The 144,179-nt window shown below is 36.1% G+C and overlaps 3 protein-coding genes across 11 annotated transcripts; 2 read left to right on the top strand and 1 right to left on the bottom strand.

The window, feature by feature from the left end:
* Positions 1 to 38,380: 38,380 nt before the first annotated feature.
* CDCA2 (cell division cycle associated 2) lies at positions 38,381 to 88,410 on the bottom strand. Of its 9 annotated transcripts, none has more exons than XR_013172414.1 (18): positions 88,165 to 88,410; positions 87,901 to 87,960; positions 87,470 to 87,654; positions 86,925 to 86,985; positions 86,656 to 86,829; positions 85,442 to 85,596; positions 81,479 to 81,629; positions 80,531 to 80,739; positions 79,023 to 79,107; positions 75,899 to 76,098; positions 67,403 to 67,487; positions 66,709 to 66,953; positions 63,392 to 63,470; positions 62,579 to 62,667; positions 61,700 to 61,837; positions 53,066 to 53,237; positions 49,339 to 50,623; positions 38,383 to 40,087 (listed from the first exon to the last, which is right to left on the bottom strand). XR_013172414.1 is itself a non-coding variant. In XM_077152829.1 (16 exons), the coding sequence occupies exons 3-16, from the start codon at positions 86,983 to 86,985 to the stop codon at positions 49,410 to 49,412; spliced, it is 3,057 nt and encodes a 1,018-aa protein (XP_077008944.1). In that variant the 5' UTR covers positions 87,470 to 87,654; positions 87,901 to 88,116; the 3' UTR covers positions 48,795 to 49,409. The 9 variants fall into 9 exon arrangements, 1 of the variants encoding a protein (XP_077008944.1); XR_013172415.1 differs by having other exon boundaries at positions 87,470 to 87,651; XR_013172410.1 differs by lacking the exon at positions 88,165 to 88,410 and having other exon boundaries at positions 38,386 to 39,021; positions 39,738 to 40,087; positions 87,901 to 88,116.
* Positions 88,411 to 88,537: 127 nt separating this feature from the next.
* KCTD9 (potassium channel tetramerization domain containing 9) lies at positions 88,538 to 134,319 on the top strand. Its single transcript, XM_077152831.1, has 12 exons — positions 88,538 to 88,841; positions 108,276 to 108,397; positions 110,693 to 110,736; positions 114,059 to 114,155; positions 114,767 to 114,825; positions 115,029 to 115,157; positions 119,791 to 119,858; positions 119,946 to 120,041; positions 120,678 to 120,827; positions 127,282 to 127,387; positions 128,136 to 128,269; positions 132,282 to 134,319. The coding sequence occupies exons 1-12, from the start codon at positions 88,794 to 88,796 to the stop codon at positions 132,396 to 132,398; spliced, it is 1,170 nt and encodes a 389-aa protein (XP_077008946.1). The 5' UTR covers positions 88,538 to 88,793; the 3' UTR covers positions 132,399 to 134,319.
* A 125-nt stretch (positions 134,320 to 134,444) lies between these two features.
* On the top strand, positions 134,445 to 142,878 carry GNRH1 (gonadotropin releasing hormone 1). The gene is made up of 3 exons (XM_077152832.1): positions 134,445 to 138,579; positions 140,187 to 140,282; positions 142,552 to 142,878. The coding sequence occupies exons 1-3, from the start codon at positions 138,427 to 138,429 to the stop codon at positions 142,591 to 142,593; spliced, it is 291 nt and encodes a 96-aa protein (XP_077008947.1). The 5' UTR covers positions 134,445 to 138,426; the 3' UTR covers positions 142,594 to 142,878.
* Positions 142,879 to 144,179: the final 1,301 nt, after the last annotated feature.

Genomic DNA, 144,179 nt, shown 5'->3' with positions numbered 1-144,179 from the left:
GCGACTGAAAAAAAAATTGTTTTAATCCTGTTAAAACATTTGTCTCTCCCTTTATGAACCCCTAGGTTTCATGGAGATGCAGTTAAAGGAAGGTGGGAGTTGGCCAAAATAGCAGTGATATATAACCCACTTCTATGAAGCAGAGAACAGTGACCATATCCATATGGCCATTTTCAACTGCTGCTGCTCCTTTAACATGGTAGAGTAAGAATCCACTTATGATATTGGGTAGTATAAATAGGCCTTTGACCCTGCACCAAAGACCTCTATCACTCACTGTCTTGAATCTGTTTCTGGTCAACTCAGTTGGCCCAAATGCAGCCCTAATGAGGCTGAGGTCACGGGTTCAATACCAGTGTGGTCTAATTACCAATAAGTCAACTGTTTCAGGGTGTTGGCTTGTACTTCTAAACCCAGCTAGCCATTTTGCATATGCCCAACTTTGGTCACAAGGGGACAAGGTGAGAGAGCAGAGATAAATCAGAACAAATCTCCAACTGCACTGGGAGGGCCTTCAATGCCCTGCTGTTGGCAGGTCAGTAGCAGGGTTTTGGATAGGTGTGACAAGAGCTCATTTTCATATCGGCACTACAGCCGTCAGTAATTGGCATATAGTCCGCCCCATCCTGTCCAGAGACCACCTAACTCCCATCTCAAAGGACCTGTTATTCTAATTTAAAGGATAGAGATGGGGGTGGAGGCATCCAGTATTTAACAGCAATGCTTTCAGTAATCATTGATGCCTAAGGGTATTAGGAGAATTCAATCAAAAAATGAAATGGAGATGAACACTTCTTTTTACTTTCATTATAAAGAACATAAAAATAGATGAAAGATCATTTGGATAACAAATTAAAGAAAACATCCAGTCTCACCAACATAACAGACACAGTTAGAAATCTTTCTTTTAAGACTCACTACTTTTTCATTAGATTTTAGTGTCTTGCACAAATATTTTACAAGAGGAATAAACATTTTGAGATAAAAAGAAAATTACCTTCTATCTCTAACAAAGCAACAATTTTAAATGTTCCCCGTAAACTTCCAGTCCTCATTCACAGAAGCACTGTGTTTTTTGTCTGTTTGTTTGTTTTGTGAGCGACTCCTTATAAATGTATAGGTCCTAAAAGGTGCTGACCCACCAACCCGACAAAAGACCCATAATTAAACTCCTCCAGGAAATAAAAGACACCTCCATAGTCTTGATACCACTCACACTTCCCATACTAAAGAAGGTTCTAATAACAAGTATTCAGCACAGTGTCATTTGGAAAACATCAAGAGGAACAAAATCCCTGCCTGCCTAATGTGAGTCCAGCAGAATTGGTGGTTCCCCTTTGGAACATACTGTAATTTCTCATGGAAACACTTTGTGAAAAGCCAGTCATATATCGTAGCCCCTAAGTATGAAACCACTGGTCCCTCTAACCACACAAAACAGCTGTGCCCTCCGAGAAAAGGTCATCTGCTGCAGCCGTGTTTCTTTTTACTTTTAAAGAAATGTCAGACCATGTTTTATGCGGTCCTTATGACAGGGTGCTGTTTATTGTATCACCAAGCTGCCGTAACTTCAGGACGAGGAAACTGCCATTATTTGGAGAGTATATATCTTTCTGACTTGCAGGAAAGATGAAAATTAAGAACGGCCCTTTTTCGAAGTGGGTATAAGTATTCTTTGACAGTCTTCTACAATATTTCAAACATCTTCGTCAGACCCATAAAACCTGATGCTTGACTCAGCCCAGCTGAACTGAGCTGGAGCTGCAACGTTTATCCCAAGTGTGGTGCGAATGCTGCCACTTGCAGATGTTTTGACCAAGGATTTTAAACCAGCTTGCTTTGTGCCCTGAGGACACTGAGGCATACATAGAGAAATCTCAAGACATTAGGAAATTATCACGATAGCTAAGATTTTTCTAATGTTTCTCACAGGCCAGGTTCTGTGCTAAGCGATCTACATGCATTATCTCAATTTCTCCTCACATCTAGGAGGTAGTCGCTATTATTATTCCTATGTTATAGATAGGAAAACAAAGATTTAAATAAATCATGTAACCTTACCCAAGATTACATGGCTGGAAAGTGAGGGCGCCAGGATTCAAATCCAGGTCATGTTGCACAAAGCTACACATGGAGTCAACATTTATTGATCGAGGGCTCTTTTCCAGGCACTGTGGTCTCACGTAATTCTCAGTTTTCACTATCCTTATACATTACTATTATTATCTAAATTTTATCAGAGAAGATAAGTCAATGCCCCAAGTTAGTACAGCCATGTGAGAGCTTGTGCTTGAAATCAGATCTGTATGACCTCAAATCCGTACTCTGATGTCAAAGTTCTTGACCTGGGGAGTTTTCTAAAGATGAGAACTAGAGGGAATGTGAAACATTTGCAAAAAACCGCTCCAGTTCTTAATTGGTTAGCATCAACGGGGAAAAAAAATGTGATGAAATCACTTGAGAGTTCTGTTTAAAATCCTTGTCAAATTCCGTTTCGATGTGTTTTTATACTGTAGTGTAGGCGAAATTTTAGGCATGCAGAGCTGTTTCAGAAAACAGTTTGGCTCTGGACCAAGCCTAGGAAGGACGCATGGTTACTGAGCAAAATGCAACTGTCGCATGTAAGTTAATGAAGCAGTACCTTGCCTGGGGTCACACAGCTAGTTGTGGCATAGCGCAGTCAAACCAAGGTCTCCTGCCACTTAGAAATCTTTGTTGGAATGGGGAAGCCATGAAGTTCAGATTGAATAGTTGTAGTGGCTGTGAAACTTTTTTTTTCTGCTTAGAGAAAAGAAAGCCATGAGGGAGGCAGACTGCTGAAATAAAAATGTCCTTTTTTCCTCTCCCCCCTTATCTTGCCCCTCCCTTACCCTTGCTCCTTCTCTTCTCTTCTCTTCTGCCTCTTTCCCCAGCCAACCTTGAGAAAGGGAGAAGCAGAGCAGGATGGTGAGAAAATCACTGACTAGGGGGGCTGGCTTCTAGCCTTCACTCTGACACTCACTAGCTTTGTAACTTTAGACAAGTCGCTTAACCTATGTCTTTCAACCTCAATTTCTTCATTTTTTCAACAGATTTGTATTAAATGCCAAATGAAATGCTCATATTTCATTTGTGACATGAAGAAGTTAGGCCAAATGGACTCTACAGCCCTGTCTAGGTTAAAAAATTTCTGTGGCTTTCTGATGCTCCTTTCCGTTTGTTTTTTTTCCCTTCTTTCTTCCCTACTTTGTCTTCTTTCAAGCTTTCTCTTACATGGAAGCAAAGAAATAAAGAACAGGAGAGAAAGTCATAGATGTGTAGAATCTTTTTTTTTTTTTGCCCCTGTATAACCCCATGATACTTTTCTTTGACTTTTTCAAAGAGCTTTCTCTTTCTCAGGGGCTAAAGCGACCTCTCATCATTCATTTATTCATTGAATTTTGAGCGTCTGCAAGTGTCAGCATTGTATTAGGCATGGTAATTACAATGGCCACCAATGGGATCTGGGAAATATTTGCTTACATGCATTTGCAAACTGTGGTTCCTCAGGAAACAAGGAAGCTGATCCTCATTGTAATTGCTGGCTTCTAAAAGGAGTTTCTAAAACAAGCACATGCACTACCTTAAAAGTGACAGCCTCAGGAGCCCCCAGCAATAAAGTCTTCCGGATGTGACAATCATCAGAGCCACAAAAGACAGGAAAGCACTATTCCAATGGTCTGCAAGGATAGCCCGCAAATACAACCTCTGTGTCAAATGAATCCAATCTTCCTGCTTGAGAAGAATTTCAAAGGACCAGAGGAATATCTAGACCAGTGCTGTCCCAAATAACTTTCTGTAATCATGGAAATGTACTAAGACTGCATTGTCCTATACAGCGCAGTTCCTGAGCACTTGAAGAACTGGATTTTTAGTTTTATTCCATTTTAATTATTTAATCTTAAATAGCCACATGTGGCTAGTAACGATGCCATGGAACAGCACAGGTATAGACCATTAGAAGCTCGTAAGAAAGGACATGATACCTCTAGACAGGATAGAGTAAATTTTATAAAATGGAAGCCAGGTAATACTGTATATATATAAGAACGTGAAGTGATTAAGGTTAATTAAATGCCGGTTCATGGGATTTTTAAGAGGGAAAATATCAAAAAAAGGAGAAGGGAAGATCTCATATTTAGACAGTTTCAAGTGTCTCAATCTCTCCTGACGTAGAGTAGCTCTCCAAAGCTTTGCTGGATGGATGAACAGATGCTCATGGTGCTGGCTGGGTTAGTTTGGTTATTATAAGGAACAGAGACCCGCTCTAATTAGCTTAAGCAAATGATGCAGGTGGTCGTAGAAAGCTATACTTGCTGTGTTCTTGGAGTAGCATCTCACAGACTTCTAAAATCAGGAGGTATGTCTCATGAGGACTAGACGGTTTTGAAATAAATTTTAGTAATTATAAGAAACTATAATATGATGTTATACACCTGAATATAATTTATAAAAGTGTAAGCACTTTTCTGGATTTTAACTCAGAAAAGGATAACATTTAGCCCAGAAAATGTTAATGATCACCCAAAAAAGGGCTTTTGAAGCTATGATGAAGGCAAGAAGAATAAGGTAATTGTCATGCCAAGGGGCAGAGTTGCATATTAATTGATCATGGATAGAAATAGAGCTATTCAGGTCCTATTTTTTTCCTTCTATTTTATTTCAAGGACAATGATCTTCATATTTAAAAAGGTTACACAAACATTGTAAGGAAAAAGGTCAAATCTTCAGATTGAAACAAATTATACCAACAGAATCTTGGGGATGTGCTATAAATATTTTCTGAAGAACTGTGAAGAATGAGAGAAGTCCCAGTAAACTGGAGAAGATTAAACATTTCCTCAATTTTCAAGAAAGGGAAGAAAAATAACCCCATAAATAAAAAACCTATAGATTCAGTGTTAATCTCTAGAACAATTTCAAAGTGGGATTTAAAGCAATGTTTGGAGAAATATTTTAAAAGGAAAGCAGTGATCATCAAGAATCAGAATGGGTTCATAAGAATGAATACGTCATGACAGTCTAACTTCAGTTCTGCATTTGGCACAGAGAATTGCAAGATGCATAATAAACCATGCTTTAGCAAGGGGGTTGACAGGGTCTCTCATTATATCCTTATAGATAAGATTTTGAAATATGAGCTAAATGCTGGTACCATTAGACAGATTTGTAAGCACTTGGATGGCTGTCCTCGAAGATATGTGGTTAATAGATGATTGTCAACTTGCAGGGAGGTTTTTATATTGTACCACAGAACTCTCTGTCCTTGGCCTGATCTGCTAAACATTTTCAGTGACCTAGATGAAGACAGTGATGGTATATTTATTAAATCAGCAAATGACAGGCAACTAGAAGGGACAGATAACAGATTTCAGGCCCCAAATGTTCTCAAATACAATAGGCCAACTTTAATAAATTTCCAATGTGATGATCTGCTCTACTCCACATTGACAAATACCCCTTCAGCTTCTTGAAAGACCAGATGGAATGAAGCCAGGAAAACCTTGGCTGGACAATTTAAAAAACAGCTTCTACCATTTTCCATTATCAGACCACTAGAAATAATATTCCTTCTAGACTTTTCTTGATCTGTTTTGTTCTGTGATCATTAAAACATCCATGACATCTCCTTTCTCAGCCCTTGGCTCATGTTTGTACTGAGCCCAGGGGTGACTCCTCAGTTCTGTCTTAGCACCCTGCTCCTCGGAAGAAGTTTCCAAATATCAACTCATAGTTACAGGTTCCAGTGCTTTGCTCCCCTTCTTGGTGAGGAGCCCACAAGGTCAAATAGTGAAATTTTCTTTTGGTGGGACTAAAAAGGGCTTCTGTACTCAATGGCAATCATGTGCTTGCCATGGGAAGCTGGGCCATGCTCTGGCCAGTAAGCTCTGTTTTATCTCTGATACCATCTGAAGGCCTTAGCCAACCCTGCTTTACCCCTTTCACTTTAGGACTAAGGACCCTGTGAGTTATGACAGGCAATTGAAATTAGCTAGGCTCAAAAAATAAACAAAGAAAAAGAAACATTTATACAAGCACTAGACCAGCAGCTGCTAGTGTTCTTATGCCAATGTGATCTTAAGCTCTGCCAACAGAGCCAAAGTCCATTATAAGGGAAGTGATCATCTTGTTCCTTCTTGTGCTGATTAAACCGTGCCTCGATTGGGGTCAGTTCTGGGTACCACAGTTTAAGAAACATTGACAAATTGAAACTTCCTTAGAGAAGAATGGCTAGCAAATCGATAATAAAACAAAAGTTGAAAACTTTGAATGCAATACTCAGCTTTGAAAAAAACATAATAGTCACCCATAAATTTTAGGTCTAATATATGAAGGAGGACTGGAGCTATTCTAAGAGACAAAGCAAATATCAATAGGTGAAAGCTACAGAAAAGATTGCTTGAAACAAACTCTAAAAATGTCCAAGACTTGCCTGGGCTACCTTAGGAAGTTCTGAATTCTGTAGTTCGAAGTGTCTAAAAAGAGATAATCTATTACCTGTAATGTTAAAATTGGAACACATGAACCAGCTAGTGATTAACTTGATAATCTTCAAGGCCCCATACATCTAATTTAACTTAGGATATTTTTTCCTAGTTCTCCTTGTCTACTATTCCAAGAATATATTCTAGAGAAGATATATGTCTTTTCTTTTAAATTTGAAAGGCCAAGGAGAGGAAAATTGGCAAAGAACAAGACTAATCTTTCTTTGAAGATACAGCTGGTATATATCTGCTGGGGTCTCCAAAATTCTTATCATCATTTTTAACAATCCTTGCCCCCACCCTAGTTCCCTTGGGTCCTTTGAAATATGACTTTAATCCTGTTCTTTTATCAAACCCTGGACAATAGACCAGTTTCCCTCCCAAGTCTTCCTCTTCACAGATGGGAACCACTCCAGGATACTATGGCCAAGCATGGTGGAGGGAGCTCACTTATGCAGTTATTGAAAACTATACCCATGACCTGAATGGCTCTGGTTTATTACAGGATGAGAATGGAACAGAGAAAAGAGGGAGTGATAAAAAGAAAGATGCTAACTAGGTTCTTCCATTTTCCTGTGTCAGCCCATGGCCATTCCACTGCTGGGTCTCCTTCCATCCCAGGGCCTGTCTCTCTAGCCAAACAGCCTCAAGGTGATTTACCTGTCTCTATGACTGGGCCTACTCTTCCCACAGAAGCATCTTGCTTGTATCAGTAGCAATCTCTTTCTAGAACCACACATCTTTCATCCAAAAGAGGGAGATCTCTTAATTATTACAGTCATCCTAATTATTATGGTTCTCATCTTTATTCACATAAAAACTTACAATGTCGATACTTCTTTTAATACATAAGGAAACAAGTCGAGGTAAAGAACTTTGTCTCAAATTGAATTTCAGCTCATCTCAGAACACGCTCCAAGAGAGCCCAGAAAATGTTGATAGAAAGGGATAAAAGATCTTTTAAATCTAAATTTTGACTAAATAAGTTTCAATTTTTCTGGATATCAGTATGCAGATAATGTGGTACAGATCTCAGGTAGCTGAGACATGATGCAAAAGTAGAAGAGGAAGTAAGGGAGAAACGCCACCAAACTGGCAAAGTCACATTCTCATGAATGGAATTCCAACAATAATGCTTCCAAGAACTTTAATTCCTCACTCAGAAATTAACTGACACTAAACAACCAGCTCTTCTAGCCTTGGTTTCTGGATCCTCAGCCAAGAATAGATGCAGAGAAGCAAATCTGAAGAGAGTAAGATGTGGCAGGGAAGTGAGGTTCAAGAAAGACACTATCTAGAAAAGATGTTAGGTGGGGAATGGGGGTTTATTGCTTGATGGGTACAGAGCTCTGTATGGGTAAAGGAAAATACTGGTAATGGATGGCGATGGGTGAAGGAAAGTACTGCATAACGTGGTGAATGGAAATACCACCACTGAATTGTATACCTGAAAATGGCTAAAATGGGAAATTTTGTGTTGTGTATATGTTACAATACAAATTTAAAAAAAGATATTGGATAATGATGTAAAGCATACACACAACTAGTGAAAGTCAACAGTTTGAGGCCATTTGGTCCTGGTCCAAACAGCTCTTCCCAGCTCAATGTGCCTTGAGAGCCTCACTTCAGTGATGCAAAACAGTGACTGGTGCACATAATAAAACATTGAGGAATCATTTAAAGTGTTAAATGATGTCCAATATTCTTCAAAGCATAAAAAAAGTGTCAAATACTTTTTACAAATATCATTATAAAATGCTTTCTTTTCTTCCTTTTGTTTTTTCTCTTTTTTTCCTTCTTTTCTTCCTTCCTTCCTTTCTTTCTTTTCAGTTTTGCTATTTAAAATGAAATAAATTGGGCCACGGTGGCTCAGCAGGCAAGAATGCTTGCCTGCCATGCCAGAGGACCCAGGTTCGCTTCCCGGTGCCTGCCCATGTAAAAATAAAAAATAAAAAATAAAATGAAATAAATTCAGTTACCTGGAATATTCACTGATACAGCTCCCCCTATGTTCTTAGGAGAGAATTCAAGAATTTTCAAAGTTCTGTCACATGCACAACCTCATTTTGAGGGGAAGAAAGTAAGCCCCCAAGAGAGTTTTCCCCCTGTATACATTTCCTGGTTCTTGCATGCATGCTCTCAGTAAAGTAAACTCTGGCCACATGGGCACAGAAAGTAGCACGGACCACAGGCAACTCTTCATATAGGTATGAGGGAGGCCAATTACCTCTGAGGCAGATCAATAGTTACACACTGGCAAACGGGGTGCTGTGAATTCAATGGTAACAAGCTGATCCAATCAAATTCTATTTGGGGAAGAGTAAATATTATGAATTAAAAAGAAGATGAACTAATTGAGCTCAGTTCTCTGTTCCAAAGCTGCTGTTTTTCATGGATATGTTGCTCAAGAAGCTTTAAAATCCACCACCACTTTTTAAGGGGACATCAGCACCCATAATCCCAAACCCCAAGTGATGGAAGATGTTCCTTGAGAAAGGGTAGCTTTTAATTGGATCAGAAATGGGCACCTGTTCCAAGGGTAGTCAACCTTGAATGATCCTCAATCAAAAAGGTCACCTGGCATTAAAACATTTCATCCAATATGGACCATCATCCTTAGCTAGCACAACTTTTCTTGCCCATCAAAATTAGAATAGGGAAACAAGAAGAGATTCAGCCAATGTGCTTGGGACATGAGTAAGAAATACCCTCTGCCCTCATGGAGCTTACAGAGGAATGGTGTTTACAGGCAAGCAAGTGCTGTTACTATAATTGCAGTGAAACTGAGTGATACTTGCCATGATAAACAAAGAGGGAGTGGGAATAAACTATATAACAGGGTCTCGCAATCTGGATTAGAGTTTGGGAAAGGCTTCCAAGGGGACAATATCTCAGCTGAAACCTAGAATATGAGTAAAAGAATGAGAAAACAGGAGAGGAGGCAAAGCAAATTAACAGAGACAAGAGAAGATAGTGAGTCAAAGAATGTAAAATTGGGGCTTAGAAAGTGCAAGAAAAATGATGAGAAATGAGGCCAGAAAGATGTGAAAGATCTTGTAAGCATTGTTAAGTCTTTATCCCTGAGTAGAAAGGGGACCCAGTGAAGTGTATTAAAGAAGGCAACAGATATGAGTATATTTGTTTTTTTAATCCAGTGGTGCAACAGTGGCTCAGTGGTAGAATTCTCACCTGCCATGGCTGGAGACCCGGGTTCAATTCCCGGAGCTAGCCCTGTTGGCTATCATTCCCTATTGCTGCCAAAAGTTCATCTAAGATAAGGACTAAACAGTGTCTCTTGCATTTTGCGATAGAGTTTGTCCTTTATTTTAGCATAAGCAGTTTCAGTGAAGTATTGTGGGTGGAAGCCAGATGGCAGTGATTGAGGAATGAATGGGCAGTATGGAAGTGGAGACAATAACAATGAGCACTCATGATGTTTGGCAGTAAAGGAGAAGCAATGTAAAGGAGCTGTTGGAGAGGGACAAGGACCAAGAAAATGCTGCCATTTTTAGATTGGGAGAGACTTGAACATGTTTAAATATTGATGGGGAAAAGCCAAGAAAAAGAGAGATAAAGAATGATAATGTAGTAAAGGGGATAATTTGTGTTTGCGTTTCTTAAGTAGCTAGGAGAAGGTCAAAACTAGAACCCTGGTGGAAGAATTAACCTTGAATAGGAGGGAGCACTCCTTTTTTATTGTAAAAGGTGAGAGAGAGAGTGAATATGTGAGATGGCAGCAAAGTGATGTGCCTTCTGATGGTTTCTATTTTTTTCTGTGAAATTGGAGCCAAGATCATCTACTGAGGATGAGGAGTGAAGTTATTGGGTAGGAGGTTTTATTTATTCATCTAAAAATATTTATTGGAAACCTTTATGTGTCAAGCAGGGTCTTGGGTACATGGAATGCCTTAATAAACAAAACAGACAGGGATCCCTGCCATTGGGGAGCTGATAGTCTATTGTAGGAAGAAAAATAATAAGTAATGAGCACAATAAATAAGTACATCATATAGTTTGTTAGAAGTTATATGTACTATGAAAACTAGGGCAGCATAAGGGGGATAAAGAATTCTGTGTAAGGGGAAGGTAAAGGGAAGGCTGCATTTCAAATGGTAGGGTAAAGGTAGGCTTCATTAAGAAGAGGATATCTGAGCAAATATCTAAATATGGTGAGGGGGTTAGTTAGATGGATATGTGGAGAAAGAGCCTTGGAGGAAGAAAGGATAGCCGGTGCAAAAGTGCATCCCAAGGCTCATGACCCCTTCCTGTCAGCGCTCCAATTTATTGCTTCCATTGTCACATCTCCTACTGCATCTGTGGTCAAATTTCCCTCTGTTTTCCTCTTTTAAGGGCCCTTGTGATTGCATTTAGGGTCCACCTAGATAATCCAGGATAATGTCCCCATCCTATTATCCTTGAAGTAATTACATCTGCAAAGTCTCTTTTACCATATAAGGTAACATTCACAGGTTCCAGGGATAAGGACCTGGACATCTTTAGGAACCATTATTCAGCCTATCACAGTCCACCCCCTTGCCCCCAAAGATTCACATTCATTCCACACACAAAATACATTCACCAAATCTGCTTTAGTTTGCTAATGCTGCTGAAATGCAATATACCAGAAATGGAATGTCTTTATAAAGGGAATTTATTGTGTTACAAGTTTATATGTCTAAGGCCATGAAAATGTCCAAACTCAGGCACCAACAAGAGGTTACCCTCACTCAAGAAAGGCTGATGCTGTCCAGGACATCTCTGTCATCTCAGAAGGTGTGTGGTTGGTGTTTGCTGGTCCTTGTTCCTGGTACCGTTGCTTCCAGCTTCTGTTGCCAGTTGTTTCCTCTATTAAGCATCTGTGGGCATTCACTTAGCTCCTCTGGGACACAACTCTGAATTCTGGATTGCTTAGCATCTCACAGGAAGGCACATGGTGACATCTGCTGGGCTCTGCCTATGTCTAGGCATCTGCTCTCTCTGTCAGCACTCCAAGCATCTCCAAACATCCATGTCTCTATCAGCTCTGAAGCAACAGTTCTCCAAACATCTGCATCTGTTTTGAAGTTTCTTCAAAATGCTTCACCTTTTAGAGGACTCTAGTAAAGACCCACCTAGAATGGGTGGAGTCACATCTCCATTTAATCAAGAGGCCATACCCACAATTGAGTGTGCCACATCTCCATGGAGATAATCTAGTCAAACGTTTCTGCCCCACAATACTGAATCAAGATTAAAAGAAATGGCTGCCCCCACAAGATTGGATCAAGATTAAAGCATGCTTTTTCTGGGGCACATAATTTCAAACTGGCACACCATCCTAACATCACAAAAGTCTCAATCCATTATGGCAGCAACTCAAAGTCCAAAGCTGTATCAAAATATCATCAGCTCAAAAATCTCAAATCTCATGATCTAAGTCAGACATTGGTGAGATTCCAGATATGATCCATAAGAGATGTACCTCTCTTATGCATCTCTTCTGGACATCACTGGGATTCACTGCATTTAACTAAAGGTTCTTCCACAGGTCTTTCTAAGATAATCGCATCTCTATTCCTGGCTTCTGCTGAGATGGATGAGGGCATCTATGAGTTCTAGACTGAACCTTTTCAAAATGCCCTCTGTATGATTGAATTCTGAATTTTGTTCCTTTCCAAATACTGACAAAATGTTGTCCAGCCACACCCTTGGCTTTCTCTCCAAACCACAGCTTTCCTGACAGTAAATCTCATTTTAGCATCTTTTGCTATCTGGATAGACTGAGAATTGGCCAAATCATCAAGTCCTTTTCCTTATTGCTTAACAGTTCTTCCCTCAACATACCTCTCTCTTGCATTTTAATATATTCAGCAAAAAGAAACCAGACAGTGCTTTTAGAAATCTCCTGAGCTAAATGTTCAAGTTCATTGTGTACAAATTCTGCTTTCCATGTAACTGTGGGAGAAATTCAGCTAAGCTTTCTGCCGTGATATAATAAAGATCTTTTTTCCCCCAGTTTTCAAAATCATGTTCCTTAGTTCCTCCTGGGCCCTCACCAGTAGCATCTTGGACATCCACATTATTAAAATAGTCTTTTTATGACAATTCAGGTATTTTCTAAGATGATTCAGGCTTTTCTCTACTGTGATCCTCATTTCCTTCTGAGCCATCCCTGGCAGTGTTTTTAACAATCATATTTTTTCTAACAGTGTGTTGAAGCAATCTAGGCTTTTTCTATCATGCACCTCAAAATTTTTCTAACTTCTATACCTGCACAACTCCAAAGCTACTTCCATACATTTAAATTCTGCTACAACAGTACCTTACCTCCAGGTACCAAAATCTCTTATCCAGAGAAAGAGAACCGTAGAAGGGATATATTAAGAGATGTATTGCAAGAAAATGGCTTACACAATTTTAGGGACTGGCTAGGCAAAGTTGAAATACATGAGATAGGCTATCAGGAAAAACAGTCTAGAAACTCTCAGGCAGAACCTGAAGCTGAAGACCACAGGAGGGATTTATTCTTCAGGAAAGCCTCAGTTCTGCTCAATTCAACTAACTGAATAAGACCCACCTAGACTATCTAGGATAAGCTCTCGTACTTATAGTCAACTGATTATGAACTTTAATCACATTTACAAAATATCTTCGGAACAATAAACAAAGTTATGAGGCATGCAGCAAAATGATTGAGCCTGGGGAACATTATGCTGTGTAAAATAAGGCAGAAACAAAAGAAAAGATATTGTATGGCCTCTTTTAGAAAATACTTATATGACAGTTGGGGGCTAGATATTAAACTCTTATAGCAGCCACATTTAGTCTGGAGTTGGAAGTGTATTTCTGGATTCTGAGATGCTGTGCGCAATCTGGTATTTCCCTGGAACTCTGGGTGTCCGTGTGACACCTTAGATTCATATTTGGAGTTCTGTATCTCTGAAAGGCAGCACTGCTACATATAACTGTTAAAGAAACCAAAAATGAGATCAGGCTTCAGTTAGAGTAAAGAACAAAGCCAATCAGTTTGAGACTAAGGTAAATCAGAATACAGGGCAAAGGATGATATTGTACTATAGAGCTTCACCTACTGTATGAGACCAAAGGCAGAATTTTCTGTAACACACAATCTAAACCAATCGGTCTGGATAGCTCATTTACATAATCCAAACACACGGAGCACAGTATGGGAACAAGAGTTTGTAAATATCTAGCCTAATGTAATACCTGGATACATCCCAGGTTATGTGGGGCACATAATTTAAAAAAGTATTGGCAAAGTCCCTTGAGGGACTGGAGAAAAAATATGGAACTATTAAAATTTCCAACCTGAGAAACCCCTGAAACTCTTTCAAACATTAGGGATTCCCAAGTTAATAGGCCAAGCTGTTGATCTTGAGGATTGCTCTTATGAAACTTATTTCTGTAGCAGAGAAGCTAAGCCTAGTTATAGTTATGCCTAAGAGTCACTTCCAGAAAACCTCTTTTGTTGCTCAGATGTGGCCTCTCTCTCTCTAACCCCAACTCTGCAAGTAAAATCATTACTCTCCTCTCTACCTGAGACATGACATTCAAGGGTAAAATTCTCTCTGACAACATGGAACATGACTCCCAGGAATGAGCTTGGCCCTGGCACCTTGGGGTTGACAACATCTTCCTGAAAAGAAATGTAACAAAATAAGGTATCAGTGGCTGAAAAGTTCAAATAGAGTTGAGAGGCTATTCTGGAGGCTACTCTTATGTAAACTTCATCTGACACTGCTAATTGCCACAGTTTGCCACCCCCACCCAACATCATTCTTGTTAACCCTAAAGAACACCCAGGGCTCTATCTGAGACCCTATATAAGTTGCATGCACTAGGTTTACTTTTCAGAAACCTAAAACCTCCAAATGGCTCCTAGGCCAGATAAGTCTTGAAACCCAGAGGGGCCAGTCTCTCCAAGAATATCAACTAAATCCATCCCCTTATCTTATATTGCCAACACCTCTTTCAACATGAAAAAGTTAGAATGGGCATAGCCATAACATCCATAAAGATTGGGAGAAGGATCAAAATAGAAAGAGAAGTTATAACAGAGAAGTTAGGACTTAACAAATGGGTATGACTGCTGAATCATTATATTGATATTTCTTTTAGTCTACAGTGTCTTGGAGCAGCTAGAAGGAAAACCTGAAATTGTGGAACTGTAACCCATACCAAACTTTGAAATCTGTTCTATAACTACTTGCTAAAATGTACTGTGAAATTTATTGCTTTCTTTGTATATATGTTGTATTTCACAATAAAAAATGTTAAAAAGGTACCTTCAAAACAATACCATCCTATACCATACTCTGAAATCTGTTCTACAACTAATTGTTGTGCTGTGCTTTGAAATGTATTGCTTTTTTGTATATATTTTATTTTTAACAGAAAAGAAAAAAAGTGATGATTAAAAAAAAAATTTATATTCCTTCTAACCTCTAATGTTCTAGAGTAGCTAGAAGGAAAAATCTGAGATAATAGTATGGTGGCCCATGAGAAACTCTGGGATCTGTCCTGTAACTATTTGTTGAAGAGTGCTTTGAAAATTATTGCTTTTTTCTTTCTGTTACAGAAAATTCTGCCTTTGGTCTCATACAGTAGGTGAAGCTCTATAGTACAATATCAACAAAGGGGAAAAACAAGTATAACAAATAAGGTATCAGTGGCTGAGAGAGTTCAAATAGTCGAGAGGCTACTCTGAAGTTCACTGTTATGCAAGCTGCAGTTAGACGTTGCTACTTATAACTGCCAAATCCCAACCAAAATCATTCCTGCCTATCCTAAAGAATACTTAGGGCCTTATGTAAGATTCTACAAAGGTTCCATGCACTAGGGTAATTCTCCAGAAACCCACAAACTCCAAATGGGTCCCTGGACCAGATAAGTCCTGAAATGCAGAGAGGCCAGTTTTTTCAGAACCTCAGCTAGTTTCATTCCCTAACCCAAATTATCGACAGCTCCTTCCAACAAGAAAAATTAGAATGGGCATAGTCCAAATACTGCTAAGGAGTGGGAGAAAGATCAAAGGTGATGGAATTATACAGAGAAGGTAAGTTTAACAAATAAGGATGAGTGCTGAACTGTTATATGGAAATTTCTTTTAATCTCTAGTACCTTAGAACAGCTAGAAATAAAAACTTAAAATTGTGGAATTGTAACCCACACCAAACTCTGTAATCTGTTCCATAACTAACTGTTGCCATGTAGTTTGAGATTTATTGATTTTTTGTAAGTTGTTTTTCACACAAAAGAAGAGGAGGAATATAATAGAGAACATATGATTTAACAAATGAGTATGACTGTTGAATCATTATATTGATATTTCTTTTGGTTTCCAGTGTCTTGGAGCAACTAGAAGTAAAAACAAAAACTCATGGAACTCTGATCCATACCAAACTTTAAAATCTGTTCTATAACTACTTGTTAAAATGTACTTGGAAATTTATTGCTTTTTTTTGTATGTTATATTTCACAATAAAGAACATTAAAAAAAAGATATCTTCAGAAAAAAAAAAAACAAGATTAGTGCTTCATTAAATAAATGGGGACTATTATAGCCTAGCCAAGTTGACACATAAAACTGACAATTACAGACATGTTGAAGATTCAGCAAGGCCAGTGTGCTTTGGGGGATTCGAGCAAGCATGAGAGCAGTAGAAGATGAGGTCAGAGAAGCAATGGAGGATCTGAAATGTTGTAGGTCATTGAGAAGAATGGAGACATTTTGAAATAGCTAATACAGAGAATTACAGACCAGTTAAAGCAGAAAAACATAAATTTGGACTGTACCAATCCACACGATAATGCTATTTTCTTAGCAATGTAGCAGTTCAAGTTAGGCAAGAGAAGTCAGACATTAATTAATCCAGGGTTTTTAAAGTTATATATAACAGAAAAAGGATGTGGTGGGAAAGAAGTTAATCAGCAAGGGAGTGGGACCTGAGGTAACTTCTAGGGCAGATGGCACGGTAGGGAACTCCAGGACACAGTGCTTCCATCAAAACAGCTATTAAACAGGAGGAAACTGTCTGAAACAACTCCAGAGGCCAGAAGAACACTGCACAGCAGCCAGGGAAGAGCAGGAGGAAGAGGCTGACAAACTACAGTAAAGAACAGTGAGTTGCTCTCTTAATGTAGCAGTTGCCAGCACGCATCCCCCACTCTCATGGTAGGTTGCCTTGGGGTTCAGTCCCTGGCTAGCTCACTTGGGACAGAAAGGAACTTAAAAATTCTCTTCTCCAAGTACAGGGGTGGCATGGTGGATCACTGATCATGGCTTTAATTAGCAAATTTGGGTCACTGGGTCCTAGCTCTGAGCTAGTGTTTCACCCCACCCTGGGCAAAGGAAGCAGTAGCCATTGTTTCAATGCTGTCCCAGATATGGACAGAGCAGTTGGAAATTTAAAGATATAGCACTTCCTCAGGGCTCCTGGATACAGTTAGTTCATGGGTTCATTGCTGGGCAGGCCAGGAAAGCATAGGTTTGGGGAGACATCAAAGAGTCTTTGGTACCTTTCCTTATCCCATCCCATTAGGCTGAGAAATATTGACTGGGGGAAGGTCCTCTCCTGGATGACCATTCTCTTAGAATTTGCCTTCCAGGCAAAGGCAGCTAGAGACAACTAGAAAAGTTGTCTTATATAGAAAAACTATAGAGGAAAAATCAAAATAAACGGAACAGATCAAGATTCCCAGAGAAGGAACAGAGGAAAATAAGCTTTTTCACGGAGTTGAAACAATTGCACAAAAAATGCAACCTTAAAAATTGTACCACACATAAAGGACAAGAATCAGATGAGGAGAAGCTGAAAAAATCTGATCAGTTGGCTATTCTAAAGGTACAGAATAAGGCAGACTAAGCATCAAAGAAGAGCCTTAACACAAAGCCAATCAACAATAACAACCCTAGACAAGGAAGAGAAACTGACTTCAGAGTAAACTCATCAAGATAATGATGATTATCAGTAAAGGTAACTAAAAGGGCAAATAGAGACACCACCCCCCTTCCAAAAAAAAAAAAACTGATATGACATATAAAAACCAAATAAAATGACTGAAGTAGAGAACAGACTCATTTTGTTAAAGAAGTTGTACATTCAGAGAAATATCATGCATAAAATATATAAAATACAGAGCTCCCATATACCACCCCACTCCTAACACTTTGCATTACTATGGTACATACGTTTCCTGAAACTCATGAAAGAACATCTCTACAGCTATACCACACCCAAGTCCATCATTTACAATAGGGTTGTGTTGTACTTTCCTCAAAATTCCTTCTGAAAACCAATGGTTGACAACTTATTTCCAGTAGCTTTAAAACATTCTTGAGTCAGTACAGTGTAAGAAAAACATGATAGTTTTACAGGCAAAATAAATGACATTCCATCTTAATTTCCATTTTATTACTGGGGAATTTACCTCCTATACATGTGTCAGTATTTTTATAAAGCAACTATAGTGGGATATATTTCCTTTCCAACTTAATAGATTATCCTAGACATGTTCAGATACTGCCTTAGTTTGTTGGCTCTCTTGCAAATAAGTTTAAAACAGTCAAGCCTGTCAAGTTTTAGTTATTACTGCATTTGCAGGAATAATATTGAATGTTAATTATTAAACTCCCCACTTAAAAAACACAGATTAGAAGAATGTATAAAAAGCATGATCAAACATATCCTGCTTACAAAAGACACACCTTGGACTCAAAGAAACAAATAGATTGAAAGTGATAGGTTGGAAAAAGATATTCCATGCAAATAGTACCTAAATAAGAGTTGGGAAGCCATTCTAATGTCAGACAAAATCGACTTTAAATGAAAACTGTTATAACAGACAAAGAAAGGTGCTACATATCAATAAAAGGGGCAATTAAACAAGAAAAATTAGCAATCTTAAATCCCCTCGTGCCCCAAAATACATGAGGTAAACACTGGTAGAACCGAGAAACAGACACCTCTACAATAATAGATGGAGACTTCAACACACTACTCTCATCAATAGATAGAATATCTTGAGAGAGGATCAATAAGGAAATAGAGAACTTGAATAATAGGCAAGATGAACTAGACCTAACAGACATAGGCAGAACATTGCATCCCAAAAGAGCAGGAAATACATTCTTCTCAAGTGCACAGGGATTATCCTCCAGGACAGACCACGTATTGGGTCACAACACAAGTCACAATACATTAAAAATGACTGAAATCATATAAACCACTTTCTCTGACCATAATGGCATGAAGCTGGAAATCAATAACTGGCAGAGAACTGGAAAATTCAACTATAGAGAGGTTAAACAGCACACTATTAAATAATCAGTGGGTCAAAGAAGAAATTGCAAGAGAAATCAATAAATATTTCAAGATAAATAAAAATGGGAAAACAACATATTAAAACTTATGGGATGTGGCAGGGCTGAGAAGGAAATTTATAGCCCTAAATGCCTACGTTAAAAGAGAAGAAGGATGAGGGTGCAAGGGTAGTTCAGTGGTAGAATTCTCACTTGAAATATGGCAGACCCGGGTTTGGCACTCCCCCCACACCCCGAAAAAAAAAAAAAACTTCAACAAAATGATGTTGCAACAAGGGAATAGTCACACTGAAAAAGAATGAAATGTGACCCCCACCATACAGCATACAAAAAAAAATAGAGAGAGAGAGAGAGAAGGAGGAGCTAAAATCAAAGACTTAACTGCTCACCTGGATGAACTAGAAAAGAACAGCAAACTAACCCAAAGCAGGCAGAAGAAAAGAAATAACAAAGACTAGAGCAGAAATAATTGAAATTGAGAATAAAAAGCAATAGAGTTAACAAAACCGAAACTGTTTTCTTTGAGAAGATCAATAAAACTGACAAATCCTTATCTAGACTGATGAAGAAAAAAGAGAAAAGATATAGCAGAAATGAGGGGGGGGGGACATTACTACTGACCCCATAGAAACAAAAACTGTTATAAAAGGATGCTATAAACAATTTTATATCAACAAATTTGACAACCTAGGTAAAATGGACAAATTCCTAAAAACATAATAACAGCCTACACTCTTTAGAAGAAATAGAAAACTTCAACAGACCAATACAAGTAAAGAGATTTAATCTGTCATCAGAAATCTCCCAAAAAAAAAAGCCAAGGACCAGCTGGATTCACAGGTGAATTTTGCCATTTATTCCAAGAGGATTTAATACCAATCCTGCTAAAACTTTTAAAAAGTTTAAAAGAAAAAAAAAGATCAAAAAAAAAAAATTAAGAGGAGGGAACATTACCTAACTCATTCCTTGAGGCTAATATCATCCTGATACCAAAGCCAGATAAAGACACCACAAGAAAAGAAAATTACAGACCAATTTCTCTCATGAATATAGATGCAAAAATCCTCAACAAAATATTGCAAACTGAATCCAACAGAACATCAAAATAATTATACACTATGATCAAGTGGGTTTCAGCCTAGGCATGCAAGGGTGGTTCAACATAGAAAAATCATTGAATGTAATATATCATATTAACAAAATGAAGGGGAAAAACTGTATGATTATCCCAGTTGACATTAAAAGGCATTGACAAAATCCAGCATCGTGTCTCGATAAAAAAAAATTTTGAAAAATAGGAATAATGGAAATTTGATAAGGGACATATATGAAAAACCCACAACTAACATTGTATTCAAGGTGAAAGACTGAAAACTTTCTAAGTCTAGAACAAGACAAGGATGCCAGTATTAAACAGTATTACCCTACTAATTAATATTGTGCTGGAAGTTCTGGCCAAAGCAATTCTACGGGAAATAAAAAATAAAAGGCATCCAAATTGGAAAAAAAGATGTAAAACTTTCACCATTTGCAGATGCCATGATCCTACATAGAGAAAATCCCATGAAATCTACAACAAAGCTATTAGAGCTAATAAACAAGTTCAGGAAGGTGGCAGGACACAAAATCAATATGAAAAGATCAATAGTGTTTTTACACACTAGTACAGAAAATCTGAGCAGGACCTCAAGAAAAAATCCATTTATAATAGCAACTAAAAGAATCAAATACCTAGGAATAAATTTAATCAAGGATGTAAAGGACCTGTATACAGAAAACTACAAAACATTGCTAAAAGAAAGCAAAGTAGACCTAAGCAAACGGAAAGACATTCCATCATCATGGATTGGAATACTAAATATCATTAAGATGTCAATTCTACCCAAACTGATTTATGGATTCAATACAATCCCAATCAAAAATCCAACAGCCTACTTTGCAGAAATGTAAAAACCAATATCTAATTTGTTTGGAAAGGTAAGGGGCCCCAAATAGCCCGAAACATCTTGAAAAAGAAGAATGAAGTTGGAGGTCTCACACTTTCTGACTTTAAGGCATATTATAAAGCTACAGTGGTCAAAACAGTATAGTACTGACATAATGAAAGATACATTACCAATGGAATTAAATTGAGAGATCAGCAGTAGACCCTCAAATCTATGGCCAATTGATTTTTGACAAGGCTGCCAGGTCCACTCAACTGGGTAAGAATAATCTCTTCAACAAGTGGTGTTCAGAGAACTGGCTATCCATATATAAAAGAATAAAAGTGGACCCCTATCTTGTGCCATTTACAAAAATTAACACAAAATGCATCAAAGACCTAAATACAAGAATTGCGAATGTAAAACTCCTAGAAGAAAATGTAGGGAAGCATCTTCAAGATCTTCTGGTAGGGAATGGTTTCTTAGACTTTATACTCAAAACACAAGCAACAAAAGAAAAAAAAAGATAAATGGGACCTTCTCAAAACTAAAAACTTTTGTGCATCAAAGGAATTTGTCACGAAAGTGAAAAAAAAAGCTACTCAATGGGAGAAAATATTTGGGAACCACATATCTGGTAAGGGCTTAATATCCAGAATATATAAAGAAATCAACAATAAAAAGATGAACAACCCAATTTTAAAATGGTCAAAAATATTTGAATATTTCTCAAAAAAGAAAAGTAAATGGCTAAAAAGCACATGAAAAGATGCTCAACGTTACTAGTGATTAGGGAAATGCAAATCAACACTACAATGAGATACCATTTCATACCCACTAAAATAGCCACTACAAAAAACAAACAGAAAACTACAAGTGTTGGAGAGGATATAGAGAAATAGGAACACTCATTCATTGTTAGTGGAAATATAAAATGGTGCAGCCACTGTGGAAGACAGTTTGGCAGTTCTTCAAGACGCTAACTATAGAGTTACCACATGATCCAGCAATTCTGCTATGAAGTATATACCCAGAAAGATTGGAAGTGGGGACTCAAACATATATTTGCACACCAATGTTCATAGCAGCATCATTCACAATTGCCAAGGATGGAAGCAACCCAAGTGTCCATCAACAATGTAAGGATAAACAAAATGTTTATACACATAGAATGGACTATTATTCATCCATAAAAAGAAAAGAAGTACTTATATAAGCAACAATGTGGATGAACCTTGAGGACATTATATTAAGTGAGATAAGCCTGTCACAAAAGTACAAATATTGTATGATCTCACTGTTATCAATTAATTATAACAAGCAGACTCAAAATTTTAGAATATATTGGGTAGATAGAAATACTGGAGGTCAATGAGAGGGAGAAGTAAGGGATATGGGATATATGAGTGTTCTAGTTTGCTAGCTGCCAGAATGCAACACACCAGAGACGGATTGGCTTTTAATAAAAGGGGATTTATTTTGTTGGTTCTTCAGAGGAAAGGCAGCTAACTTTCCACTGAGGTTCTTTCTTATGTAGAAGGCACAGGATGGTCTCTGCTGGTCTTTTTTCCAGGCCCCTGGGTTCCAACAACTTTCCCCTGTGTGACTTCTTTCTGCATCTCCAAAGGCCTGGGCTGAGCTGCAGGTGCTGAGATGAGGAATGCCGAGCTGCTTAGGCTGTGCTATGTTGCAATCTCTCATTTAAGCACCAACCAATTAAGTCAAACATCACTCATTGCAGCAGACACACCTCCTAACCGACTGCAGATGTAATTAGCAACAGATGAGGTTCACGTACCATTGGCTTATGTCTGCAGCAACAAGACTAGGTATGCTCACCTGGCCAAGCTGACAACTGAATCTAACTAACACAATGAGTTTTTTCTTTTTTCTTTTTATTCCTTTTTCTGGAGTGTTGCAAATGTTCTAAAACTGATCATGGTGGTAAATGATAAATGATGATAATGTGAGCCATTGATTGTACGCCATGTATACAATGTATGTGTGTGAAAATTTCTCAATAAAAATATTTTTTAAGTAATTTGAAAATGAAGAAAATATTTAGAATATAGGATATAGGTTACCAGGAGATAGACTGGGGTTAGAAAATGGGGAGCTGATGGTTTGCTTGTACAGAATTTCTACTTAGGTTGATAGTAAATATGTAAAAATGGATAGTGTTCTAGTTTGCTAGCTGCTGGAATGCAATATACCAGAAACGGAATGGCTTTTAAAAGGGGTGAAAAATCTGTTCTAGTTTGCTAGCTGCTGGAATGCAATATACCAGAAACGGAATGGCTTTTAAAAGGGGTGATTTAATGAGTTGCTAGTTTACAGTTCTAAGGCCGAGAATTAAAACAAGTCTATAGAAAAGTCCAATCAAAGGCATCCAGGGAAAGATACCTTGGTTCAAGAAGGCCGATGAAGTTCAGGGTTTCTCTCTCATCTGGAAAGGCACATGGCGAACGCAGTCAGGGCTTCTCTCTCGGCTGGAAGGGCACATGGCAGACATGGCGTCATCTGCTAGCTTACTCTCCTGGCTTCTGGTTTCATAAAGCTCCCCAGGAGGCATTTCCCTTCTTCATCTCCAAAGGTCGCTGGCTGGTGGACTCTCTGCTTCGTGGTGTTGCAGCATTCTCTGCTCTCTCTGAGTCTCTCTCTCCAAAATGTTTCCTCTTTTATAGGACTCCAATAAACCAATCAAGACCCACTCAAATGGGTGGAGACATGTCATCCCCTAATCCAGTTAAACAACCATTCTTGACTAAATCACATCAACCAGGGAGATGATCTCATTACAGTTTCAAATATACAGTATTGAATAGGGATTATTCTACCTTTATGAAATGGGATTTATATTAAAACATGGCTTTTCTTAGGGGGCATATATCCTTTCAAACCAGCACAGATAGTGTTGATGGTAGCACATTATTGTGGGTATTCAACAGCACCGAACTATAGAAGTGACTGTGATTTATAAGGAAAAATTTAGGATATCTATATTACTAGAATAAAAATTAAAAGATAAAACATAGGACCGTACAACACAGAGAACCCTACTGTAGATGATGGAATATATTTAATAGTACAAGTATAAGAATGATCTTTCATGATTTACAACAAACTTATGACACTGATACTAGGTAATAACAAGGTCGCTAGATGAGCAGGCTTAAAGTGGAAAGTGGAAAAATCAGTTCCCATGCCAATGCCTTCACTGAATGAAGGATAGTTTTCAGGAAGACAGTATGTGATGATAACAAGAAGCCTAGCCCTGTGGCAAAAGTTGGAAGATGGCAGGGCTCTTTCTCCTACCTTGAGGCATGTATGGAATCAAAAAATGAGAATTACCCATTCGAGATAGTTAGCAAGAGAAGCAGAATTCTCTGGAGACAACCTGGTTTCAATTAAGGCATGGGAATAAGGGGGACCCCTTAGTGAAAAGACTGAGGGTGGAGAAAATTTGTTTACTATGGAACCCGTGAAAGGCCTTGGAAAGGATAGCAGTGGAAGAATGGACCACAGGAAAGAGATAGAGCTATAAGATGAGAGAAAATTAGAGGATCTTGGATGATGGCCAGGATCAACAGGGAGGGGAAGCATGATACATTTTCTGGTGGTTAATTTCCTAGAAAAGAGTCGCAGCAGTCCGTGGTGGATAAGACGAGAGACACTTAGGCTTTGACTCATCCAGGGCCTGCTTGGATGGATTCCACATACAAGTGAGTCTAGGTCTACTGGGTAAGTAAATTCTAGCCTCACTGGAAGAAGTCAATGATAGTCTAGACAGAAGACGTGGGCTCTCAGTTAGTTGGCAAACATTTATTAAGCATTTTCTATACCAACCATTGCTCTAAGCACTTGATGTGTATTAATTTAATCATCTAAACACCTCTCTGAATAGTTATTAATATTATTCTCATTTTAAGGTTGCTGTCACATAACTTATAAAAATAGTGCTGAGATTCAAACCTAGAGCCTACACTTTTAATCCCAATCATACACTACATGAGGAGGAAAGAGAACTGACAACAATCCTGGAGAGCATCAATAATTAAGAATACACTGCAGGTAAAATGTAGGGTGTGATGTGGTTGGCAGATATACATGATCACATATTTATATCATATATGTATGGATGGATCATAAATATGGTATTGGAAGTTGATTTTAGAATAAATTCCCAACAGCATTCTTGCTTTTGACTTTCTTTTTTTTCTTGAAAGAGGAATGTAGGAAAAAATGAGTTCAATTTAGCTGGGTTTCAATTAATCGAAGTTTTGTGGTATCTGCTTAGTAGGTTAATAAAAGCAACTTTAGCAATGGGGAAATTTCCTCCAGTCTTTCTGCATTCCCAGAAGATATTTTTATTTAAAAAATCATCATCAACATCATCATAATTTTTCTTAGTTTCTAAAGTGGACTCTTTGGACTTTGTTGGCTGGAGCAGTTACTGAGGAAGGATCAGGGGTTAATTTTAGTACTCCTGGGCTATGAACACTGACATGGGACTTAAGAAAAACCTTCATCCAATTTTTTTCCAAATTAAATCAAGAACATTGATAATTAGTTTCTTTCAAAGACATCTAGTGGGAAATGAAAGAACTGAAAAAGCCATAAGCTACCTTCATTTCTTCATTAATATTTGCTCCCAAATGCAGGTCAAATAAACCACACTCACAGTTTTAAATGAGTTGCTTTAAAGTTGATGAATTATTTTTCTCTTTGGATTTATACCACCCGTTGTGGCTAATTATTCCCACTACATTCCCTATCTTATTTGAGGTTTTAGTCAAACAAAGAAAACAAAGCCAGACACTCTTGAAATTGAACTCTGCTTTGCTTTAAAAATTCCTGTCATTACATATACAACCAAATGTTGAGTTTTGAAAGAACTGTTCTCATAATCAAAACTCCTCCCAGCTCTTCAAGATGATCTGGGAGGTCAGCTAACTGAGTTTATGGCTTTCAGAACCCCATGAACAGAAACAAGATCTAGGAGGCTGAAACCTGTAGGAGCTGCAAATGCAAATTCTACCATGATCATCACCTCACTAATTTTCCTTAGTTGAACCCCACTCGAGTTGGCTTTTGTGTAAAATATGATAAGAACATTGTGGTAGGGACAGCTAGCTGGCCACCAAAGTTCATGCTTCCCTTTCCCTAATGGGTTAGTTTCTGGAAAGTAATTGTTCAGCCATGAACTCCATTTCCCCACCCCTGTTGCATCCTAGTGTAGCCACAAGACGAGTTTTCACCGATAGAACGTAAATAGAATTGTGTGGGCTGAGGCCTTTAAAGACTGGACGTGCACTACCTCTTCTGGCAAACATGCAGTAGCAGGGACTAGATTTAAGATCAGGCTTTAAGCAACTGAAGAAAAAAAAACATAGACAAAACACATGGGACAATGGTTCGCAAGGGACAGGACATCAGAAAACAAAGGACAGTGATCTCTGAGTGATAGTACACAAATGAAGTGAGTCCTAGAATTGCCCCAGCTTACTGCCTGGACAAAGTTCATATCTGCAAAACTGGGAGGGGGCCTCCTAGCAGAGCCCTGCTGTCTCCCTGAGTTAGGAAATGCATCAGGAGATTAGGAGACTAAGGCAGCTAGAGTTCTCCAAGCCTCAGTTTCCTCCTGGGCCAAACAGCCATGCCAACTTCACAATGGACACCGTACTGACATAAATGTATGCGTTTGCTTCCTTTACTATGTAGTGCTCTTACGAGGCGTATGACAAGTACAAAGCAACTCTATATTTTTGTAGACTAGACAGTGGACTTGCACTGGTAAGGCAGATGGGAAGACAGCTGCGGGGAATGAAACAGAGTTGATGATGAGAATCAAGTTTTGGGCAGAAGGTCTTCACTAAGGCAGTGTGGTGAAGTTAAAAAGCACTGCATTGGTTCAGGTGCTCCAGGAAGCAGATGCCAAGGGGACATTAGAAGGATAAGGGGATGTACTGGGAGAAATGCCTGTGAAGGATAAAATGAAGAGGGAGCAGGAGTAGGCATGGAGGATGCTTTGGCCAGATACTGGTCTGATGCCTTTGAAAGGAGTGGAGAAAGGAAGGAATACTGGGTGGGAAGAGCTCCAGACTGCAGCGCAGCTCTGAGAAAGACTCACCAGGCCAGCGAAGAGCCCTAGAGCAAAGCCAGCCCATTCGTGGTGCACAGCGTCTAGCGGAACCAGCGGGCTCCAGCAGCCCCACTGTGCTCAGTCATTGGCTGAGAGCAGAGCTGGGAGACTGGACTCGCATGAACCCTGCAGTTGAGCCTGAAGGTGCAGCAGTTGGAAGTTGTCAGTTAAGTACACTCCTTGTAGCAAGTTCTCTCTTTAAGGGCGATCTGAATGAGCAACCTCTGTGCTGCTGTCATCACTGGGTCAATACATGCATAGGCATGGTGCAGTAAAAAAGAGCACAGGATTCAAGATAAGGCAGACTCAGGTTAAAAAGCCTGTTCTTTTTCACTGAGCAGCACTACAGTTGGAAATGGAAGAAATCATTGAGACTCAGTTTCTGCATCTGAAATAATCTTCTAATTCTCCCTTCCCAGTTCTCACATTCTGTGAATTTAGGATTCTAGGTTTCTGGGGAGCTGCAGTTCTGGTTGCATTTACTCAGTCTTGTTCTTAGCACTTCCCAGCACACAGAACTTAAGCACTACTTTGGGAGGAATTCAGAAACAGGGTAAGGCCTGGAGAATGAACGGTGAATGAAGGGACCCTAATAGACAAAAGTCACAGCAACAGGATAGAGAATTAGGATGGAGAGCGAGAGCCAACTCAGTGTAGTACTTGTGACAGGTTGTAAGTTTGGCTCTACCTGACCATTTTGGTTTGTATCAGTCATCCGGCCAAAGCATTCACTCAGTAGTCAAAAATTTGTACTGCGCACCACTACATGCTGGGCACATGTAAGTGTGGGGGATACATTGATAAACAAGACCCCCTATACTTATCCTTACTGAGTTTACAGTCCAATTGGGGATACCAACATGTGTCTGGAGGTTAGGAGCAGTGATTCTGAAGTCAGGCTGCCTGTGTTTGAATTCTGACTCCATTACTTATTAGGTGTATGAGTTTGGCCAAGTTACCTAAACTTTATTTCAATTTTTCTCATCTGTAAAGTGGGGTATTTACCTCTTAGGGTTGCAATGAAACCAAATGAGTTATAAAATGCAAAGCATTTATAACAGTGCTGGTTATGTTATATAAGGGATGCTATTGATTACTATTATTATTATTATTATTACCAGCAGCAGCAGTAGCAGCATATGATGGGATGACCGATTTGAAAGGGATTAGTACAAGGCAAGGTAGTAACACTTGGTGGATAACTAACCCAGTCACAGAGTGTTGGGATGGGGTTCAAGGAGGGGAAGGGAACATCCTGGAGAAAATAGGGTCGAAACCAAGACTTTACAGGTAAGTTAGAGACCAGCAAAGAGCAGTGGGCAAGGTGTAGCTATGCAAAGAGAATAGAAATGCAGTGTTCTTGAAGGAGGGAACAATAAGCATAATAGCAGGAGATGAAAGAGAGCGTGTGACCAGAGAGGAAGTGAGAGAACCTGTTATCTTCAAGCAACGACAAATGTGTGGTGTGAGCTAGAACACGAGCGTGATTTGACCTCTGCTAACCTCTCTCTCCAAAATGATCTGGACTGGGGCTGTTAGCAGGGAAGCAACCCTCTGTGGCCTCATGCCTGTGACCTGGCATTATTAAAAAGTATTACTATTAATGATAGCCCAAATTTCCTCTGACTTGGTAGTGCTTTCAGTTAGTAGCAGGATCAAGATTCCAGCTATATGTTAGAGGTGAGCATCCTTCCTTCAGCATACTTGGGATTATGTGGGCTATATCAGCTCCAGTGTTGATACAAACAAAAGGCTGTACCAGTCCCCACCTTCACCCAGATCCTGGCCTCCACTCTTGGCCCTTCCTCAGACTACCACTCCTTCCAGGAGTTCAGAATCACTGTCATCCCTAGAACAGAGGCTGTAATCTCTACAATGACACTGAAAATAGAATAAGAACAGAAAGGTTTCTTGCTCCCATGCCATTCCACTTCAAGTGTGGATATAATCCTTGGAGTCACCAGAGCTCAGCTAAGACCAGGCTATAAGTTTCATCAAAACCAGACTGAAGTGCTGAGTATAAGAGAAAGGAACTATTACATAGATGCACCAAAAACAGGTGCTGTATGTAGCTATACTCAGAATCTGCAGACTAACCTGTTCTCAGTTACCTCCTCCATAATGCCTAAAAGTCCTGTTTATAATTGATTTAACTGGGTCTGCCAACTTCTCTTTCATCACTAGAGCTAGAGGGATTCATTATTCAACATAATTCTGCAGAACAGTTTATCTCCTGATAGCCTCATGTTTACTTAAAAACTATCTTTTCTCAAACCAAGAGCAATAAGGCAAGAAAAAATAAAAGAATTCAAATTGCAAAGGAAGAAGTAAAACTACCTTTATTCACAGATGACATGATCCTATAGATAGGATATCCAGTGAAATCCATAACAAGACTTCCAGAACTAATAAACAAATTCAGCGAAGTGGTGGAGTAGAAGAACAAGATGCAAAAATCATTTGTGCTTCTGTAGAGCAGTAATGAACAGCCTTAAAAGAAGTCAAGAAAGCAGCTCCATTCATATAGCATCTAAAAAAATAAAATATCTAGGGATAAATTTAAACAAAGATGTAAAAGGCTTGAACACTGAAAATTACAAAACAGCAAAACATTGCTGAAAGAAATTAAAGAAGATCTAAATAAACGAAAGACATTCCATTTTTCTGATTGGAAGACTTAGTTTTTTTTTTTACTTTTTTTTTTATTGTGAATCATAACATAGATACAAAAAAAAAGCAATAAATTTCCAAGTACATTTTACCAAGTAGTTATAGAACAGATTTTAAACTTTGGTACAGGTTACAGTTCCACGATTTTTCATTTTTACTTCTAGCAGCTCCAAAACACTGGAGACCAAAAGAAATATTAATATAATGTTTCAGCAGTCATACCGATTTGTTAAGTTCTACCTTCTCTGTTATACTTCTTCTTCTCTTTTCTTTTTGGTTTAATAATATATATACAAAAAAGCAATAAATTTCAAAGTGCATCACAAAAAACAAAACAAAACAAAAACTATCTTTTCTAAGAAGAAACAGATCTTTAGAGTACGTTTGTAAAACCAAATGTCTACTGAGATGTTCTTCCAAAAATCAAGAACTATTTGCCGTGAAGTTCCTCAAGACCCCAACTTTTAAATTTATTTTTCTCAAAGTTTTCAAGATCTCAGGACTAAATTTGTGGCAGGGCTCAAGTTCACAGCATCTATACTTGTCCCCTCCCAACCAACACCTCAGCAGTTCATGCAAGAAGAAAGTATTTCTAAACCAGCAGCCTAAGATGGGAAGCTGCCACCCCCAGTAAATCCCATGGATCACAGCTTGTATTAAACTTTAATACGTGATATATACACACATACATAATATGACACACATACATTACAGATCATATATAACATAACGCACTATATAGCATATTCCTTGACTCAGAAAGAGCTGAATTATGAATAGCCAATGCCTATGAATGCCTGCCCTTCCCTGTCTCCCCAGATCCTTGAGACTTCCTTCCAGAGTTTCTGCTGCTATCAGCGAGATAAGGGTTCCCTACCCTACATTTATATTAGCAGATAAAAAAGGAATTTGATAGATATAGGAAAAAGTGAACTCATACCATTTGAATTAAAGCATCTGTTGGGGATAAATTATGTGCCCCACAAAAGGCACATTCAGGCCCTAGTCCTACTGCTGTGGGTGTAAGCTCATTTGTAAATAGGCCCTCTGAAGGTGCTTTTAGTTAAGGTGTGCCCAGACAGAATGAGGGTGGGCCTTAATCCAATATGGCCAAAGGCCTTATAAGCAAAAGATATACCATGTGTATTGTCAGTGACAGAAAAGCCAAGGACCAAGGCTCACTGGCAGCCAGCCCCAGAATGCCACAGTCTTCGGGGAGAAAGCATTACCTTGCTGATGCCTCAATTTGGGAATTCTTCTAGCCTCAAAACCTTGAGTCAACAAATTCCTGTTAAGTCAAAACATTTCATGGTATCTGTTCTAGTAGCTGGGAAACTTAAACAGCATCTGTACATCTATAAGCATTAATAATCCTAGAGGTATATAGTAAAGTATCTGCATCCTACACCATAAAATATTTCCTGTAGGAAAATTTATTTGTATTCTAAACAAGTAACTTTAAATGCAACCCTTTGTTCCTTTATATCTGTTTCTAATATATCATATAACATTACAATAAAACATAATACAATAGTATATCAATATATCCCTGTGAGGTTTATAGCAGGCAAATGGCTAACTTCATTTTACAGATGGAAAAATTGGGTGACAAAGAGCAAATCAAACAAAAGAAATTCTCCTGTAACTTGGAGCAGATTTTCCTTCTACCAAACAAGACTGCCTTGCCAACAAAAACCAACCACCCAGATAAATAAGTGAAAAACTGGAAAAAGAAAGAGGAGCAAACCTTGCCCAAAAGACAGCATATTATCACCGTAGTTCACCCCTACAGGCCTGGGCCTTCTAACTTTTAGAAGGCCTCTAGTTAGTCTCTTGGTAAAATTCACTCGTTTCACTACAAATAGGAATCAAAGAAACAAAACCCAAAGGGATGCTTTGGTTGCATATGCTTTTATCAATAAACCAAGGGTCTCCTAGCTGGAAAGGAAGCATCCTTTCCGGCTCCCAAGCCTACCAAACCAGCGTTCTTGAGAGGCCACCGTGTCATCTTGGCATGTTCCTTCAAAAGTACTCTCACTAGATACATTTAATTAGGACTCCTAAAGAAACTGTTGCTTCCACCCCATTCCATTCCATTCTTTCTTAATAATGCATCCCAGGCATTGCATTTTCAGGCTACCACTGAGGTGGCTATGTGGGTTATTTCCAAGCCCAGCTATTACCAGTGAATGCGGTGACATTAATATGAGTAAATGCAGGAAAAGGGATGAAATAAAACATATCCTATTGAAGGAAATGAGAGCTCCTTAAGAAAGGAAAACACACATAGGAAAAGACGTGGGCATATCAGGATACAAATAGGACACTTGGGAACAGTGGATTCCACAGGCATGATGTTATTGAAGTATTTGATACTGTAGTAAGCACCTGCAGATATGAATTACATCCTTGTTCAGACCACTAACATTAGAGTACTGACATCTCAGGAAGTGCTTATGTTATATTTCAAACCCCGCTGCCCACTGCATAAATAGCCAATAAATCAATCAGTGATAAAGGACACTAACTAAAAGGCTTAAAATGCTGAACAAGGCACCTCTCCTTCCTCAGAGAGGCTGCCATCCTTAATTTACTGGGGGTTTCCCTAGTCACTCATATCTTCAACCTTCGGGGACAGGGAGGGTGGTGGGCTCTGAACTCCTTTAGTGCTGGATTGGGGGAAAAGCAACTGGTTGGGCATTTGGGGACACCTCCCCAGAGTTGGCATCAGCATTGAGAGGGCAAATGAAATCCCCTGGCTGCTTCTGGTGAATTGCCAACATCCCCCACTTAACTTAGATGCCATCTTTATAAAATACAGGGAAAACACTTTTTGCTGCTTTGAGTGACATGTGAGTTTGTGGGCCATGTTCATTTTAGTTGGTTATAAGTTTCTTTTAAATATTCAGAGTAGATGTTCTGATAACTTTTTTATAAATGGAAAATCAAAAGCATGATGAAAACTTTAGTAGTTTGCCTAAGTAAAGGAAAAGAGCGAAAATGAGTCAAATAAAAGAGATAATTTAAAAACTGATCTGTGATACATTGAGAAAAAAAAGAATGGAATAAAATATGAAATTCTAATAATGGTTATCTTTAATGATAGAAATTGGAGAGATTCTCTTCTCTCCTTTCTTGCATTTTCCAAATATTCTGTAATGCTAGTTTTACATTTGTGCTTTTACTATCTTCTACAATATTTTTTCTATATTAGAAAATAATTTAATTAAAAATTATCCATACAAATTTAAGAACCACATACTTTGCAAAGAAAACCTAATTAAAAGAATTAATCCCACTGAGAGCATTAATATTTCACTTTAATTTTGATAATTTTCTTGCCACATAAATCTTAGTGCTTCTAGAAAGTATTAACATAAATATTATTTGTATAACCACTCAAAGTCCTTATTAGTGTGGAAAGCATAAGTTCTTTTTGCAGTTACAATTTTTGCATTAGAAATGAAGTAAGTTTTAATTAAATAGCAACATCACTCTTTTTCAGTGATCTCTAAATCAGTAATAGCAAATGTCTTAGCTTTATTCTTAAAACAGAATTCCACAAAAACTTACTGAACGCTGCACTCTGGTGGGCTCTATGACAATAAAATAACAATGAATTTTTTTTTAATTTACAAAGTGCTATATTAACTATCTTATTTAGTCCTCACGACAATCGTGTGTTTTAGGGACATCTTCCCCATTTTCTAGTAGACGAAACCATGGATGGCAGAGGTGAAATGACTCACAGAAGGTCACAGGGGTTAGTAAGGAGCAGAGTGGGGGCCTGAACCTGTGGCCTCTACTTCTAAATATTATGTTCTTTCCTATGGTGTGTGACATCAACGCTTGCTCAAAGTGCTTGCTGTCAGATGAGATGGATATATAGGAAGCAACATAAGAGTATATGATTAAGTATTAAATCTGAGTGGTATTTTCATCAGCTCTCATCAATTATAGCAAGTCTTGTCTGACTTGTTCCATTTTAAAAACTGAAATTCAAAGTTGGGAAATAATTCGCCCACGTAGTTAATGGCAGCTCCAGAAAGAGAATCCGGGAACGATGGTGCAGGTTCCAAATGAGGCATAAACATAGACACAGCTACAGCCCAAGAAGCAGTGTTTTGAAGAGGCCCTAGTGAAGGCATTCATCCCTTCTTCCCAGATGTTCAGGAACACGGAATGTAATGATTCAGGGGGGAAAAGGCTTTTGTTTAACTGTTGACTTTTATTAAGCCTTTACAAAATCAGTAATTCTCTTCAGGGTCCTCAAAAACCATTGATTTCTTCCATATAGAATGCCAAGAACTGGATGTTCTTTAATAATTAATGTCTTACTTCAAATCATCCAGAAGAGGACTGGACTTGGATGGGGTTGGGGGTGGAATGGTGAGGCTGAGAGAAAGAACAGGAAGGGTGGGGGGTGGGGGAAGAAGAAACAAAGAGAAAGGAAAAGAACGCATTTGCTTTACTTATATTAAGTCTCACACACATAATAAAATTGAAGGGTAGATTTATAATCACTTTATAGGTGATGAATTTGAGATTAATTTGCTCAGAGTCACACAGCTAAAGTTGTGGAGCTGGGATTTAAATCCAGATCAGCTGAACTCTAGATTGCACGTGCTTAACCACTGAACCGTTTCTCCATTGCCAAACTCCACAGGTGGAACTCCAACTCTTCCCAGATGCAGGAGCCCACATTTTAGCCTCTCTCTCATCTTGGCCAAACAATGGCTAACTGGTGGTTCCCAAACCTCTTTGTGTTTGTTATCTATTAAAGTGCATGGTCTGTGAATTAAGGTTCTTTTCCCATTGAAACTTTAATGCAATTGAGAGCCAGACTGATTAAGGCACAGGATTTTATTTGAAGTAGAATTCATGCTGGTATCAAAAAGTCCCACCAGAATTCTTCAGTACCAAAACGTTCTATAGGAAATATCACACCAAGGTATAGTGTTGTTGGTGCTCTCTATGTTTAGGCATAAGAAGATTGAGCCAGACCAATCAACTGCATTTATCTGGGAAATGAGAGAACAAATTGACAACCCTAGACTGCTTCTAGAGGCTCTGACTGGACCCAGAGGCCTGCCAATACATGACAATTCCAGATTCTAAAATAAAGCCCTAACCACCGAAAGTGGTAACAATATCTTCAGCATTCCTTGGGAAAATATGCCTTCATTTCAAAAATAAACTTGACTAAAGGTATCTGAAGATAAAAGGGTTGGTTTCCAGCCTGCAACAAAACTGTGCAAAAGGATTACAATTATTTTGAAATAAATTTCTGGAGAGTTCATCAGAATTAGAAAGAACTGTGAAAACAAAACTTCTACAGCTCAGGCCACAAAAGTACATGACAGGCTAACAGAGATTAGCACACACTGACCCAGGGTCCCCTGGACTTGCTTTTTGTTTGCTCTAAAAAGCTTAGTTTTATAATGTGGTTGGGAATCTATTAGGCAACAAAGCACCATTTTTGCTAGTGGTGTTTTGGAAAGAATACAGGGTTTTAGAGTCTTGAGAACTGGATTCAAATCCCAGTTCTACCACTTAGTTAGGTCCTTTGTGTAATTTTTTAACCTCCTCAAGTCTCAGTTGCTATTATCTGTAAAATGGAGTTAATATCTGCTTTAAAATGCTTAATTTGATGTTAAGAGAATTCTAGCACTATGCATGGCACATAATATATGCTCAGTATAAGTTAGTTGGCTTTTTTTTTCTGAATATGAATTTGAGAAACACTGTGGAGCTGCTTCAAGTACTTCCATTGCTATAATTATGATACCTTATATCAGGTAATGTTATCTCATGATTTTAGGAAATACACATTGAAGTATTAGGAGTAAAGAGGCATCATGTCTGCAACTTTATTCTTAATTGGTTCAGGAAAAAAAACCAACGTGTGTGTGTGTGTGTGTGTGTGTGTGTGTGTGTGTTTGCATTGTAGAGGAGCAAATATGGTAAGGGTAGTAAAATGTTAATACGGGAAATATTAGTGAAGGATATCCATGAATTGTTTGCACTATTCTTGAAACTTTCTGTCTGAAATTTTCAAAATAATAAGTAAAAAATGTTATCTTACTGAATCCCTAGCACATGCCAAACACTAAACAAGGAATCTTACATACATTATCACAACATAATTCAACCCTCAAAATAACTGTAAGAGGAAAACACCATTATTATCATTCTAAAGATGTGGCAATTGAGGTTCAGAGAAGTTAAGATACTTAGCAAAAATTCGTAATTCGGGCACTGAGATTCAAATTCAGATCTAACTTCAATTCCATGTTCTCAACTCATGAAAGTCCCACTGGCTATACCAGTGTCCAAAGGACTAAGCAAAGTTTACAAAAGGATTAAAAAGTGGAGGGCTTAGCAAGCATGGGGTGAGTCAAAAGGGACATGGTTTCAGTTTAAAAAATGCTGATCTCTGGATGGGACCTCCAACTTGTATAAAGTGAATCACACTTTGAGAAATACTGGAATGATTAAGAGACTCCCCATCCTCTCCACCATGACTGTCCCCATGGTGCTGAATGCATTTGGATTATATGGCATTAAAACTGGGAAATATTCTTGTAGTACCTAGTGCAGGTACATCACTACGCTATGAGCAGAGTTCCTTAACCCCTCAACAAGCATTTAACGAATGTCTTCTGTGTCCAGCAGTGAGCTAGTTACTGTCATTGATAGAAATAGACAAGTCTATATCAAGTTGACTAGTAGCTGGTTAGGTGAGAGAATATTATTTATCATACATAAGTAACATAGAGAGGGCAAAGGAAAGAGCTCTATGATCACAAGACCTGGGTCCTAGACTTGCCAGTGGAAGCTTGGGCAAGTTACTCCAACTCTTGGGCAATCAGTTCCTTATCTGTAAAGTGAGAAGGCAGGGAAAATTATTCTTGTGATTTTTTTTACATCTCTCTTATTCTGTGATCCTATACAACTATAAGGTATATTGCAAATCTTCCAAATTATAATTACAAAATAATATATCCCTGACTTCCATGTGGGAGACCTGGGTTCGATTCCCAGACCATGCACTTAAATATATATATATATCTCCTGAAATTTTAGAATTGATATTTTATTTTGTCAATGTCCATGGCATAGGAACATGTTACAGGTGAAGTGGGGTAAAAATGAAGTATAAGACAACTTTAAATAGAGTCCTAATGCCCTTTGGAGAACCTATTGGGGAAAGGGTGGCAGCTTTCCTTAAACTTGAGAGGCTGACTCCTTTAGAAGGGAGCTCCCATCCCAGTAGACAACATTTCTCAGTATCAGTCAGAACCAGAATGAAGCATTGGAGGAACCCCTTAACTTTAATAAGCCCCTCAACTTAAAAGCAAGCATGACAACTAGATTTATTGTCTAATAGTTATCATTTAAAAAACATTCCTTTGGGCACTTACTGTCCCAAATCCTCAACACAGGACATGTACCAGAACATGTACCAGTTTCCATCCACAGTCAATACCAATTCCACCTCCTGGACCTCTTGACAGAAACACCGATAACAGCCGCTCACAGCTTGGGTAGATCTCTTCTTGGAGTTTAGGTGCCCAGCAGGATGGAGGGATGTCTATTCAAGTAGAATTTTATCCAGAACTGTATTTTGGACAGGGAAAGACCTCTTGATGGAAAGTGTTCTTCTGCCAGACTCTATCAAGAACCTCTGACAATCTTCCTCTGATAAAATAAAATGTATATCTCCTGACCCCTCAGTGCAAAATCATACATGGACATGTATTCAGTGGTAAAAATATTCATGCCTTTGATTTCTATGGCTAGGCAACAAAACTAGAGCAAGGTTAAGTGTTTTGAATTAGACATAAAAATTTTAGCGAACGATAGTACATTCAGTACAGGATCACACAAGAAGTGACTTCACTGGTTATATATATTTTCACAATTTGATAAAGGAAATTTAGGTAGGAGGTGTGCCATGGGTTGTGAAGTATTGAAATTTATTGTACTGTCAGGACTGAGTTCCTTTTGCAGAAATGCAGCATGAGGCTATGAGATGACCAAACAGTAAGAACTGAAGTGGCAAGATGCCCCCCAAAACGGAGAACAGAGGCCATTATCTCTTAAATTATAAGGTAGAGGCCAGCAGCTTCCCATCAAGGGCATTTCTTGGTAACATTCGCCAGTGTACCGTGGAGATCCTTATCCTCTCTATATAACTCTTCTCCTCTTTCACAACCCTCAAATCTCTGCCTCTCCATGTATAACTTGAGAGTGAGACAAGCATCCTAATTCCTTATTACTTATGTGGGCATAATAACAAGATACATAAAATGAAACCACATGGGGAAACACCCACTATAGTGACTATTGTAAATCAAAGATGAAAATACTTTTCTTGTAGCTTCCCTGTGCCCCAGAGAATGGATGCCTGCAAGAGGACCACGTGGAAGGGATGCTGGCTGATAGAAACAAAATGCACCACATCTAATCCATATTATTTGATTTTCATAGTAGCCATGTAAAGTAGGCATTACTAATACTCCCATTTTACAGAAGTGACTGAGATCACAGTGGCGTTTTAGTTGTTGCTCTAAATACTTTAATTTTTTTTCATTTTCAAATAAAATAGATCCACAGGAAGTTGCAAAAATAGTACAGAAAGGTCCTGTGTACCCTTCTCTAAGTTTCCATCCATTGTTGCATCTGATTTAACTAAGATCCAGCAGAGGCTTTTACCATTTCCTCAGATGCTCAACTCAGAGAAGGTGGAGGCTGAACTCTTGAGGTTAAGAGTCAGGGGCATCCATACAGTTGTTGGAGGGCTTTTATTGGGGTAAAGATATATATTTCTGCACCCTGGGGAACCTGTGCCAATCTTCTGATTGGAGATTTACGAGATGGTAATTGAGATTCACTGACATGCCTAAACTGCTTCTGCCTCAGGAAAGAAACCAAACTGGCCCTACCAATCTAGTTTTCAATGATCCTGCCAAAGGAGACTGCCAACTCACTACATGGCTCTATAATCTGTTAACTAGGCTCTGGATACTGACGAGCTTCCAGTTACCAGCTGGGCATTTGGTGATGAAAAGCTCTCTATTTTATTACCAGTCCCTTAGGTTAATCAGTTCTTCCATCCAAACTATTTACCATTCCAAGTTACCACTTGCTGATCCAGCAGATGTAAAAAGCCAGTTCTACCCTGTCCCTTCTCTACTCCAACTTGTGAACTTGGAAAAGAAAACAGCTCCCACATTTTTTATTGCACTATTTATTGGATGGAAGTTTTTCATCAATCATTAACATCTTTCTCAGAGAATCAGTTCCCAAGATGGAGGAAACCTGATCCTTTTCTTCGGCAAATATTGCTTACGAGGCCACACTTCCCTGCATATGCCTTCCACAAGGATACATTCCAAATGCTTGACAAGTGTTGTCCTCTTTCCTCCTGGTCACGATGTTCTAGAGGCCAAAAATCTTTAAGGGAAGTTAAATATATTGAACAGTACCCCTTCTCTCCCTTTCTCACTACTCACTAGGAGGCAACTTACTCACTGAAAGGGTACCCTTTTGCAGCTGCTGCATGCTAACCTTTCCCCAGTGTCTGGTGGCACACTCTAGATCATGGGATTGAGGAAATCTGGGCAATGGCAAAAACAAATACTTGTATTCCTTAAAAAAATAAAGGAAAAAATGTTCTCTCTGACCTCCACTAAAACAAAAACCTTTATAGAAAAATGCACCCTGCTCAGCTGCAAAAAGGTGAGAGGTTAAATGTGGACAGAGTAGTAATATATAAGCAGTTTCTTAGTTTACTGGTGGGAATACTTAACAACCTAAGTATGTTTCCCCAGGAGGTAATCTATTATATTTTGTCCAATTTCTTCCTCCAAGAACTGAATCAATTCATGATGTAATGCCCAAGGGAGAACAATCTTTTGGAAACAGAGTATCTTTCTGGGGACAAGGTTGAGGAAAACATCTTAATATTGTTACAGCTTTTGGCCTGGTGGTAACAGCTCCACTCAGGGAAGGATGGCAGAGCATGAGTGGTGAGGGCAGTGAAATGTCAAAAGGACACTACTTCAAAAGTGTTTGGCATTTGTGTAGAATTGTTTTCCTTTCTTGGAGAAATACAGAATATAAATCCAATCAGACATTTACAGGACAGCTGCAGGACACTGGACACTTACTTCAGGGCCTGAGCTGAGAATGCTGCTTATTCAAAGGGTTGGCATCTGAATGCAGAGCTGATTTGTAGTTTAAACAATATTTCTTCTGGTTAATGTTCTGTTCCTGACCCTAACTCCCACACCCACACCCTCATTCCCATACAAACTGTATTTGTGAAGAAATGGTCCATCAACATGCATCATTCACTTGATTTTAAGAAAACAGATGAAACTTTTAGTTATTTGTGAGACATTATTCCGGATGGCTTCAAAATTCTATTGTAGCTATCGAATTTAGCGGCTCCTTCAACAAAACTTTCACAGGAATAGACAAGTATTCAGGTGGGCTGACGTCCTTAAGCACCTAGGTTCTGGAAGACAGAGAGGCAGCTGAAGCAAGTGGAATAAACAGCAGGCTGAGTATTAGAAGACCTCCAATTTTTTCTAGGCTTTATCGTTACTTGCCACCCAAAAGAGAATCCCTTACCTCTGCTCATCTTACTGTAACACGGGAACAATAGTGTACCTTGCTATCTACTCCAGAGATTCAAAGATATATAACAATACCTCAGAAAGGTGTTTTACTATAGTGTGGGTTGAAAAAAAACACTGTGTATGTGTGTGTAGGGTAGAGGTGGAGGGGAACAAAGCCTCGGTTAAGGGATGCATGTGCATGTGTGGTGATTTAAAGGAAAGTTGGGTTGTTTCTCTCTGAGGGGAAAGGAAGCCAGACTGGGAATTGTTCAAGAGGCTCCAATTTGATTGGGGAAGGTAAGTTGTTTCTAAATTTAAAAATAAGATCATTTAGGTAAAAAAGGACAACAACAAAAAAAGAAGCCCTTCATTCCCAAAGGATTAAAGAAAAGTAGACCTTAAGTAAACCAATCAACCCTACTATGTCCAATGAAAGATGCATCTACCACGTTTAAGTGTGAACATTAAAAGCATAAAAGGAATATTTAAAAATAAAATTAAGAGCCTGCTTTTTTCCCAAGAAATTTGTAGCCTCCTCTCCCCACCTCTGGAACATACAATTTACCTCCTGACAGCCTCAGAGCCATGGACCTCTTGGAAATACCCATTCACATACTCATGGAGGTCTTTTTATTTCCCACCATTCAGACATTACAAAAAACTAAGCACCCACTCCTTAAAATGATTTATATGTCCAGAACATGCCAGACTAGTTTATAGGAATATAATTGGACTTTACAGTGCTTGGGAAATAGAAGTATTTGAGTCAATATGCAATATTTCTAACTGAAATTTAAGATGCAGGCAATGTTTTATCTGTCTTTATTACATGAAAAGGGAACAGCCATGACATTTTTCAATGGTTTCTTTCCATTAACAGAGATGTCTGATATTCAACAAAACATTAGGTGAAAGTTAGAATTTTGTATTTCAAAGGGAATACCTAAAAGGTGGATTTTAAGTCTTTACTACCATTATGAGAGGCAGATTTCCTGGCATTGAATAATTTATGTTTCCCGTTTCTCTTGGTTTAAGCACAAACCAAGAGCCTGTTGGTCATAGGTAACTATAAATTAAAAGTTATTATTGTGACTAATGATAAATATGTTTTGTCAGGGTCATGAAGCACAATGGTGCATTACAAAATGAATCATCTTGATTGTGCAGAATACGTTCTCCCCACAGATCCAAAGGGTGGGAATATTTCACAACCTAAGTGGGGGTGGTTGGACTCAGTAAACAATGTTGGAGGCTGCATCATAAAGGAATCATTGAAGCTTACTAGAGTGGTTTGGGGGGGGTGGGCATAGAAGTCTACTACCAAGGGGGTTTTACTGCATATTTGCTGGATCTGATATTCCTAGAACTCCCAGATTCTTAGTGGTCCCTAAATGTTTAAGCACTTAAATTCAAGCATTTACAACCCTTCAGGGACCTCTGTAGAATTTATTTTCATTTGTAGTTGCTATCATCATGGAGAAATTCATTTAAAAAATACTAGTAGAAAAGCTGATAGTCTATTTAAAAACACTGCCACACATGTAATTCCTTAAGACAAATATCTAGCTTTTAACAACAACAACAAAAAAAGCCACCTGCAAGCTGTAAATACATTTATTAATTTATCTTAACAGTATTTTCTTTGGCTGTGACATATTCTAATATGCAGTTGAACAAGGGCTAAAAATTGTCAAACCAAATTCTTGTTTGAGAGCTGAGCTCTAACTATTGCCAGTTTGAGAGAAACACACATCTAGGTTTAGGGACTATGTCTTGTTTGTTTTGGCTATGACATAGGGCAGAACAGTTTCCATCCCATTCAAATGCATTCAAGAGAGTTTGAAATATTGCACAATAAAAGTCATTCATTATATCTGTCTGTTTTCCCTTCCAAAAACAAAAATGGCTGCCCAGTTCCAAATCCACACAGGGGGCAGGAAGAAGGGAGTCAAGGGGTCACTGGAAATCACCCAAGACTAACACCAGGTTTTTCAGGTTTGAGTTAGGGAATACTTCTGAAATCTTCATTCCCAAGGTATACTTAAAACGAGAAAAGACTGGTTGCATTTGATTATTGCTCTGTTATGAACAATTAGACTATTAGAAAATGAGCATGCTGTATTTGTTCAAATGTTAGGCATAAAATCATACATACAATTCACATTCAAGCACCTGGCATCTGAACTAAGCTTACTTGAGCCTAAAAATCCTTTTTATTCATTTTTGCTATGAAGTTTCAACTGTATGCCACCAATTTTATAAAAACTGAGAAACATTACTCTATTGTTTGAATCAGATATTTATGCAACTACCTGATGCTGCATAGGAGTCACTTGATGTGCCCAGTAGAGAAGTTGACATTTACTTCCATGGTTAGCAACCAGCGCCAGGGACAAACACTGAAAATGCAGTTTGTTTTTAAATGGCAAGACCAGAAATGCCAATAATGAACCACTGCATTTAACAATGACAGAAACACTACCAGAAAGTGGAATTTTTTTTTTGTAAAAGCAAGTTTTAAGTCTGCAAATAAAGCCATGAGAATAAAGGAATTATTAGATGTAGTAAATCAATATAATAGCTATTTTAAATTTCAGGGCTTAAAAATTCACAAACACACATACACATGGGAACATGGAACTTAAAAAAAAATCCTGATTTGAATTTTCTTGAGTTACATATAAAACCAAAAATGTTAGCTTTGCTTGTCCCTCCATATAAGCAGCCCACTTTTATCACACAGACTGTAAATTAAACCATTTAGTCCAACAATTTGCGTGCCTTGGAGAAATGAGAAAAAGTAAGACTTAAAGTCAGCTCTCCAACTTGTAAATGGAAAATTTGTGATGAAATCTCAACCTACCACTTAGAAGATGCAAACGTTGTCTTCTTCTTCAACATGCCTGTTCATTTACTTTTCCTTTTCATATTTAAGTGATACAATGCTTAAAGTATCAAAAATAGGTGCAGTTCCAGAAAGTATTTGCTTTTCAATTTCCTACAATTTTCCAAAAACCTTTCTAATTAATCTTAAAATTAAAGTCACAGGCAGGCTAAGTATGATCTTGGTTGATGATGTGGGACAAAGTATGAATCAGGAAAATGGCAGTAAGTGATTACTAATCTTCTACTTAAGCTACTATGTAACTTGTATTATATGTATTCTTGTCTGTATCATAAATTTCATAGAAACAGAAAAGCAACAAAGAATATAGAAAAATGAAAACACTAGTACAATATCAGGCAAATTTGAAACTGTTTGGGCATTAGCTGTTAGTCTATTCAAGTTAAGTCAAGGCTATGCAATAATCTTTAAATAAATTAAGACTAAAAATAAATGCTATTTGGAAGACAAGCAATGTGATTTAATTTTATCCCATTTCAGTTAACTGATAGAGTACCCCAAACCCACAGTCAAACCAGTCAGACATAGTACAAAGAAATCTGGTAGTACAAGATACAGAAATGTATAAACATTCAAGAGGATAGATTTCTTCTTTATTGTATAGTACAATTCACAGTTTGTATTCTAGATTCAAATTCATGCTTCCCCCAGATTAATTCACAGGTTAGAATACAACAGGAAGTTAAGAAAAATTTTAAAACACTTATATGAGATGAAGCCAACCTACAGTGCCTAGCTAGTCTCAGTGAATAATAATGAAAGGACATTTGGAAAAGAATGTGACATTTGGAAAAGAATGGTGTTCCATTCCTCTAAAACTCATCAATGAACTTTGTTTAAACATCACTTCTTCTAGAAAGGAAGAAAAAAAAAACTTCCTAAATTAAGAGCTGATAGGTCCATGGCATTTCTTTATAATCATACTTACCTTGTATTGTAATTCTGATCTCTTAAAGAAAATAGATCATCTTGAAGGTAGTGATCATTAATTAAACATTAATGCCTAGCACTTACTTAGTTGTTGCATAATTGCCTGGCAAGTTTATCAATGAATCCATAATCTGCCTGAGATGATTGGGTAGAAGGAAATTTTTTCATGTTAAGAAATAACTTCTCAATGCTAACGGTACTTTCCCATAAGGATAGTGACAATCTTTATACTAAACTAAACAATAATAAAAACCTCAATTCATGAAAATTCATCATAAGGTTTATTACATAATTAAAATTTTTAGCAAAGAATTTTGAACCCTATTTTAATTCAACTCTCTTCGTTTTCTCACTTATATACTCAAAGATTTATCTGGCAAGTTGGTTTCCTTACCATATTTCTGGTATCTTATAATTTCTGACTTGGCTTTTTGCCCCAAATGGTAATGTAGGTCTGAGTATAACTGAAAGCTTCTGATAGATCTGGTTGGTCAGGCTTTCACATATTTTACATGACCAATCTCCCTACTGCCATCTCTTTCCTCAAAGAACTTTTAATATAAACAATGATAAACATGCACTGAGAAAAAAAAAAACGTTTGTATAGCAATCAAGATGGTGTACTACTGGCATAAAAATAGACATTTAGATCAATAGAACAGAAATAAAGTCCAGAAATAGACCTACCTATATTAGGTAAACTGATTTTCAACAAAAGATGCCAAAGAGATTCAAAAGGACATGGATAATCTTTTCAACAAATGGTGCTAGATAATTTTCATATAAACAAGCAAACCCAAACTCTCACTTTACACAATACACAAAAATTAATTCAAAGTGAATCACAGACCTAAATTTGAGAGGTAAAACTATAAAATTTTTAGGAGAAAATCTGTGACCTTGAATTAGGCAACGACTTCTTATACACGACACAAAAGATATGACCCATTAAGGAAAAAAATTGATAAATTAGGCGTCATCAAAATTAAAACCTTTTACTCTTCGAAAGACACTGTTAAGAAAAATAAAAGACAAGCCACAGACTGGGAAAAAAATGTTTGCAAGATACATACCTAATAAGGACTTGTATCTTGTATACATAGAACTCTCCGACTCAATAATAAAACAATAACAATAGAAAATATGGCAAGCGATTTGAACACACTTCACCAAAGATGTAAGGATGGCACATAAGCACATGAAAAGATGTTCAATGTCATTAAACATTATGGAAATGTAAAAAACTTCAGTGAGATACTGCTATACACACGCTTACTAGAATGGCTAAAATGAAAAAGACTGACAATACCAGGTACTAGTGAAGATGTGGACCAGCTGAAACTTAATGTGTTGCTAGTGGGAATGCAAAATGGTGCAGCTACCACAGAAAGGTCTGGCAGTTTCTTAACATCCCAGGAATCTTGCTCCTAGATATTTACCCAAGATAAATGAAAATACATGTCCATAAAAAGATCCACATGTGATGTTTCTTGATGATGATTGAACAATGATATAACTTTCACAATGAGACTCTGTGAATGTGAAAACCTTATGTCTGATGCTCCTTTTAGCTACTATATCAACAGAAGAGTAGAACATATGGAATAAAAATAAATAATAGGGGGAACAAATGTTAAAATAAATTCAGTTTGAAATGCTAGTGGTAAATGAAAGCGAGGGGTAAGGGGTATGGTATGTATAGTCTTTTTTTTTCTCTATTATCATTTTATTTCTTTTTCTGTTCTTTTTCTAAAGCGATGCAAATGTACTAAGAAATGATGAATATGCAACTATGTGATATTAAGAATTACTGATTGTATATGTAGAATGGAATGATATCTTGTTTTGTTTGTTACCTTTTTCTTTAATTAATAAAAAAAAGATCCACATGTGAACGTTGGTAGCTGATTTATTCCTAATAGCTTAAAAATGGAAACAATCCAAATATACATGAAAAGGTGAACAGATAAACCAATTGTGGTACACCCATAAAAAGGAGTACTATTCAGTGATAGAGAGGAATCAACTACTTGTAACATGCAACATAATAAATTTTAAAAGCATTATGCTAAGTCTAAAAAGTCAGATAGAAAAGGATATCTACTGTATGATCTATTTATGACATTCTTAAAAAGCCAAAACAATAAAGAAATCACATGAAAAATTGCAAGGGGTTGGGGCTGGAGGAGAGGTGATTGACTGCAAAACAGCAGAGGGAACTTTTTGTGGGGTGAGAGAAATGTTTTACTACATCACTGGTGGCGATTACATGACGATATACATTTGCCAAAACTCAAATTGTACATGTAAAATGGGAGAATTTTACTGTAGGTAAATTAAAAAAAGCTTTCTTTCAATCCTGTATGAATCAGAAGTTACTGTTTTCTCCTCGTTATGACAGGTTGAAGTCTCACCCTCAATTCAAATATATCAGTGGAATGTGGACTGTGAGAGAAAATAGAAGCAAAGTGCCATTTAATGTTAGAAGAAAATGAGAGGCAGAAAGAAAACAAGAATGTCAAAAACGTTTTTAGGGGAATTTGCCAGGAAAACTGTAGAAGCAAATTTAACCAAATTAAATTAAAATAATTAAATTATTTTAATTTCAAGGACTTTATCTCAAAGACGTTTTCACACAAGCTCAGTGTGGCATAATTTTCAATAGCAAAAAAATGAGAGACAACTGGCATCCATTAGTAAGTAGATGGCTATCTACACATATTCAAACATGTAATCTATGGAGGGCTGAAAAAGACTGAAGTAGCACTAGGGTTTTCCATAATAGGATTGAAGGATATTCATGGTATTTTGTGGATTTAAAACATCAAGTTGGGGAATGTCATATACAGTGATCCCATTAAAAGAACAGGAAAACTTATATTCACGTGTGCATAGGAAAACATCTGAAAGATACAGCTGTTGTAACCCATGCTGACACAGAGATAGCTAGGGAGGGGAAGGTGTGGCTGCACATGGTGTGGGGAGAATGGAAGACAGTTGCCAATATTTCTACTTTTTTATTTTGTACAGTTCTCTACTTTTTTTTCTCCAACAAATACATATTATTTTTGTAACAAAAAGGAGTAAAAATGAATGTTAAAGGAAAGCACATATAGTAACAAAGAGTTGCCTGGTTTTTAAGGGTGTGTAGATGGGAGGAAAAAATTTCAGATGTCATGCTGCCATCTTCTGGAACAAAGAAGAATCTACATCAGTGTAAAAAGGATTAAGTATAAAAACATTCTATGGAAAATGTCAAGGTTACTACAGTAAAAAAGGCAGGAAAAAATAATTTTGAATCTCAGTGTTTTAATTAACCACAAATGAAAATAAAAAGAAACTAACATGATCAAATATTAAAATAATTTTTCACAAATATTTTGAGAATTGGAGGATAAAACTACATCTAAATTGCTTTGATTTTTCAGACCTGTTCTTTTTAGGAAAACTACCTATGTCAGATAAATAAACAAAATATTTATAATAAAACATTCTGAAACCAGTAGAACTTGTTAAGTATGCATATATTTTATTTTTAACTGCAACTGTTGGAAAAAGAGATGTTACATTTGAAAAATCAAACCAAAATCAGAAGTCAAAATGTTTCCCTCATCCTCTTTAGTATCTTATCAGAAACACAACAAGGCATGTGAAATTTTAGAAATTCAAATACAGAAGCAAGAATATGGGAAAATAAGTCAGAGTCTTTAGCCTACATAGTAAACAAAGGAGAAACACAAAATTAAAAAAAATACCTCTAATAACTTATGTTTCTGAAAGTTTTTCTTCTTTCCTTTTATTAAATAACCCAAACTGAAAGGCTTCATAAGTAGTTAATTAGTTCTTTTTTTGGTTTGTTTTCCATGGTATAGATTTGCCAACCATACTAAACTATAAGGGGGAGAAAAGTCCATAAATACTTTACCGTAAAGATAAAAGCAAATCTGAAACAATGTACCCTTTGGCTGAAGAAATTGGGGAACACTTTTGAGTGTTAATGTAAAATACATTAGTCTTTAGCAGCAGGAGTTCCAGACCTACTGGTGCCAAGAAGGTAACAAATAGTCTCTATCCAAGGAGGGGAAAATGGGCAACTCAGCAGGAGCTTTCTTCCCTGTTGTGTTATTTATAGAGACCTCTATTTGTTAACATGTTTCTGCTATCATGGAGAGAGGGAGTCTGATGATTTAAAGGATTTCAAAGACAATTGTTTAATGATACAAATGATTTATGTGCACTCACAAGTTCAAGATACATAGCAATTTAGCTTTTCAAAGCGCTATCCCCAAAATTGCTGTAGGAGATACTGCTAAAGCTTAACCAGAAAAGTAAAAAAAAGTGATAGTAGTGGATATTATGAAATAAAAAATTAGATCTCCTGGAAAATGCCTTTGAAAAAAGAGAAACCAGTTACCAGCACCATTTTTCATGTTAGTAAACTAATATTCTAAGATCCGATCAAATGAATTTCTGGATTTTTAATGGAGAAGCACGAATTGAATCCCAAAGTACCCCTGACTAACTTGAGTAATTTGGTATTTGAGTACCGAACTGAACTGCTGCATTTTTACCAATGATCACCCCAACCCCAACCCCACAGAGCATACAAGCATCTTATTTGAAGGAGAGAATGCCTTCATATTAGTTACGTATAAATTTTATATTCACTTTATAATGGATTTATGAAATTCTGGTTATTAAATGAATTCACAAAAATTTAAACTATTAAAATACAAATTTTGAGAGAGATAAAGCAATTAATCATTGCTTCTCTTAACCTTAACTCAAAGAGAAAACATGTTTTATAATTTCCATTTTCCCTAATTGTTAAACCTTTTAAAGCCAGTTCTTTTGCAGTATCTTTAAATAAAAATACATTTCACCCCACTTTCTTTAATTCAAGTTTATACTGCCTTCAACTTTCATAAAGTTCCATTAATTTTATCAATTACTCATTTTTAAAAACTCTCCATCCAGATATAATCACCAATTCTAAAAGATGCTTTATACAACAGAGACTCTCTAAACAGTGAGGGGTAAATAATGTCCTTATGTAAAATAAAAATTTAAGAGATATGGTTGGGCCAAAAAAAAAAAAAAAACTCCTTTTAGCAAAATACTTAGAAGGCATTTATTATTTTGGAGAACTTATTTAATAGAATGTTTATTTTTTGAATGATGAAAAAATTCACTTATCTCTACTTAAAGGTGGGTTCAACTCAAATGCTTTTATTAATTGAAACTTTTAAAATACTGACGTTGAACAAAGGATAGGAACTAGCATGAAAGAATCCTTTAAACATGGATAGTTACCTTCTCTCTTGCCAAAACATTCTGCAGGAAAGGTCAGTTATTGCTTTTAGTTCTCCAGTAAGTCCACTCCTTTAAAAGTCATTTAGAAACCGTTCTCCCTTCTGACTGAGAGAGGTTCGTTTTTTGTAGTATTTTGATTGAGTAGTATTTTTGGTACTTGCAAGTGTAGATATACAAAAGCTCTTCCTCCTCTTCTCAGGTAAATTAGAAGAATGAGTAGCTGAGCCCTCATTGTTTTCTTTACCTGATACAGAAGGCAGCAAACATGGTTTTTGTCTGCAGGTAACAGTTTTTTTGCTGGGGGACGTATTTTCAAGTTCTGTGTTGTCAAATGTACATATTGTTCTCCTTTTGATTTTCTGAGAAGCACAGGATGTGGAAGGAAATGGAAGCGAAATCCACACAAGTCCTTCGTTTTCCGAATCCTTCTGTAGCCTCATGCTACGTCTGACTTTTGTTTCACTGCTTATTCTCCTAAAGGTTTCCTCTAGGGAGTCAGATAAATCTTTATACAGTTCAGAATTTTCTAAACTAATCTGTACAGAGCTGCTTGCCGTGTAGGCAGGTTTGTGATTTCTATTTTTATCCAAATGCATGCCTTGACCATCAGGACAATAAATGGAGTATCTTCTGCGTTTCCTTTCTTTACAACTCACAACACTACTATTTTCCGCAGATTTTCTTTCCAAACTCTCACTTTGACTTCTAGTTTCTTTTTTATTTTTAATTAAGACATCTCCTAAGTAATTAAATTCTTTTTGTGAGTCAAACATTAAATGACTGGACTTTAGTTCCTCCTCTATAGCTAAGTTGTCATCCTCTTTTTCACCTTCTGAAATATCTTTTGACGTTTTCAAGATTTGACAAAGGCTTTTCACATTTTGATCAGTAGCAGAAAATTCTTGGGATGGCAGAATAAAATCAGATTTTGGATTATCTGATAAAACAGGTTCCACAGTCACAACAGCATAAGAAATATGATTGGTTTCATCTTCAGTCCTTGTTTTTAGTTCATTTTCACTCTGTAACTTATTTTCTACTTTTGGAATATATTCATTTTCATAAAGTTCTGTAGCATTTATATTTGAACCTTGATCTAAAGTAGGATTATCAAGGGATGATGAACTTTGTACATAAGTGCTGCAGAATTCAGACACATTACACATATCAAAATCTTGATTCATACGCGAATCTTCTGAGTACTGAGGCAAAAGATTCTTTCTTTTAATTAGTTTTGTAGGAGGCACCACTACTTCTTTAAGTTTATCATTTGAGCTGGAATCATCTGTGGGCATGTAAATAAGTTTAAATTTAATAAAAAGTAACTATGGAAATAAACTTTAATAAATCAAACAGGTACGTAACTGTGTCCTATTGTACTGTGTTTAAAGCTTTTGAAAATCACAAGACCTATAAATGTTACACTGTACTTGTTCCTATCTGTCATTGTCCTTTCTCTTTCAGTTATTCTCCAAACAACTGGTTATGAAAATAGGTATTCACAATGCATGAATTAATAAAGTATCTTGCCTCAGACCATAAAAAAAGAGAATGTCTTAAATTGCTTCCTCTCTTCTAATGTACTTCTCATATCACAAGGCCAATTTATCTGAGGCAGCCGTACTTCCATTTCCCTAGAAACGAAGTACAGAATGGGCAACACTGTGCCCACTGTGCTTCAAAAACTTTTCTATTGCTGTATCCCCTGAAATAGAGAATAGGAAATTTGAAACTTTGGGGGATTTGAGGACTTAGTGGCCAAAAGATGACATGCCTGAAGTCACTCAGCTCTTATGCCCTATGTTAAAAAATTAATAAAAACTGCATTGTATGCTGTAATAGAGCCATATTTGTTTCAAAATTCTAAAAATCCTCCCTATCCCGATATCCTCTCAATATCTGGCTAAAATTCATGCTCTAGGAAGATATACCACAGGAGTCTGTGCTTCACATGTTTCTGGCACATTACATCACATCATAGGTGAAAAAGAACATTACTAATGTTTTTAAGATTGGTAGGCAGCAAAGCTTAAGGAATTCAGGCTTTATGAATTCTAAATCTCAGTACTTCCAGGTGTCATTTTTTTCCTGTTATCTTGGATAATAAAGTTTTTGATTTAGGCTTAGTCAAATGAGTATAAAAAGATTTTAAACAAAATTGAAACTGAAGACATATGAAACAAACTGAGCCACAGCCTAAAAAACATTTCAATTTGAAAATATATATATTCAAGATTAGGGTACTTAAAATCACATTTTGGAAAACCTAGATAACACGGGGGGGGGGGGCGACACAATGCCAACTGATGAGTATGTCAACTGTGTTCTTTATACAACTAAAAAAAAAATGAATATTTCTGTATTTTTTGTAGAAAGAAGGAAGAGAAGGAAGGGAAGTGAGGGGAACAGAAGGGAAGAGAGGGGAGGGAAGAAAGGAAGAACTGCTTTAAACCTAGTAGGTGATACCATTGGTTTATGGATAAAAAGATGCATTAGATATACTTAAAAAGAAATTCTCTAATAGGATACAGTCATTCTTCAAACATTTTTTGAGAAAGTCCTGTTAGAAATTGGGGAGATAGGAAAGAAGATTTAGTTTCCACTCTCAGGGAAACTGTATCTTGAGGGGGAGGAGATAAACAGATAATAGGTCCCTATAAAACTAGCTAACAAAAGTATGCAAACAAAGGGTTTTCTTGGAAAGGCAGGTAGCACAGCTAAATCTTGAAGGGTAAGCAGGCACTAGGCCAGATAAAAAGAGCTGGAGTGGCAGACATCCCACAGAAGAGGCAGGGACACAAGACTGCTGCCCCTGCTGGTGCCAAGGGGATGGAAGAAAGAGAGTGTGAGTGTGATGGTAATGGTGAGACTGACAGGAGTCTGCTTATTTAAACTTTTATACTGTCCTGAAATTAACAGGTTTAAACCATTTCTGTAGGCAGAAGCCAGGATTCTATAGTGGCATGTACCTTATGCATTCTTGAATCTATTATAAATCCTATACATCATATTGCAAATAGAATGCAGGCTATAAATATTTGACGACTGTCAAAGGTAGCTATTTTCAAAATGACTCATTATAAAATTAATGCACCAAATGGAAGCATATCCTTATTATTTTCAGCAGGATTTAGTGAATTTAAAACTCGGCTATTAAAAACCAGAAGTAACTCCATTTTTTATTTCACCAGGAAATCAACAGACTTAATCTTTGCTCAATTCATAAACTTCATCTCTGGAAGATCTTAATCTTGGTAAGTCCCACTTCTAATGAAACATCATAAGGCAAGTCCTTTCATTTTTTTATGTCCTCATCTCACTGAAGATTTATCTGTTACTGAACTATTATCTCTTTAGCTTTTGATGGACTATACCACCAAGTGAAATTTTTTTCACTTTTAACAAAATGCTTTAAAATGTAAAAGAGCAGGATGAACAAATAAGAGCAACTGCCTTGAAATTATATGTAAATCTGGCAGATCGTTTTCTGGGGAGAGGAGCCAGAGCTTCCATCAGATTCTTAAAAGGGTCTAGGTGACCTAAAAGTTATAAACTGCTTCAAAGGATTCTGTTGTCCTCACTAAAATTCTCATGGTAATATAAGGAAAAGTTGCTATTTTCATTTATGTACTTTTTACATTATGAATGAGAAAAAGAATAAAAAGAATGAAATAGCAACAAAGAGAGTGAAGAGATAAAATGTAATAACAGGAAAAGAACAGCATACCTGAACACATCCTTTGAACACTCTGAACTGAAGGTGTCATCTCAGAGATCTCAGGCATCTCAGGAATAGGGCTTAGAAGAGGTTTTTTAGAAGCAATGTCTCTTGATCCATATAATGATTTCTGAACATTTTGTTTTCTTTTTCCTTTTTTCTTTCTGTAACCTTTTAAAGCCTGAGAAAATGTGTTAAAACACTGTAATTGAGAAAGATGTAGTAACATGTATAACTTTGACCTTTTGACTTCTATGACACTTCTCATCGTCATTCACATAGTATTTTTTTAAAAAGCTAATTTTTATAGAACAATTTAAGACCAGTATCCCACTTAAAAATTCAGGAATCTGAATTAAGAGGAAGGGATTCGCCAAATGTTAAAATAAATTTAGTTTGAAATGCTAGTGATAGATGGGGGTGAGGGGTGAGGGGTATGGTATGTATAATCTTTTTTTTTTTCTATTATTGTTTTATCTCTTTTTCTGTTGTCTTTTTATTTCTTTTTCTGGACTGATGCAAATGTTCTAAGAAATGATGAATATGCAACTATGTGATGATGTTGAGAATTACTGAATATATAAGTAGAACGGAACTATATGTTAATGTTTTTGTTTGTTCTTAATTTTTTTAAATTAATAAATAAATTAAAAAAAAAAGAGGAGGGGATTCGGTAACAACGTCAAAATATAAAGCCAAACTCAATTTACGAATGGTAGGGTAACTTTATTTCCATCAAGCAATCACCAAAATGAGTGCAAAGTAAGTGAAAAATAGATCAGATGCTATTCAGTTAGACAGACTTAAGATATTATAAGACATCTGTAACCAAGAAGTAGTTATGACGATTTAGGATTAACCTAGAATGAGATATTTACTGAATGCTATCTGAGAGACTGTTTTCTCTTCATAGATCTGAATGAAGAAATACTAGGCATGTACATAAACTGTGAGGATAACACAAACCTAGCTGAGTTGATTTAAATAACAAACAATTCCATCAAGACTTAAAATAGGTCAAAATGAGATGGAAGGGTGGGCCATGGTGGCTCAACAGGTAGAGTTCTCGCCTGCCATGCCAGAGGAGCCAGGTTTGATTCCCGGTGCCTGCCCATGTTTAAAAAAAAAAAAAAAAAAAAAAGAAAAAAGAAAAGATTTCTCAAAATGAGATGGATTTTAAAAAGGACAAGTAGAAGATGGGACACAAGGACCTGGCAACAACAGATGAAAATCATGTGGGTTTTCATGTAAATTAAAAATTATTTTAATAATATCTGAAATACAGTATTATATTAAATTTTTTTTTATTTTTTTACATGGGCAGGCACCCGGAATCGAACACAGGTGAGAACTCTGCCTGCTGACCCACCGTGGCCTGCCCCCTACATTTGATTTTGAGTGCCATATCAGCACAATGAGAATTAATGTTTTATTTAAAAAAAAAAAAAAAAAGAAAAATTTCATATGAAAAAACTTAAGGAAAATGCAAACATTACATTGAAATACTAGAAAGATTGTTACATGCAAAAGAAATGAAATATATTTACTGACGTTAAAGGGCAAGACTTCAGGCCAACATAAAGAACATGCTTTTAACAATGCTTCCAAAAAAGAGAATACATTCAAACATTTATTGAAAAACTACTATATATAGGTAATGACTTGCTAGGTATGGGATACAAAAACAAACAGGATGTGATCTTTAAGGAGCTCACAGTTTAAAGGCAAATAACTACAGTATATACATAACAAAACAGATTACTGTGTGGACAGAGAAGATGGGTATCTGGCCTATGGAAGGTGTTCAAGATAGGCGCCACGGAAAAAACAACATCAAAGTCAAATCTCAAACAAGTGAGACCTGTATTCGCTGATTATGGAGATGGGCAAAAGGGCTTTTCAATAAGAGAATGGCAGATGCAAGAGCTCAAAGTAAGGCGGCACAGCAGGGATGGAGGGCTCCGAGGAGCACAGTAAGGTAGGTGATCTATGCAGGAGTGGTAGAAGAAGCTGAAAAAGCAAGTGGGGCTCTTGTGGCAATGAGTGTGAAGCTTAGCCTGAAGTCAATGAAGGCTTAACTGTGATTTAAATTTTGTTACTCCCTAAATTCTAAAATGGTGATTTAGGGAGTAACAAAATTTGATCTTATATTTAAGAATGATCATTTGGGTGACAAAATGGAATATTTGGTTGAAATAAACTTTATGAAAGGGTGGGTGATTATCAAGATTATAGAACTGGCACAGAACTGTGTGTTTCCTGAGAAATCTATAGATATCCTATAAAAACAACAACACAAAAAATATTCCACGGAAAAAAAACTTTAGAACTGTACAAGATCAATGTTATTCTTGGTGATTCACAATATATATTTAACATTAAATTGTCTGAAATGTCCTCAGTATAATAATCTGTATACATTAGGTAAATCTTGGATTAAATAATTATAATTCCAGGATATATTTTTTCCTGGAACATTCATCTTTTGACATTCCCTGGAACAGTGGGAAAATGCTGGCTTAGTCAATGGATATGGAAATGAAGAGAAAAGTCTTAACTTGGGGTCCACAGATAGGTTAAAACAGGGTTTGATCTATAGTAAGACCCATGTGTTAGTTATTCTAACTTTTTTCAAATTCCTTCATATTACCTTGAGAATTAAAACAGGGAAGATATTTAAAAAAACAAATTATGTTAGCATTGTTGTAGGACATAGGAACTAGGAGGTCAGTTAATATACTATGGTCAATGTCACCAAGTTATCATCTCTAGAATACTTTCACATTCATGTTTTATTAAAGAAAAAAAAAATACCCTTTCAGCAGAATTTCAGAAATCTTTGTTTACATAAGATGTCTCCAGAACCTTCAATAGTGCCTGGCACGTAGTGGCTACTCAACAAACATTAATGAATGAGTGAGTGAATGAATATCAAAAAAAAGAAATACAATTAAACTCAGATAAAACTTGCTAAACATGACAAAAGACTAAATTCTATTTTTTCATGGGTGGCAAAGATTTTTGCCAATAGAAGTATACCACCCAAAAAAGAAAGAAGGAAAGACAAAGCACCTTAGGTCTGTCGGTACTGAAAATATGTGTTATCCATGAAAAGGTTACCATCTGCAGAGGCTAGAACCTTAACAAAATTTGAATTTATGCCAGTACAAATGCCTTGCTTGTATTGTAATACACGAACTGAGCCATACATGACTGGAACCCTAAAGGAAGCCATGTAATCTCAAAATGGTTAGGTTGGTTTATGACAGCAGACAAGACAACTGAAGGTAACATCTACTACAAAATCACTGCTATTTCTTTTCACACAATGAAAAAGGTCATGAAACAAAAGTATCTTTGGGTTTACTTTATTTGTTTTTAGAGAGTAGCCTTAAAATTATTTGAAAATAATTCATGTACATGACAATGAATCAAATTTTATAAGAAAGCTTGTGAAAAGCATGATTCCCTACCCCTACTGTTTACGTCTTTACTGAATTTATTTTTAGTTCTATTTGTGGCTAGGCTCCATCTCTCTAAAGGGGTCATACTGCTGTATTTTCAACTCTTTTTAATAGAAAACTGCAAACACCCAAAAAGAAGAGGGAATAGTATACTGAATCCCATGTACTCATCAACAAGCTTCAACAGTTACTAATATACAGAAATAATGATTCATTTATAGCTCCCTTCCCCCAGATTATTTTAAACTAAATCCTGGACATTACATCATTTCACTTGAAAACCCTATAGTATCTCTAAGGGATAAGCATTCTTTTATTTTTAAAACAACTACAGCTACTACTCAATATAAAAAATAAATTATAATACATGAAACAACCTGGGTAAATCACAGACTTATGCTGAGTGAAAAACAGTCTCATTTTTCATTTTATGATTCCATTTATATAAGTTCTTGAAATGACAAAATATAGAAGCAGAGAATAGATTAGTGGTTGTCTGGAGTTGAGGAAGTTGGAGGCATGGGAAGTGGGTGTAGCTGCAAAAGGGCAACAGGAAGTATCCTTTTGGGGAATGGAAATGTTCTGTTATCTTGACTTCATCAATATCAATATCCTGGTTGTAATATATTGTAATATAGCTTTGCAGAAAAAAGATATTTGAGATGTCTCTGTATTATTTCTTTACATTAATGCTTCATTCTTTTTTGGATAAAAGTAAAGTTATTATATGCAGTTTCACAACTTGTTTTTCAAAACTAACAGTAAATACATCCTGACATCACTTCATTGCAGTATTTACAATTTTTCTTCACTATTTATTACAGCTACATTTTTGTAGATACACGAATTTATTCAATGAGCCTCATATTGATGAGCATTTGGCTTGTTTTAAATCTTTGCTTTATAGGGTGCTGTAATAAATAATTCTGTGCATACACCTTTTCTATTTGGCTCTCTGAGATAGATATCTACAAATGGAAATTGCAGGGTCAAAGGATAAAGGACAAATATAAAGCCAAAAAAAATGTGGCTATATATTGCTAAGTGCCCTCCTTAGAAATACACACCAGAAATTTAAGGACCGTGCCTGTTTGCCCCACAGCCTCCCCAACAGAGTATATTTTTCATGTTTAGGGCCATTTTCATTTTATTTCTGTAAACTATTATTTTATATCAGAGATTTTTCTATGGTTGTTCACCTTTTCTCAAGATTTAGATGTTCTTTACTCATGATATTAATCCTTGTGTTAGACATGAGTTGCAAACATTTATTCTAAATTTGTTCTCTGTCTTTGAAATTTTCACATGGAATTTTTACCCCATTCACACTGTGTTGTTAGTTCAAATTGAGTCAGATTTACCACTTTGTCCTCTCTGTTTCTCATTTTTGAGTCATGGTTATGCTACTCTTGTGAATGTTAATGCTACAGCTTTAGATACTTGTCAACTTCCTGCTATGAAAGATGAGGATATTGAAACTAAACTTTCCTCTCTCCTATAGTAGTACTGACTCTTCCATTGTTCATATTTAAACTCAGTTCTAGTTCTTGTCACCTGTTATTAAAATATATTGAATCCCTAATTGGTAAGATTTCAATTATAATATCTTACAATGGCCAGGCATTGTTCTAAGAGATTTAGTCATTAAGTAATTTACTATTCACAACAAGCTTATAAGGTTAAGTACCATTAATTACTACTCTCATTTCACAAAGAAATAGAGAAGTCAAAATCTTATCTGACAATAATGAAGGGAGATAGGAGTATGGGAGGATTTGGATTTTCTTTTATCTTTTTATTTCTTATCTGGAGTAATGAAAATGTTCTAAAGTAGATCATGGGGTAGAATGCACAACTATGTGATGAAACTGTGACGAGTGATTGTATACTTTGGATGGTTTGTATGGTATTTGAATATATCTCAATAAAACTGTATTTAAAAAAAAAATCTTGCCCCCAACTCTACTGCTAGGTAGCGGTGAAGTCGTATTTAGAAGCCAGGTAGTCTGGCTCCAGAGCCTGCTCTCTTAACCATTACGCTGTTAATGCTCACACCTTTGCCTCCAACTTTTCTACCCATTTTTTACCTTCTTTCTTCAGCTACATTTTTCCATTATCATCAGACATCCCATTTACATTGTCCTGCACAACCACCAAGTTGTCAATGCTTTGTCTTTAGTTTAAAACAGGTAGTATCATTATCATAGACTATGAAAGCATGTTTCATTGCTTTGCCAAGTGCAGAGCTCATTTCTCTTTGTTTTCCTTTGGGCCTCTTGAAGGAGATGATTCCAAACACCATATGATCTAATTTTTCTTAAAAAGAACTTTTATTTGAAGTCTTTCTTATTTTCTTCTAATGTAACACACTGCTCTAGTTTGCTAGCTGCCAGAATGCAATATACCAGAAACAGAATGGTTTTTAAATAGGGGAATTTAATAAATTTCTAATTTACAGTTCTAAGGCCAAGAAAATGTCCCAATTACAACAAGTCTATAGAAATGTCCAATCAAAGGCATCCAGGGAAAGATACCTTGGTTTAAGAAGGCCGATGACGTTCAGGGCTTCTCTCTAGTGAGAAGGCACATGGCGAACACAGCTACAGTTTCTCTCTCATCTGGAAAGGCACATGGTGAACATGCTCAGTGTTCCTCTCTCATCTGGAAGGGCATGTGGCAAACACTGTGTCATCTGCTAGCTTCTCCTGGCTTCCTGTTTCATGAAGCTCCCCGGGAGACATTTTCCTTCATCTCCAAAGGCTGCTGGCTGGTGGACTCTGCTTCTAGTGGCTATGCCGTTCTGCTCTGCTCTCTCTGAATCTCTTTTTTTTTTCTCCAAAATGTTTCCTCTTTTGTAAGACTTTAGAAACTTATCAAGACCCACCCAAATAGGTGAAGACATGTTGTCACCTAATCCAGTTTAACAACCATTCTGAATTAAATTACATCTCTAGGGAGATGATCTGATTACAGTTTCAAACATACAGTATTGAATAGGGATTATTCTGCCTTTATGAAATGGGATTTAGATTAAAACATGGCTTTCCTAGGGACATACATCCTTTCAAACCATCACACACACTGTTTAATTTTCTAGCCGCTAAAACAAAAACCATACAACATACAGTGGGTCGATTTAAACAGGACTTCATTGGTTTATGGTTTTGATGCTAGGAAAGTCCAAAATTGGGGTCATCAAGGTGACCCTTTCTCCCAGAATACTGTAGTGTTCAGGAATTAGCTATGGGTAATCTTTGCTCCTTGGCTTTATCAGCGGCAGCAGCTTCTACTTTCTCTTCTGGGTTCTGCTGACTTTCAGCTTCTTGCTTCCCATAGCTTTTTCCCTTTATGTCTGACTTTCATTCTGATTATAAAAGACTTCAGGAATCTGAATTGGAGCCTAAACCGTTATTTGTTATTAACTACAAATAACATCTTGAAAAGGTCCTATTTGGAATGGGTTCACCTCACTGGAATGGATTAAGATTAAGAACGTTTTTTTCCAGAGTACATAAATCCAAGCCACCACAAACACTATTCATTTTCTCAATCACAGGCCTTTATTTTTTTCCCTCCAGAGACTCTATCCATGGAACACTCTTTTGTCCTGTTCAAATTTGGACTAGTTGTTCTTCTAGAGAAGCTGGATGGCTATAATCTGAGATCTCCCTTTAACTGTTTTCCTGCATTATTAGATCACCGTGTCCTGAATTTTTAAGTTTACTTTTCTTTTGCTGAAGTCTATTCTCCAGTAACTTACACTGAAAGAAGTTCAGGATACTTAAGTATTTGTGTCTTTCTTTTTATACGTGATGTGCTGGTTTGAAAGGATGCATGTACCCTAGAAAAGCCATGTTTTAATTTAAATCCCATTTCATAAAGGTAGAATAATCCCTACTCAATACTGCATGTTTGAAACTGTAATTAGATCATCTTCCTGCACATGTGATTTAATCATGAGTGGTTGTTGGGCTGGATTAGGTTTTGACATGTCTCCACCCACTTGGGTGGGTCTTGATAAGTTTCTGGAGTCCCATAAAAGAGGAAACATTTTGGAGAATGAGAGATTCGAAGCGAGCAGAGAATGCTGCAGCACCACAAAGCAGAGAGTCCACGAGCCCAGCGACCTTTAGAGATGAAGAAGGAAAACGCCTCCCGGGAAGCTTCATGAAACCGGAAGCCAGGAGAGAAAGCTACCAGATGACACCGTGTTCGCCACGTGCCCTTCCAGCTGAGAGAGCAGCCCTGACTGTGTTCGTCCTGTGCCTTCTCACTTGAGAGAGAAACCCTGAACTTCATCGGCCTTCTTCAACCAAGGTATCTTTCCCTGGATGGATACCTTTGATTGGACTTTTCTATAGACTTGTTTTAGTTGGGGCATTTTCTTGGCCTTAGAACTGTAAACTAGCAACTTATTAAATTCCCCTTTTAAAAGCCATTCTGTTTCTGGTATACTGCATTCCGGTAGCTAGCAAACTAGAACACCTGATTTAACTAAGAGTTTGGCTAGGTGTAGAATATTGGGCAGAACTTATGTTTCCTTCAAAGCTTCAAATGTCCTGTTCAGTTATCTTTCAGCATTCAGGCTGCTAAACTTGATATGAGTTGACTGTTATTTCTTTGAAGGAAAAAGTCCACTTTTCTCATTATCCTTATTGTTCACATTTCACATTATGTCTAAGTTCTGGCCATCTTTTCGTTGCGCTAGGCATGGTCCTTTAAACTTGAAGACCCCTTTCTCTAATTCTGTGAAATACTCTTATTTTGATAATTTCTTCCATTCTATCTTTACCTTTCTCTTTCTGAGATTCCTTTGAGGTCTAAGATTCGTCTTCAATGTCTCTTATTTTTGTCTTTCTTTTGCTCTACCTTCTGGAACACTTTCCTTAACTTCATTCTCTAGTCCAACTACTAAATTTTATATATGTCTAATGATTTTTTTTATCCATGTCTGTTTCATCCCCTTCTCAGTTTTATGCAGATGTTATTTACTTAAGTCTGAGTATATTAGAGTATTTATTTATTTTTAGGTAAGGTTGCCTTCTATTCCCCAAATAACTTATTTCTCTGGGGTCAGTTTTTCTACTTACTAATATTTGTCTTTTCTATTTCAAGCCTTTTTTTTTTTTCTGGCATGGGCAGGCTCATATTCTTATTATATTTTTAAGTACCCACTTACCTGGTTCTTCTTAGGAAGTGCTCTCTTCATGTGTTTCGTTTCCTGAGGCTTCTTCCTATTAATTTTCTTTTCTTTACATTGATGTGTGTCTGTATTAAACAAGTTGCAAACACTTTCTTCTGCAAGACTGATCAATTGCTATAAAGAAAATTTAAAGGAAAGACACCACAAAGCACAAGGATTTACATTTCAAAGTCTGTATTCATTTGTTTTTCTTCCCATGTTGCTTCTACCATTTTACATTCCACTTTCTCTTAATTTAAAAATTTTCATTAGATGTATGTTAACTTATGTAATTTCAAATGGTGAAAAACAAACTCAGAAGAATATATACTCTACCAATTATATTTAATAAATACAGAAAAAACTAAATAATTTATTGATTTATTCATTCACAAATATTTACCAAGCACCTATAATTTAGCAACTAATTGTTATTGGTTAGAGGGAAAAAAATCAAGAACTGCTACATTTTTTAAGTTTAAATTCTGGGTTCATCATCTAACTATACTAAGTAACAAATCAAAACAGTATATATTTACCTTTACGTGCTAAAGACAAAAATCCAGTTTCACTAATTTATTAAAATGTGAAAGAAAAGACCTACACTCAAGGGGAGTTATGCTTACATTGAAAACCGTTCAAAACTGGTGTTAAACTCTGAAAGCATCTTTTTTTTATTGGAATTTTCTTTTAACAAAATTAAAATCAAAACACGAAAATATCAGTACCCTGGGGTTACATGCAGGGTGGAGTAAGGTGTTAGTTGTTAATGACATTGATCAAATCAAAGTTTTACCCTTTATCACTTGATAATGAGAAGAGAAATGTATTGTGAGATTTGAAAACAGATATATCATGCTAAATACAAACACTTACGTTTCTTCTTTTAGAGGTACGCGTTAATCTACCAGCTTTACTAGGGGATATTTCCTCATGGTTATTTGAAGAAATGAAGGTATCCGTGCCTAATGGTGATACAGAAGCAACGTTAACGTTTTGTAGCTAACAAAAAATAAGATGCATTGCCTTTGGATAAACTGGATTTTCTTTTAAATATCTACCGCTACTTTAAATATCACACCTAAACATAAATCGTTACTGACAGGCACTAATTTTAAGAATTCAAACATTTAAAAAAAATTTTTAAGTTTAGGACTTTCACCACTTTCTACAGTGAGAATGAGAAGACATTAAAGGATTCCGACCAGAAGAAAGTGTTTCTCCCATGACCTTGGCCAATCAAGTACTGGTCAGAAAATTTGGGAGAAATCTGTTGCCTTGTCATCATCAGAAAAAACCCAGAGATTTTGGAAAGTACATGTATCAAAAATTCATGCTGATGTTAATGAAAAATTTTGGTTATTCAGGAATGACTCTCCATAGCAAACTGGAAAAGAGCTTATTATTAATGCTTACTATTGATGCCAGGACAAATCACACTGCTAGGAATGACTTGAAAAATGGGGGTACCCACTTTAAAAAGTTACATGTGGGTGATAAACTGTGGGATGTGGAATGGAAAGGCATAGATAAGAGACTTCTTATATGTTTTTCAATATTATTTGTTATTTTTAAACCAAGAAGGCATTACTATCACAAAAATAAAATTTAAAAAGAAATGAAGAGATTTTCATATATATACATGTTGGAAATTGCATTGATGATTATAAGATAAACAAAAGTTACTACCTGAAGAAGTCTCAGAGACTGAAGAGTTACTAGGAGGACTCAGAACTGCAAACGACACCTGAAGTGGTTCTATGTTTTCCTAAACAAACAAAAACAGTAGAAATTCAACAACATTAAATTCAGTAAATACATAGTAAATCTGCCCAAAGAAAAATGATAAGAATTAACTTTGGTAGGAGAAATTTTTTTTAATTTACTCCTATAAGGTAAATAAGAAAATCCATTAATATACATACTCTAACATTACGGAATCATTTAAGGGAACTTCAGGGTAAAATGGCAATATATACCTAGATGTCAAACATTCTCTCCTGTATAATTGCCAATATGATGGCAGCAGTTGGTTTTCACAAGATGCAATTCCCTTTCATTACCAATTTGTTGAGTATTTATTAGAAATGGATAATAGATTTTGTCAGATACATTCCATGCCTCTATGGAGATAGGCATGTATTTTTCTTTTTTAATCTGTGGATACAGCAAATTGTACTTACATTTTTTTCAAATGTTAAACAAATCTTGCATTCTTGGGATAAATCTCACTTGGTCAAGATGTAATATTTTTATACATTGCAAAAATTTTGTTCAGAATTTTCCCATCTATGTTCATGAGAACATCTGACTATAATTTTCTTACGAAGATATAAGGTTAATCAAGCCATGAGTTGTAATATTACCAACTCAATTATTTTGAAGAGATATCTTTCTTAGATGTTGAGTAGAACTCTTCAGTAAAATCATCTGAAGGTAGAGTTTTCTTAGTGGAAAGTTTTAACTATCATTTAAGATTTTTTAGATGACACAAGGCTCTTTAGGTAATCCATTTCTTTTGGAGTAAGTTTTATTCGTTTCGGTCTGTCAGGGAATGCGTCCAGTTTAAGTTTTTATTAAACTTTTAAAAAAGTTTATTGCCATTACGTTTTTCATAGTACTCCCTCACTATCTTTTTAGTATCTGTTAGAATATGCAATTATGGTAACCCTCTCATTCCTGATGCTGCAATATGAGTCTTTTGTCCTTTTTTTCCTGATCCTTCTGATTAGAGTTCTATTACTACAGTTTTTTTTTTCATAGCACAGCATGTGATTTGAGAGATATTTTTGCTATTTTTTTTTTGGTTTTTGATTTTGTTGATTTCTGCATTTGCCTTATTATTTCCTTTCTTCTATTTACATTGACTTAAATTTGCTTTTATTTTTCTAGTTTCTTAAAATGGAAACTTGAGATAATTGATTTCTTCTTTTCTAATATAGTCATTTCTTCCTTGAAGAACTACTTAAGCTGCTTACCACTTATTTTTCTTGCTGTTTTATAGTGGTTGCTTTAGTGTTTATTGTATGCCTCTTTAACTTACACTACTTTGCGTACTGCATTAAAAACCTTACCACAGTATGATTCTATTTCTTTCTTGTGGGCTTTATGTTGTTTGTCATATGTTTTACTTTCACATGCTATAATCAAACAGTACATTGTTATTTTTGTTTTAAATGATTATCATTAAAGGAGATTAAGAAACAAGTCCTATTGTATTTATCCCCCTGTTGAGTCTTTTCAGTGCTTTACATTCAGTGTTTTGTACATATGCATATTTCTACATGGAATCATTTTTCTTCTGCCTAGAGGAGTTCCTTTAACATTTCTCACATTGCTTGCCCATTGTGATGAATTTTTTTTTTTTTTTTAGCTTTTCTATGTTTGAAAAAAGCCTTTATTTCACATTTGCTTTGAAAGATAGTTTTACTGGGTATTTGGGCAGAGTTCTAGGTTGACAGCCCTCTTCACCCACTTCTAAGTTCTTTAAGGTGTTACTACACTTTCTTCCGGTTTAAATTCTTTCCGATAAGAAGCCTGATGCCATTTTTATTATTGTTATTTTGTAAGTCATGTATCTTTTTCCTCTGAATGCTTTTACGATTTTTTCTTTATCAGTGATTTTGAATAATTTTATTAATGTGCCCTGGTGTGGTTTTCTTCATGCTTCTTGTGCTTGGAGTTTGTTCGATTCTAGAATCTGTGAGTTGACACTTCTCATCAAATTTGTAAAATTTTTTAGCCATTATGTCTTCATACCTGATAACTTCTGAATTACAAGATCTTTCTACGGTGGGCTGGTGGGAACACTAACTATTCCTGCCCCTGTGTGAGCTTTAGGGATTGTTCCCTCTGCTCCATTTAGGTAATTCTTTCCCTGGTCTCACAAAATTTACTCACATGTATTCTGTTGATCAGTATCCACTGACAACTCAAGTGGGATCCATACAGATCAGATCTTCAGAGCTCTCTGTCTGTATAGCTCTCTCCTCTCTGGTACTCTGCCCTGTGAACTCTAGCCTTCTTGGCTTTCCCCTGGACTCCCAACTCCACCTTCTCAACTTGGAGAGATTGCAAGACTTGACCTGGGTTCCTCCTCCCTGTGCTGTAGACTGGAAATTCAGCCCACACAGTAAGTTGAGACTATCATAGTTACCCATTTGTTACACATTTTGGGGGGATTACTGTCTAGTGTTTCCTGTGTTAAATGTCTGAGAATCACTGTTTCATACATTTTCCCTGTTTTACAAGTTGTTTCAAGTGGGAGAGAACTCCATTTTGGCCAAAAGTGAGGTTTCTTTTTTGTAAGAAAGAGAATGACTGATTACCCCAATAGAGAAATAGATAAGGGATAGGCAATTCTCAAGAGAAGAAATTCAAATGGCCTATGAACATGTGAAAAAATGTTCAAACCTAATTAATAAACTAAAAAATTTCAAGTCATCTTTTTCTCTTATTAAGCTTTTTAAACAGTTTACAATTAATACTTGGGGTTTTTAAAGGTATGATAATATGGAAACATTTACATTACTATGAATCCAAATTAGTACATATTTTCAGGACAATAATTAGCAATATGGATCAAAGGTATGAAAGTTCACAAATTTTTCAATCCAGTAATTCTACTTATAAAAATTAATCTTGGCAGGAAAAACAGTAGTTTATAGTATTTCAATTCTAAGATGGCTGTTTTTTCACATTTTAATATCTCTGAAATCTCAGTATCTTAATATTCAGAGTATCTGTTTAATTTTCAGCATTTTTTCTTAGTATGTATAAAACAAGGGTACATCTTAGAATCAACAGCATTTAGGCTCAGTGAAATATTCTATGTACAAGTATTCATAGAGGGTTTTTCAAAGGGGTAAACTGGTAAAAACTTAGATAAACACATTAAATTATGCCACAGCAGACCATATAGGCCATTTCATAATTATCACTCATGGGAAATCAGTGAGGTTTGATAAAACTATAAACAGAAGCACATCCACATTTTTCACACTTACAAGATCTTCTCCTTTATCATCAAAATTTGGCTGAAGTAACTGATCAGGAACTGGGGATTTCTCAAGCAGTATGGGACTGATATTACTTATATCCTTTTTACAAACAGGTGTTTCTCCTTTACGCAATGGAGTATTTGCTGGTAAGGATTCATCAAAGACTTCAGGACTTAGCTCCTCTCCAAAAGTAACTCTTTTCTTCTTCCTCACATTTTGAAAAGGCAGTACTTTACTATTTTCTTGATCTTCTATGAATGACAAATAGGAATATTTTGAAAAATTAATTTATATTTCTTATCAAAAAGGCTTATACTAGAAGCTTTTAACATTCATATTTGGTTATTTATATATAACAGTTTATAGAGAAAATGCAAAATGGAAAAGGATAAGCAATGTTTCTTATTAAAATATGGCTAAGAGGTTTTATAATAAATTTTGTATGACTATTTTAAAAGCAAACGAACTTGAACTATACATTTCCTTTACTTGTTTCACCATTAAGCAAAAGTAGATAGATGAAACAGACCAATTCTGAGACTTACCAAAAAAGATTCTATACTACCCAACTGTTCATTCTTATGCAATTACATAAACATCAAGACATAAGCAGAAAATCGATAATTTCATATGCTTTATCAGAATTTCTGCAACAATAAAATGACACCCTGAGGCTTAAAAATGCATATGAATTTCTTACCTATTTCTTGTTCTCTGCAAGAGTTTGCAAAATTTGAGATTAAGCTTGGGTGAGTCCCATCTTCAGAGAGGTTGTCACAGTGTTTCTAACAAAATGAATACCAACAAATAATTTTATATATACACACACAATCACTAAGAATGGCAATTTTGACTTTTTTTCTGCCAAAGTAAGATCTGAGGTATTAAGATTCCATTTACTTTCATAAATGTTTTGACTTAAAAGACCATAAAATTAACCACAAAGAAAAACTGGGTTGACTAATGGTACTTTAGTAAGTGGTATTCTAGGACAAAATAAGAGAACAGAAATCCATAAATGTAAACCAGAATCCATCCCCTCATCTTTGGTCTGGCAAAGGAAGTTTAAGAAAATGGGAGTGACTAGAATTATAAGTGAAGGTGCCAGACGAGGTTGATTACTTAAATGGTCTGAGGTATAAGAATTGCACTGAAACAAGAGAAACATCACGCAGACGAATAGTTTAAACGGGGGCTCTGTCTTTTAAACATGGGAATCACACCTTTTATAAGTGTTTAATTCTCCTATATATATTACTATATTCTTGATGAAGGGGCAAGGAAAGAAGATAGTATTCATCTCTCTCTGCTTGTCCAACTGAACATTATCAAGCAGGCAAATGAGTAAGGACGGGATAGTGTAAACTCTGTAAGAAAAGACAAGGTAAATCCAAATAGTGAGTGGCCACTGGCACTCAACAGGAAGAAAGGAAGGACTGTGGGCTGGATGAGAGTCATCTCTTAATCATCATCTACTTGTCCAGCCTCAACCTAAACTGCTGACCAGCACTTGTTCTCCAGAGCCACTCTAGGCATCCCTAAGTTATACCGTCTCAGTCTTTATCCTCTATCTTTTCTTCTGGTTTCATTCATGCCCCCAGCCCTTCTCCCTCTATCATAATCACATTCAGCTTCAGTTCATGTACTTATATTATTTGTTATCCATTTCTGAATTTTTAAAATCAGTCCTGTTGAACAATCTATATTCCTTCAACACCATATGCCCAATCTCTACCCTCTTTCTATCTCCTCATAACCTGTGTTCATAATGTTACCTCTCAAAGTTCACTCATTACACACTTCACGCCTTTATTCTGTCTTACAGCTGCATATTTCATCATATGTATATACCACAGCTTATCCAGCCATGCATCCATTGGTGGACATTTGGCTTGTTTCCATCTCTTGGCAATCAAGCATAATGCCACTATAAAAATCAGTGTGAAAATGTTCATTTGTGTCCTTGCCTTTAGTTTCCTGGAATATATACCTAGTAATGGGATTGCTGGATCATATGGCAATTCTATACTAGCTTCCTGGGGAACCACTAAACTGCCTTTCACAGTGGTTCTATCATTTTACATTTCAACCAACAGTGGATAAGAATGCCTCTTTCTCAACATTCTCTCCAGCACTTGTTGTTTTCTGCTTTTTTTTTTTTTTTTGATAATGGCCATTCCAGTGGGTGCGAGGTGATATCTCACTGCGGTTTTGATTTACATTTCCCTAATAGGTAGTGAAGTTGAGCATCTTTTCATGTGCCTTTTAGCCATTTGTATTTCCTTTTCTGAGAGAATCTATTCATGTGTTCGGCCCATTTTTCTAATGGGTTGCTTGTCTTAAGAATCTCTTTATATAGTCTGGATACTAAACGCTTATCTGATATGTGGTTTCCAAATATTATCTCCCATTGCATAGGCTACCTTTTTACTTTCCTGAGAAAGTTCTTTGAGGCACAAAAGTATTTAATTTTAAGGAAGTCCCATTTATCTCTTTTTTCAATGCTTGTGGTTTGGATGTAAGTTCTAGGAAACTGCTTCCTATTACAAGATTTGTAAGATATTTCCCTCCACAAGTTTGCTTCCTATTACAAGATTTGTAAGATATTTCCCTACATTTCCTTCTAAAAGTTTTAAGATCTCAGCTCTAATTTTAGGTCTTTGATACATTTTGAGTTTTTTTTCCATATGATATCCAGATCTCTAAACACCATTTATTGAAGAGGCTGTTCTGTGCCAGTTGGGTTGGCTTGACTGCCTTATCAAAGATCTATTGTCCATAGATAAGAGGATTGATTTCTGAACACTCAATTCAATTCCCTTGGCCAGTATATCCACCTCTATGCCAGTACAATGCTGTTTCGGCCAGTGTAGCTTTGTAATATGCTTTTAATCAGGTAGTGTGAGACCCCCCACTTCATTTTTTGTTCTCAAGATATTCTGAGTTATTAGGATCACCCTACCCTTTCAAACAAATTTGGCTATTGTTTTTTTATTTCTGCAAAGTTGCTGGGACTTTAATTGGCATTTTATCAAATTTATAAATCAATTTGGGTAGAACCGACATCTTAACTATATTCAGTTTTTCAATTCATGAACATGGTATGCCCATTCATTTATTTATTTAGGTCTTCCTTTTTTTTTTATTTTTAGCAATTTCTTGTAGTTTTCTGTGTATAGGTCTTTTGCATCCTTAAATTTATTCCTAAATATTTTATTCTTTTGGTTGCTATTTTAAGTGGAATTTATTTCTTGATTTTCTCCTAGACTGCTCATCATTAGTATATAGAAATACTAGTGAATTTCCAGCACTGATCTTGTACTCTGCCACTTAGTTATACTCATTACTTCAGTAGCTTTGCTATAGATTTTTTTGGATTTTCTACATATAATGTGTCATCTGCAAACAGTGAGAGTTTTACTTCTACCCAATTTTGATGCCTTTGTATCTCTTTTTCTTGTCTAATTGCTCTGGCAAGAACATCTAGCAAAATGCTGAATAACAATGGTGACACTGGGCATCTTTGTCTTCTTCCTGATCTTAGAGGGGATGCTTTCAGTCTTTCCACATTGAGGATGATGTTAGCTGTGGTTTTTCATATATTTCCTTTATCATGTTGAGGAACTTCCCTTAAATTCCTACCCTTTGAAGTGTTTTCATCAAGAAAGGCTGTTGAGTTTTGTCAAATGCCTTTTCTGCATCAGTCTGGATGGTCATGTGGTTTTTCCACTTTGATTTGTTGATATGGTGTATTACATTTATTGATTTTCTCAAGTTGAAGCATTCTTGCATACTTGGAATAAATCCCACTTGGTAATGTGCTGCTGGGTTTGATTTGCATGCATTTTGCTAAAGATTTTTGCATCTGTAGTAATTAAAGAGATTGGTCTGTAATTTTCTTTTCTTGTAGCATCTTTATAGGGTTTTGGTATTACAGTGATGTTGGTGTCAATGAATGAGTTGGTAGCTTTCTCTCCTCTTCAACTGTTTGAGAGATTGAGCAAATAGGTTCTAAATCTTTCTTGGATGCTTGGTAAAACTCACATGTGAAGCCATCTGGGCAAGGACTTATTTTTGGGAGCTTCTTTTTTTTTTTTTTTTTTTTTAAAGGAAAGACAGAGAGAAGGAAGGAAGGATAGAAGGAAGGAAGGAAGGAAGAAAGGGAAACATCTTTAAACATTTTCTTGTTTTATTGTATTTTGTTTTTTTGTTTTTGTTACATGGGCTGGGGCCGGGAATCGAACCGAGGTCCTCCGGCATAGCAGGCAAGCACTTTGCCCGCTGAGCCACCGCGGCCCGCCCTTTTGGGAGCTTCTTGAGGACTGATTCAATCTCTCTACTTTTGATTGATTTGTTGAGTTCGTCTATTTCCTCTTGAGTCAATGTTGGTTGTTCATGCCTTTCTAGGAAAAATAGTTGTTTATTTCATCTATATTGTATACCTCATCAGCATATAGCTGCTGATGGTATCCTCTCATTACTTAGCTAAGGATCCATCTATTTAATTGATTTTTTCAAAGAACCAACTTCTGGTTTTGTTGACTTTCTTAATTGTTTTCACGCTCTCAGTTTCATTTATTAATGCTCTTAATTTCATTATTTCTGTCCTTTTGTTTGCTTTGGAGTTAGCTGGCTGTTCTTTCTCTAGTTCTTCCAAGTGAACAACTAATTCCTCGATTTTTGCTCTTCCTTGTTTAAAAAATTTTTTATATTGACAAACCTTCAAAACATACAGTTCAGACATAATGTAAAAATCAATGCCTCACAATATCATAGTTGTATATTCATCAGCATGATCATTTTAAAAATATAAAGAAATAAAAAGAGAAAAAACTCATATATCCCATACACCATACCCCTCCTTTTCACTGATTACTAGTATTTCAATCTGTCCAATTTTTTTACCCCCTCGGTGATATTTTAATCCACAGCATCCTAACAAAAACTATTGGAGGAGCAGAACCCATTTCAGCAACAACTTCTACATTCTCATGGCCATTTTTATTATTTTTTTGTGTGACACTTTTTAAACATATACTTACATGGAGGATTTTGTTTCACCACTTTACTGAAAGTTCTTTGAAGATAGGACCATCTCATTTCTATTTTGCTATCCTAGGACTGTCTACAAGCCCTGCATTTACTCATTCAAGAAATATTTATTGATGTCTCTGTACCAAGCCCTGTGATAGGTGCCAGGGGTATGGCATAAATGTGGACAAGCTTAACACTCAAGGAGTTTCTAGTTTAGGGGGAGAAAATGGTACCCAAACAAAAATAGTGTGGTGCTGTACTGTAAAGGTGAAGTGTAGCACATGGGAACGCAGGAAATCCTTTCTGAAGACATGCATTTCAAGAGTAACTGAAACATTTTGACTGCAGATTGGATATATGCTTAAGTTTAAGTTGTTCATATAATGTACATGTTTTCTAACTACCCTACTTAAGTTCTTGATATTGAACAGAAGCACCAGTATTTTTGTAGCTACTCACATTTACAAGGGGCATCTGCTAGGTTTTAAAATGCATCTTTTAATTTGCTTTATCTCACTCATCAATGCTTTGTAGCCACAAATCATTAATAGCAGGTAAAGGTAATTATGGATGAACAACATTATGGACGAAGATTTTTGGTGACTGATCGAATCTCTACACTTGTGATTGGTTTTTTGAGATCTTCTATTTCTTCTTGAGTCAATGTAGCTTGCTTGTGTGTTTCCAGGAATTTGTCCATTTTGTCTAAGTTGTCTAGTTTGTTGGCATATAGTTGTTCATGGTATCCTCTTATGACTTTATATATTTCTTCAGGGTTTGTGGTTATAACCTGCCTCTCATTTCTGATTTTTTTGATTTGCATCCTTTCTCTTTTATTGATTCTTTCTATTGTTCTTTTGTTCTCTCATTCATTTAACTCTGCTTTAATCTTTGTTATTTATCTTCTTCTATTTGCTTTGTGGTTAGTTTGCTGTTCTTTCTCTGGTTCCTCAAGGTGAACAGCTAAGTCCTTGATTTTTGCTCTTATTTCTCTTCTAATGTAGGCATTTAGGGGAATAAATTTCCCTCTCAGAACAGCTCTTGCTGCACTCTTTAAGTTCTGATGTTATATTCTTGTTTTCATTTTGTCTTCAGATAGCTACCTTTATTTGTACTCTTCAATTCTGTGTCTTCCTCTAGACCTTCCTCTCCTGTCTTTTTTTTTTTTTTTTTTTTGACTGGCTGAACTCCCTTTGGTATTTCTTGTAGGGCCAGTATCTTGTTCACAAATTCTTTTAGCATTTGCTTGTCTGGGAAAATTTTAATCTCTCCCTTAGTTTTGAAGGACAATTTGGTTGGGTACAGAACTCTTGGCTGAAGTCTTTCTCTTTCAGGATCTTAAATATATTATACCACTGCCTTCTCACTTCCATAGTGCCAGCTGAATACTCCCAACTATCTTATGTGGTTTCCATTCTATGTAGTAGATTGTTTATTTCTTGTTGATTTCAGCATTTTCTGCTTCTCATCGACATTTACAGATTCACTAGTATCTGTGTGTTGGAGTAAGCCTATTCAGATTTATTACTACTTGGAGTTTGTTGGGCTTCTTTGATTTGCATATTTATGTCCTTTATAAGGGTTGGGAAGTTATCTCCCATTATATCTTCCACTAATCGTCCTAGCCCTTTACTGTTCTCTTCCCCTGCTGGGACACCGATGATTCTTATATTTGTGCACTTTATTTTGTTCATCATTTCCCTGAGATCCAGTTCAAGTTTCTCCATCTTTTTTGACATTTCTCTTTCATGTGTTTGAAATCAGTTGCTCTGTCCTCTAGTTCACTTACTCTTTCCTCTGCCTCTTCAAATCTGCTGTTGTGTGTCTTTAGCATATTTTTTATTTGGTCTACTGCATCTTTAATCTCTGTGGTATCTGCTATTTTTCGATTTATTCTTTCAAATTTTTGATCTCCTTTATGTCCTTAGCCATCCCACTGATTTTACTTAATAGAGTTATATGATCCTCTTTGATTAGTTGTTTCAAAGTCTGTATCTCCTCCGGTGTTTTAATTTGGTTATTAAGCTGGGCCATATCTGTTTGCATCATGAAATCCTTAGTGATCTTCTGTTGCTTACAACACATATAAATATCTTGAGAGTTACTTTGGAAGCCAATTTCCTTCAGTAGACTAAAGCTTTGTATTTGTGGGATGGATGTGGAGCAGGATATGCATCATAACAGGTGATGGGTTGCAGCACAGGTAGCGACACAGGTCAGGAAAGCTACTCTGGTGCCTGTGAGCCTGGGGTACAGGACAGGGGGTTGTGGAGATGCAGTATAGGGGCCGTGGGGGCAGGGCGTAACTTAGGCATGCCTTGGAGCGCAGGAGCAGGGTGCAGTGTGAGGGACACAGAGATAGGACATAGTGGGAGGCACAGAGTAGATGCATGGGGGTTGATATGCAGGCAGGATGTGGGTGGATGCACAGTGTGTGGGCACTGTTGGTATCAGTTTGTGGGGTGTGGCACAGAGGTCAGCTCACAGGTGTGTCCTTGCACAGGGGGAGGGTTTCAGGGGGCCCAGGATGCAGGTGTGCACCTGCAGCCCGGATGCATAGGTGACTGCCTGCAGCGGGCAGGGAGGTGTAGGTGCTCAGGTCTCAGGAGGGGCGGGGCAAGACTGTTCACTTCGGGAGATGTGGGTTGGGCTGGGGCAGGGAAATGCAGGGGGTTGGGGCAGGAGCACTTGGAGCACAGTAGGAGGCAGGTGACGGGGTTCAGGTGCATGGGTGTGGAGGGAGTCTGAGGCCATGGGACTGGGATGACATGTGAGGGTAGTGCATTCAAAGAATGCGGCCTGGCTTACTGTGTAGTCCCCATCTCCTTGTCTGTCAATCCTGACAGCTCCAGACCTCTGTTTGGAAAGGGGTGCATTAGGTTATTTGCACTGGCTGGATCAGACTGGAGGGTCTTCGGTTCTCTGCATCTCAGTTCCTCAGCTTTTGCAACCAGGGCTGCCCTATGTGGTGTAGAAGACCCTCCCAGGTCACCTTTCCATGCCTTCTCTAGCTGTTCCGTGGAGCAGGGGTGAACTCAACCTATCCTATTTCGCCATCTTCTTGGAACTCCTCTTTCTTCTTTTTTAATATAGGCATTCAAGTCAATAAATTTCCCTTTTAGCACTGCCTTTGTTGCATTTCATAAATTTGATATATTGTGTTTTCATTTTCATTTGCCTTGAGATATTTACTGATTTCTTTTGCAATTTCTTCCTTGACCCACTGATTGTTAAAGATTATGTTGTTTAGCATCTACATATTTGTAAAGCAAAAAAAAAACAAAACAGCCTTTTCAGAGCTGGACCTTGTTCCTCCGGTTTGTCAATCAAGAGCTTAAGTTGGTACATCGCTCTATCTATCTTCCGGCTCTTATGTGCCCCCTTTCCTTGGGACCAGCCCTTTGCCTGGTTTTAAAAACAGACTTCTAGGCATTAGCTGCATGCTAAAATGTTTACATATTCGAAAAAACTGTATTTCCCACATGCCAGAAACTTGCTAATTTCATGTATTACTGCATTCAATGTTCAAATTACCCTAAAAGGTAGTTGATAATATTCTCCTAGTATAGATAAGGAAACCAAAGCACAAAAACTTAAATCATTAGCCCAGCTATTACTAATTTGAAAGTCAGGATTTGAAATTAAAACATCTCTTAGTTTTCACAGCCTTTCATCAGTTTTAACATCAGACCTATTCAGCCCCATTAGTAACCTTTAAATCTAAGTTTATATAAAATTGGGTTAATATCTTTCTTGGAGGACTGTTGCAAGAATTGAGTTAATGTACATGATATACCAGAAATGTCAAACAGATCCTATCAATTTACTCTTGTGCTTAGAGAAAGAAGTATGCCTCTTTCTGTAAGAGGTATTTCTAAGACCAAATATTTTGGGCTGAAATACATAACAGATAAGCTATGAGCCATTTTTAAACTGTTGTTTACCTATATTAAATTTTGCATACAATATACCACACTGAGTTTAAAAAGAAGAACAAAAAGAAACAAACTCCACACAGTGCTATAAATGAGAAAAGGGAGAGAAAAAATTAGGATGAGATATTTACTTTAAAATTAGCATAACATGCAACATTTCACAGGTACTGCTTTGAATCAAAATGGATTGTAATTTAATTTGCTTTAGGAAATTTCTCTACTCTTACCTGTAAACTTTCTAGAAGTAGCTTAACAGAGGGTTTCTTCAGTACAGAACGAGGGACAAAGGTCTCAGAGGGCTGAATGCTTCTTTCGCACACTGGAGCACCTGGTGACTTGACTTCATGAACTGTGTCTGCGCTCACTTCTGTGAATTTGTACACCAACCCAGTTTTCTGTGAAATAGCATCACTTGATCCTTTTTCCTCTACAGAGTCAGCAAAGGATAATAACCTGTTACTAAGAAATTCAACACTAATATATCCTGCTTAAGGAGTAATAGCTGGGCTTTCATATGAAATATAAAGACAGAAAAGTGGCATTGTTCACCTTTATAAATTCAAAGCTGACTGCTAAAGGTACAGGTAAGAAGAAATTTTTGCCTCCCAAGGAAATCTGGGTCAGCGAATGAAAAAAGGCAACAATGAATCAGCTATTAAACCTTGGTTTGCCTCTATGCATGTGAAATAAATTACTTTTACCATAAAACTAACGTGAATCAAGCTATAAATTAGGGCCTATTTTATTGCTGGAATCAGACATTTCAGCATACAAAGTTGGCAAGGGGAGAGAACAAGGTGGTGAGGACAATATCAAACCTAAAAGAGAACATACTCTAATGTCCAAAAACAAGGCCAGGTTTTTCACAAAAATTTCTTAATTTCTGACAAGAGAGAACTGCCTAATAATTGGTGATTTATTAAATAAATATGTATTGGGCACCTACTATGTAACAGGCACTCTTCTAGGTGCTAGAGCTATAATGCCAACAAAACACACAATGGACCCCTACCTTCATGGAACAGAAACAATATAAAATATACCAACAAAAGAAGGGGTGGATGGGGGAGGGAGGGAAATAGCTGACTATGGCTGTAATATTGTACTATAGTTATTCAAGATGTTAATAGTGGGGAAAACTGGATGAAGGGTATATGACATATCTTTTATGTTATTTCTTAGAATGCATGTGAATCTACATTATCTCAAAATAAAAAGTAAAATATATACATACATGTGTTTGTGTGTGTATATATATATATATATAATAGGAAAACAGATCATTAAGGAAAATAATGCAGAGAATTAGTGCACAGGGCATGATGGGGGTGGGGTGGGGACAGCTTCCTGAGCAGACATCTGAATGAAGTAAGGAAGTAAGTCATGCACAGACCCAGGAAAGAGCATTACATGCATAGAGAAGCCAAGTGTAAAGACCTGAGGTAGCTGGCTTATCACAGAACAAGGCCAGTGTGACTGGAACAGATTGAGCAAGGAGAAAAGAGCTAAGAAGCTCAGAAAGATGGCTTAGAAATAAATCATATAAAGCCTAGTGGAATTGGTAAGGACTATGGATATTATAACTGCAACAGGAAGCCAATGAAGTATTTCGAGGAAGAGTGTGACATGGTGTGACTTTTATTTTAAAATAATTACTCTGGCTACTGTTAGGTGATTGTAAGGGGTGGGGACAGATGGGTAGGGAAAGGGTGGAAGCAGGAAAATGAATTAAGATAAACAAAACAATCCAGGTAAGAGAGAGGATGATAGTCTAGATACCTGATAGTACTGTAAGGGGTAAGAAATGGTTAGACATTTGATATTTTTTGAAGGTACAGTCAGTAGCATTTGTTAATGGGGTTGGAAGTTCAAACTGAAAAAGAAAGTCAAGATAACTCCAAGGTTTTTGGCACGAGAAATTAAGCGAATGACAACATCATTTACTGAGATGAAGAAAACAGAGGGGTTAAAGAAAGAAAAATTAAAAAAAAAATCAAGACCTGCTTGAATTAAGTTTGAGATGCTTATTAGACAGCCAAGTGGAAATCAAGAAAGGTATCTGAGTTTAGAGTTCAGGGAATGGGCCAAGGACGATATTTGAATTTTGAAATCAATAGCATATAGATAAGATTTAATATTATAAGAATGCCTGAAATCACCTGGTGCATAGAAAGAAAAAAAAACATACATCCAAGCACTGGGGACAGAGGCATTCAAACATTTAAAGATCAGGATGGAAGAGGAAGAACAAGGAAAACACACAAAGAAGAAACAGTTAATGACGAAGGGGAGAATAGGTGAGAATGATGCCAAGTAAATAGCCAAAAATAGACTTTCGTCTATTTTTCACACCCTTAATTTCTTTAAAAAACACATGACTGTTTAAAGCAAAAATTACAACATTATCTTCTAGAGTTTGTAATTAATATAAATATATGTGATATCTATAGTGCAAAGGAACATAAAGGGCATGGATGGGAAGACAAAATAGATCTGTACAATTTATAAAGTTTCTACATTTTGCATGGAATAATACACAATTAACTCTAAGTAGACAGAAAAGTTAAGGATGTATATCGTAATCCCTAGAGCAGTTATTAAAAAAAAAAGATGCAATGAGTTATAGTTAAAAAGCAATAAATACATTAAAATGGATTTCAAAAAAATATTCAAATAAATCCAAAGAAGACAAGAATGGGGAAACAGGAATAAAAAACAGAACAAACAGAAAATATATGGTAAAATGGTAGAATAAAATTGAACCCTATCTGGAACTACTTGTAAAGTTAATGGGCTAAGCACTTCAATTAAAAGGCAGTGACGGTAAGCTTTTGTTTTAAAAATAGTTTCTTTGTAAAAGGCAGAGATGATAGGAAAGGATATAAAAGTAAGACCCCCCATATCTCTACAAGAGTTCTATTTAAAAGACACAGGTTGAAAGCAAACCTAAAATCTTGCTCAAACAATACAAGCATGATTTGGGGGAAAACCATGGTATCCTCATAAAACTCTTTACACATTTAAAAGCAAAACGAAAAAAATCATGTGTAGTTTTTCTCAAACAAAATACATTTGTTAATATGTTCATAGGGCCTATTCTTCATAATAGATTCTATCAACTTGGAGAGAATTTATTTTTATTGGTAATTCAAAAACGAAAATGTCACCTCTTACACAGCAAGAATTCTAAAACATTTTTATTAGACCATGGGATTATAAAACACAGAGAACTTTTATTCATTTTACTTTTCTCAAATTTTAACAAGTAGGTACACTAACCATAAATGCCTCCTAAATGAATGTTTTGATGGTTGAATTTGCACATGTACCAAAGAAAAATTAAATACTTACCATTTGAAGCCTCTGTGAGATCTGAAAGTGGAATAGATTCTTCAACTAAACATCCAGACTCTGTTAAGCCAGGTCCAAAAGATTTCTTGGGAAAACAATTTAAAATGTAAAGAAGTATTACATTTTATTCTTTACAATTTGAGCTAAGTATTACTGATTACCTGGAAATTTGGTGTTAAATCAGTCAATCACTTTCCTTATCAAGCTAACCCCTAGAAAAATGCACAGTAATTTAACAAAAGAGTATTTATTCTAATTGCTTCCTAAACATCCCCCCAAACAATTTTCAGTTACCTAGGTAAAGTTTAAAGGGCATGTTTGTTTCCTTATTGCTTCAAGTCCAGAAAACAGTGTCAACTATTATCCTTTTAAAGAAGAAATTGTCAAAGAAAACAATAAAAGACAACATTGGCTAGGATAGGAAAAAATACTAATGTCTAGGTAAAGAAACATATGATTAATTTGGAAATATTAATATTAATTTGGAAATAATTTCTAAGTTATGGCTTATGTCTAAGCAATTAAAGTTCTGATAAGAAACAATTACTAGTGCTTCTGTAGGATGACGATTTTATATTAACTTGAAAAGGCAGAGGGAGCAAAGCAGAACGACTATGACATACAAATGAAACCTACTTAACTTTGAATAATCTTTAGTGACTATTACTTATTATGAGTCCAAATAAAACCAAGAGGACAAGTACTGGATCTACATGACGAAGTATAGAAAAAAGTTCCAAATTATAATGCTGTTAAGTGCCTCCTCTCAGTGGAAAAATAGGAACTTACTACATTAAACCAAGACTAACAGTATGAAGCAAGAAAAGTAAGTCATAAGAGCACCGGCTCTCTGTTTACATTTCAGTGAAAGGCAAGATTCTTCAATGGCATTATTTCTTAATTTTGTAAAATTCATCCAGTTATCACCTTTTGCTAATCTTGACAAGCTTTAGGTTATAAACAACAAAAAAGAGTGAGCAGAGCAAAGGAGAAATTGCTCAATTGCACTCTGCTTCATGGTCAGTATTATAGGAGTTAGGGGCAGCAAGACAGAAGTGTGAGACCCCTCCCAGTCCCGATGAGCACATTCCATATATAATTATCATCTGATTTACCAATTAGGTTTAAATAATATGTTAATAGGTCTGCCTCTCCCAACAGACAAAAGAGATCCTCAAGAGTAAAGGAGACTTGTCGTGTATAACACCATCAGAATCTAGAATAACATCTGACAGGCAGTTTTTATAAGGTCATAGCTGAAAGAAACATATCAAAACCATTTCTAATAATTGAAAAACCAACCAACACCACAGCAATTAAAGTGTAGGAAACACAAAGACACACGCACACACGCGCACACACACACACACACACACACACACGATTTAAACCCCGCCCCACAGTATGGTAGTACAAGGAACTATAACTAAAAAGGGATCTTGGCAGTTTTAAAATTGTCCATACAGAAAACCAAAGCTTCACTTTTCTGTTTCAAGAAAGCAAATTACCTTAGAAAGATCTGCAGAAGTTTCGACAGCACGTGTCCTGTCTACACTGGGAGAAGTATTAATATCGAATATATGGAGATCAGTTACTTTTCTTTCAGCATCAGTTAGATTTTCAGGGGGGTTGCTCTGACAGGATATTCTTCGTCGTTTGGCTGATACCTTCACAGGGAACCCAGATTGTCGACACTCACGAAGACCTTTCTTTGTGCCTACAAACACAGAACAACAGTATGCAGGCATAAATACTTTATTTTAAAACAGTATTTAAAAATTTATACAATTACACTGCATAAATACAGTAAAATTTAGTGTTTGAATCTAAATATGTTATAAATGAAAAAATAATTTGTGATTTTTTTTATTAAAAAAATTCTCACTGAAATTTTCCAGTGAGAAAAAATTCTCTCAGTGGAAATTCTCACTGAAAGGCAAGAGAATATAACCATTAAAAAAGATAATAGATCTTTTTATAATAAATTTTATATTAGATTTAAGTTTTTCACACATGCAAAAACATACTGAAATACATTTCCATTTCTGATATTTTGATATGCTATTTCTCATATTTCAAATGCTTACCAAACTAAATAATAATATTCCAAAAAAATCAAGGGTTGTGAACTCAAATTTGCCATATGCCCAATTCAAAAGCTAAAAGAAGCTAAACAGCTCCAACATTTAAAAAAAAACACTAAATACTTAATCACGACTATGTGAAATTACCAAATGCCAGGGTTTTTTCCAGGAGAAACAAGAAATCAAGATTTTTATGTAAAACACTGCAAATTTTAAATGGTAGGCATCATTTAAAAATAAATTGTAAAACTAATTTGCAGTCCCTGCTCTAAAAAGATTGTTTTCATACATTAAAACTAAATCTTTCTTACATCTTAGAACTTTGTCAACATTAAACACCAAAGTCAAAATTGACTTAATTTTTCTACTCACTGGAGTCTGCTAATTTGACCTCTCTTTCTGCTTCTGAGAACTCAGGATAATCAGTCATTTTCTCGTTTTCCTCTATGGAGTGAAAAGCTGACTGGAAGGCAGATATTCGCTCTTTCAATGAATTAACTTTCTGGTATAGTACAGGGCTGCCCTATTAATGTAGAGAGACATTAGGTATTATATATCAAATCAAACATAGTTTCAACAGTCTAGGTCTTTACCCGCTGAATCCAAAACTTGATAAACAAAGGCTTTTCGAAGATCAGAGGTAAAGCATTAGTGAAAGAGAATTCCTTGTTCCTTGAATTATTCAGGTATGCTATCATAATATTCAGCTTGAATATTTGGTGTGCTATCATCATCTTAGTGTCCTAGTCTCTCCTCTCTTTCTCCACAAGTTTTAAGCAAAACCTGAGCAAAGAGGAAGCACTGAGTGGGATCTGTAGATACGGACTAGCTACGTACTGATCAGTACTGACACTAAGGAGTTCATGGATCATACTAAGAGAATTCTTGGAATAGGCAGAAAATGCTTTGAAAAGTCACCTAGATAAGTACATCCCCAATTATCTGGGGGTTAAACAACTTTCAAGACGATTCTTTCCGGAGAGTTTACTTAAGGGTTTTCTTTCATCCTTCAGAGTCAATCACCTGCAATAGCCTCAGCAAATCAAAAATATGAAAGGGTAAGGGAAAGTTTAGTACAAAAACATTTGGGAGAACCCAGCCTAAGAGAATATATGGAAGGCATAAGTGGAGATAAGGGAAAGAAGGGACAGAAAGGACCCAATTGTTCTGAAATTTTACCAAAGGTTGTGCTAAAAGTAAGCTGAAAGTATGTACAAATTATATATTGTGATAATACCAGTGCATGAAGCCTTGCCACTTGTAAATTTCAGCGCACCTATTTTAATCCAAGCTAGTCTCATTACTCATCTCTAGTTCATCCCAGTGGGCCAGAATAAAAGTCCCGGGAATTACATAATAGCTCAAATATTATCCTCTTTCTCACATGACTCTTTTTTGGTTCTTTCCAGTTAAATATCTGTGATTTCATGAGACCCAGAGAACCCTTACTTCTTTAGTGACAAAAACCAGCTAGTCACTTAAAATACAAAGCCAAATAGAAAGGTTGTCTAGGCACAGAACTCTGCGCAAACCAACTAACAAGGTTTCAGTTAAAGACAGGTTAAAAAAAAAAGATAAAATCTCCATTTGCAACAGCAACTAAAAGAATCAAGTATCCAGGAATAAATTCAACCAAGATGTAAAGAACTTGTACACAAAAACTTACAAAACACAGCCACAAGAAATCAAAGGCCTAAATAAATGCAAGGACATTCTGTGTTCCTGGACTGTGAGACTAAATATCAGTAAGATGTCAATTCTACCCAAAATGATGACAGATCCAAGGCAATAATCAAAATTCCAACAGCCTATTTTACAAAAATGAAAAGTCAAATACCAAATTTACGTGGAAGGGTAAGAGGCATTTGAATAGCCAAGAACATCTTGAAAAAAAAAGACCAAGTTGGAGGACTCACGCTTCCTGACCTTAAAGCATATTACAAGGCTACAGTGTTCAAAAGAGCATGGTGGGTGGGCCATGGTGATTCAGTAGCAGTTACCAAGTCTGCCATGCTGGAGACCCAGGTTCGTTTCCCAGTGCCTGCCCACGTTAAAAAAACAACAAAAACAACAACAACAACAACAACGGAGCATGGTACCAGCACAATAGATATACTGACCAATGGAATTAAATTGAGAGTTCAGAAGTAGACCCTCACATGTATGTCCCAATTGATTTTTTGACAAGGCTACCTTAATTCCACTCAATTGGGAAAGAATAGTCTATTCAACAAATGGTGCTGGGAGAATAGAATATCCATATGTAATAGAATGAAAGAGGACCCCTATTTCATACCATATGCAAAAATTAACTCAAAAATGGATCAATGACAAATATAAGAGCCAAGGATAAACTTCTAGCAGTAAATGTGGGGAAGTATCTTCAGGATCTAGTGTTACGCAATGGTTTCTTAGACTTTATACCCAAAGCACAAGCAACAAAAGAAAAAATAGACTCCTTAAAACTAAAAACTTTTGTGCATCAGAGGAATTTGTCATAAAAGTGAAAAGACAACCTATTCAATGGGATAAAATACTTGGAAACTACATATCCAATAAGGGTTTACTATCCTGAATATATATGATAAAAAGAGAAACAACACAATTTTAAAATGGGCAAAATATTTGAATAGACATTTCTCCAAAGATATACAAATAGCTGAAAAGCATATGAAAAGATGCTCAATATCACTAGCTATTAGGAAAATGCAATTTCAAAATCACGAGTTATCATATCACACTAAAATAGCTACTATTAAAAAAAAAAAACCAGAAAACTGCAAGTGTTAGAGAGGATGTGGAGAACAAAGGAACACTTATTTATTGCTGGTGGGGATGTAAAATGGTATAGTCCCTGCAGAAGACAGTTTGGAAGTTCCTTAGGAAGTTAAATATAGAATAACCATATGACCCAGTAATCTCGCTACTAGGTTTATATCCAGAAGAACTGAAAGCAGGAACTCAAACAGACCTTCACACATCTGTCACATATATTCATAGGGACATCATTCACAATTGCCAAAAGATAGAAATAACCCAAGTGTCTATCAACTGATGAATGACTAAACAATGGATGGATATCCTATGTATGTACATAGAATGGAATATTATTCACCTGCAAAAAGAATGAAATCCTGATGCATGCAACAACATGGATCAATCTTGAGGACATTATGGTGAGTGAAATAAGCCAGACACAAAAGAACAAATATGTATGATCTCACTTGCGTGAAGCAATTACAACAAGTAAACTCATAGTTAGAATCTAGAATAAAGATTACAAGTGGATAGACTGGGGTCAGTGTATGAGGAATTGATGCTTAATTTGCACAGATTGATGGTACAGGTTTGGAAATGGATGTTAGTGATGGTATCACACAATTGTGAATATAATTACAACTCTCAAATATATAGGTGAACGTGGTTAAAAGGGGAAATTTTAGACAATATTTAAATGAAATGTTACCGGAATAAAATTTAAAAGATAAAACATAGGGCCATATAGGATGGTGAAACTTACTGTAGATGATGGACAATAGTTTATGATACAAGAATCTTCTTTCATGAATTATAATTAGTACAAGGTGTTAATAACAGGGTGATATATGGAGAAAAATATACCTAATGTAAACTCTGGACGACAGTCAATAGTCCTATTTTAATAATTTTTCATCAAGTTCCATGTCAACGCAAGGTATAAGTCATGGGGTGGCAAATGGGAATCCTGTATTTTATGCATGCTTGGTCCATAAACACACAACTTCTCTAATTGAAAAAAAAAGTTTTCCTTCAAGAAGGGTAAGCTAGTCTTGTCTTTCATAACAAGCCTGTACTATTTGCTTTTTTCCAGAATAGGCGTTATTTTGATGCGCATTTGAAAAAGTATTTAAATACTTCCCCATCAACATACAAATAATTCACAACCTTCTACAAGGCTATCCCAAATCTGTTCTTGGGTGACTACTGACCCTAAATTCCAACTCAGAGTAGGCATTAAAAATTAGACCGTTACAGACAACATATTAAAAGACAGAGATTGGAAGACACTGACTCATCTCACTATAGAAAAACAGACATTAAGCAGAAAAAAATTTACAAAATACAGAAAGCTCCTCTAGAAAGTCATTTCTCTCCAACATTCTCATGACTCTGATATACTCATGCTCAGTATCAATATTTATACTGACTACCCATTCTCTGTAAGAGAGAGAAAATACTATCACTCCAGACGCAAAACAATCGAGATGCACTTATAGGTAGAAACATTGTACAAAAATCTGATGAAACAGCAAAACATTCTCCCTAGAATTCAATACAGAACTAGGAAAATCCTACCTGAAAAGGGGAATCCTGTGCCAAAAGAGATTTTTCAGTCCTCTTTAAATTCCGCTGCTGAGCAATGAAGCAAATCAGATGGTTTGTTTCAGGAGAGCCCCGAACACCAATTGTAGAACGTCGTCTGGATTTTTTAAGGTAAGATGATGCCTTTCCTGTAATGAAAACTCTTTTAAATTAAAACAAATCAAGGCAATTATCAGTAATCAGGTCCTAAATTCCTATAATGGACAAGATTGATAGAGAAATCAAGATTGATAAACACATCACAGAAATTTAAGCAGAGAATTACTGGCAAAGATCTTTTTTTGGCCCACTGATTTATTCGACGTACCCTGCATAGAAGACTTATATTAAATAGTTGTTGAATGAATACATGAACACGTTTTAATTAATGGTTTTCATTTTTGTTCCCTATCCCCTGAACACAGAGGTGGGGTAATGGCTTGCTTTTGACTAAGAATTTCTTTTTTTTCTAAATCAGTCAGCCTTATCCCTAAGGACTGAAAGGGAAGGATCTCTATCTAGGGAATGTACTCTTATAATAATTCTTTAAGATAATTTCACTTCTGTTAGATTCCTATCCCCCTTCAGCACAACACCCTGAATTTTGGCCAAATCTAAGCATACAGAATGAATCTAGGTCTAAGAGTGAAGTTTTTGAGACGAGTACACAGAATGACATGCCACCTTGTTTTATTCACATATTGCCTACTTAGTCTAGTGCCCTACGCCTTTCAAGTTTCCCATTGTCATTCATTTGTGAATACAGCTAACAGAACTCCATTCCCATATTCCGTCTCCATCTAAATCAGTTTCACAGTTGAATTTCTACTCCTTGGAATTAAGCGTTTAATTGCTTTCTAATTTTATTTTTGCCATTCATGAATATAAAATGTTTTACTATAGATAGCATGCATCCTCCTGAATCCTCACCTTTCAGATCAAAAAGAGAACAATATTCATATTCTTTCCCAGTATGAAGACAGGGCACAAATCTGACTTAGGAAGATTATCATGTCAGGTGTCTTGGTATCCTGCTATGCTAGATTTGCTGTGCAGGTACATAAAAGTCTTCTACAGTAAGGAAGTGTACAGTCAATCAACGTAGATGCACAATATAATAGTACAGACAGGGTGGAGGAAACCAGTTGAATTGTATTAGCTATTTTTAAACTTTAAAAGCAGTGCATTAGAATGAAAATTTATCTTACCCGACAAGTCCTTAACAAAACTTTCAGGAGTAATTCCTAATTGTTCTACAGTTACTGTAGAAAAGTTCAAAGGTGATTTAAATGTATCTGGTGTGCAAAAATTAGAAGTCACTTCTGCTTCATGCTTCTGAGGAGTTACAAGCTTCCCATTTGCAAAAATGAAGGAAGTATCTTCTGAAACAAACAGCAATATATTGTAGAGGCTAAAACATTATCATCAAGTAGTTAAGCCTTAAATTTCATAAAAGTGTAAAAAAATCACTACATACCAGTGCTCTTAATAGCAGATTCCTTGATTTCAGGTTCCTTGCCTTTTGAATTGGTGTCCATCTAAAAACGGGTGAGTGGGGAAGAACCCCACCCCAAACGTAATGTGATTAGAGCAAAATCTCATTCAAGACTGAATTCCAATACAATTCTATACTGGTATGAAAACAGATGTCAAAAGCGTGCTTTTCGGGCTCAAATTTAAAAAGAATGGGGGAAACTGTGCAGGATGAAATAAATTAGACCTCATCCCATATAAGCCCTGGCTTATCAACATCTGATCGGTCAGATATGAACGTAATAAACATGTGAATCATCTGGGTACCCCGTTAATAAGGCTGCAGTTCCGTGGACTCCCAGAACTTTTGATTCAGTCAATGTGGATGGGACCTAGGAATGTGCATTTTTAAAAGCATCCCAGGTGATCTCGAGCAGGCTGCATCAGGACCACTATCTCCGAAGGACGTGATAAACCGAGGACACTCTCAAGAAACAGCACAGTTCTCCAGTATTTGAAATTCAAATCACAACACTTGCTACCTCTCACCTTCGTAACTTCGGTCTCCTCCCGCTTCGGCTTATTTCCCAACCTCAGCAGCAGACAAGTATCGACGTCAGGAAAACTAGGATGAGGGCCCGATATAACGTCTTCTATCTCTTGAAGCTATCATGCCTTCTAGACCTCGGCTGTTTCATCCTCAAGGTTTCGCTCGAGAAAGCAAAGGTTGCCTGCTAAATCAGGAGGCAAATGCGGCGTCACGATAACGGCCACTTTTCTCTCCAGCTCCTCCGGACCCCGGAGGCTCCGGACGCCCGAAATCCGAGCCCAGCGTAGCCGCGCTCTCCACCCTCCCGCCCAGCGTCCCCGCGGCCGCCTCGGCCCGCCGCTCAATTCAAATCGCCGACTCCGCCTCCTCGGCGTCAGAACTTTACCTCCACGAATCGCTACGCCCGCCACCACCGCACGTGTCTACTCACACCCCGGGCTCCTTCAAGCTTCTGCGTCCTCTGACTCGGGAAGAGGAGTGGCTGCCCGCGCTAGAAGAGAAGCCACCACTAGCTGCGAGCGACCCACTCACCACAGAAACCAGCTTTTAACTGTGTCTGTGGGGACTACTCTCTGGGAAAGTCTCGCGGAGTAATCCTTCCCACGAGCACCGCCCCCGACCCTGCGGTTGGATACAACAAAGTTCGAAAAGAATCATTGGACCAATCATGAGAGAATGACGGGCTGGCGCTTACCCAATCAGCCAGTTCCGCCGGCAGCCGTTTCCTCTGCGGGTTGGGCGAGTGGGCGGGGTTAGAGGGGGGAGGCACTGACTGGTGGAGCGCTAGAAGAGCGCCCCACCTCCTTTCCTCAAACCGCACCTCCGTATGCAAATAAACTCTTCTCGCGCTACCCATTATTGGGTTTGCGCCTGCTCAATAATGTTTTGAGCAGCGGTTCGGCTCCCCGTTCTGCTCTAATTGGCTGATAACCCTTCCCCTCTACTAGTCTTCAGCTTTTCTCCCCTCCCTCCACCCCGCCTGGGTTGGTGTGAGCTGCCCAGTGCCGGGCAATGATTGGTTGAATTCTGGCCGGCCCTGCCCTTTGATTGGCGAAGGTTAAAGTCAGTCTTGGAGGGTGGGGGAAGGGCCCGAGGCAGGTTGAGGAGCGTAGGGGCGGGGTGGGGAGGAGGACCGGCCAACCCTGGGGTGTGGGACAGAGAGAGATTGTGTGCGTGTGTGTGTCTGTGAGTAAGAGGAGGAAGGTGGCGAAGGGAGGAGAGTCCGAGTGGGTGGAGGGAGGGGCAGGGCGGGAGAAGAAAAAGGTGGGAGGAGAAAAAGGTGGGAGGGTGGCGGCTCACTCAGGACCCGGTGGGGGCAGCGCGATGAGGCGGGTGACCCTGTTCCTTAACGGCAGCCCCAAGAATGGAAAGGTAAGGGGTTCGGGAGGAGGCGAGGCGGGGCCGGCTGCGGGGGGCCAGGGCAGCGGAGGACGGAATGGGCGCGCAGGGAGCCGGAGGGCAGAGGGCTGAAGTTGGATAGAGGGGCCGGGAGGTGGGCGTGCTCCCGGGGCGCGGGCGGGGGGCGTCCCGAAGGTGAAAATCGCTTCCCCGGGCCTCCCCCATCCCGGGGCCTGCACTTCAACTCCTCAGCTCCCCGGGGCCCAGGTCAGGTCACGCTTCTGCCTCAGCGTTCTCAAATCTAGGATGTGGGTCCAGGAGAGTGGTGGGGACGGAGGGCGTGGGGAGGGCCGCTGTCACTTGCGCGCTGGGTGCCGAGGGTCCTCACCCACATGGCCCCGAAGACCCCGTTCCCCCCGCCCCTGGCCCCGCTGGGCTCCCGCAGGGCTCGTTTCCACCTTGGTGCTGAGTAATGGTCTGCTGCAGAAAGTGGTAGTAATAACTAAGTCATGTAAGATTGATTAGGTAAAAACAACTCAGCTATCAGTGGCTAAATAAAATATTTTTTCAACTAGGTAGAAGACAGGATAAAAAATTAGGATTTTTTTTTTCTTTTAGGCGCTTCAATCCTCCTAGTCTCGCTGGCGTCAAACTTCTGTACTTGTTTTATTTCGCCTTATTTTAGTTCCTTAGAGGACTTGTGCCAGTAGACCAAAATGGACTGGTTTGCTGTGTTAGGCCTTTATTGAGGGTGTGGTACTAAATATTTTTCCAACGCTGCAGCAAGCCAAAATGAATCCTGTTCCTTCTCAGCCTCTCGCCCCACCCATGCAAGTCGGTCGGCTTCTTTGGAAAATTTGACTATTCAAGGCAGAGAATGTATTGTGGGGCTAAATGATATGGAGAAGTAGTTTAGGCTTAGATTCTAAGGTAAAGGTAAGTTAGTCTCACTGAATTATTTGCTAGAAGATTTTGCTCCCTGCATATTCTGGAAACATTGTAAATGTTTAAATAGTGAAAAAGGGCATGGTATAAAAAATGGCTTTCAGCGACTATGCAGTTTCAAGTAAACATGTTCTACAAACTTAACCACCATGTAGTTTGCTGACCATAATTTTGTATTCTTCTAATCTTTTAGATTTAATACTCATACAAATACAGAAATGGCATGAATTCAAGTTCTTGAGTTTTCCATAAATACTGACTCAAATATACGTCACAAAATTTACATTATTTATGATCGTTATTCACTTTTTCTATCCCTTTTTTTATGGTTAGCTACTGCTGTAATTTAAAATTTATATTGTCCTGCAAGTTTTAGTATATGCGGAGTTGTAGTTGTAATATGTTCTCAAAATAGACCACTGTTTGACTTTTTTTTTAATCCAACAGCTTTGGTGTGTTACTCCATGAAAGGCAGATGTTTAGACCTAGTCATAAAAATACTATGCACGAAATCTCTTCTGAAAGCCCTGAATTTTATGATCATCAAAGATTGGTTGAGTTGTCTTTCAATATTTTTAACAACAATTTTTAAAGCTATTTAGTTTTTACTAGCTTAGATTTTCTAATTTATATTTTATTTACTTTAAAAATATTTTAGTAGAAAATCTCAAAAGACTGGAAAAGATACATCTGAAACAATTAAAAATAAATGTTTATATTTCAAAGATTATACAGATATAAACTGGAGATTACTGGTAAGATTCAATATTAAAAATAAGCCATGTATTTCAATACTACTCTAGTGGAGAGCATATTCTAAGAAATCTTTTCTCTGAATTGCAAAAGTTGTCGGTGTTTCTACTCTTCACCCTTCAGCTAATTAATAAACAATATAATTATTCTTATTTGACAAAGCATGCAGAATAACTTCCTGACAGCCTGCTTTTTTATATAGAGAGAATACTTAGTTAGGATTGGCATGATCATGACATGAATGTTCATTGAGAACATGCTGAAGCAAAGGGCTGCTTCAAAGAGTTTGATTTGCCATCCACCAGTTGGAATATCTGAATCACTTTCATTGTTTTCTTATTTAACTAGTTTCAGTTTTTGTGTCCTCCTCAGGAGAATAATTTTTTTTTTTCAAGTAAGGTTTCCTCCCATAATACTTACTTAGTACTTGCCACATAGGGGGCCAAGAAACCTGAGAGTGGGGATGCACAGAGTTGTTGCTGAGGCCTATATCATATGCTAACCATGAATTATTTGTGTACTAAGTCAATACGCACTAGCTAGTACATGTTTTTGATGTGAACAGTGGTTTCCAGAATGCAATGGTGAACCACAGAAGATGTGCAAAATGATCCATTGGGGTTGAGGAAGATATATTATACCTTTTATTTATATTTTTTACTTAAAAATATAAGAAATATTAAAGCTTGATTTTACCTACCTGGAAAGACATAGGTGTCTTCAATCGCTAAATGTGTCAGCTGATAACAGATCTTCTGTGAAAAGGGAGAGCGTTCACATGTGAAAAAGTTGATATTAGCTTCTTCATTGATTGATGTATTGAAGTTAACAAGTGCCAGGTTAAGGTTTATATCATCCCATTTTAAACTAACCCTCACCAAGAACCCAAATGGCTTTTAAAATTTACTTCATTGAAACTGCACATTGAATACAATATTAATTATGCAAACACAAGTAAACAAAGAAAATGGCAAGAGCTGGCACTTCTTGTATAAATTCTTTCTCCATATATTAGGAAATAAAAACAAAACAGTCTATCTCTTGGATATGAGAAGCCAAAAAAAAGTCAAATTTTAAAGAAAACTTTGAAGTCCTATTTAATATTTGCTATTAACAGTAAATACCTCCTTAAGTGTATAATGTTCTTTGAAATATTAGCTAATGATAGGAAAAGGGCATCCCAATAAGCAAGACATTCAAAAATATTTTCTAGCACGTGATGACAAATGCCTTCAGATATTTAGTTTTGTTTTCTTTTTTTTTTAATAAACTCTTGGGGTGCATGGGTGATAGAATGCATCCCTTCTATGTGAGAGACCCAGATTCAATTCTCAGACTGTGCATCTAAAAAAAAAAAAAAATTAGTCTTATATTTGGCAGAATTTCACTGTTTGATGATAAATATTTCCAGGCTTTTTATTGGCAGCCTCAAAGTACAAGTGGATAAAAATCCTCCTATTAGTGGGGAAACATTCTTTCTGCTGGTAGTGTGTAGCTTATAAGTAAATAAATATATTTGAGCACATGGCCCAAAATGTTTTATTGATGGGGTGCATGGTTAAAAACATTTGAAAGCCATACATCTAACTGATTGGGACCTTAATATTTTTTTTTTGTTACTCAGAGTGCTCCAGTGAAAATCAGTTATGCTTACATCTTTTATCCTTTCTTCATATCCCTCAGACTTCTCATTGTTCTCTGATAGTCACTAAGAGTTGGTATTAAGGAAATTGAAACAAAGACGTAGGCATCTCAGTGTAGTCAGCGAGTGGCATCTGAGCACCCTGCCAGACATTGCAGACGAAGTGGCACATGAAACACATCTTAATTCTGTACTGTTTTATATCTTTACATTCTTGGTCTAGGAAATAACCTTTATTCTAGGTTTGAAATTAAGTAAAAAATGTTTTGCTCCTATTAACTATTCAGTTTGAGTCCATTATATTGTTAGGGTTGAGGAAAGGTAAAATCTGTGTGAACCTTTGCCTATGGAAATGTATGCACTACTAAAAATCTTATCAGTTACTATTTGTAAATATTATTTCTAGGTATAAACATTTTAAAATACATTTAATGCATACAAAAGAATACAATATAGAATATTAATATACTTAAAAATAGTGTAAAACATAGTAAACCTGCTACCCAACACAAGAAATAATATATTAGCAGGAATTTAATGTGCTTATCCATTTTCCTGTCGCCCTCCTCAACCCGCTTCTCCCTCAAAGGTAAAAGTTTTCATAAATTTTGTATTTCTCTTTGCTATGTTTTTTCCCCTCTTTTAAATCAGTTTTACCACATATATGTTAATATCTAAGCTGTGTTTTTTGTTTTGTCAGCTTTGGGGCTTTAGAAAAATACTATTTTGTAGTCTTTTGGAACTTCCTTTTTCTTTCAGTATGCTATTACTAAGATTCTGTCCATAATTTCTCAGATGATAGTTTTTTCACTTTCAAATGGACTATACAAAACATAGTCCTTTGTCTAAAAGATTGCTACCACAGTTTGACCTTTCTTCTGTCAATAGATATTTGAATTGTTTTCTTTATATTTTGCCATTATATTTACAATGCTGCCATGATATCTCTGTATATATGTATCCTGGGAGGCGCATGCAAGAATTTTTCTAGGGCAGTGCTTTCTCAGACTAGCTCGCATTAGCATTGCCTAGAGGACTTGAGAAAACACCTTGCTGGGCCTCACCCCAAGAGTTTTAGATTTAGGAGTTTTGGGGTGGGACTAGGAATTTTCATTTCTAACAATTTCCAGGTGATTCTACTACTTCTCATCTAGACACCACACTTTAGAGAATCACTGCTTAGTGATACTTCTTAGTTCTAATAATTGGGTATTAGGGCATGTGAATGTTCAGTTTTACAAGAGAATACCAATTTCAGAATGGTTGCGTTAATTTAGACTTCCACCAGCATTGTATAAACTGTCCCGTGGATCCACATCTTTTCCATTACTTGAAATAGTCATACTTAAATATTGATTAATATTTGCTTTCTTGACCTAGAGTTAATTATGTCATCCTTTTTAGGAAAAAAATCATTTTTAAGTTTTTAAAAATGTTTAAACTGAAAGTGTAGGTAGCAGAAGTTGAGTTTTTTTATTATGGTCTGTGTTTCATTTGTGTAAATCTTCCTGCATATATTTAGCAAATGTTTATTGGTTGCATATTATGTAATGGCTAAATACATGTGTAAGTTTTATTTTAAAAATTGAGTAACATAGGTTTCAATTTGAAAATAATGTTTATAGGCAAATTAAACTGATATGAGCATCAGTTTAGCTAACCATGGTAAACCATATATTTTCCCGACTGGTAGATAATATTCACTTGTTATAGTATCTGAAAATTAGAAAGGATTAAGTATGAGTAGTAGTATAATATAGTGGTCATAAACTTTAATAGTCATGATTCTTAATTTACTCTGTAGAATGGTTTTATTCTGAGAGGATATAAACTGTTAACATGGATGATCACTGTGACATGGAAACCTCAGGTCCACACTGAGGAGATAAAACACATATGAAAGACATGACCATTATAAGCACAATTGTTTTATAAATGCTTGGCCTCTCTTTGGCACATTTTGAGGACTAAAATAAGCTTAGTATATAAAAATTAGAGCTTATGTCCATGATATATAAGATTTCCACTGCTACTTTTTCCCAACAAATTTGTTATATAAAGAAAAGTACATGTGCCCATCTGTTTTAACCTCTTTCTCACCAATAAAGTATTTTCCATGTATACATTTTTATGTTGATACATATTTTTAATCTGATACTCTGATTTTATATGAAAGTCAAGGATTTTGACTATTAGCATTGCAATATAATTTCTTTTTATTTGTTAACGTTAATGTGCTTGAGTCAAACTAAAGTGATCAGCTTGAGAAACAAATGTCAAGAGTGCACCCCAAATGAAAAATAAATATGTTGAACTAATTTAAGGAAAATTTCCAAATTCACAGAAATCTTAAGATTTTTTATATTTCTATTTCTCCAATTAATGGCCCTTTGGTGATTTCATCTAAATGGAAATTGTCAGTCACTAGATTAATTAGCTAGTTTTATTAGTACAATTAGAATCTAGACTAATAAACATATAACTGATAAATTATAACTTTTTTCTCTTAAAGTGATATAGTTTCATTGTAACTAACCAGGAAAACAAAATGACAGCGGCAACAAAACAAGTCAACCATAATTCCATTATCCAAAGAGTCAATTTTAATATTACTTTAGCTTGCATTTATACATGTACTTCACTTTTTAACTTAATGGCATTGCAAGGGAAGAGACTTACATGTAACTGCTCACAAAAAAGGTTGTGTACTAGTTCAGCACTCTGAAAACAATCAAAACTTTATTCAACATTCAGGAAATACCGGTTGAAGGCCTACTAAAGCCAGATAATGTAACATTTCATCAAATGGACCTTTCTATTTAAACTAGTTACATTTATTTTCTGGATGTCAGAGAATAGAATAACACTCTGGGATGCACTTTTTTAGTGCTGTTCCTAAGCATTACCAGGGGATTATGGTTTACCTATATTCATAGAATGAATAACAACTTTTCACAAATCAGAACTTGTCCAGGTAGGAAGTCAGACTGGAAAACATTTGGTGAAATGGTAAGTTCTATTTGATACTGTTAGGGCTGATTTAAGGGATAATAGAATAAAGGTTTAATTCAATTTATACCTAGATTGTTTTCCTTACTAGTTTTCCAGCCTACAAAGAAACACCTATGGTGCTTTGATTGCCCTGGGAATTATCCTTTAAAATTGTAAATGTATGCTTTTTTTTTTTCCTATCATGTCAAATCTGACTTCAATAGGAAAGAAAGGGAAGATGGCATCATCCCCTCTCTCCATATAAATAAAGAAACAAGTTTTGGTTAGTCTCTGTTGTTATGGTGGGTTGCTATGTCTTGAGCAAGCCTAATAGAATTCAAACAGAATTAAAATAAGTACTTCTTTTTGGTATTTTTCTTCATTTTAATCTGTTCCGCAGAATAGCACTATCCAGTAGAACATCCTGTGATGATGGAGATATTGTATATCTGTATTGTTCAATATAGTAACCACTAGCCAATGTAGTTATTGAACACTTGAAATATGGCTAGTGTGTAACTGATGAATTGAACTTTGTTTTAATTAATCGAATTAAATATAATTTTAGTGTAAATTAATTTCAATTAATATTTAGTTAGCTACATCTAGCTAGTGACTTCCAAATTAAACAGCATGCAGAGTGGAGTCATCAAGATGGCAACCTAAGAATATACCTGAGAATGTTTCTCCATAGAGACAGCTAAATAAAAGGACAGTTTCAACCCACTTAAAACTCTGGAGGACAACAGGGACTAGAGAAAGACTCTGCAAGTGCTGAATCAAAGGAAAAAAAGCAATAAAAAAAAGAAGAGACAGCCAGTTTGGGCCTCTCCCACACTTTCAGTTTCACAATCTGTAAAAGACCAGCAAAAATAGCTCTTGAGCCCAGGCACCTTTTGCCATGGTAGATGTCCATAGAGCCATGCACATAGTTCCAAATCGGGACCCTAGTGGTCTGCATGCACTTGCATACAAATGGTACCCTAGAAACCAGAGTGAACCATGGAAAAACTTAGTAAACTGTACACAGACCTAGCCTAGTCCCTAATTGCTAGTGCACCTAAATGGAAAAGCTAGGTGTTTTTGTACACTGACCCCACTATATCCATGGGTCAAATTCCTATAAAGAAGTTAAGAGAGGCAGAAAAGCCAATGTAAAGGGATAACTGAACCACAGTAGGGTGTGGTGGACCCATAGCTGAAAGGTGGAGTGGAAATGCAGCCCAAAGCTTAAGAGAAGAGTTGAAGAAATCATAGCTGCTGAGGAAAAAAAATTTGACTAAAAGCTGAATGAACAGACTAGACTCCTGGAAGAGGAACAGAAGAAAGAAAATCCCCTTGAGGGGAAATAATCCTGCATAAGAGTAATCTAGAAGATTACAGCATATGCCCAGAGCAAGAGGAAGGTGTAGAAAGACCTGAGAAAATCTGAACTGTTAACTGGCTGCTCTAATGGTTCAGTATAAACTGAACCATGCATTGAATGAGAACCTTAGTATGGAACCCTTTACAGTGAAACCCTAAGCAAGAGGGAAAAATTGAACTTTCTAGAATTAGTACATCAAAACAGCCTTATGCCCAGACATCAACAAAAGATTATAACCCATACATTGAAACAGGAAGAGATGAGTCATTCAAAGTAACAGATTAAAGCTTGAGGAAAGTCAAATCTTTATGAATTGAAGGAGTTAAAGGAAAATTTGACTAGAAATAAACTAAATATGGATATAGAACTGAAGGAAACAAAAAAGATAATACATGAACAAAAATAATTAGAAAGCTTAAAAGGGAACATACCAAACTCACAGAGATGAAAGACAGTAATGGAGGTTAAAAACACGCTAGAGGCATTCAACGGATTTGATGAGGCAGAATAATCCGTGAACTAGAAGACAGGACAATTATATCCATACATCTGGAAGAACAGATAAAGGGATTTTTAAAAATGAACAAAACTTACAGGACCTGTGAGATAATGTGAAGTGTACCAACATATAAGGAATAGGGGAATCCCAGGAAAAAAAAATGGAAAGAAAGAATATTTGAGGAAGTAATGGCCAGAAATTCCCCAAATCTTATGAAAGACATAGATTTAAATGTCCAAGAAACACACAGAATTCCAAACTGGATAAACCTATTAGACCTACTTCAAGACAAATACTAATCAAAATATCCAGTGCCAAAGATAGAGAATTCTGAAAACAATGGATTGTTTTGGACTTCATCATATACAAGGGTTATCGATAAGACCAAGTGCCAGTTTCTGATTAGAGACCCCGGAGGCAAGAAGACAGTGAGTGGTATGCCATATTCAAGGTACTAAAAGAGAAAATCTGCCAGCCAAAGATTTTTTTATCTGGTGGAACTGTTTAAAAATAAGCGCATTCATTGATGGATAAAAACTAGTACAGTATGTCATCAAGAGACTTGCCGTATTAGAAATGCTAAAGGGAGTTCCACAAGTGAAAAGGAAAGGACAGGAGTTAGTAGACTGGAGCAGTGTGAAGAATTGAAGATCTCAAGTAATGGTAATTACTTGGGCAAATGCAAAATCCAATAGTGTCCTCAGTATGTGATTCTACTTACTCTTTCTTTCATATAGAATACAGTTGAATGAGGAATAACCATACTTCCATTTCATGGGCATGTAAAATATACAGAGGTAATGTGTGACAAAAGCATGCTAGTGGTATAGGAGCAGAGATTGTGTATATGCTACTGAAATTGCTATTTTTTTTAACTAGTAGGTTTTAGACTTGGGTTGTTTAACACAAATTCCAGGGCAGCCACAAAGCAAGCATTTAAAATATAAACAGATTCGATTCCCAGTGCCTGCCCATGCAAATAATAATAATAATTATTATTATTTTATATATATATATGTGCAGAAATGGATTAAAAAAGGGATCGGTTACATCACAAAATATCAACTATACACAAAAGAAGGCTGAAGTAAAGAAAAAGAGGGACCAAAAAGATAGGACATATAAGAAACAAAGGACAAAATGGCTAAAGCAAGACCAGCCTTACCAGTAATAACACTGAATGTAAATGGATTTTTAAAAATTGACATGATCCAACTCTATATTCTTTACAAAAGACTCACCTCAGACCCAGTGACACAGTAGGTTGAAAGTGAAAGGATGGAAAAAATTTTATACAAATAGTAACCAAAAGGGAGGTTGAGCAGCTATAGTAATATTGGACAGAATAGACATGAAGTTAAAAACTATTATAAGAGAGCCTTTTTTGGTACAGCCATGCGAAAGCCAGCAGATGCCACCATGTTTGCCATGTACCCTTCCAGCTAAGAGAGAAACGTTGAATGTCATCAGCTTTCTTGAACCAAGGATTCCAGAAAACTAATCAAGACTCTCCTGGAATGGGTGGAGTCACATCTCCATCTAATCAAAAAGTCAATGGAGCCCAGGAACAAGGGACAAGCAGATGCCGCTCATGTCACCCAGGTGACAGAGGTGTTCCTGACCCATCAACCATCTTTGAATTAAGATTCCTGGTACGTCATTGGTCAGAGAATATGAAGATTCCTGTCTCCTGGACCTACAGTAGTAAATCCATCCTGAGCATCTGTTGTCTGCCCTTCATCTCTCTGCCCAGGAACCCTGACACAAAGGTTATATGCCAGCAATACTACCTGCATGCCCAAACCCTATCACCTGCCACAATGTTTTTGAGTACTTTAGTGTGTCTGCCAGCTGTTGTCATTTCCCCCTTCTTTTCCTGTTGAACTCATTTCAAAATACTGCACATGTATATAAAATGCCAATATAACTTTTTCTTCCATAAAAAAGAACTATTATAAGAGACAAAAAAAGTCACTATAAATTAACAAAAGGATCACTCCACCTAGAAGTAATAACAATCATAAACATTTATGCATCTAACCACAGTGCCCCAAAATACATGTAGCAAACACTGACAAAATTCAAGGGAGAAATTGACACTTATATATTTAATTATTTGAGACTTCAGCGAACTACTTTCATTAGTGGGTAAAACAGACAGATGGAAGACATGGAAATGGAAAATGTGAACAATACTGTAAATAAGCTAGACCTAACAGACTTTTAAAGAACACTGATTTCCAAAACAGCAGAATACACATTCTTCTCAAGTGCCTGTGCACCATTCTCCAGGGCAGACTCCATGTTAAGTCACAGAGCAAGTTTCAATACACTTAAATAGATGGAAATTGTAAAAACCATCTTCTCTGACCAAAATGGAATGAAGCTAGAAATCGTTGGTCAATAAAGAAGTCACAAGGGAAATCGAAATATTTTCAGATGAATGACAATAAAAACATTTCAAAAGTTATCAGAAGCAGCAAAGGCAGTGCTCAGAGGGGAATTTATAGTTCTAAATGCTAATTAAGAAAGGAGAACGATCTCAACTCAAAGACCTAACTTCAGAGTGGGAGGATCTAAACCAAGAAGGGCAAACTAAACCCAAATTAGGCAGAGGGAAGGAAATAAAGATTAGCACATAGATCAACAAAATAGAGTACTAAAAAATAATAATGGGAAACATGCACTTATTACAAACTATGGACTATAGTAAATAGTAGTAACTTGATATATCATCAACAGTAACAAATGATAAATGTATAGTTATACCACACCAATCCTGGGGGCCAGTGATGCGAGGGGATAAGGGTATGGGATGTTTGGGGTTTCCTTCCTTTTTTTTTTTTTGCAGTAATGAAAATGTTCAAAAAATTACTATGGTGATAAATGCAGAACTATGTGATGATGCTGTGAGTCACTGATTGTATACTTTGGTTGGTTTGTATGGTGTGTGAATATATCTCAATAAAATTACATTTTAAAAAACCAAAGCAATAGAATTAATGAAATCAAAAGTTGGTTCTCTGAAAAGATGTATAAAATGGACAAGCCTTTAGCTAGACCGAAGAAGAAAAAATGAGAGAAGATACAATATATAAACCAGGGATGAAAGGGGGGCATTATTACCAGCTCCAAAGATGAAAATTGTAAGAGGATTCTATGAATAATTGTACTGGCACAAGGACAGACATACACACCAATGAAATTGATTTGAGAGTTCAGAAAGAAACCCTCACACCTTTGGCCAGTTGATCTTTGACAAGGATGCCAGTTCCATTTAGTAGGGAAAGAATAGCCTTCTCAACAAATGATGCTGGGAGAACTGGATAGCCATATCCAAAAGATTGGGGGTGGACCCCTACCTCTCACTATATGCAGAAACTTAACTCAGAATGGATCAAAGACCTAACTGTAAGAACCAAAACTATAAAACTAGGAGAAGACACCAGAAAAGAGCAGGAGTGGCTATACTAATATCCAACAAATTAGACTTCAAATGTAAAACAGTTAAAAGAGACAAAGAAGGACACTATATACTAATAAAAAGAACAATTAAACAAGAAGACATAACAATCATAAATATTTACGCACCGAACCAGAATGCCCCAAAATACGTGAGGAATACACTGCAAACACTGAAAAGGGAAATAGACACATCTACCATAATAGTTGGAGACTTCAATTCCCCACTCTCATCAATGGACAGAACATCTAGACAGAGGATCAATAAAGAAATAGAGAATCTGAATATTACTATAAATGAGCTAGACTTAACAGACATTTATAGGACATTATATCCCACAACAGCAGGATACACCTTTTTCTCAAGTGCTCATGGATCATTCTCAAAGATAGACCATATGCTGGGTCACAAAGCAAGTCTTAACAAGTTTAAAAAGATTGAAATCATACACAACATTTTCTCGGATCATAAAGGAATGAAGTTGGAAATCAATAATAGGCGGAGTGCCAGAAAATTCACAAATATGTGGTGGCTCAACAACACACTCTTAAGTGAGTCAAAGAAGAAATTGCAAGAGAAATTAGTAAATACCTCGAGGCGAATGAAAATGAAAACACAACATATCAAAACTTATGGGACGCAGCAAAGTCAGTGCTAAGAGGGAAATTTATTGCCCTAAATACCTATATCAGAAAAGAAGAAAAGGCAAAAATGCAGGAATTAACTGTCCACTTGGAAGGACTGGAGAAAGAACAGCAAACTAATCCCAAAGCAAGCAAAAGGAAAGAAATAACAAAGATTAGAGCGGAAATAAATGAAATTGAAAACATGAAAACAATAGAGAAAATCAATAAGACCAGAAGTTGGTTCTATGAGAAAATCAATAAGATTGATGGGCCCTTATCAAGATTGACAAAAAGAAGAGAGAGGATGCAAATAAATAAGATCAGAAATGGAAGAGGAGACATAACTACTGACCTCACAGAAATAAAGGAGGTAATAACAGGATACTATGAACAACTTTACGCTAATAAATAGAACAATTCAGATGAAATGGACGGGTTCCTGGAAAGACATGAACAACCAACTTTGACTCAAGAAGAAATAGATGACCTCAACAAACCAATCACAAGTAAAGGAATTGAATTAGTCATTCAAAAGCTTCCTAAAAAGAAAAGTCCAGGACCAGACGGCTTCACATGTGAATTCTACCAAACATTCCAGAAAGAATTAGTACCAACTCTCCTCAAACTCTTCAAAAAAATCGAAGTGGAGGGAAAACTACCTAATTCATTCTATGAAGCCAACATCACCCTCATTCCAAAACCAGGCAAAGATATTACAAAAAAAGAAAACTACAGACCAATCTCTCTAATGAATATAGATGCAAAAATCCTCAATAAAATTCTAGCAAATCGTATCCAACAACACATTAAAAGAATTATACATCATGACCAAGTAGGATTCATCCCAGGTATGCAAGGATGGTTCAACATAAGAAAATCAATTAATGTAGTACACCATATCAACAAATCAAAGCAGAAAAATCACATGATCATTTCAATTGATGCAGAGAAGGCATTTGACAAGATTCAACATCCTTTCCTGTTGAAAACACTTCAAAAGATAGGAATACAAGGGAACTTCCTTAAAATGATAGAGGGAATATATGAAAAACCCACAGCTAATATCATCCTCAATGGGGAAAAATTGAAAACTTTCCCCCTAAGATCAGGAACAAGACAAGGATGTCCACTATCACCACTATTATTCAACATTGTGTTGGAGGTTCTAGCCAGAGCAATTAGACAAGAAAAAGAAATACAAGGCATCAAAATTGGAAAGGAAGAAGTAAAACTATCACTGTTTGCAGACAATATGATACTATACGTCGAAAACCCAGAAAAATCCACAACAAAACTACTAGAGCTAAGAAATGAGTACAGCAAAGTAGCAGGTTACAAGATCAACATTCAAAAATCTGTAGCATTTCTATACACTAGTAATGAACAAGCTGAGGGGGAAATCAAGAAACGAATCCCATTTACAATTGCAACTGAAAGAATAAAATACCTAGGAATAAATTTAACTAAAGAGACAAAAAACCTATATAAAGAAAACTACAAAAAACTGCTAAAAGAAATCACAGAAGACCTAAATAGATGGAAGGGCATACCGTGTTCATGGATTGGAAGACTAAATATAGTTAAGATGTCAATCCTACCTAAATTGATCTACAGATTCAATGCAATACCAATAAAAATCCCAACAACTTACTTTTCAGAAATAGAAAAACCCTGGAAGGACAGGGTGCCCCGAATTGCTAAAAACATCTTGAGGAAAAAAAACGAAGCTGGAGGTCTCGCGCTGCCGGACTTTAAGGCATATTATGAAGCCACAGTGGTCAAAACAGCATGGTATTGGCATAAAGATAGATATATCGACCAATGGAATCGAATAGAGTGCTCAGATATAGACCCTCTCATCTATGGACATTTGATCTTTGATAAGGCAATCAAGCCAACTCACCTGGGACAGAACAGTCTCTTCAATAAATGGTGCCTAGAGAACTGGATATCCATATGCAAAAGAATGAAAGAAGACCCATATCTCACACCCTATACAAAAGTTAACTCAAAATGAATCAAAGATCTAAACATTAGGTCTAAGACCATAAAACAGTTAGAGGAAAATATAGGGAGATATCTTATGAATCTTACAACTGGAGGCGGTTTTATGGACCTTAAACCTAAAGCAAGAGCACTGAAGAAGGAAATAAATAAATGGGAGCTCCTCAAAATTAAACACTTTTGTGCATCAAAGAACTTCATCAAGAAAGTAGAAAGACAGCCTACACAATGGGAGATAATATTTGGAAATGGCATATCAGATAAAGGTCTAGTATCCAGAATTTATAAAGAGATTGTTCAACTCAACAGCAAAAAGACAGCCAACCCAATTACAAAATGGGAAAAAGACTTGAACAGACACCTACCAGAAGAGGAAATACAAATGGCCAAAAGGCACATGAAGAGATGCTCAATGTCCCTGGCCATTAGAGAAATGCAAATCAAAACCACAATGAGATATCATCTCACACCCACCAGAATGGCCATTATCAACAAAACAGAAAATGACAAGTGCTGGAGAGGATGCGGAGAAAGAGGCACACTTATCCACTGTTGGTGGGAATTTCAAATGGTGCAACCACTGTGGAAGGCAGTTTGGCGGTTCCTCAAAAAGCTGAATATAGAATTGCCATACGACCCAACAATAACATTGCTGTGTATCTACTCAAAGGACTTAAGGGCAAAGATACAAATGGACATTTGCACACCAATGTTTATAGCAGCGTTATTTACAATTGCAAAGAGATGGAAACAGCCGAAATCTCCATCAACAGAAGAGTGGCTAAACAAACTGTGGTATATACATACGATGGAATATTATGCAGCTTTAAGACAGGATAAACTCATGAAGCATGTGATAACGTGGATGGACCTAGAGAACATTATGCTGAGTGAGTCCAGCCAAAAACTAAAGGATAAATACTATATGGTCACACTGATGCGAACGGACATTCGAGAATAAACTTGGAATATGTCATTGGTAACAGAGTCCAGCAGGAGTTAGAAACAGGGTAAGATAATGAGTAATTGGAGCTGAAGGGATACAGACTGTGCAACAGGACTAGATACAAAAACTTAAAAATGGACAGCACAATAATACCTAATTGTAAAGTAATCATGTTAAAACACTGAATGAAGCTGCATCTGAGCTATAGGTTTTTGTTTTTGTTTTTGTTTGTTTGTTTTTTTTTACTATTATTATTACTTTTATTTCTTTTCTCTATATTAACATTCTATATCTTTTTCTGTTGTGTTGCTAGTTCTTTTAAACCGATGCAAATGTTCTAAGAAACGATCATGCATCTATGTGATGATGTTAAGAATTACTGATTGCATATGTAGAATGGTATGATTTCTAAATGTTGGGTTAATTTCTTTTTTTCCGTTAATTAATAAAAAAAACAAACAAAAAAAACTAGGAGAAGACATAGGGAAACTTCTTCAACACCTTGTATTAGGAGTAGTTTCTTAGACTTTACATCAAAAGCATGAGCAACAAAAGAAATAGATAATTGGTGGCTTAATCAAAATTTAAAACTTCTCTACGTCAAGGGACTTTTTCAAGAAAGTAAGAAAAAAAAACCTCAAGATGGTAATACTTGAAAACCATTTATCTGATAAGAGTTTACTATTCAGAATATGTAGAGAACTTCTCTATCTCAACAACATACACAACATACACAACCCAATTAAAAATGGGCCAAAGGATAGTGACCTACCAGACTCACGGCAACAATCTGGTAGCAATACCTGGGAGCCAATCAGATGCGGGGCTGGCAGAGGTAGGGTGGCCTGGGCTTGGCACTTGTACAGTTCCTGGCAACTGCAGGAGCAGCAGCGACATAGGGAAGGTTCTGGGCATCTCTCTTCCCCTTTAGCCTGAACTGGAGAAGCCATGCAGCTGGGTAGGTGGAGAATGGGAATTCTTTTAACCAGGATATGGAGACTATACAATCGCCAGGAGCACAAAGCTATTCTTGGACTGGAAATGCAGGGATAACTACTATCCTTTCCTGTTTTCTTTGAATTTGTACATACATCCCCTTCAATAGAAAGTAATATAGAAGAAATAGTCATTAATAATACATGTTTTCTAATGAGGGATATTGGTGGCCAAGAATCGCTTTATTCTTTCTGGAGCATTTACTTTACTAACACTGAATTTGTAATAGTTGTGGACAGTATGAGAAAGAATTTCTATAACTAGGGAAGAACTGTATAAAATATTAACACATGATTACCTAAGAAAAGCTGGATTGCTGATATTTGTTAGTAAAGAAGATGTTAAAGAATTTAAGACTGTATCAGAAATCTCCAAGTTTTTGAAGCCAAATTTTGTTAAAAATCCCCAGGGGCATATCTATGCATGCTGATCTCTAACAGGTGAGGGATTGTGCCAAGAATTTGAATGAATGATGTCATGATGTAAGATTAGATGATCTCTACTGACCTCTTCTCATAGACTTTATATAAACCAAGTGCTGGACTTTACCTGAAAGCTGTAACAATTAATGGTTTAGATATATTTACAAAAATTTAAGACAAGAAGAAAAATTAAGACAGGATCATTCATTTAAAAATAAAGATGAAGTCTCTCCCAATTTGTTTCTCATTAGTTCCTTCAAAAGTAAGATCTTAAAGCTGTGATTGACATTTTTCTCATAATCAGTATTCTCAGGACATTTTGTAGCCTGTGGTAAATATTATGGGAGAGGAAGGCATTGTTAACTTTAAGAGTTTTATTATCAATATAACCCTCCTTGTTTGAATGTTGTTCTCTTCTAGTTCCATTAAGTCAGAATACAGGTCAGGACAGATACTCAGTTTCCAGTATCTTTATTTATGAAAAGTATTTTGCATAAGGTTGTTGAAGCGGTATGTACCTCAGAAACCATGTTCTAAAATTTAATCCATTCCTGTGGGCGTGAATCCATTGCAAATAGAACCTTTTGATGAGGTTATTTCAATTAGGGTATGACCCACCTCAGTCAGGATAGGTCTTAATCGTTTTACTAGAGTCCTTTTTAAGAAAAATGAAATTCAAATGTATAGAGAGAGCCACCAAAGCAAGAAGTGGAAATGGAACCCAGAAGAGACCAGGAGATGCTGCCACGTGCCATCCCATGTAACAAGCTAAGGAACATGAGTTGCCAGCAGCCAGCCCCAGAATTTGTGTCTTTGGGAAGAAAGTAATGCCTTGATGATGCCTTAATTTGGACAGGAAACCATGAATGAATATGTTCCCATTGTTTTAGCCAAACCATTTCATGGTGTTTGCTTAATTAAGCAGCCTCAGAAATTAAAATAGATTTTAGTACCAGAAAAGTAGGGTGCTGCTGTTGCAAATATCAAAAATGGCTTTGGAATTGGATAATTGGTATAGGCTGGAATGTTTTTGAGCTGCTTTGCAGTAAAGGCCTATATTGCTTTGAAAAGACTATGTGTAGAAATACTGATGCTAAAGGTACTTCTGAAAAGGCCTTAGAAGGAAATGATGAGTGTATTTTTTGGAGACTAGGCAAGGTGTTCTTGTTTTAAAGTGGCAGAGAACTTGGTGAAAGTCTTTGCATCTGGTTTGGTTGATTTCTTGCTCCTTCACATTTTTGGTTCTTTTCTCTCTTTCCTCACTTTATGTCCTTTACCTTAACACAACCAGTCTTGCCGTATGTAATAGCTTATGCACTCTATTTCTCTTCCTTTTCTTCCAGGAATGTTTATATACAATACCTGTCAGAATTGCAGAGGTGAAAAATGATAGGAAATCTGGGGAACATTTAATTCAGACTTCATTCATTTATAGCATGCCTTCTAAGTGCAATACACTATGCCATTTTTTATAATTCATCTGGTTCTCTTTGAATTGCTTATGCCTTCGACTCTTCCCCAAATGCCCCAGCTTTACTGTCACCTACACAGCACTCCTCTGGCCTTCTATCCTTCTGGTCCTGTAAGGAGGAGATAGTTGGAGCCTGTTGTCCACTCTGTTTTTGAAACATTGCACTTTTTTTTTTTTTTGCATGGGCAGGTACCGGGAATCGAAACTGGGTCTCCAGCGTGGCAGGGGAGAACTCTGCCTGCTGAGCCACTGTGGCCTGCCCTGGAACATTGCACTTTTCTATGTTAGTGAAGTCTCTCTGTGCTATATCATTCACTCCATTTCTTTAGCTAAAACTTAAAAATCTACTATAGGCAAGTTGCTGGTGAACAAAGGATCTGTCCCAGGTCTCATTTTATATGGCACTTTTTTGCCGTATCCTATAGGAAGTCAATTAGCTCTTCTTGCTTCATATTCAACTCATCTACTTTTAATCCTTAACTTTCAGAGGTCCTAATTAATAATGGCACAGCCATCAACTTAGTGACTGGGAACCCATAATTACAATTATGCCCAGAGCACAAAATTCACCCTCATGTAGAGATTATCAACTACCTATTTAAGGAGTTGCATATCTTATACATATCAGACTGTGCCTAATTCAAAGCAGGACAGACCAATTCATTGTCAGCCATCTGTTTGCTTTAATGTTAGATGCCCAAATCTGATTTTTATAAAATAATGATTATAAGTAGTTATTGAAGAATTAAGTAAATGTGGTAGGGAATTGTTAATATAATGCTAGTTGATGTAGTAAATGATACATTAACAGTAAATCATTCCTGTTTAAAAAATAAACCGTTCCTATAACAAAGGAATAGGTTGAACCGACAGTAATGAGGATTTACTGTGTCTTAGGCACTTTCCTAAACTCTTATGCATCAACTCATTACATCCTCATAAAAATCTTATGAGGTAGATGCTACTGTTTTCTGTCTAGATAAGGCAATGAAAGTAAAAAGGTTAAGTAATTTGTCTAAAGTTGACAGCTAGAATATGTCAGAATCTCGATTTGAATTCAGGAGATCTTATTTTTGAATTGGATTACTATTTAATTATACTTTAAGATTATAGATTGGTTTTAGTGAGAGACAATTTCTTATTTTTCAGTTTTAGATATTAGCAGTATTAGCCACTATGTAAATATTTGAGTCATAGCAAAAGGGACCCTGTTAAGAACTCAGTTAAAATCTCCTTTTATGTGATAAACTGATATTTTTAGTTTTCTTTACAGTGTGATGGGTTGTTATTTGTGAGTGATGAAATTCATTATATAAGTTCAAATTACTCTGGTGTGTTTACAGGTGGTTGCTGTGTATGGAACTTTATCAGATTTGCTTTCTGTGGCCAGCAGTAAACTCGGCATAAAAGCCACCAGTGTGTATAATGGGAAAGGTGGACTGATTGATGATATTGCTTTGATCAGGTAATTTTCACCTTTTTTAAGTGGTCAACTCACAGTGTGCCCTTGGCTTCTTAGCGCCATGTTGTTTCCCTTAAGCAGTAATTTAATCAGTGTTAAGTTAACAGGATTTATCTCCAGTAATTGCCTAAATTTGTTGTATGGAATTTAAATTTTTGGGACTATGGCATAGTGATCAGATAGAAAATCCTGAGTATATTTCAGTAGACTGATAACCAAATACAAACTCTGCAGAAAGACTGTGAAATATTTTTCTTTATGTTACTAGAGATGGATTTAAGCCTTGCATTTTTGGGGGGTAGGGGTGGGGAATGGTATGTGGTAATACTTACATTTTTTAAGTTAAAAATATAATTGATCGCTTTATTTTATATGCCACTTGCATATGGTTAAGTTCATTTCCTAAGAATGCTTTTAATTTTATAAGCATTCCAGAGACCTGTTTTTGTGAAAACTTGCTAAATATTATGATGCGATTTTTTTCCTGTCCCTGCAATTTTTTTTTATTGTGAAAAATAACATATATACAAAAAAAAGAAATTTCATAGCACACTGCAATAATTAGTTGTAGGACAGATTTCAATATTTAATATGGGTTGTAGTTCCACAATTTTAGGTTTCTACTTCTAGCTGCTCCAAAAGAAATATCAGTATAATGTTTCTACAGTTAAACTCCTTTGTTAAACGCTACCTTCTCTGTGTAACTCCACCATCACCTTTGATCTTTCACCCAATCTTTAGGATTATTTTGGCTATACCCATTCTAACATTTTCATATTGGAAGGGGCTGTCGATAATAGGAGTAGGGGGATGGAACTAGTTGATGTTCTGGAGAGGCTGGCCCCTCTGGGTTTCAGGATTTATCTGGTCTAGGAGCCCAATTATGAGAACAATTTTAAGTACGGTTATTCACCAGTGATCCACCATGATGGTGTGTTTGTTTGTTTAGTTTGTTTTGTTTCTAATAACCCAGGCTGTTTTATCTCTTTTAAACAAGTTTCTAGTTCACCTTCCTTTATCCTTGTAGGATCATAGAATTTGGGAAAAGGAAGAGAGTTAAAGAAGATGGGGAAGGAAACACCAATTAAGTACTGACCATATTCCAACTATGTTATGAATGCTTTACTTGAATTATTTCAATTGGTGAAGCATGATTTTCTTTATTGCTGGTGTGATGATACTAGTGATCTAAATTTTAGTAGTATATATAAAGTTTAAGTCCAGGTTTGAATGAACTTTCAATATAGTATACTGCCCTAGAAGTTAGCAGTTCCAGTCCTTTCATGTTACAAACAAGGAAACAAAGCATCTGAGGAATGACTTACATAGGTCCTACAACTTAGTAGTTGATTTGTGTTCATGAAATTAAAAAGTATTTTTCTACTAATCTAAAACAGTTAACTGGCATGGTGAAAATAGACTGCATTTCAGATACAGATAAATTAGAATTTCTTAGTTTTTCAGTATCCATCTCCTAGATTCTTTTTGTTTCTATGGATAACTGAGTCACACTGTTGAATGAGCCACATGAACCTAATTTTTTCCTTAACAAACACAGACTCTGCTTCTAAGAAAAGCTCAATGTATTCCTCTGTTCGCAAGAAATAAAAACTTCTACAACATAGAAGGTCATAACTGAAGTCTTCTGAGCTATAAAATCTTTACCTTTTAAACAGTTTTCACAATATAGTCTCTAATCAATTATTTATACTAACAGGACGGTTTGAGAGAAGGATAGGGGAGATTAACACTGCTAATCCAGAGTTCCATGTTATGTCCAATCATTCACATTTCTCTGTACAGTGGGCAAGTGTTTACAGCAGTTACTTTTCCAACTATATATTTCCTAGATTTAATATATGAAAATTTATTTGCATTTCCAGAGCACAGAGCTGCTGATGATTTGGGAGTAAGCCCCAATAATTTATCAGTAAACAATTAAAGCAAAAAAAAAAAAAGAAAAGCTGTCTCTGGCATTAGTCATGTCCTCTGAGCATAACAATACATTTTTTAACTGATAAGAAATCTGAATTCAAATAATTTGTATAGTGGGCTCTTTTTTTTTTCCATGTCAAAGGTACTTTCATGTGTATGATCTCATTGGAATGTAAATCCAAAGTTAAGGCAGTTAAGTCAGGGTGTTAAATAAAGCACCAGAGACTTAGTTGGTTCTCTGCATTATAGATTTATAATAAGACCTATCTTCTATAAACTTTTAAGGAGTAATTACTATAGTTAGCAGAAATTAATGTGATTTCTGGATTTTGATGATGGCTTTTTAAATTTTAATTTCCCCAGGGATGATGATGTTTTGTTTGTGTGTGAAGGAGAACCATTTATTGGTAAGTGACTCCCTTAAAAGCCATTTTTGTCTTCCAAAATAAAAAAAAGATGAAATGGTAAATATTTTACATGAGGTTATTAAGCTTAACATTTAAAAGGATCTTATGACAGTATTCAAATTTTCATACTTCTTCTGGAGTGTCAAAGAACTCCTCTTCCACAATTTGGAAGTTCGAAGAACTCCTCCTTCACAACGCTGAAATTCAGGCTTTGTTCGAGATGTGGCTGTAGCTCATTGATCTAAACTGTCAAAGATGGACAGTTCCACTTGTGAACAAGAAACTTTCCATTGGGGTGTCAGCAAAACTTGCTAGGATATGAGTGTCACTAGGCCAGCCATGCCATAGGCTCAAGAAGAAAACTAGGAAGAGAAGCCCCTTCCTCTTGCAGTGTCCCTACTGTGCCCCTTACTGACAAAAAGCCTAAATTGCAGCAGCTGGAAAAGGAGAAATGTTTACCTGGTCCAGCTCCAATATCATAAAACAGAAAGAAATAGCTTTGAATCTTAGAAACAGGAAATTGTCAATTGGCACATCCATAGAAAGTTGGCCCAGGATAAGGAGACAGGCCAAAGAAGGTGAAGAGAGTTTCATGTGATGTGTGTGTTGGAGGTGGGGGCAAGTAAGGCAGCCCAGTATGGGATGTCAGACTACCTTGTAGATGAGGAGATGAGGTAGGTGAGAAGGGAGTCCATGTGGTGACAAGGCCACCCAAACCACAATATTAGAAGCCAAGTAGATGTGTAGGGCATTCACATGTAGAGGTAATCTGGCATGAGGAGTCATGTCTCAAACAGGGTGAAGGGGGAGTCTATGCATAAATAAATAAATATATTTAGAATAATGGAAGTAATATTTTTCACTGTCAGAGAAGGGAGCTACAGATATGGAAAGGAAGAAAATTAGAGTGAACCCTGTGGCATTGAACTGGATTTGGAAGTATCAGTGTAAACTTTTGGTTTTCAGTAAATAGGTAGGTATGTAGGTAGGTGATTAGGTAGTTCACTTTGTATTGGTTTTCAATATAGATAGATAGATATAAAAATAAATATATTTGTAAATGTGTATACATATATGTATTCTTTACTTCTGTCTATTATGAGGACCTGGAAGCAGCAACAACCCAAGAGCAATGAATACATCTCATACCCAGATATTTATATATAAAATACATTATCATATAACTATATATGATAAAAATTTATTTTTTTATATATGTCACATAATATAGAGATAAACTGTATTTATATGTGTTCATATGGGTTTATAAACGGTTTATATACATGATTATAGGGATTTTACTTAACTCTTCTAAATCTTACATCTGTGTCTCCTTTCTTTAGAATCAGTAATCCTAGTTCTCAGGACATAGGGAATGGTAGAATTATAATACCACAGGATTGCTCATTTTCTCCATCCCGCACAAGACACATAAAAATATCAGAATAAATTTTCAGCATAAATATGATTAATAAAAACAAACTTTTTTTGCACATGTTCATTCCTTTCTCCCCTTACTTTAAAAGATAATTGTACTGTTTCTATATTGTCATAGTATATAGCTATTATATACTATATTCTCCCTTTTAACCCTGTTTTAGTCTCACTCTTTGATGTGTTTTTAATGCACACCTTGAGTCTTTATGGTGATGTCTTTAGTGGTCATCTGAAATTTGTTCTGTAGTGGATTCCTCAGAAAGGACTTGTGAGAACAATATTCTCTATCTTGCATGTTGATAACAGTGGCTTTTAAACTTGAAAGTCATTTTGACTGGATATAAATCACGTGTTAAAACTTAACCAAATTCTAAACTTTATGTGTAGTTTGTTGAGTGTCAATTATACCTCAATGAAACTGTTAAAAATCCTTGGTTCACATATTCTTTACTTAAATTTCTTAAATATGTTACTCCATTTTATTTGGCATAAAGTGTTGGAGTTGAAAAATCTGATGACAATCTGAACTTTCTTTTATGAGATGAAATGTTTTTTCCTGTTTACACAAAGGATTTTTCTTTCTTTAAAATACAGTAACTATAGTAGTCTTGGTGCTCTGGATTGATTTTCTTAAGTACATGATGGGCCCTTGCAATATGAAATTTCAGATCATTTTTGCAACTTCAGAAAAGTTTTCTTGATATTAACTTTTGTATTTATTTTGTAGCTTGTTTTATCTTTTTCTTTCATGACTCCTATTGTATGTTTGTTGGATCTTCTACATTTATCTTCTGTATTTGAAAACTTCTATCATCTTTTTCATCTCTTCATTTCTTTTTGATTTGTGAAATATTCTTTTTCATTTTTTATTTCCTTTAAGGCATTATCTGTTGTATTTACTCATTTTTGTGCTTCTTCTTGTTTAGTCTTCATTTCAAAGATGTGTTTTTCTTTTAGTTCTAATTTCCTGGGTTCTTATACCTCATTTATGAATTTTGTCATTCTGATTTATTTTGATCCTTTATAACTTTTGTTTATTTCTTTTACTGTGATTTGGAAAATTAGATTATAGTTTTTTCTATTTGTGGACTTATCTTTCTCTCATGTTTTCACTGACTATGCGGATATAATTATGATCATTATTATTCTCTTGTATTCTTTTAATAACTTTGATGGGATTTTACTGCAGTCCTTTACTTTTGCTCAGTTTTACATGAAATTTGTTTTCTTTAACCTAGAGAGGGAAGGCTGACTTAGGAAAGTTATGTCTCTAGATTTCCTTCTTACGTTGTTTTTTGTGAAGTGTTTAAAAATATATGGTATATTTTGGTCTCAGACATCCTTAACTTTTATTTGGACTCTTTCTCTTTTGTCTCTATTATCTCTGCCCTCCTTCCTTGAATTCTGTTCCCAACATCTTATCCTCAATGGGGTTTGTCTTAGAAGGGAGTTTTGGCTTACTGGTTTTGAGAATTAATTTATAGCTCCTTCAGATTTTACTGCAAACCACTTCTGTCACCTGCTTTTGGAATGGGCATACCCCTCCCATTTCCAGCCTGCTGTTCTTAAACTGACTTGGTGAGTTTTGAAATGAATGTCTATTGATTATTTTGGAGTTCTCAGGTTTGTCACATATCTTGTTTCTTCTCTCTGCTTTTTCCTTTACAGATGCTGACATTGTACTACTCTTATAGTTGTCAGTCCTTATATGAGAATACCTAACAACTAGCTTTGATTTAGATACTGTCGATGGGTTTGGGTTTTGCTGCCCTAGTAACTCTGGTATAGTTTTATGCATGTATTTTGGCTTGAAAAAGTATGCCGTTGTTATCTCCCTAGAAACCCCAGTCTTAATATTTTTATTATTTCTCCATGTCATCTCTAGATCCTCAGACAGATTCTAAACCACCTGAAGGACTGACAGGATCCCACACAGACTGGCTAACATTAAATGTTGGAGGGCGGTACTTTACAACTACACGGTAGGTGCGTGTGCATGTGTGAGAGAGAGAGACTATCATTTATTCTTTCCTTCAGTTTGCTGTTCTTCTTTGAAAAAGCCTTCAAATGCTGTTGAAATATACAATGTGATCTGAAACCATTTTTGAGAAAGACTTTTTTTAAGGAAAAAAGTAGAAAATGGTTCACAAGTCTTTCCCAGAAAAAGCATGAAAAGCATGAATTTAATGTTTTAAAACATGCTTTTTAGATATCAAGTAATATACATATACAGTACAAGTAGTAATTAACGATACTCAAACTGGTAGAGTATACGACTGCTTATGTTAAAGAGATCAGACAAATGTAAGTTTTGATGATCAAGAGCATTGTGATACAATAGCTAGCTATAAGGGTAGGTTAGTATGTAAGTTAAAGGAAGCTAAATCAAGATTTAAATCAAGGGAATTGCCGAATTAGAAAGAATTTTGATAAATAGCAACTTACTGCACGTTTTTGTTTCCCAGCATTATTCCTACCAGGTTATAGCATGCATCTTTTTGAGAGAGCAACTGAGATCGAGTATACTCTTGACTTAAATATGTTTCTTTATAAAGACAAATGGAGAAATCAATTTTTTTCCCTGAATTCTTAGGAGCACTTTAGTGAATAAAGAGCCTGATAGTATGCTGGCCCACATGTTTAAAGACAAAGGTGAGTGAAGCACATTGTTTGCATATGTTGTGTGGTCTAATTGTATCTGTTTTAACTCTGTAACTCCTGTCCTTCTGTACTTTTTAATGATATCAGTAGTTTTTATAAGGGTAAAACTTATAAGTATATTATATAATTTTTATTCCATAAATTTCTAACTTTGTTTTTGTTTATGGAAACTTTCTTCATTTTAATGATAACAGATGTCTGGGGAAATAAGCAAGATCATAGAGGAGCTTTCTTAATTGACCGAAGTCCTGAGTACTTTGAACCCATTTTGAACTATTTGCGTCATGGACAGCTCATTGTAAATGATGGCATTAATTTATTGGGTGAGTTTTCAATATAATTATTTAAATTTCTATAAGTTTAGGATTTTCAGTTTGTTTTCAAGTTACCTCGTAATACACAGTGTATTTTCTGAAAATGAAAGTATGTCTTTTCCATTTTTTAAACTAAATGTTTTCACATATATATGAGTATATACACAGGTGGATAGTCTTTCAGGTAGTATTTTGTATTTGTGGCTATATGGCTAACCTGTAAATTTCAAATTTTAGCCTCTATATAGATGCAGATTATATCAAATGGGACTTTAAACAATTTTTTTTTCAAAATATAATTGTGACTGTGATTTGGCTTCAAATTATGGATCTTAACATTTGTAATACTTTGTTAAGCTGCCAGAATACAATGTGCCAGAAATGGAATGGCTTTTTAAAAGGAAATGTAATCAGCTACATGTTTTATAGTTCTAAGGCCATAAATATGTCCCAACGAAAGCATCCAGAAAGAGATACCTTGCCTTAAGGAAGGGTGGTCTGGGAAGGCACATGATTGGTGTCTGCTAGACCTTGTTCTCAATTCAGTTGCTTCCAGCTTCTGATGCCAGTGGTTTCCTCTCTAAGTGTCTGTGATCATTCCTTTAGCTGCTCCAGTATTAAACTCTGGGTTTCATCTTTTAGCTTAGCATCTGCCAGGGCTGGAGATTTCTTCTCTTCAGGTTCTGGCTATTTCTGTCTCGATTTCCAAATGTGTCATCAAAAACATCAAAATGTTTTCCCTTTTAAAGGACTCTGGTAAACTAATCAGTACCCACCTTGAATGGGCAGAGTCACATCTCCATCTAATCAAAAGGTCACACCCACAATTGGGTATGTCATGTCTCTGTGGAGATAATCTAATCAAAAGTTTACACCCTATCATATTGAATCAAGATTAAAAGAAACGGCTGCTCCTGCAAGATTGGATCAGGATTAAAACATGGCTTTTCTGGGGTACATAATAGCTTCAAACAAGCACATCATATTATTGAGGAATAGAGTGTTCTGTGGGGAAACCGTGCTTTGGAATCATAAGACTTAGAGTTCCAACTCTACAACTTTCTAGATTAACTTGGGAAAAGTCACTTTATCTCTCTGATCCCCCTTTGAAAACGGGTGTTAAAAATGCCCTCACCCATACCTATTTCACAAGTTTTTTGTGACATTTTATGGAGAGGATGTAAATGAAAGACAGCCCTTATAAAGTATTCAAAATCTTATAGGCCTCCAAGTGAATTGGGTATGATGTTAGTAGTTAAGGGATGGTAGGGATTGTGGCTATTTTGAGTGCATAAGCCCACTCAGCTTCAGTAGATTATCACCATATGGAATGTGGACTTTGGGAGCTATAGCCTTGATTTAAAAAAGAGAGCTGGAAATCTAACATTTCGATGTGGAATTTTCTGATTTTGGAAACACTATAGGCTAGAGTTGTTAGTTTACAGTCTCTGTAATTAAAAAATGAAATACTCAACAGCTTTTATTGTTGCTATATTAAACTTCATATTCCTTTAAAGCTTACCAAATGCAAGGAAAAAAACATTATTTTATCCTTTCAGTAAGCTTCATCACCCTTTGTAACTAAATTCTTCCTCCTTTTTTTTAACGTTCTACCAGAACTGTTGCTTTAAACCCTATATTACCTTTTTAAATTTCATTCTTTCTACAGAAATTATTTTAAAAAATGACTCCAGTTTTATAGCAGTCCTTTTCTCTTCAGTACCTGTATTGCAGTGCAGTTTTTTCCATTTTAATCGCCCCCTCTTCTCCTGAGTACATTTTGAATCTTAACTTTAAACGTCCTATAACCACTTAAAAGTTAACATGAGAAAATACCTCACTTAGTTTTTTCCATTCCTTCCATCATTGATAGCACTATGTATCCTCCTTATCTAGAAAATAACATGCTCTTTCAGACTTCGGCAATCCATTGTCTACAAATTGCCTGCCCCAAATAATTAATGTGCTTTAAAATAATGAACAGTAATTTGTTTTTCTTCTCACTTATTTAAATGGTTTTATGTCTTACTTTCCCTAGTTTGTACTTTCATCAGTGAATATTTTTTGTTTACCTTATTTCCTTTTGGTCCCTGCCTTTAATGATCTCTTTTTTTTTTTCCTCTGAATCCTGTCTTCCTTTCTTTCACTGGTCTTCAAAACCCTCTTTCCTGACTTTAGTCACCTTTTTTCTACCTTCCAGCCAAATCCCATTTCAGTCCAATTATTCTATTAACTTGAGTACTTTTCTAGCATTTCTATAAATTTTCCCTGAAGCTGACATAAATTTTCTGAACCCTGTATACTAATTTGATATAGTTAAAAGAGAATAGTTTCCTGTGTTAGAAAACATAGAAGTTAATAGTAATCATAACAATCTTTGAAAATTTACCAAGTGTCAAACATTATACCAAATAATAGGTTTGCATTATCTCATTTAATACTTCTAAAAACTTGAGGAACGTATTAATATCTCTTCCACAAATGTGTAGACTTAGGTTGAGGGAGAGAGATTAAGTAATTTCTCTTGCAACAAAATGGTAGTGAGGGGTAGAACTAGGATTCAAATTTAAATTTGACTGGTACTAATACAAGATACGCTAAATATTTCTTTCTTTCCTCTACTATCCTCCGTGGATGTCTTATGTATTTTTAAGGCCTTTCTGGAAGTTTTTAGATAAAAATTCTTCCCATATTTGCTGTGAGGTTCTGTTTTATTCAGATGGCCTTGGCAAACAGAATAAGGCCCATGAGAACCCCTTCTATGGTAGGTTTCTACCAGGAACAGATGTCGCAGTATGGCTGTCCTTCATGAGGAATGCAGAGATTGAACCACTCTGTTAAGGGACTGGAAAGCATTATGCCAGAGTGACTCCTTGAGCAATACGCTGTAAATTAGGTGACCTTTGGCAGTTAGAATACTGGAGGTGGAGTTTGGGTTTTCGCAGAAAAGATAGCATTATTCTTCCCAAATAATTGCTTACAGCTTTCTATATTTCTGTCTAATTATGTTTCTGATTAAAAATTTCCCTTATATATTTGTTACCCTTATTAACGGGGATCCTTTGAAGGGAGGAATTATGCGTTTTCATTTTCTTTGTAATTCCTGAGTCCTTAGTAGTTTTTTACCAAGTAGATTCAGCTAAGGACTGAAGCCTGTATTTAAAAGATAGTAGATCTTGCAGACTCAGTGGGTTACTGCTTGTTTTCAGCTGAAAAGCCAGACAGCACCTCACTTCCAAGATGAAATCCTACTTCCTTCCCCTAGCCAACTGCTTCCAGTTTAGCCTTGCCAACTACTTGGTCTTTTGAAAAGCCCTTCCTTTCCAGTGGCACCTCTCCTGGGAAATCTAAGTAAAACCCTGTAAGAACTAATCCCTTTTTCACTCACATGCCAATTGGCCTCTCTTTAGCACATCATCTTGAATTTTACTTATTTTGCATTCCCAACATAGTCCACTGCCTGACATACAGTACATCTGATAATTATGCAAGTTGACTGATAAGGGCTCTAAAACAATTTGTTAACAACTATAACAAATTATAGTTTGTTATATATAGCACTCTCTGTGCTGAACAGAGAGTCTGGTATATGAAGGATACTTACATATATATATGTATATTTATATATATATATATATATATATATATTTGTATATGTGTATATATTTTTTTCAGTGAAAAAACGGATGAATCATCTAGTCCAACTCATCTGTTTTTTGACAGATGAAGAAAGGGGGCCCCCATGGGATTAAATGACCTTGCCTGAACCAGCCATGGACTTCCCACCTCGAATGCCCTTTCTTATCCCGTCACCTATATAGACGAAGTTAGCTAGAAAATTGCTCTTGTAGGGTCATGCTCTTTTTTGCAGATGTTCCCAAACATAGTCATCAGGAATTTGTAATGGCTTGCAGTAAAAAATACTACATTTTTATGAAGCTAAGTTTAATCAATTTAAAGGTAGGTATCCTTTATTAGGAAAAAAAAAAAAGATAGTGGATCCCCAATTTATTTCTACGTATTCTGATGAAGATTTTTTTTTACCATATTAAGAAAAGTAAATGATAAGTGAAATCCCTGTTATCATTTTGGAAATATTTTTTTGGTTGATTCTCTTATAGGAAAGGTTTTGGAATTAAACTTTTGACATTTTTCATGTAGCTAACCTTTTAAAATTAATTTCCATAACTTTCTGAATCTGTAAGTAAAGATACTTGTGACAAACCTATTTGGTCCAGCTCCATTAAAAAGTCAGTGAAAAGTAAGGATTAGGTAAACTAATCATTTTTATTAGAATCACAATCAAATCTCTTAAGCAGTTATTCTACACACTGTGATATTAGGATTTCTTGCCTCTGGCCTATTTAAAGTAATTACCAGAAATGATTTTGCTGTATGGAAGACTTTCATTCTAATTAATTAGCTTTCTTTTTTTTTCTTTTGTAGAATGTAAACTATTTAGAAAACCTTCTTTTACATAATTTAAAATATTCTATATTTATGTTCCAAGCATAAATTATTTTTCTCTTATATTGAGTGCTTGTTGAATTTCAGTTCCACTGTGAGGATTTATCATAAAGAATTCTATAAACATTAAAATGAATAGGTTTCTGAAAAATCAAATAATATTTTTTTCTGATAGGTGTATTAGAAGAAGCCAGATTTTTTGGTATTGACTCATTGATTGAACACCTTGAAGTGGCAATAAAGGTAAAGCTTTTTGTACACTAGTAGACGTTGCATTTATTGTAGCTATCTCCAAAAATGCCTCACTAATTTCTTAATATCTTTTTCAAGAATTCTCAACCACCAGAGGATCATTCACCAATATCCCGAAAGGAATTTGTCCGGTTTCTACTAGCTACTCCAACTAAATCAGAATTGCGTTGCCAGGTATTTAAATCAGAATTTTATACAACTTATTTGTATTTGTGAATGATGTTTTACGTTCTTTGGGGTTTTTTTTTTTGTGCCTTATTTTCATTTATCATGCAAGATATAATTTAATTATGGATCACAGCATATTTTTAAATCTAATGTCTTATGCAGCTGTTTTGGAGTAGTACAGAGAAATTGCAGCAATTAAAATAAAAATTCAGTTGTTTCTTCAGTTACTATGTATAGACAGTGGCAGATATTTTTATTTTTATATATTGTAGCATATTTTCAAAATCACAATGCACAGTTTTTTGATAAAACTCTTAAATTATGTAATTAATAAGATAATTTAAAAATATTTAGGCTCACCTAAATTAACACATATCTACAGATGTGTGATTAACAAAGATCCTTCCTTGGAAACTTCTGCACATGAATATAGCCAGCTTCATTCTAGTGTATGTATAAAGGTTCTTTTACCAGGAATCCATTAAAGGCCCTTATTTTATGTACCTACATTCCATCATGTTTCATAATAAATTCCAAGTGACTGAACTTCAATTCCTTTTAAAAACTTGATGGCTTGCTATAATAATTAAATGTAAAACAGATTGCTTAAATATTTTGACCATTTGTGTTTTTTAATTTTAGGGTTTAAACTTCAGTGGTGCTGATCTTTCTCGTTTGGATCTTCGGTACATTAACTTCAAAATGGCCAATTTAAGCCGCTGCAATCTCGCACATGCTAATCTGTGCTGTGCAAACCTTGAACGAGCTGATCTCTCTGGATCAGTACTTGATGTAAGAATCATTTTTGGCTAAAAGAAAAAATAGATCTTTAGTCTACTTATAAGAGTGTCAAAGAGTAGCAATTATATCTCTTACTGGTATACTTGAAAACAGACAGTATACTACGTTGATGATAAAACTTAAGCCTGTAAAATGAAATAGGTTGTTTTTGCTACTTTTACATCCTTGATTAAACATAGCCTGGAAGGCATAGCAACTAATAAAAAATTAGATTATGATCTCCTCAGTATAGTATATTTTATTTATCAGAACTTCTATAAAGCTAAAAACTAGGACCTTTGAAATCTTCTATTCAGCCTTATTTCTGGCTTCTAATACACCTATCAGAAAAAATTATTGATTTTTACAGAAACCTATTCGTTTTAATGTTTATAAAGTTCTTTATGATAAATCCTCATGGTGGAATTGAAATTTAACAGGAGGAAATAGGAATAGGAAAATGTTATTGCTCTAAAAGTATTTGGCAGAGATATTTTGAAATAAATATAGTGGGCATCATTCTGGCAATTAACATCTTAATTATTCTCTCTCTCGGCAATTAACATCTTATCTCTCTCTCTCTGCATATGTGTATGTATGCACATGTGTATATGTGTATATATATACGTATATATTTATGTAACAGTTACCTATGTTATTGAGGTTAAAGGGCATATGCAGAACCAACAGTGAAATCCACTGATCTCTAACAGCTTTAAGCTTCTTAATACTGAGGTCCATAAATTTATACCTTTTGAATTAACAGCACCTAGTATAGCACCTTACTTTTGGTAGTTACTCAGTAAATGTTTATTAAATTATCATAATTTTGATGTATTCGTTAGTTGCAGCCTGTTTTCCCATGAAGCTTATATCAGAGCTCATAACAAAATCTGCCGGTATACATTTCAGTTACTTTCATACCCTTATTCTTTCTTACAGTGAAAGTTCAAATCAGCAGCAAAATAGTCAAAAGGCTAACAGCATAAGGAAAAAACGTGAAGGAGTTAGTCTTTAGGTAATAAATAAAATGTTGTGAGGCAGTTTGGCTCATTTTTTTTTCTTGTGATTAGGTGTTTTTTTAAAAACATTTTTATTGTGAAATATATATGTATACAAAAAAAGATAAATTTCAAAATACATTTTAACAAGAAGTTTTAGAACAAATTGCAAAGTACAGTATAGATTGCAATTCTACCATTTCAGGTATTTCCTTCTAGCTGCTCTAAGACACTAGAAACTAAAAAGAAATATTAGTATAATGAACCAGTAGTCATACTCATTTGTTAAATCCTATCTTCTCTTTTATAACTCCTCCTTCTTTGATTCTTATTTGGGCAATGACCATTCTAACTTCATCATGTTATATTATGGGGAACAGGAATGCAATTGGTTGATACTCTTGGAGGGAATGGTAACTCTGAATTTCAGGGCTTATCTGACCTAGCAACTATTTGAAGATTGTATTTCTGAAAAATAAACTTAGTGAGGAGAGCTTTTTATAGACTCTCAATTAGAGCCCTGGGTATTCTTTAGGGTTTACAGGAATACTGTAAGGCTAATTACCATGGTTATTAGCAATATCTAGCTAAAGTTTGCATAAGAGTAACCTCCAGAATAGCCTCTCGACTCTATTTGAAATCTCTTAGCCACTGATACCTTATTTTGTTACATTTCTTTTCCCCTTTTTGGTCAGATAGGTATTGTTGACCCCATGGTACCAGGGTCAGGCTCATCCCTGGTTGGTTGGTTTTTGTTAAGAACAAAAAAAGAAAAGAAACAGACTGGCTAGTCAGTATAACTGGTTTTGAGTTCTATTTAATTATAGTATTATTGTGAACCTGAGCCATAATTTTCTTATATAAGGTGAAACTCATAATACCTACTCTTTCCATATCACATAGTTTATACTTGATAAACTAAGGTGCTTTAGAATTGTGAGGTTAATTATTAAGAAGAAAAATGGCTATTTTCACAATGGGTTTGCCACAAATGTCATGAAAACCATGCCATGAAAACCATCACTATATCTTAAGCCAAAATAGGAAAGGAGAAGATTCATATCCACAGTGTTGTTATTGGACACGTACATTCAGGCAAGTCCCACCACTACTAGCCATCTGATCTATAGATGTGATGGAATCGACAAAAGAACCATTGAAAAATTTGAGAAGGAGGCTGCTGACGTGGGAAAGGAGTCCCATTAAGTATGCCTGGGTTTTGGATAAACTGAAAGCTGAACATGAGTGTGGTATCACCATTGATATCTCCCTATAGAAATTTGAGACCAGTAAGTATTATGTGACCATCATTGATGCCCCAGGACACAGAGACTTTATTAAAAATGATTATAGGCACATCTCAGGCTGACTGTGCTGTCCTGCTTGTTGCTGCTGATGTTGGTGAATTTGAAGCTGATATTTCCAAGAATGGGCAGACTTGTGAGCATGCCGTTCTGGCTTACACACTGGGTGTGAAACAGCTAATAGTTGGTGTTAATACAATGGATTCCACTGAGCTACCCTACAGTCAGAAGAGATGTGAGGAAGTCGTTAAGGAAGTCAGCACCTACATTAAGAAAATTGGCTACAATTCTGACATAGTAGCATTTGTGCCAATTTCTGGTTGGAATGGTGACAACAGGCTGGAGCCAAGTTTTAATATGCTTTGGTTCAGGGATGGGAAATCACCTGCTAAGGGTGGTAATGCCAGTGGAATCATGCTGCTTGAAGGTCTGGATTTCATCCTGCTACCTACTTATCCAACTGACAAGCCCTTGCATCTGCCTCTTCAGGATGTCTACAGAATTGGTGATATTGGTACTGTGCCTGTGGGCTGAGTGGAGACTGTTGTTCTCAAACTGGGCATGGTAGTCACCTTTGTTCCAGTCAACGTTACAACTGAAGTCAAGTCTGTTGAAATGCACTATGGAACTCTTCCTAGGAACAATGTGGGCTTCAGTGTCAAGAACGTGTCTGTAAAAGATGTTTTTCATGGCAGTGTGACTGGTACCAGCAACAATTACCCACCAATGGAAGCAGCTGGCTCCAAGATTATCCTGAACCATCCAGGCCAAATCAGTGCTAGCTATGCATCGTGTGTTGGACTGTCACACAGCTCATATGCTTGCAAATTTGCCAACTGAAGGAGAAGATCGATCGCTGTTCTGGCAAGAAGTTAGAAGATGGCCCCAAATTCCTGAAATCTAGTGATGCTGCCATCATTGATTTGATTCTTGGCAAGTGCATGTGTGTTGAGAGCTTCTCTGACTATTCTCATCTGGGTTGTTTTGCTGTTCATGACATGAGACAAACAGTTGCTATGGATGTCATTAAGGCAGTGGACAAAGAAGGCTGCTGGAGCTGGCAAGATCACCAAGTCTGCCCAGAAAGCTCAGAAAGCTGAATGAATGTTACCCATAACACCTGCCACCCAAGTCTTAATCAGGGTGGAAGAACATTCTCAGAACTGGTTGTCTAAATTGGCCATGTAAGTTTAATAGTAAAAGACTGATTAATGATAATAATGCATCATAAAACCTTCAGAAGGAAATGAGTGTTTTGTGAAGCATTTGTTTTTGTGTGGCAGTTTTAAGTTACTAGTTTTTAAAATCAGTACTTTTTAAATTTAAGAAAACAATGACCAAAAATCTGTCACAGAATTTTGAGACCCATTAAAACAAAGTTTAATGTTTAAAAAAAAAAAAAGAAGAAAAATGGCTTATGTTGGAGAGTCATTGCCAAGAATGAATAGGGCTGTGAGAATCAAAACTAATTTCTAATTTTCCTTGACATTTGAAGATAGGTGCTAATTAATAGCTGTATATATGCAGTGTCTACAAAATAAGATGCTTGCAAGAACTCTGCCACATAGGACTCACCTAATGGTTCTTACTGAACTTCTCACCCAATTTATACCTTTGTTTCTTTCCCTCATGGTTAGTGAATATTTTCCCACAGGAACCATCCAATTCTGCTCTAAACCAATGTGACCTCTCAGTTGTTGTCCCTGTGTCTGTGCTGCACTCTTTTGGCAGCATGCTTTAAAGTGTTTCTTCTACATGCTCTGCCTCCCAGTATTGATATTATTTTGCTGCATAGAAGCTGTTATAATACTCTGCCTGTTCCCTATCTATTGCATATTTCCAGTCTGGAATGGTAAGAATGCTTAGGGACCTTAATTATTAGCATGACCCTGTTGTTTTACAGATTGAAAAAACTGAGTCCTGGAAACTTGCCCAGGGCCAAATGGCTAGTTTATTGCAGAGCAGAAGCTAGAATCTAAAGTTTGTGTTTTCTTTTCCTTATTTCTTTTTTTTGCATGGGCAGGTACTGGGAATCGAACCCAGGTCTCTGGTATGGCAGGAGAGAATTCTGCCACTGAGCCACCATCACACCACCCCCTTATTTCTTTTTTTAATGACTTTTATATTTGGAAAACATTTTTAAAAATAGAATAGTATAGTAAATCCCTCCTGTAGCTCTATCACCCAGCTTCAACAAATATCAACATAGAACCAATTTTGTTTCATATATATAGATGTGCCTCAGAGATACTGCATGTTTAGTTCCAGACCACTGCAACAAAGTGAATATTGCAATGAAACAAGTCACACAAAATTTGGTTTCCCAGTGCATATTATGGTTATGTTTACATATACTGTAGTCAATATATTAAGTGTGCAATAGCATTATATCTAAAAAATCAGTGTACATACCTTAATTAGAATGTGATACAAAGACACAAGCATAAGCTGTTGAAAAAATGGCACTGATAGATTGACTTGATGCAGGGTTGCCACAAAGCTTTAATTTGTAAAAAAATGCATTTTCTACAAACTGCAGTAAAAAGAGATATGCCTTTGCTTTTCATTGGATTACTTTGAAACAAACCATATAATTTCATCTTTAAATATTTTTTTATTTATCTCTTTGCACAGATTAAGATGATTTTTAAGACCATTTTCTACTTAATAAAAATCACAGAAATAACTGTTTTCATCAAAATACATTGCCCTCTCAATATAATAAGATAGTATACTTCTTTTAGCTGCAATTTAGGTTTTACTAGTTGTGCTTTAAGGTGTCAGGGTTGATGACCTGCTTTATACCATTTGATAAATAAAAGGTGAAATGCTTGACGTTGTTGAAGATAGAAAATTTTTCTGAAATTTCTTGTGTATCTGTTTCTTTTTGTGATTCCATAGTATCACCCTGAGTATAGAGCAGTACTTCCATAATCACCTTGGAAACTTTTGCTAATGTTTACAGTCTATTTTGCCCGGAACTGTTACAAAGGAAACCAGATTTGTATGTTTCGTCTTCCTGTCTTGTTATGAAATCAATCATCTTTTAGTTATTTGGGTCCTCCCAGGTCCTTATTATCATTTTTATCTGGTCAGAGCTTCTGCACTACCTTCTGTTCAGTAAAGGCATAAGCATAGATGGGAACATGGACATGTTTGTCAAGGCTGTGTCATCTGAAGTAGTTTATAACTCATGTCCGTTTTACTAGATTTGATTGTATGGTAAATGAAATTGTGCCTATAAAAGAAGAAACAAGGATTTTTCTAGATAGGTATGGTTGTGGTATGACTTGATCAACCTTAGGATTTTAGATTACTGATCTGTTTACAGCAACATCATTCATACAGTGTCTTATAATTTTTAAAAAGATTTTCACATTTATCCTCTACATTGATAATCACAATTTATGAAGAAGGTCTGATATTAATGTCAAGTTTATAAATAAGCTTCTTGGTTTATCTTGTAGTTGTTAGAGTTCAGATCTGATGGTGGCATTGAAGCCTTTGAGATGAATTAATAATTTAAAACCTTTGTATATTTTACTTCCTTATTACTCTTTGCTCTATATAAAGATCATTTTTCACTGTGATTTGGATGTTCAAGGTTGACAGTGTTATAAACAATGGTTTGTGTAACAGCCTGTTAATGTTTTTGTAGCTGGATGGTGCCTTTAATTGCTGGCATTAGTATTCTGACCTTTGAAGATGAAGATGATAGTAGCGTCTCAGAACACCAAGAATTTCATTTTTTGATTCTTACATTAATAAGGGACAGAAAACCCACACCCTGACAAGCTTATGCTTTCCTTACCCATACAATTTGACCGCCAATCGTCACACTCAAGGCCATTTATAAAAATAGAAATAGGAATGTCATAGTTCTGACGCTCCCAATGTCTTTATCTAAACCCTTATGTTTATATGAAGTGGGCATGCTATAGTAATTTGTTTCTTTTAAAATAATTCCTTTGAAAGGCCTGTTTCTGTAAAAACAAGTTCTCCATTCTGTTTGGGTTCAATTGGAAAAGTCTGTTATAAACAGAAAATAGCTAATTACAAGTGTTTGGAGTTGAGCTTTTAGTTTCTCTTTTCTATTTTTTCATTTATTTTACAATCAAAATTGTTACTTTAAAACATGGACTTTCCTCTTTTTTTTTCTAGTGTGCAAATCTCCAGGGGGTCAAGATGCTATGTTCTAATGCAGAAGGGGCATCCTTGAAACTGTGTAATTTTGAAGATCCCTCTGGTCTTAAAGCCAATTTAGAAGGTGAGATCCTAACTAAAATTACCCTGTTCATGTGGAAAGCAGACCATAAAGTAAAAAGCCCGTCAAAGTAATTGTTAAGGGGAAAGGAGGATAACTAAAAGGGGTAGATTTCTTATGTCATCATATTTGGAGAATTTGCATAGGAAAAAGAAGCGTCTTTGGTCTTAGTCATATGCTGATCACAATTGAAAACTTAGAGGAAATCCAGCTTCTAATATTTAAGGAGGTTTTAGTTGGAGAATTAAGTATCAATATCTTAAGCTTTCAAATCGAACAAAATACTCTTATATTAATCAGAATGAAACATTTTAGTTTGCACAAAGCCAAGCATTTTTTGTCATTTTAGATTTAATAGTTTCCTTATGAATTCATTATTAGTTTTGTTGTGGTTTTTGTTTACTTGCATATTGAGGAGACATAGCGCTTATCTCCCTTGTCATAAATTTGTAGAGGCATATTATATGAGCACTAATTATCATAAGAATCAAATTCCTCCTCTCAAAAAATACCCTAAAACTTTCTTAATTTATACCATGAGCAAATGAATCTTCAACAGTAAACTCTTTATATATAAAATCTTAGACTATAAATTGGTTGAAAGACTGAGATTCATAAATCACAGATTCATTACCCACATTGTAGGAGCCTGTCATCCTTCCCCTCCATTATATCATCTTACAGTATTTTGAAGGGGGATAACTATTTGTATTATTTAAGTCAGACTACTCCCAAAATATGTTCACTTTAGGTGCTAATCTGAAAGGTGTGGATATGGAAGGAAGTCAAATGACAGGAATTAACCTGAGAGTTGCTACATTAAAGAATGCAAAGTTGAAGAACTGTAACCTTAGAGGAGCAACTCTGGCAGGAACTGATTTAGAGGTGAGTCACCAACTTTTAAAAAAATTTTGTTAATCTCGAATTACTAAGTAACTCAGGCAAAATTTATTGAAATCATAAAATAGTTGATTAGTAAATACTGCCAGCTAACATGCCAGCACAGCTAGAGGAATGTTTTTCATTTCAATTGCTTGTTTAAACAAATTTGAATTACAGAGCAGATCTCAGTTCCTTAATACATGCCACTTTCAGATTTTTGAAGATTCATCTAAGTTGATTTTAGTCTAAGTTGATTTTATTTATCTCCTTTTTCTTGGGTCTTTCTCAAATAGATGTGTGATAGTTTTTTTGTTTTTTTTTTTTGTTTTTTTTTTGGCATGGGCAGGCTCTGGGAAATAGATTCTTGATTAATATATTTTACTGCATTTTTCTTAACTTTTAATTAATAATTCCAAATTGCTTTTTTTCCCAAACAGTAGGGCCACATTTTTTTTCTTTATTAGATAAGTTGTGAGTTTACAGAACAATCATACATAAAATACAGGCTCCTATATACCCCCTATTAACAGTTTGCATTGCTGAAGAACATTTCTTACAATTTATGATAGCACATTTTTATAATTGTACTATTAATTACAGTCCATGGTTTAGCTTATAGGTACTGTTTGTGTAGTGCGCTCCCATGGATTTTTAAAAATTTGTGTTCAGTTACTCTATATACAACCTACCATTTTCCCTTTTAACCACATTCAAATACATATTTCAGTGTTAATTACATTCACAGTGTTGTGCTACCATCAGCATGATCCATTACCAAAATTTTTCCATTTTAGGGAAATTTGGAGTTTACAAAACAATGATGCCTAAAAGGCAGAATTCCCATATACCAACACTTTGCATTGGTATGGCACATTTGTTACTATAAATGATAGCATTTTTAAAATAAATTTTACTGTTTTTATTAACAGTTATTACCTTTGTTACAATTGATGAAAGATTATTAAAATGGTTCTATCTTTCATTATTTACATCAGGTATTTTTTCCCCATATACCACTGTATTATTACCACCTTGTATTAGTACTGTACATTTGTTATAATTCATGAAAGAACATTTTTATAGTTGTGCTATTAACTAGAGCACGTCATCTATAAAAGAGTTCATTGTGTTGTCTGGTCCTACGTTTTATATTTTAGCTTTTATTCTAGTAGCATAAACATCTTAAAGTTTCCTCTTTTAATCACATTCTGTACAGTTCAGCTGTTGATTACACTCACAATGATTTGCTACCTTCACCACCATCCATTTCCAAACCTTTAACATCAACCTAAATAGAAATTCTGAACAAGTTAAGCATTGACTCCCCAATCTCTAACCCCAGTCTGTCTCCTGGAAACCTAATTCTAGATTCTCACTTTGTAAGTTTGCTTATTAAATTAGTTCAAAACAGTGAGATCACACATTTGTCCTTTTGTGTCTGACTTATTTCACTCAGCATAATGTCCTCAAGGTTCTTCCATGTTGTCACATGCATCAGGACTTCATTCCTTTTTATAGCTGAATAATATTCTATTGTCTATACATACCACAATTTGTTTATCCATTCATCAGTTCATGGACGCTTGGGTTGCTTCTGTTTTTTGGCAGTTGTGATGATGCTGTTATGAACATTGGTGTCTAAATATCAGTTTGAATCTCTGCTTTCAATTCTTTGGGGTATATATTTAGTACCAGAATTGCCAGATCATTTGGTAATTTTACACTTAGCTTCCTGAGGACCATCCAAACTGTCTTCCACAGGGGTTGTACCATTTTACATTCCCACCAACAATGAATAGTGCTCTAATTTATAGTGTTCTAATTCTCCACTTCCTCTCCAACACTTGTAGTTTTGTTTTGTTTTGTTTTTATATAGTGGCCATTTTTAGTAGGTGTGAAACGATAGTTCATTGTAGTTTTGAAATTCCATTTCCCTAATAGTGATGTTGAGCTTCTTTTCATGTGCTTTTTAGTCATTTGTATTTCCTCTTTAGAGAAATGTCTATTGAAGTACTTTCCCCATTTGTAATTGGATTGTTTGTCTTTTATTATTGAGTTGTAAGATTTCTTTATATAGTCTGGATATTAAACCTTACTGGAGATGTGGTTTCCAAATATCTTGTCCCATTGAGTACGTTGCCTTTTTACTTTCTTGACAAAGTCCTTTAATGCAGAAAAGTTTTTAATTTTTAGGAGTTCCCATTTACCTACTTTTTCTTTTGTTGCTTGTATTTTGGTTGTAAAGTCTAAGAAACCATTGCCTAACACAAGATCCTGAAGATGCTTCCCCATATTTATTAGGTGTTTTATAATCCTGGTTCTTATATGTACATCTTTGATCCATTTTGAGTTAGTCTTTGTATATGGTGTGTGATAGGGCTCCCCTTTTATTCTTTTGCATATGGTTATTCAGTTCTCCCAGTGCCTTTTTTTGAAAAAACTATTCTTTCCCAGTTGAGTGGTCTTGGAAGCCTTGTCAAAAATCAATTGGTCATAGATGTGAGAGTCCATTTTTTACCCCTCAGTTTGATTCTGTTGTTCAAAATATCTGTCCTTATGCCAGTAACTTTTTTTTGAGTACTGTAGCTTTGTAATATACTTTACCTCTTTCTTTTTTTTTTGCGTGGGCAGGCACCAGGAATCGAACCCAGGTCTCTGGCATGGTAGGCGTGAATTCTGCCTGTTGCGCCACCATGGCCCGCCAGCTTTATAATATGCTTTAAAGTCAGGAAATGTGAGATCTCCAACTTTATTATTTTTCAAGATGTTTTTGTCTATTCAGGGCCCTTTGCCCTTCCAAATAAATTTTATAATTGGCTTTTTAATTTCTGAAAAGTAAGCTTTTAGAATTTTGATTGGGATTGGTTGAATCTGTAAATCAATTTGGGTAGAATTGGCATATTAACAATGTTTAGTCTTCCAGTCCATGAACACAGAATGTCCTTCCATTTATTTAGTTCTTCTTTGATTTCTTGTAGCAATGTTTTATAGTTTTCTGTGTGCAAGTCTTTTACATACTTGGTTAAATTTATTCCTCCATTATTGCTTCTTTTAATTGCTACTGTAAATAGAAATTTTTTCTTGATGTCCTCCTCAGATTGCTTATTACTAGTGTATAGACACACTACTAATTTTGTGTGTTGATCTTGTATCCCACCAGTTTACTGAATTCCTTTATTAGTTCTGATATTTTGTTGTAGATTTTTTGAATCTCCCTACATACAGGATCTTGTTATCTGCAAATAGTGAAAGTTTTACTTCTTACTTTCCAATTTGGATGCCTTTTATTTCTTTTTCTTACCTAACTTCTCTGGCTAGAACTTCTAGCACAGTGTTGAATAACAGTGATGACAGTGGGCATCCTTGTGTTCCTGATCTTAAAGGGAAAGCTTTCAATCTTTCACCATTGAGCACCATCTTAGCCCTTTTATCATGTGGAGGAAGTTTCCTTGTAATCCTGTTTTTCAAAGTATTTTTAGTTTAGTGGTGATGAACTCCCTTAGCTTTTGTTTTTCTGAGAAGGACTTAATCTCTCCCTCACACACCTCCATGAAATCATCTAATCAAAAGTTATCACCCACTATTGGGTGGGTCACATTTCTGTGGAAACAATCAAAAAACTCTCAGCCAGCAGTATTGAAAGAGGATGAAAGGGACATGGCTTTTCTGGGGTCCAACACAGATTCAAACCAGCACAGATGGGAAATTGTGGTAAAATTGTTTAGGTACTGTTTTCATATTAGAATCCATTATGGATTTTAACTCCTTGATTCTACAATACATACCCCAAGGACATGCTTCCTTTTAACATTTGCTTATATATATTTGTGGTAATAACAAGTACAGATAGAAGAAAATCTAATTTTAGAATATATGTTAGAACTTTTGAGGAAATTAATTGAGTTTTATAATAGAGGAATATTTTCCTAATATGCACCAGAAATCATTTTGAGAGAAAACATATAAGACCTTAAATATCTGTATTGGTTACATGAATGCTGTTTCTGTCTTGCAGAATTGTGATTTGTCTGGGTGTGACCTTCAAGAAGCCAACTTGAGAGGTTCCAATGTGAAGGGAGCTATATTTGAAGAGATGCTGACACCACTACATATGTCACAGAGTGTCAGATGAGAATTTTAGGGGCTGGAAGAAGATGTCCAAGATGAGAAATATTATTCTTATCATTTTCCCTCTCCACTCAGTTGTTTAGAAGAAATAACACTGTAAGGAGATAAGAAAACATTTAGAGGATTATGCTTGTTCTCAGCAGTGCATAAGGGGAAAAATGACTTTTTTCCCCATATTCTGATTATAAAGGGGAAGCAGTCATTTAATAGATGTAGGGAAAACTAGATTATCTTGCTACCTTTTGAATGGGGTAAAGGAGTACCTGACTTTATGACCAGGAATAATATCTATTACATTTGCTTTTAAATAGTCATGATGTGAAAGTACCATCATGGTTCAAAATGCATTTGAGAATTTTAATTTATGCAAAGCACACTTATGCAATTATATTTATTGACTCTCTAGATGCAGTGTGGATATTTAAATTGTTAAACTTTATGAAAATATTGAAAAGATTGTTCAGGTTTATAAATAGCTTTAGTGATGCCTCCCCTACTTTAAATATCTGTCACATGATATGAATATGGCGAGACTGGACTCTCCAAGACCCTCTTTTCAGGGTTTTGTGTTTTTTTTGTAATGTTTATTCTTTAGATTAAAAAAATAGCTAAATTAAAAAAAAATTCCCTTTTCTAAATGATTGAGGCAGAGTAGAAAAAAAGACATCGTACTATATCATGTCGTACTGAAAGTACAGTGGGACTCTCCAGGTGGAGGAAAAATTTACCTATAGTTATATATATATATTTTTTTAACATGGGCAGGCACCGGTAATCGAACCCAGGTCTCCGGCGTGGCAGGTGAGAATGCCTGCTGAGCCACAGTGGCCTGCCTTATAGCTACAATTTTTAAATATGCATTGCTAATTGAAAAAAATAAATTCATTCTCAGCAAGTTCCACTCAACATCAGACCAGGCAGTTTTATCTAATTACACTACTAACCTAGTTATCTAATATACAAACATATGAAAATACTTTAATACCAAAAAACCAAGGTGCTTAGTTAATATTCATTTAATTCAAATGCTAAATAGTTTAACTAGGACCAGCTTAGAAATAGGTATTAAATCCAAATCTGCAATCAAAGCTATAAAATATAAATGAAAATGGCAAAGTCATCTTTTAGAAGTCAACATAATATAACTGTAGCTAAAACCTTACCATGAGGAATGAGAAATTTAAACTAACAGTTTGATTATAGCCACTAAGAAAACTAAATAAAAATAAAGGCAGTTGGCTGTTCCAAGACATAATACCTATCAGTCAGCACCTGTGGTTCTTTTACTTTTATTTTCTGCTTTTAAGAAAGAAGTTTAGGCTAATTTACGAGAGTCATTGTCTCCCTGCAGCAGCAGAGATAGGGCCTATGCTTTCTAACCAATAACCCAGTGTCCTTATGTCTACCCCAAGAGCAGGGATATATGCTATGTCCAAATGGGTTCTGAATTCCACAGATTCATTAGTTTGAGGCAATGAATCATTAAAAACCACTTAGCCTCCTTTGGGAGAATGACACATCTTCAATGTTTATGTAGTTTATTCTTTTATACATACATATGCAAAGCTTTCCTTAACAGTAAAGAGTACATATGCACAGTGGGAGGAGATTGGACCTTTACAAATGAAGGAAAGCAACTTCAGAAATGAATTATTTTTTTTGCTTTATTATTTTTACCAAGACAGAGAAATATTGTATTGAGAGATATCTATTTTCATAATCAATATGTGCCTAAATTATATTTAAATCATTTCACTCTGTACTATATTTTCAATAACTATAGAATGTGTTATTCATTCATTTAAAGGTATAGGTATAACCTAAACTGCAGAAGGATCTGAAAAATCTACATGTGGTGTGCTTAGAAATTGCAGATTTTGGCTCTAATGTATACTACATTAATAAACAATACAAAATGTTAAAAAGGAGTTTTTTTCTCTTACTTTTGAAAATCAACATTTTTCAAATTTTGCTTACAAATCTGCAATATGTGTTGATAACCAGCTCTAAATGTCTGGGTAGACAAGGAGATAATAGCATAACACTAAGATTAGTCCTTTAGAAAGTGCCATTAAAGCAAATTTATTTTCTTAAATATGGTTATTTTTTCATCCTCTTTCTAAAATTCACCATGCTAACAACAAATTCTATTAATTCTGAACATAAGAAAAGATCACCTTTCAATAATTTAATTTGTTTTTGTTACTCTTTAATTAATTCTCATTACCAGTTAACTTTACTAAGCTGATTAAATACATTGTCCCCCAAATGTTTCTTGCCTTACAACCAAGAGAGAGAATTTTGAGGGTGGGTAGAAAGTTTTAAAAGTGTAAATTCTAATGAAAGTTAGAACATGGAACATACTATCTTATACATAAGTAAAAAATACAGTAGTTGTTGGGGAGGGGACTAGAAAACTTTTAAGCCTAAATTAGGTTATCTAAATTGATAAAATTCAGTATACTTGAGTAATTGACTAAAGTAAATTTATTAAGCAAAACATGCTATTTTCAAATGTGTTCTAGTCTAGTTCCTTCAAATACAGTTTCAAAGATTATTATAATAGGATATGTTCTGAATTTCTTATTCTTAGTAGGGTTACCATTATAAATCAAGACTTGGAATATTATCTCCAATTCATTTTAGGAATTTTTTGTTTAGACTGTAATTGTACACCCAAGTCAACTTTGTCTTCTTTAACATACGTAAAACCTTAGAATTTAATTAAATCCAAGGAAGTATTATCTTTAAAAGACACCAAGTCAAAGAGAAGTGGTTACATTATTTTCCATATAAAACACTTTATCCAAGGCTTAATTCTCTGAAAACCTTTTCCAACCTGATTAGACATGTCAGCAGGAGTTAACTATGAGTTCTTCCTGCTGTGATTTAACTTTATGACAAAAAAGATTATTTTTATCTGTCTTTTGGCAAGATCAAAGTCAGTATTGCATTTTGAGCTGTTTTTTTAAATATTGAAACTGAAGCAATTTTTCCTTTAAAGCTATAGTTTAATTTCCTAGAAAAAGTTATGACAACTATAAAATCCAATTATTAAAACACAATTTATTAAATTGAATACCTTGGTAAATTGACTTGTTTCTGGATATCATGAAAAGTTTCTAAGTTTGTCACAAAACAAAAAATTCATCAGTTGCCTGTTTCTTTGATCCTATTTGGTGTAGAAAATAAGGCAAGACATTTGACTTTCCCCTTGAGACTAAATGTGACCTAAGATGATACAATTGCAAGCATAGAGGACATTGAATTCCTAGACCATGTTGCTGCATTCATTTAAGAGTTTCAAAACATTTTTCAAACAATTTGATACCAACTGATAGAAATAGCTTACAAGAAATCTAGTCATGTTTATCCAGAGGTAAGTAATGAACCTTACAGTAGAAGGTCAGAGATCTAAACTTCCATTTCATTAGTCCTAACCAAAGACCACATGTTCTGTTTAAGCAACACTGTTAGAAACACATTTCTTTCAGCAAACAGGAAATCAATTGGACAGTTAAACAGACACTCTTCAAACATGAGGAACTCTTACTGAAAAATAACTTATTATCTATAACACTGTAGGCAATGAAACCCCACTCCATGTCAGAATGACTTTAGTGTCTAAATGAAATAACTAAAACAATTTTAATGAAATAGTCAATCACTTACATTTTATTTTTTAAGTCCACTCTATTTGCTTGGTAACCCAACTATGAAGTTTATTCCCTTCTTTACCTTATCATGAGGATTTGAAACTTCCTCTAGAAATGGTTGGGCAAAACAAGGGAGTTTACTTGAGCAGGACCCTAGTAACCCTTTACTCTCAAATCCTTGCAAATGTAATGATCTCATGGTTTGGCATCATCAATATCTGAGGAGAAATTAACAAATAACTCATTGTGTTGAACCATTTTACTGCTTAGCTAATGTAACAGGCCTCACAGCCCATTGTACATGTTTATATGCTACTGAAGATTTAATTTTTTTGTCAGATACAACATATTTGAAAACAGAAATAGAGGAACCATTAAGCCTAATCTCGTCAAAGAATATTGCTTTCCATCCATCCATCCATCCATCTGTCCGTCCGTCTGTCCATTCATTCGATACCCTTATTCATTCAAACATATGCCAGGGATTTATTGACATACTTAAATAACATGGGATCCTTGACTATAATGTGATTATAGTCACGTATTCAATTAAAGTGCAATGCTTGTACTGGGGCTCAAAAAAGTGGGATTAACATGTCCAAGGTCACCCTGCCAGGGTGGAACATCTGTAAAACAGAAATAATATACACTTTGCAAGGCTATTGCAAAAGTGAGGTTGGTCTTATCCACATGTCATGTAGTTACTCTTTCTCGTCTTTGTGCTCCTGTTGCCCTTAGTACAGTGATTTGTATATTTTCATTCAATAAGCCTTTGCTGAAATTAGTTGAACTGTTGACTTATGCCTACTCTATATGGTCTTGCTCTTAATGCCTCTAACCACGATGTTCCTCATCCTTCTCGTACTATGGGGCTTTCAAGATAAGTCAAGGAGGAAACTTGGATAAGAGCCTGAGAAATTCCCACTATCTACTTGAGGATCGTATGTGGGCTAGGTATATTGCCAACAATAACTTTATTATTATTTTTTTTTGTAAAACTGAAAGGAACCCTATGATCATCTGGTATAAATGCCTTCTTTTACAACTAAGGTATAAGAGTTGGGGCTAACTCCTGGGTGTTCTGACTCAACTTCTTTATATACTGCATGACCTCCCTTGTGAAAGTTTTTATGTATGCATTTAATCTCACTTAATCTAGAACATCTATTTTCCTTGAAATCTTGATAGGTCTACCAGTTTCCTCAAGGGAAACCAACCTAACTAGATTTTAATCTCTTTGAATTGTGGCTTCAGCTATAAAAGTCTTAGCTGAGGTTTTAATGGCCAGATTTAAGTAAATTTAAGAGATGCACCAGGGAGTATTCTAATTACATACACCATTAAAGAGTTTTAATGTGGAGATTAAAAAAATACAATTAAAAATAATAACATGGTCTATGTGCAGTATAATTTACCAGCAGGAAAGATTTCAATGTCCTGGAGAAGTTCTATATAAAAAGGACGCTAAGAAAATAGCAAAGTAACAGTAATCAACACACTCCAAAGGAAGCTGGGGATTCTTTTGGTCCTTTGTCTCCAAACAGGTAAAATGCTTTGTATTTCTAGGACTTTTTGTTTTTAGATTGCATGCTATTGTATATCTTTTGGACATTTTATATTTTCAGGGCTAAGTCCAGGAGTTAGCTAACTTAAAGAAGCCTTGTCCTTTACTGCCCTTGTCACCACCGCCACAGAGATCCAGCCTTTTGGGAACTGCAGCTCATCAAGAAGTATTTGCTTTTGTCTTTAGCCTCTTCCCCATCACATGAAAATTAACTTTAAGACTCTGTGAGAATTCTACATATTATTAGATAATCAGAGGCCCTGTTGGTCAGGGAAGCATCTGGTCTGGGATTTAAGGCATTGAGCAGTGTTGAATCCTCTCTCACTTTCACAGATGGTCCAGTCAGCAATAATGTTTGGAAGGCTAGAGGACAGATATTCAACAAAATGTAATTAGTACCATAACGTAGCCTTTTAATGTCAAACAATTTCATATTAACTAGAGATTCCTAGTAGGAGCTACTTTTCAGAGCAGATGGCCCACTTCTTTTTATCTCTGGAATGATACAGTTGAAAACCAATCCGCAGGGAGAAAAATCTTAAGGCAAAAAGCTGAATCATGAAGTTTGCATAATGAAACTGAAAATACATTGAGTTCAAATGCTAAAAAGTACTTAACGTGAGATTAAAGTACTGATTTTTCTAGGGAACTCTAAGCAAGAAAGTGGGTGTCTGTTTCAGTGGCATTGTCTGACAATTGTAGGCGATCCCATCATCTTCTGCAGGGTGAAGGATACAAAGATTAGGCCTTTCACTAAAAAGATCTTGATTTTTTTACTCAACCCAGTCTGTATCTATTTTGAGTCTACATTGATGACCCCTAAAATGAAGCCAATACCCAAACTTCTAGCTGGACTTACTCTGCTGACTTTATGTGTGGTGAGCTGCTCCAGCCAACACTGGTCCTATGGATTGCGTCCTGGAGGAAAAAGAAATGCTGAAAGTTTTATAGATTCCTTCCAAGAGGTAAGTTTCACTAAGCTTCTAAACAGAAAGTGACTTCTTTGATTCCATTTATTTTACTATGCTTAATGAACACTACGTGCCCTAAAAGCACCACTCTGAACTCTACCCTAGGTACTCCAGGGGGAGATAAGACATTTACAGAGTAGAAGTCTCATTCCTACTTTCAATTCAGACAGGGACTAATGAAGCAGTAGGGAAAATTCTAAGAGGATATGGCAATAGGTGCAATAATGTGCCTTACTCTGAGTATACAGATTTGCTAAATGAATTAGGAGCAATGGATGGACTCAAGGAAGGTCTCCATGTATGAGAAGTTTCATTGAAATTTGGAAAGGAAATACTGGAACTTCTGTGTATGTTTTATTCTTTTAGTATTTATTTTTCTTATCTCATCCTTTATAAATATGTGTTATTAATCAGTAGCACATTTCTATAATTTATAAGTGAGTTCTTGCTCTATGATTTTTCAATTTTTATTTTTATGGAGAGGAGTATTTGAGCAAAGAAGTTAGAGCTTGCTAGAGTACAGGAGTTAGCAAGTTCAAGAAGACAGAGGAGTATAGTAGAAAACAATGGATTTTATTTCATATAAATTATATTCCAGTACTAATCCCAACATGAACTTGGGATATTTGGTTTCTTATCTGTAAAATAAGATTTTTCAGGGTTGTGTGAGGATTACATGAGGGAGACTAAAATATTAGCTGATAAATAAAAAATGTTAGTTGATTAATGAAAAAGAGTTTTGTTGTGTTTTTACATTTATGGGGAAGGAAGAACTAGATCCTAAAGGATGAGTAATTCAGGACTGGGACATGTAACATAGGGCTGAGGATGGGAAAGAACAAAAGAATAGCCAGAGAAACTTAAAACCACTTAATTTTCATTAAAAGGAAATACCTTTTTGGAGAAATAATAAAGATAATTTAGCATTAAATACAGAAACCCCAGAATCTGAAATCTCTTCTTCATAGATTATGTGTAACTCTCACTAAAATATGAAATATTTAGTAAAAAACTAGAAAATAAATAGCTATTAATAATTATAAACTTGCGTTTTTTGCATATGCTTTCCTCATGATGCTCAAAATATTTTACTCTCATCATCTCTAAGGAGGCATCATCCTCCCTCCCAATTATCTCCATTATCTCTAGAACCTCACACTATTCTGTAAAAATGCTTGATGGGGAACTGTGTCTTTGAAGTCCCCATTTCAATCCTGCAACTTCCCCAGTCCAGGGTGATGGCATTCAATTCTGCAACCCCCTTGACCTCACTTTCCAAAGTTGTTTTTTTTGTATGCTGTACGGCGGGGTCACATTTTATTCTTTTTCCATGTGAGTATCCCGTTATTGCAGCACCATTTGTTGAATTTTTTGTTTGTCTTTGTTGGTTTCTTTGTTTGTTTGGGAAGTGCATGGGCTGGGAATTGAACCCGGGTTTCCCGTGTGGCAGGCGAGAATTCTAGCACTGAATTACCCTTGCACCCAGCCCCCCACCCTGAAGTTGTTTTGGGTTTTTTTTTTTGCATGTGCAAATGACTCCTTCAGGAAATATGATTTCATTTCTCTATCTTCATCTCAAAGAATCATATTCTTTTGTTCAGATAGCCAAAGAGGCTGATCAACTTGCAGAACCCCAACACTTTGAGTGTACCATTCACCAGCCACGATCTCCCCTCAGGGACCTCAAAGGAGTTCTGGTGAGTTAAAGTCACAATGCTCTCTGAGAACATAGAGCTTCTGAGATGGAAAGGCACTTCAGGTACCACCTAGGACAGCCACCTCCCATCCATTACAGGGCTCATGCCTGAGTACCTCCTGTGATAGGGCCCTCACTATTTCACGATACACTTTCGGTAGTGAGCCTAAATTCGTAACTGGAATGTATTTTTCTTGACTCGAATTGAAATCTCTCTCTCTGTAAACTTTATCTGCTAATCCTGGCTCTAGCCTTTGGGATAACTGACAAAACAAATTTCTTCCCTCTGCTACATGTCAGTTCTTCAAGTATGTTCAAATCACACTCCCTTATCTTCAATAGGGCATGAGATCTTGTTGATTAATACAGGTTTAGTGTGATGCCCCAATATATCCAGAGTAATTTAGGCAGAGAATAAAAAAGTATTTGCAAAATCTCCTTTGGGGACTGGGGAGAAAGGAAGAAATATTCAACTTCCCCATCTGGGGAATTCCTAATACTCTCTCAAGCAGTGGGAACAACCAATTCAAAGGGCTGAGCCTTTATCTTGGGGCTTGAACCTGTGAAACTTATTTCTGCAGAGGAGAAGCTAAGCTACTTATAATTATGCTTAAGAGTCACCCCCAGAGGACCTCTTTGGTTGCTCAGATCTGGCCTCTCTCTCTAAGCAAACTCAGCATGTGTACTCACTGCCTTCCCTCCTACATGGGACCTGACTCTCAGGGGTATAAATCTCCCTGGCAATATGGGACAGGACTCCCAGGGATGTGCTGGGAGCTGGCATCATGGAATTGAGAAGCCTTCTTGATCAAAAGGGGGAAGAGAGAAATGAGACAAAATAAAGTTTCAGGGGCTGAGATATTTCAAACAGAGTTGAGAAGTTTTTTGGAGGTTATTCTTATACATTATGTAGATATCCCTTTTTAGTTTATGGTGTATGGCTAGATGGAAGTACCTGAAACTGTTGAACTGTATTTCAGTAGCCTTGATTCTTGAATTCAATTGTATAATGATACAGGTTTTACAATGTGACTTTATGATTGTGAAAACCTTGTGTCTGATGTTCCCTTTATCCAGGTTATGGACAGCTGAGTGAAAAAATAAGCTCAAAAAATAGATAAATAATTGGTGGGATAAGGGGTAAAAAAAAAAAATTTTGGTGGATTGAAATACTAGGGATCAATGAGAGGGAGAGATAAGGGTAACTGATGTATGAATTTTTTCTTTTTTCTTTTTATTTCTTTTTCTGGAGTTACACAAATGTTCTAAAAATGATCATGGTGATGAATACACAATTCTGTGATATTGTGAGTCATTGATTGTATACTTTGGTTGGACTATATGTGTGTGAAGATATCGCAATAAAAAATTTTTTTAAAATATCATACTCCTCTAGACAACTTTAGACCAATCCAACCCCCTCCACTTGATGTTTCACTAGTTCTTGGTATGGTTAATCTTACCAGAACTCTGGAGAATGTCAAAATCAGAAATGATGCTCTGGTTTCTTAATTTTTTTCCTTTTAGAATAAAATTTCTAAACCAGTAATTTTATAATTCAGAGTGACGGATTTGATGTTCAGATTCTGACTAGGATATTACTATTTTCAAGTCAATAAAAAATGGAAATCTACTAATAATCTAAAATAGATTTTGATGAGAAAAATATAAAGGGAATTGAATATAGAAGAATAAAATCTTAACTTCAATGTTTAGCTCAATTTTCTGAGTTCCAGGGTCTGCTTATTTGCAGCAGTCAGAGGGCATTGTATTTAATTCTGTTATACCCAGAAGCAGCAAACATCTGAATAAATTATATATAAAGATAAACTATGATTCTCATTTTTACCAGTGATTTCAATTTCCACACCTCAGAACAAAGAAAAAAGTGGACAGATATCCTTATTTCCTTTGTTTTTAGAATCCTACTTACCCCATGATAAAAATAACAGGAAGCAGTGACATCTCCCAAGCATGACATTAGAAAGAAGGAATTGATGCAAAGTCTTATTAACAGCAAACTGATTAATCAGGCCTTTCTTTCACCACTTTCCCCATTTCTCTCCTCAAACTGTTAATATAGATTTTGTGTTTATAAAACAACCAGAAAGATAAAGTCTTGCCATATCTGCCTGGAGTTTTCTAGTGCACAAAAACAAGCAGAGCTATTCCTTCTACATAGACAATTTAGAAATTAAAATATCAAAAATATAATGAAATTCAGTTAGTAAAATCATCCTTTACATATTTGTTACATATTATTTTTTTAGGAAAGTCTGATTGAAAAGGAAACTGGGCAGAAGAAGATTTAAATCCACTGGGACAGAATGATTAACAACTTTCAATTCTGACGTTGATATCTGTGACTAATATCTGTAAATTGTGTGAATTTCCTATGAAGTGCTGTGTTGTGAATAAAATGTGTAAATGTTAAATCTTTCTCTAACTCAGCTCTCTGTTGTGGGAGGGAAGTTGTAAACCCACAAAAGGGACCCACCAAGTGTGTCTACAGGCAGCAGATGGAAAAGGAGATGTGATAACATAAAGTGTCTATTGTTGACTAAAAGAATCTCATGACTCTCTTCCACCTCCACTCTGCACCCACAAGGAGACCAATCACATGTTGGTCAAGGCCAAGAAAGCTGATTCCGTTTTTTATGGCATTACAACTGTATCTTTGACTATACAGAAGATAGGATGGGGCCTTGCCAAAGCTTCATCCCACTTGGAAAGAAGTTCCCTCCCCAGATTGTCTCCAATCCCTTTGAAAGTTAACCAGAACCTGAGTGGTGGCTAGAGGAGAGGAAGCCTCTCAGGGCTTTTCCTGTTTCCACGTGTTGCATATGAGGTATGGAACCAAGGCTTAAAAATAATAGTTTACCTGCCTGATCTTTTTGGTATTTCCTTGAGAAATGCTAGGAAATATAGACAATCAGTCAGTTGAAGAGAGAATTCAGGTGTTCTGAGTCCCCTGGCCAAACATTGCCACCATTCATTTTCCTTTTAAAGGCCAGTGTCAGGATTTCTGCTAGAGACACACATAAATACTGTTGTTAATCCTGGCCCCTTGTTCAGTGTGCTTGCATTGCACAATGATGAGCACCCAGTGGAATTTGCCTTTGGAAACTGGATTCCTTTGTTTTTTTTGAGCTGAAACAGGATACTGAGGCTCCTTGGTTTTACCATTAATGGCCATTTTCCATGAGGTCTCAGGCACTATGACATTAATATTCTAATATATCCCCGTAATTTCTAAGTGGGTATGAGACCATTTGAAGAAATAATAATTTCAGATACCTTGCCTAATGCCACACATCATTCACAGTGGCAAATTGTACCTATATTCACATGGCAAAGATCTTGGCCCTTTTTCCTCTTTGAATCATACAAAAAAAAAAATTTTTCCTTTTCCTCCCACTACCACCACCTCAAAAATGTGCAAGATCTGTGGTAAGAAATCTCAAAAGGGGTTAGAAACATTTCATAGTAAGGGTGGGGGTTGGAGACAACCTCCTTTTTAAATACCAATATCTGCTACTACATAGTAACATATTTACGAAATATCTCTATGTGGGGAGTCTCTGTAACTGAAAGAACTTGATTCTTAATTTAGTCAAGTTAGGTAGTGTGATGAGGTCTACAATCTACCTTATGGAACAAAAAACAAAGCTGCATTATTTCATTAATCAATATATATAAGGCAGGATGAGAGGCTTCCATTTGTCTATCCTTTAGAAACTTAAAAAAAGTCATTTTCAGTCTTAACATTAGTTAATACACTAAAAATGAAAACAAGACATCCACTTAATTTACACATCCTGTTTGGAGTCTCAGGTTCCTTTTGCCAAAGCTTGTCTTTGGACAGTTTATTTGCAGCCAGTGATGGGCCTCCCTGAAT

The sequence above is a fragment of the Tamandua tetradactyla genome, chromosome 3 (genome assembly GCF_023851605.1).
Source record: "Tamandua tetradactyla isolate mTamTet1 chromosome 3, mTamTet1.pri, whole genome shotgun sequence".
Lineage (NCBI taxonomy): Eukaryota > Metazoa > Chordata > Mammalia > Pilosa > Myrmecophagidae > Tamandua > Tamandua tetradactyla.
This window is presented reverse-complemented; position numbering and strand designations above follow the sequence as displayed.

Excerpts from the sequence above, each read along its gene's own strand:
- GNRH1 (XM_077152832.1), top strand. The coding sequence starts at position 138,427 with ATGACCCCTAAAATGAAGCCAATACCCAAACTTCTAGCTGGACTTACT. Across the intron at positions 138,580-140,186 it reads TTATAGATTCCTTCCAAGAG|ATAGCCAAAGAGGCTGATCA; the intron begins GTAAGTTTCACT and ends TCTTTTGTTCAG. Across the intron at positions 140,283-142,551 it reads GGGACCTCAAAGGAGTTCTG|GAAAGTCTGATTGAAAAGGA; the intron begins GTGAGTTAAAGT and ends TTATTTTTTTAG.
- CDCA2 (XM_077152829.1), bottom strand. The coding sequence starts at position 86,985 with ATGGACACCAATTCAAAAGGCAAGGAACCTGAAATCAAGGAATCTGCT. Across the intron at positions 79,108-80,530 it reads CTTCTGCAGATCTTTCTAAG|AAATCTTTTGGACCTGGCTT; the intron begins GTAATTTGCTTT and ends TGTTTTCCCAAG. Across the intron at positions 50,624-53,065 it reads TGTTCAAAGGATGTGTTCAG|ATGATTCCAGCTCAAATGAT; the intron begins GTATGCTGTTCT and ends ACATGCCCACAG.
- KCTD9 (XM_077152831.1), top strand. The coding sequence starts at position 88,794 with ATGAGGCGGGTGACCCTGTTCCTTAACGGCAGCCCCAAGAATGGAAAG. Across the intron at positions 119,859-119,945 it reads ACCTTGAAGTGGCAATAAAG|AATTCTCAACCACCAGAGGA; the intron begins GTAAAGCTTTTT and ends ATCTTTTTCAAG. Across the intron at positions 120,042-120,677 it reads AATCAGAATTGCGTTGCCAG|GGTTTAAACTTCAGTGGTGC; the intron begins GTATTTAAATCA and ends TTTTAATTTTAG.